We start from the raw sequence: 144179 nt of genomic DNA on the forward strand, positions 1-144179 counted from the left end.
GTAACAGTGATAATTTTCTTCCCAACACCTGCCCTCCTGCCATTCTTTGTCACTGTTGACAACACCACCATACCCCTATCACTCAGGCCCACAACCTGGGAGTTACTTTTTATTCATCCCTTTCTCTTGCACCCGAGATTTGGGTCATGTTCCAATCCAGTGCTGCTGCTTCTTAATAATTCTAACCTTTACCTTCTTTTCATTCTATCCCCACTGCCAAAACTCTCATTCAAGCTAACATCACCTGCCATCTGAATTACGTGTTATAAATTATGTGGTGAGACACAGAAAAGCAGCAGAAAGGCCACAGAGACAGCAAGCTACACAACGATGTTAGTGTAGAGAAGGTCCACAGACCCAGAGCCTTCCATGATAGCATATGCACATTTTAAACAGTTGGCGGACTACCGTTACGTTTTTAAACAGCAATAGAGCTTGCTTTCCCCTCCCCCACCCCCCAGTGCTTAATTTGTGCCAGGGCTGATACCCGGCCATTCAAGACTTGGCAGTTCATAGCCCCAACACCTCTGGGCTTGCTGCATCAGCTATGCATGTAAAAAAATTGCTTCAGCCCCGGCACCTCTTTCATTACAAATTAAGCACTGTTCCCCCCTAGATACTCACAAGTCTTCCTCTGATCACAAGCCTATCCAGCAGTCCTTTGAGAATTGACACTTACATCTAAAAGAGCAAAATGCAAAGGGAATGAATGGTGATTTTTTTTCTCATTTGAAATAGCTAACAACTGTATGTGTCACTTTTCTTCAGACTAGGGTTGCCAGGTGTCCAGTTTTCAACCAGAACGCCTGGTCGAAAAGGGACCGTCGCAGCTCCAGTTGGCACTGCTGACTGGACAATTAAAAGTTCAGTCGGTGGCGCAGCAGGGGCCCAGGGTTAAGGGAGGCTTCCTGTCTGCCCTAGCTCCATGCGGCTCCCGGCAAGGCCGGTGCAAGGATATTTCACGCCCTAGGTGAAACTTCCACTTTGTGCCCTCCCCCACCCTGAGGTGCCCCCTGCTGCGGCAGCTCCCCACCCCCACCCTCCACCCTGAGGCACCCCCCCCCGCCCCAGCTCACCCCAATCAGTTTAGGTGTTGTGAGCCAGGGAGGCGGGAGAAGTGAAGCGGCCACAGTGTGTTCGGGGAGGAGGCAGGGCAGCAGTGAGCTGGGGCAGGGAGTTCCCCTGCGTGCCACCCCTCCCTTACTTGCTGCAGGCAGCCCTCCCTGCACTCCCCTGCCCCCAGCTCCCTCCGCATAAATGCCGTCGGTGACCAGGGCGGCTGAAGATCCAGCCGCTGCGGTCGCTGCCAAAGAAAATTCCGACTCCCAAATCCTAGCGCCATAGGCGACCTAAATGGTTGCACCGGCCCTAGCTCCTGGAAGCGGCAGTCAGGTCCTAGCAGCCCCTAGGCATATGGGTGGCCAGAGAGGCTCTGCACACAGCCATCGCATCTACAGGCATGACCCCTGCAGCTCCCACTGGTCACAGTTCCTGGCCAATGGGAACTGCAGGGGTGGCACCTGCGGGCATGAGGGCAGTGCGCAGAGCCTCCCTGGCCACCCATACATCTAAGAGCTGAAGGGACCTGTTGGCCACTTCCTGGGAGCTGCAGTAAATGCCACCTGGACCACAAACCACCTCCCACACCCCAAACCCCTGCCTCAGCTCAGAGTCCCCTACCACACCCAAACTTCCTTCCGGAGCCCACACCTCCCCCCAACACCCTGGTCCAGCCCTGAGCCCCCTCCTGCACCCTAAAACCCTCATCCCCAGCCTTATCCCAGAGTCTGCACCGCCAGCCAGCGTCCTCACCCTTCTGCATCCCAACTCCCTGCCCTAGCCTGGAGCCCTCATTTCTGCCCTCACCCAGAGTTCTCACCCCCAGCCCAGAGCCCATACCCCCCCCCGATCCCAATCCTGCCCCAGCCCGGAGCCCTCTCCAGCAGCCCAAACCCCTCATCTACAGCCCCACCCCAGAGCCTGCAACCCCAGTTGGAGCTCTCACCCCACACACACACCCCAACCCCCTGTCCTAGCCTGGTGAAAGTGAGAAGGGGTGGAGAAGAGCGAGCAACAGAGGGAGGGGGATGGAGCAAACAGGACTGGGGCCTTGGAAAAGGGGCGGGGCAAGAGCAGGGCCTCAGGGTAGGGCAGGGGTGTTTGGTTTTGTGCCATTAGAAAACTGGCAACCCTACTTTGGACCAGTCTGCATTACTCACTTCAGAATTCCATTATGCACAGTGGTAAGGGAGTATCTCCCAACCATCCTTTCTGCCAGGTGTGTGTATTTTATGAGGATGTCAGATTGTTTTACCAACAATCAAATCTCTCAATAACTCTGTGAAGCCAAGCAGTATTATTATTCTCATTTCACAAGTTAAATGAAGCATGTAGCAATTAAGTTACCTAACCAAGACAGAGTCAGGAATAGAAACCAGGAATCCTTCTGAAACCAGTACGTTCTTCTGAAAACAAAATAAATGCGAATCAGTTCCCCTTGTACTGCTAGGACACTGGCTGAAATCCTGGCCCCATTAAAGTTAATGTGAGTTTTGCCATTGACTTAATTGGAGTCCTTCGTGTTTTTCCTGCTACAGCTGTTCACATCACAAACACCTAAACCCCTGGAAGGAATGCAGCTCCATATATCAAATGCACTCTTGTAAGAACCACCAGGGCAGAGGAATGCAGTACTGTAAGGAATGCAGCACCTTATAAGGTGGTGCTGTGGGTTTTAGCAACATAAGGCAAAATAAACCAGAAATATGAACTAAAATCTCATCAGATTAAGAAACAAGAGCTTTCCTCCCCACGACCCTTCTGTCCCAAACACACCTTTCCCCATCTTTTGCTTCTCTTTGCATCAGTCCAGGGGGTTCCAGCACAGGAGGAAGTGGAGTTGGGCAGCAGAATTGACATGGGAGGTGCAGAGATTCCCTTTACAGAGGGAGATTTCCAGTGCAAATCTACAGCCTTTTCAGTTCACTTTGCCCCACATAAGCAAGGCAAAGTGAACTTGATGGACTGGAGAATCCAGCCCAATAATGTTAATCTTACAGGAAAGAAAAATGAAACCAGTTTTCTTAAGTCTCCTTTCAAAAACAAAACAGACCAAACCCACTGATTCATCTGCCTGATTCTCATCCCGGATAGTTCTTACTTTGCATTTGAGTTCTAACCGCTCCACCCCTATCCCTGAAGTAAAATTAACAAGAAACTTCCTGTTTGTGACAGATTTCAGAGGAGCAGTCCTGTTAGTCGGTATCCGCAAAAAGAATAGGAGTACTTGTGGCTACAGCTCACTTCTTCGGATGCATAGAATGGAACATACAGACAGGAAATATTTACACATACAGACAACATGAAAAAGTGGAAGTATGCATACCAACTAAAACTTCTCCAGCGCATCATCAAAGACCTACAACTTATCGTTAAAGATGATCCCTCACTTTCACAGATCTTGAGAGACAGGCCAGTCCTCGCTTACAGACAGCCTCCCAACCTGAAGCAAATACTCACCAGCAACCTCACACCATACAACATAAACACTAACCCAGGAACCAATCCTTGCAACAAAGCCCGATGCCAGCTCTGTCCACATATCTATTCAAGTGACACCATCATAGGACCTAATCACATCAGCCATGCCATCAGGGGCTCGTTCACCTGCGCATCTACCAATGTGATATATGCCATCATGTGCCAGCAATGTCTCTCTGCCATGTACGTTGGCCAAACCGGACAGTCTCTATGCAAAAGAATAAATGGACACAAATCTGACATCAGGAATCATAACATTCAAAAACCAGTGGGAGAACACTTCAACCTCTCTAACCACTCAGTGACAGACTTGAAGGTGGCAATTTTGCAACAAAAAAACTTCAAAAACAGACTCCAAAGAGAGACTGCTGAACTGGAATTAATATGCAAATTAGATACAATTAACTCAGGCCTAAATAGAGACTGGGAATGGTTGGGTCATTACACTAATTGAATCTATTTCCCTATGTTAAGTTCCCCTCACACCTTCTATGGGTCATCTTAATTATCACTTCAAACTTTTTTTTTCTCCTACTGATGATAGCTCATCTCAATTGATTAGACTCTTCCTGTTGGTAGGCATACTTCCACCTTTTCATGTTCTCTGTATGTGTAAATATCTCCTGTCTGTGTGTTCCATTCTATGCATCCGAAGAAGTGAGCTGTAGCTCACGAAAGCTCATGCTGAAATAAATTTGTTAGTCTCTAAGGTGCCACAAGTACTCCTGTTCTTTTTCCTGTTTGTGGGTGCCTTTCATGATGAATCCAATTACTGCAGTTTTTGAAATTAGCCAGGAAGGGGCTGAATGGGAAACAAATGCCACAGGGAATATTAACTGTATTGGGGACAGGCAGATTGCTCAGAAGTTGAGCTCTACCCAAAAGAGTTCAACTGAACCATGTTTATAGCCAAGAATAGATAATGCCTTTGGCCTTAGTCACTGTATATTGTAGGTCCACAAAAGGTCTTTGCATGGAAGACAATCAGACACCAGGTGGCACCCCAACAATTTTCTGGGCCAACATTAGTGATAATAGTATGCTTGGCTATATAAGAATTTGAACACCCTCTTAGTCCCTTTTAAGCCCTTTTACTGTCAGACCTTGTCCAGAGTCTAGATCACGTTAATGAGAACCATGTTGAAAACCAGCTCTTGCTACAAAGGCACTGTTAGTGTTCTAAACCCTGGAGTAGACAGAGCCAAATTATATTTTTTAAGGTGTCATAGCATATGCGCTATCTGCAATTATCACATCAATCAGTAAAACTACTGGGCGTTGGAGTCTGGAATAATCTGGCTGTGTAGTTACCTAAAAAGTTCGGATGGATGGTTCTAGGTGGAGTCCATGGCCAATTTTTTGCTTGTCAACATGACGATACGATACATAACAATTAAACATACACCACAGTCTTGGAAAAGTTAAACCCTGAACTGCACGAGAGGCTGACGGAACAGGAGCTCACTGATAGTGCTTCTATGGCTTCTGGTCATAAAACCTGCTAGGGAGGGTGTCACATTTTGGGGTGCAATCCAGCTCAGTGAGAGGTTATGTCACCTCCTGTCCCATAATGCCAGATGCCTTACAATGCTTTGCTGCTGTATCTCCCAACATGGGCCACTCACAGCCAGCCTGCAGCAGGCAAGTCACACCCTGAGTGTCTGCGTATAGTTACAGCCCTTGACCAGCACCTCTAACCCCCGCAGCCTGTCAGCAACAAACTAGTCACACTGTGGCTTCCAGTGGCCTTGTTTACTACTTGCAGGGTGGCTCCACACACTCTTAATCCCAAATTTTCCCAGAATGTGTGTTCCATGCTATCCAGCCCTCTCCTGGACAGTCCAGATATTAGCAGTCCACTGCCACCATAAGGAGTCAATATCCAACAATTTGCTACTTTAGACAGAGATACATATAGTTCAGTTTAAACACAGCACTGGATTAGTTTTGATTTAAAAATAAAACAAGTTTATTTAACTACACAGAGGGAGATTTTAGTGCTATGTCTACACTACGGACCTTACAGTGGCACAGCTGTACTGCTACAACTTTGCTGCTATAAGGTCTACCGCATAGCTGATCTTTGCCAGCAGGAGAGAGTTGTTCTGTCTGCACAACTAAACCATCCCCAACGAGCTGTGTTATCTATGTCAGCAGGAGGGCCTCTCCTGCCAACAGAGTGCTGTCCACACCAGCGCTATTGCCGGTGATATTTTGTCAGTCATGGATGTGTTGTTTTTCACACTCTTGACCGACAAATGTTTTTTCTGCATAAGTGATAGTGTAGACAAAGCCTAAAGTGAGAACGAGTATTAGGTATTAAACCACAAATGATTACCTGAGAAATAAAGATAAAATTCTGTCTAGTAACTAAAACTTACCAGGCTGGACTTGGTTCAAGGTAAAATCCTTACCATATGTTCCCAGCAACATTGTCACCTTTGTCCAGCTTGTCCTTCTCTGTCCCTCCATGAACACAAGTCAACACCACACCATTCCATTTTGTTGCAGGCACATTCATTCCATTTCTGGCCAAAGAGTTTTGTCATGGGATCGGCCCAGCGCATTTTTGGTCTGCCCAGTGGTCTGCATTTAGAAACTTTCTCCTGTAGGAGTTGACATTTGAAATTTTTCAGTACACAGAAGTTGATATATTTTCCCCATTTAAAAATGACGTCTGTCATAGTTCCCAGGTGAGCTGTAGCTTTGACCCTCCTGGTCTCTTTGAGTACAACCCCCTCAGGTCTCTAACCATCACCTGGCTCCAGGTAGAATCTTGTGATTCTCCCACTTTCAGGCTGGGCCCTGGGCTGCAGTCCTTCGTACTATTTGCGATTAATTACCTCAGCAGCCATGACTTAGGGCCAGACCTTGAAGGTCTGTTCTCTCCGAGAGCAATGCCATGCCAGTGGTTAGTACAGTGACCAGATAGACTCCTTAGAGTAACATTTATTTAGAATAAACACATTTCAGAGAAAACATATCTTAAAACAATAAAAAAAGACTGTACACATACCTAGTTTTTCCCCCAAGGCATACTGTGCCCTGGATCTGAGACGGCCCCACTGCTAATATTCTTTCCGTAGAGTCACTCTTTGTGTGTCAACCCATCTCCCTAGACAGCTGCTGACAGTGATCCCCATCTCTTTCCCTCCTGAGAAGCACTTTTTAAAGTCCTTAATGATGTGTTTGTTGTTTTAATCTCCATGTTCCCAGCCTGGCAAAACAATCTTGCATCTTCCTCGGAGCCAGGATCCTTTGTCTTTCAATTGCATGTTGGCAGGGCCAGTGCTTCCATTTAGGTGATTTAGGCGGTGGCCTAGAGTGCTAGGATTTGGGGGCCGGCATTTTGCCACCCTCGGCGGCAATTCGGCGGCAGGGGGGTCCTTCCGCGCTCTGGGTCTTCGGCGGCAATTCTGCGGGGGGTCCTTCAGTCACTCCGGGACCCGCTGCCAAAGTGCCCCGAAGACCGGGAGCAGCGGAAGGATCCCTCCACTGCAGAATTGCCGCCAACAACCGGCAGCGTGGAAGGACCCCTGCCTAGGGCGCCAAAAACCCTGGCGCCGCTCCTGTGTGTTGGGGTGTCCTTATCTAGATCTACTATGTTGCTTTCCTGTTTGCTCTTCCCACAGTCACCTGTTAAGTTAGAGCAATATAGTCACATAGTAACTTTACCTCGCTGACCAGGCTACTTACAATATTCATATTTTTATTATTTATTATATATCAATATTCATAGATCAATACATACCAGCTCCACAACTGTCACAATGACATTAATCAAATATATAACCGGATGGTAAAAATGACATCATATATAGCTGTGCTGAGGAATATAAATCTCCCCCAAAGAGTCCACATTTAATGCTAATATAGTATCAAACTCTGCCCTCCAATATGCTAGAAAATAGCATTAGTGGGACTGATTCTGATCTCAGATTGTAATTCCTTTTGTTTCAGAGGAGTCAATCTTGAACTATGTGTGTAACAGCAGAATCAGAGTTTATATATTATGCAAAGTACGTGCTATTCTTCACAATGGAAAAACTGAATGGTAAAGTTCCCAGGATATGCTACAATCCTGTGAATACATCTACTTGGCCATACAAAACTTTCTCTGTTGATCATTACAATCATTTCTGTGGTTTCCATTATTGCTTATGAAAACTCAGTGTGGATTAAACACTCCTGCTTGTTTATACTGTACACGGACATCATGAGATTCAGTGTCATCTATTCTATAGGATTAATTAAACAAGGAGATAATTTGCAGGAAACTACTAATACAATCAATGCAGTCAAAACAGGAGTATGAAAAAGTGAGGAATGTTCCCCCTACAATGTTGGACAGGAAATAATGCATTTTGGAATTGGAGGGGCAACACCAGAGAGACTGAACGATGTTAAGGGAATGTACCATAGACCCCAGAACCACCCTTCCCTTCCATAAGACACAATGGCCTTTCAGTAACATCGTTAAACACATGGAAATCAATATGAGAAAACCTTTCAGCTATGATCATCTCATCACAGTGAGTCACTGCTTAAATCATGAATCTGTATACAATAGCATTGCCTCTGCCCTCCAACCTGGATACTGAGTCTTTCCTCCAGCCCTAAAGCACCCATGGAAACAAATTAGTGGGTGCTTAGCACCTATTGGCAGCCAGCTACTCCCTCCCCCCCAGCACCTCCCATCCACCGGTGGCCACACCAATTAACTCCTCCCCATCCTTCCCAGTGCTTCTCGCCTCTCAGCTGTTTCGTGGCAGTGCAGGAGGCTCTTGGAGGAAGGGGGAGGAGTGGGGATAGGGGGTGCTCAGGGGAGGGGGCGAAACTGGGTGGGAAGAGGTGGGGAAGAGGCAGGCCGGGGGCGGGGAAAAGCAGGGCAGGGGTGAGGGCTTGGGGGAAGGGGTCATGTGTGGGCAGGACCTGCAGTGGAGTGAGGGGTTGAATACCCCTTAGGCCCGGAGGAATCTGGTGCCTATGCTGTTTTCCTTCCCTGTGTGTAATGGCGATGACACACCCCTAATTCCAATATAAGAGCTAGAACTAGGAGTTCTGGGGGTGTCTGTGGTAGCATCTCCTGGCTGTAAGTGGTTTCTATTATACACAGGGCTTACAGTTTTCTTCAGCGGTTTTCAGCATCCCCAGTATAAAAATTGTTCCAGCACCCCAAGGTTCTGAGTGCTTCTACTGCCATAACTGACAATGTCAGACCTTCTGGGACACATTAGCAGAGTTTTTGGTAAACAGGCATTTGATGGAAAGTAAATGTATAGAATCATAGAAGATTAGGGTTGGAAGAGACCTCAGGAGGTCATCTAGTCCAACCCCCTGCTCAAAGCAGAACCAACACCAACTAAATCATCCCAGTCAGGGCTTTGTCAAGCTGGGCCTTAAAAACTTCTAAGGTTTGAGATTCCACAACCTCCCTAGGTAACCCATTCCAGTGCTTCACTACCCTCCTAGTGAAATATTTTTACTTAATATCCAACCTGAACTAGAAACACCTGAACTAATATATTGTAAGGAGAAATATATGAACTCATTAGTAAATATATTAAGTGTGTGTATATATTTTATCAACCTAAAATTAGACTCTTAAGTCAATATCACTCACTCACTCACTCATGCCCATCACCCCAATTGGGGTATGGGCCGCCAACAACAGATCTCCAGAGTCCTCTATCCTGGGCCATTCGTTCTAACTGGTTCCAGGTATAGCCCATTTTTTTGCTATCAGCCTGAAGGTCACGTCACCAGGTGTTTCTTGGATGGCCTCTTTTCCGCTTGCCTTGGGGGTTCCACTGCAGCGCCTGTCTGGTGATGTTAGTTGGCTGCTTGCGTAGTGTATGTCCTATCCAACCCCACCTTCTCCTTCTGATTTCTTCCTCTGCTGGGAGTTGACAGGTCCTCTCCAAGAGGTGGGTGTTACTGATGGTGTCCGGCCAGCAGATCTGGAGAATCCTTCTGAGGCAGCTATTTATGAAGGTCTGGATCTTCCTGATGGTAGTTTTGGTTGTCCTCCAGGTTTCAGCTCCATACAGTAGGACTGATTTCACATTGGAGTTGAACTCTTCTGTCTGACGTGTCTATCCAGTTCTTTTTCAGCTTCAGCTTCAATCTGGCCACCACTAAGTGATGGTCAGACGCCACGTCTGCTCCTCTTCTAACTCTAACGTCCTGCAAGGATCTTCTAAACTTCTTGCTAATACAGACATGATTGATCTGATTTTCTGTCGTGCCTGCTGGTGATACCCAGGTACTCTTGTGGATCCGCTTGTGAGGAAAGATGCTACCTCCTATGACCAGGTTGTTAAGTGAACACAAATCCACAAATCTCTCTCCATTCTCACTCATCTCTCCCAGAGCGTGGGTCCCCATGACTTGTTCGTATCCTGTGTTGTCAGGTCCAATTTTGGCATTAAAGTCTCCCATAAGGATGATGATGTCTTTGTCTGGGAGAATCTCTAATATTTTCTAGAGTCTGTTGTAAAAATAATCTTTGTCCTCCTCTTTGCTGTCATTAATTGGAGCGTAGCACAGAACAACATTCATCTTAATCCTCTTCATTTTAGTTCTGAAGGATGCTGTGATGATCCTGGGACCATGTGCCTCCCAACCAATCAGTGCTCTCTGTGCCTGCTTGGACAACATGAAGCCTACTCCCTGTGTGTGGGGTGCGTCGCTCTCTTCATGTCCTGAATACAGCAACAGCTCTCCTGTCAACAGTCGTCTCTGCCCCGCTTGCGTCCATCTTGTCTCGCTAATGGCTAATAGGGTCAGGTTGTTGCTCCTCATCTCTGCTGCAACCTGCGCCGTCTTTCCTGACTCATACATGGTCCTCACGTTCCATGTGCCTATGGTAATCCTCCTGGTTGCAAGAAGGGTAATCGGCTTAGTGGCTTCCTCACGGCTTTTACCACCCAGCGTCATGCATCTTCGAGTTGAAGACCCTTCTTTTTCCAGGGTAAAAGTCTCTGTTGTCTCTGTTGTTGGTGTTTCTGTAGCAGGTAGATTTTTTTACGAGGTGGAGTTGCTAGCCCCACGCCCAATCCTCCTCCTTTATCCTGACTTGGGACAGGCAGATGGCCCCAAAGGACCTCTCTGGTGGAGTTCTTACGTCAATATCAGGGCACCTAAATGTATGTGTAATTTTCAAAAGTCTTAAGGTGCTATTCAAGATGTCAGAATCTGGTGCTGGTGTATTAAGCTTTAGCCAATTTACTACTTATTTCTTCCCAACTGGAAGCTGAAATTGCTCGCTCTCTCTCTTTATAACTTTTCAGTTCCTTTGAGTCTTGGTATATCCTCTGGGAAGGTTGTACTGAGTCAGCTGGTTCAGTGATTTTCTTTATAACTTTTAGATTTTCTATGCATGTTAGTTCCTTTAGAACACAGTCCCTGAATGCAAATGGAACTTCCCTGAGTTGAGTAAAATCTGTGTTTACCTCAAGGCTTGGACGGATATGATGTGTGTCTTTACTGCAATCAGTTTAACCATTGTTTTCTTCTAGATAATGAGACCTCCATTATATGTTTGATAAGTCTTAATTCCCATAAGATTTATGGACTTTCCTCCTCCTCCGAAAAAATGCTGAGTAACTGAGCTCCTATTGAAACCAATAATAGCTGTATCTCTGAAAATCAAGCTATTGATTTCTCATAGAGAATGAGCTTCCACATACCCAAAATCAGGTGATCTCACAATGCATGAAATTTACCTCTGTGCAGACAGCCCCTACAAGGCTCATGCGCTACATAAGTCTAATTTAACCCTCCTTTTGAAGGTTTAAGTAGAAGGTGCTCCGTAAATCTCAGGGTGGCCTTCTTCATGGGCTGAAATTTCACTCAGTGTTTTTACGCATGCATTCCATAATTGATAGCACCCACAAAAACTATACCACATTCAGGATGCAGCCTTGGCCAGTCCTTCATTATTATGCATTTATGTTACACATGAAGTAATGTATCATTATCCGTCTAGATTTCAGTCAGTCCCTGCATGAGTGCGCATGACTCCCACAGTCTTGTGTCCTTGCACTAGGGCTGCTCACAGTCCTTATGGGTAACATAATCCCTGTTCCCTTTGATCTCTTCTATAGGTATTAGGTGCTTGAAAGTGGGCGGAGAGGGACAAAGTGAGGGCAGGGCCATGACACTATGCACATACTGCACAAGCCACCAGAGCTGGCATCATTTGGTAATGTATATTGATATTACTTCATTGTATCCCTCTCTCCCCACCCTTCATACGTCATTTTGCCTTTTTAGATCGTAAACTCTTCAAGACAGAGACTATTTCCTTAATATTTGATTGTACAGCACCTACCACAATGGGGCCTCATGGTGCTACTGTGATATAATAATAATGGGTAGGATGGGACTGTCTTTCCAAGGTGCACTGCCTGAGACCCTTCAAGAAGAACACTGGCTGATTCAGTTAACTGGCTAGCTTAATTTATTGTTGCTTTGTATCACCAGAGTGGCACAAAGAAGCCAGAGCATTTTGGTAAACCTGGCCCTGTGTTTTCTTCTGATATTTCAGATTCTGTTCTTGTTACATTTAGTTTGTTCTTATGAAATGGTCCTTGCTTGATATAAGAAATAAATTCAGGATAATTTAGATTATGGAAGAGTGTTTATAGCAGGACTATGTCTTCTGGTTTCTCTGCAGATTGTGAGGTATGAAAACTCAGATGGACCTCTCATTTTCGAAGGAGATATTCCTGACTACCTTTCTACTTTGTTTGAGGTTGAAGATCAAGATCACTACAATATGATTGGACATTTATAAAGGTAGCTGGGTCTTGATACTCACATCTTTTGGGAGGAGAACCCAGAGAGATGGTAAGGAGCAGAAGAGCATTAGACACCAAAGATGATAGATTTTCCTAGGAAAATCTGTCTCCACACATATCTTTCCATATTGTAAAGACCTGTAGACAGCTGAGACTCCAGGGCACCCAGTTAGGTGGTACCAGCTGGTCCTCGTGTAAATGAGCAGAAGTCCTGTCATGTTTAAACCACTTACTATGCAAGAACTATAATAGCCAACCTGTATTCTGGCTTTTGTGTCGTTTTCTGTGAACTAGGTCTTATTCTCCCTCTTGCTGTGGAGATCTTGATCAGTGCTAGTTGGAAATACTAGTATTATAGGTGGGGAATTATCTGTTTTCCATGGTTATAATTTTTAACTAAGATGGAAATTTTCAAAGGCACCGAGGAGATTTGGGTGCCCAGTGCCTATTCAAATTAATGGAAACTGGCCATCCAAATCTCCTGCACAGTTCTGAAAACCCTATTCTAAGTGCCTGTATTACTCCTGGAGGAATTCTGCACCAAAAAAAATTAAAAATTCTGCACATAATATTTTAAAATCCTGCAGAATTCTGCATCGTTTGTCAAAATAACAATGTAATCACGCTGCTTTCCAGGGTGGATAAAAATCAATGATTTTTTTTTATTTAAATTGGATTTTTTTGATAAAATTGTTTTTGAAGAAAAAACCTATCTAAATATAGTTTTTATTAAGATACATTATAGCTCAAAGATATCTCATCATGGAATAGGGATTATACATTCTAATTCTATAGTATGAGACAATATATTCATGTAATTGAAGGCACTCTTTACTAGAGGGGCCTCTGAACTTTTTTAGGAGTGTTGCAGAGGAAACACCTGCGTGCTGCAATCTAGCCTTAGAGACTACAGCTCCCATGATGCCCTGGGAAAAGAGGGAGAGACTTCCTCCTGCAGGGAGAGCAGGTGGGCTCCATTTTGGGAAAAGGAGTGAGGTTGCTGCTTTGGAGCTCTGTCCATACCAGGGGCTGCTGCTAGGAGGCCATAAGCTGCTGCTGAGATCCCGCAAAGGCTTTGATCAAGCAGGGAGTCTCAGAGGCTGTTGATGGCTTCACTGGAGTCAGAGCAGAGACTGTTGCTGTGCCTAGAGCTGACTGAGGTGGGGCCTCCAGTGAAGGACTGTGAGTAACCCCCACTCTGGTTTGGAAAAGTACTTGCAAGGGAAGGGGCACAGCAGAGAGACTGGATCCGAAGAGAGGCAGAGTGATCTTCCCACTGACCCAGAACCCAGAGCTGTTGACATTTGGTGGAGCTAGCTCTGCTCGTCACAGGAGTTGTACAGCTTGTTGCCTTGGCTGGACTGAGGCACAGAACCATGAGAGTGCTGTCTCCAGCTGCAGATCTTCCAGTGTGCCCATGCACGTGTCTAGGACTCTGAAATCCAGAGGAGTGTACGCTGCAGGATGGGGTGAATGGTGCCAGTGTAAATGCCGGTTAGATAAGTTTCATTTATCACTGTATACTATATTAGTTAATTGATTTTATTCAACTGCCCCTGTGGATTTAACTTAGTAGTGACATGTATACCTATTTCTTAAATTGGTAAGTAAAGAAGTGTGTGACGTTCCGCTCTGGTGTTATCTGGACTGGTGATCTGCTAGGCCACTCCATTCCTTGACTCTGGGAGCCAGTCTTACTCTGCTCTGCTGTAGGAATCCCTGCTCCTGGGCTGTTCACACACAGCCTCTGGCATATAAGCTGCTCCCAGCTACTTGCAAGTGAATGACACTAGCCAATATCTCCGGTCCCAGACACAACCCTAGACACAACCCAGACATGTCTTGCAGTGTCCAGTTATGTCCACTGGATGCTGCAAGCTTATGTGAGTTCATCAATTTAACAAAGAAATTGATATGCACCAGGCTTGTTATCTCATGGGGATTGTCTGATATGCTTCATACCAAACACACTGCTTCAGGTAGAATAAACAAATAAATGTATTAACTATAAAGATAGATTTTAAGTGATTATAAGTCAAAGCATAACAAATCAGATTTGGTCAAATGAAATAAAAGCAAAACACATTGTAAGCTGATCTTAGCACTTTCAATGTGCTTAAAACTTAGATGCTTCTCAGCACAGGCTGGCTGGTTACTTTTCAGTCAGGCTCTCCCCTTTTGATCAGCGTTTCAGTCACTTGGTGGTGGTGTCTGTAGATGTAGGTGGAAGAGAGAGAGCATGGCAAAATGTCTCTCCCTTTTATCATGTCCTTTCTTTCCTCTTGACTTTGCCCATCCCCTGCCCTCCCCATTTCAGAGTCAGGTGAGCATTACCTCATCGCAATCCCAGAATGCCCAAAGGAAGGTAGGGAGTTGACTCTCTCAAGGGTCTAACCGATTCTTTTGTTGCTGCCTAAGCCAGTGTCCATTGTTCCTGTGATGCTGGGCTGGGTTTGTCCCATCCATGCCCTGACAAGGTGTGAACTGCCTCTCTGTTCTTGGAGAGTTTTTGCATGGGCTTGCTTTAAGCCATGAGGATACATTTTCAGCCTCATAACTATACACATGAAATTATAACCTATAACCTTACTATAACATTATTACAACAATTACTGTAACCACCATGCTCAGTGAATTATGAGCCTTCCGAAGACACCCAACATGACAAACTTTGCACTGGATACCACATAATCATTTTATAAAGATGAACATGGAGGTGTAGGGTGTTCCCCCTGAGGCACAGAGCATCACAGAGTATTAGTTTTAATTTACGTATATTGGATATATATTATTTATCATTGGTATTGGAGATAATAATAATAATAACAACCTGTGGCATGGGTCTATTTGAAGGGGTTTATTACTGGAGGTTCCTAAGGCACGCAACTGTGTGTGTACAGGGCCCACCCAGGTGGAGGCACTGCCAATTTTAACTTCATTTAGGAGTAAAGGGACTGCAGCAGAGGGGTGGATAGAGGATTCCCACTTATCCAACATCACTACTGGGATACTCAGGATCTCCCTTAATGTCAACAACATCAGATGCCCAGGCACACAGGTGAGTGTTGCCTGCTCCTGAGTAACCCAGGGAAGAAAGGGGAGGTTATATAATGTTGAAGAAAAGTTTTGTAAATGAGTTCCAATAATTCATGGATTAAGGACCCAATTTTATTGGGTTCCATGGGCTTCTGTATAGATTATTTAGATTAATCTTTCTATCTACCCAATGAGACTCAGCGCTCAGTCTAGAAGATACCATCAGAGATGCTTAGTTTTGCAGTTCTCAAACTGTGGATTTGTGCCCCCAGACATAACATGCTTGTTAATAGCAAAAATGTTTTTAAATAAATAATGTATAGAGGTGAGAAATAACAGACTTCAACCCTATTGTCCCTCTGCAAATTTGTGTGCACAGAGTCAATCCCTTACCTCTCTCTAAAAGTGCAAAGTTTCAAAAAGTTCAGTGGATAGGAGGTTGTTGGGGGCAGAACAGATCTGGACAAGGAGAAGAAGTCTGGAGATAAATGTGAAAATGGAAGGACAGGCAGTAGAAACAAAAGTGAAACTGAGCAGCATATTCCAGAAGTCTTGAGGTCTTTCTGAGTGTAGCCTTCATTGATTTGAGATCTGCCATACCATTCTCTCACTAGAAGGGAAAACCTATAATGGTAGCAGGCTGTAAGAGAGACCCAGTTTGGGAATATTTTAATGAAGTTCCTCTACATGTGGGTAAGACAGGCATGCGTGCAAAATGCAAACTGTGCAACAAAGAAATGCAAGGCCTGGTTGCCTGAATGAAACAACATCATGAGAAGTGTTCCTTCTCAGGAGGAAGCTGCGTTGAACATGATGAAAGAAACATCTCTGAACATGCAGGATCTTCAGGTTGGTAAACTTTTTTAATTCATACTTCTTCCTTAAGGACTGCCTGTCTTCCTTCTGGACTACTCTTGAATTGTCATGTCTGAGCAAAAAAAGAGTACCATAGAGTAACAGCTATCATTTTAGCTGAAGGTGTGATAAAAAATAAATAGCTGAAATAGGCAGATCTTCCTTTTACAATTTCACTGTTAAAGTCGTACTGAGTGTCAGTGAATGCAATGAGTAATACTAAATGAGCAGTATGGTAATAATAATTAAATAACTGCATTGACTTATTTTGTTTAGGAGAATCCATCCTCAACATACAGGAAGGTGAAAGACTATCCACTTTCAAGATCACTATCATTTCTATAGTTTGAGAGTTAACTGCCAATGATAGTGTTTCAGTCACATCATGTAGGTCACGTAGCTACAGTATATCACCTGTAGCAAAAAGAAAAAAAATTCTCCATCATCCAGAAACAACCATAGATAAGTTTGTGATAAGAACCAGCAGATTACAAAAAAGAGGTAATTGATGAAAACATTTTCCAGTTTGTTTATGCAGTAAACTCTCCTATCCGTATGATTGAGAACTCACACTTCATTAATATGGTTCAGTCATTAAGACCAGGATACAGTCCACCCAACAGAACAGATGTTGCAGGCAAATTGCTGGATAAAGTGTATAAAAGAGAAATTGAGCAGTGTGCAAAAGGTCTAGAGGGTAAAATTATTAACCTGAGTCTTGACGGGTGTAGCAATGTCCACAATGATACTGTTGTATGCGCTTGTGTGACAACAGAAGAAGGGAGTGTCTTCCTTACAGAAACAATCGATATATCAGGAAATGCACACAGAGCAGAATACTTACAAGCAGCAGCAATAAAAGCTATAACAAACTGTGAAAAAAAATTCAAATGTCTAGTGCGCACAGACAATGCTGCAAATGTATCCAAGATGAGAAGAAATGTAGAAGAGAGTTCCAAGCAAATAACATACGGTTGCAGTGCTCATTTGATGCATCTCCTAGCCAAAGACTTCTGTGTTCCAGAAATAAAAGCTAATGTTGTTGAAATTGCAAAATACTTCCGTAACAACCACTTTGCAGCAGCTGCTGTGAAAAAAGTGGGAGGAACCAAGCTAACTCTCCCACAAGACGTGCAGAGGAACTCAGTAGTGGACTGTTTTGAGCACTCTATCAATAACTGGCCTAATCTCATGACAGTTTGTGGACAAAATCATGAAAAAATAGATGGCACTATCACAGCCAAAGTTCTCAACATTGGGCTTAAGAGAAATGTTGAACACGTGCTGAGTACCCTGAAGCCTATTTCTGTAGCCTCAAACAAAATGCAGGGAAATAGCTGTTTTATTGCTGATGCTGTTGAAATTTGGAAGGAACTGAGTGAGATCTTAAAAAGAGAAATATGCAATGACAGATATAATTACAAGAATAAAAAAAAAAACTGAATGGGACAAGCACTATCTCCAGCTCATTTTCTTGCAAATATCCTCAGTACTTGGTATCAGAGCTTACACCTAGGCAAGACAAAGAAAGGGTGGGAGGGGAAACCATTGAAGTGACTTGCCCTAGGTAAGATAGTAGGTCAGTGGCAGATTCAGAAACCCAGCTCTCCTGATGCCCAATCCAGTGCCCTATCCTCTGGACCACACTGCCCTTTTCAGTGTATTCTATATCTTATTAGTGTTGTCTTGCTTATCTAGATTGCAGGTTTCTCACAATAGGGCTTCTTCTTTGTGCATCTTATACAGTTTTGAGTACAGTACTCCTGGGAAAAATTCTGCATCACTGCATGAACAGAATTCATGTCTCCTGCAGATTTTTGTTTTCCTGCAGAAAAATGACTTTTGACAGGGAAGCTGCAAGAGCAGTCACATGCCCCTCCCCAGCAGCGGAGGCAGGTTGGTTCGGGCAGCCAGAGCAGCCGGTAGAGACATAAATCACTGCTGGCAGTGGAGAGGGGTTGGGCAGTTTTACATGTGAGAGAGAGAGAGAGAAACACTCTGTCCTTCCCGCTCACTGTTGCGACACTTAGTGTAGATGGTTCTGTCCCCTCAGGCAGAGCAGAATGTAGCAGACTGTCAGCTTAGCAAATTGTTCCCATTGTTTTTGTGAACTCCCCCAAGAATATAAAACAGGTTTAAAAGTTTTAAGGCTTCTTTACATTGCCAGAGTGGTATAAAGCTGTAAAGCAATGGTCTTAAGTTGCAGTGGGGGAGGTCTAGGTTGGATATTAGGAAACACTATTTCAGTAGGAGGGTGGTGAAACACTGGAATGGTTACCTCGGGAGGTGCTGGAATCTCCAGCCTCAGAGGTTTTTAAGGCCTTGACAAAGCCTTGGGTGGGATGATTTAGTTGGTGTTGGTCCCGCACAGGGGATTGGGCTAGATGACCTCAGGAGGTCTCTTCCAACCCTAATATTCTGTGAAAGGAAAGTAAGGCCTTACAAATGCTTATGGTCGTACTTTAGGGATTAGAATTAGTCTAAATGTTTGGACTGAAGTAAGTGCTCCGTAAACTGTTTGCAACTCATCTTTCTGGTGATAGTCAATAGTCACTATAAATTGTGAGTTTGATTTCCCAGCTGTCACTTGCTCTTCAGTTGCCTATCGTGCAACACTGAGCGTATGGCTGCATATATTTGTTGACTAATAACTAGAAATAAAGGGTCAAACCTAGCTACATTAATATTAGGCAAGGGGGGTTGGGAATTTCCTCCAGTGCTCCTCATGCCTATTCTCCATCTGTTGTATTGTAGTTCAAATAAATTACCTAAATAAATGAAAGCAGCAGGGTGAATGTGATTTAAATCATAAGTTAGGAAGACTCAATCATGGATTTCTACATAAAAGTGCATTCCTGTTGGTTGTTATAACCTTAATACATATGCTTCACAACTCCGAGATAGATTTAGGTTTCATTTTTTAAGAAGGTACACACTATACATTTTTACATGATTTATTTTGAAAAATTTTCAGATTAGTTTTACAGCTATATCAGAAAATGAATGAATAGTTGGTTGGTTATTTCATTTACCAAAGGCAATTGAAGCAGATCTTTATGAAGTCATTGGGAGGTAAACTATCTCCAATGCAACAGGTCAATCAATATTTGGAGGATTTTCTTGCTATATTATATTAGGAGAAGACCACCACCAGACAGACATTAAAATTATTGTAAACTAAAACAACATTATGTATTCTGGATTTTTTTCTTCAACAGCAAATGGACAAATTGGAGAAATGGTCTGAGGTAAACCGGATGAAGTTCAATAAAGATAAATGCAAAGTGCTCCACTTAGGAAGGAACAATCAGTTTCACACATACAGAATGGGAAGAGACTGTCTAGGAAGGAGTATGGCAGAAAGAGATCTAGGGGTCATAGTAGACCACAAGCTTAATATGAGTCAACAGTGTGATACTGTTGCAAAAAAAGCAAACGTGATTCTGGGATGCATTAACAGGTTTGTTGTAAACAAGACACGAGAAGTCATTCTTCCGCTTTACTCTGCACTGGTTAGGCCTCAGCTGGAGTATTGTGTCCAGTTCTGGGCACCGCATTTCAAGAAAGATGTGGAGAAATTGGAGAGGGTCCAGAGAAGACCAACAAGAATGACTAAAGGTCTTGAGAACATGACCTATGAAGGAAGGCTGACGGAATTGGGTTTGTTTAGTTTGGAAAAGAGAAGACTGAGAGGGGACATGATAGCAATTTTCAGGTATCTAATAGGGTGTCATCAGGAGGAGGGAGAAAACTTGTTCACCTTAGCCTCCAATGATAGAACAAGAAGCAATGGGCTTAACTGCAGCAAGGGAGATTTAGGTTGGACATTAGGAAAAAGTTCCTAACTGTCAGGGTAGTTAAACACTGGAATAGATTGCCTAGGGAAGTTGTGGAATCTCCATCTCTGGAGATATTTAAGAGTAGGTTAGATAAATGTCTATTAGGGATGGTGTAGACAGTATTTGGTCCTGCCATGAGGGCAGGGGACTGGACTCGATGACCTCTCAAGATCCCTTCCAGTCCTAGAGTCTATGAGTATGAGCAAACATGATATTTTAACAAAACAAGCATATGAATTTTTGAATTTAGTTAAATAACAAAAAGAAACCTGATTTTACAAACACTGCTGTGCTGTGGGAGGGGTTAGCCTTGCTCATCCTCAAGGATGACTGAATTAATGAAATATTCTCAAGAAAGGATTTCAAGTGGTAGCAATGCAAAAAGCCCAAGGGGCTGTTTACAGATGCGGAAATATTGGTAGAGAATATAGGGAAATGTGCAGCAGTTGATTCTTGCAGCGACTGGCCCTGAGTTTTTGAACTGTAGAATCTTGTCTGTTCCTGCTGAACTAATTATGGTGTGAATTATCATGCAGATTAAGTGCAGGCAAGTTTAATTAATTCCATGCAATAAATCATAGTGAAAAGGGTCACAAAGTAAAGTATAAATATGATGCATCTTTCAATCTACACTGAATTTTTTTAAAACGTCTTTTGTTTGAAATAAATCCATCCAGTGCTGACCCAGGTCAATAACAATTTGATCATCTTACCCATTAAATGACAAATTAATCACACTCACCCCTACACTTTAAGATAGGCCCATCATTTGAGTCTCACTTTATTACTATTATTTCAATGCATGCATTTTTCCTTTTGAAAACTGGTGAGTGGAAACTGCATCCACACTCCTGCCTATGGCTACTGTGACTGTGCTGCAATTTAGCCCCAATTAAAAACCTTGATTTTTTTTATCCTTTGGTTGAAATATTAAGGGTAATATATTCTGACCTTGATACATACAATGCTGGAGCATCAAAATAGTTTAACATTTGCTTCACAGTAAGAGCCATTAGAAGTTAGACCAGGACAAACGTTATTTCTGTGTTATAATAATACTTAGCAATTAAGAAGCCTGATTCTCCACTGCTTTACAGCCTGTGAAATCACTCACACCTGTGCTGTCAAATGCTCCTGCCTACTTCCCCTGTAAATGGAAAATTCAGATTTAGTAGCATTTTACCTCCTCTTTATGCAGGTGTCAATATTATTAGTGTTATTGTAGCAGGTAGAACTCTCCCACCAAGATGGGGGTCTGCTTTGCACCAGGCACTGTACAGTCAGTCATTCAGGTAGTGCCAGTGCTTAATTTGTAATGAAAAAGGTGCTGGGACTCCATTTTTTTTTGAACTTCCATAACTGACACAAGCTCAGAAGTGCCAGGGTCAGCCCTGGCACAAATTAAGCTTTGGTCACTGCCCCAATGAGTTTTCACTTTAAACAGAGCAGCAGGGGAAACAGAGGCCCCATGGTCACACAGCAGCTTAGATACAGAGCCAGGAATTAGAAGCAAGGCCTCCTGACTCCCCTTCCTACATTGGACCCCACTTGTCTCCCCCTGTAAGTGATTACACGAAGCCCACATCTTCCCACTCCCTTACAGACATTAATTAAAAAACCTCACAACACCACTGCGAGTCAGGGCTGAAGAAGTGGGTTTTTTACCCATGAAAGCTTATGCTCAGATAAATCTGTTAGTCTTTAAGATGCCACCGGACTCCTTGTTTTTGTGGATACTGACTAACAGGGCTACTCCCTGATACTTGAGGGCTGATTTCTCATCCCCATTTTACAGGTAGGGTCACACACTCAAACCGGCAGACTGCTGGTCAGGCAGGGATTTTAAACGAGCTGACCAGAGTGTGTGTCTCCGCAGCCCAGGGCTCCTCACTGCAGTGCTGGTCTCTCTCTCTCTCTCTCTCCAACAGGGTGTTTCCTGCAGCCCCAGGGCCACCTGTTTCCAGCGCTGGCTCCCTCCCCTGGGATCTCTACCTGTGTCAAAAGGTCAAACTTCCCCGGGTCAGACCCTTCGCCCAAATCTTGACAAAGCCCCTCCAGCCAGGCGGCTCCTTCACTGCCAAAGCCCGGACGCGTGTCAATAGCCAACGGCTCAGAGTAAGTATTTGCCTTGCTCCCGGGAGACCTACTGGACTCCGCCGCCTTGGGATAGGGCCCGCCCCTGCGCACACGCGACTGGTCCCGGCGCCCCGTTCGTCCTGTGGCGCCCCGCCAGGGTTAGCTCCGCGGGCTGTCACTCACGCAGGTGTTGGCCAGGGCCAGGCCCCCAGGTGCGGGCGGTGCCCATTCTCGTGGGACTTGGCGCTTCCCGCAAGCTGGGCCCGGCTGCTGGGCGGGGCAGGAGCTGAGGGGCCCGTGCGCGGCGATGGCTGGAGCCCCGCGCGGGCTCGATCTCACCTTCCTCAGCGAGCAGGAAGCCCGGCAGATTTTCCAGGTGCTGGAGCGGGACGCGGAGCTGAAAAGGGCCGAGAAGGACCGGATCAGGTGGGAGGCGTCGATCCTGATCCGGGTGGGCTCCTGCCTCGCTGGGACGGGCAGAGGCAGCGCACCCGAGCCCCCCTCACTCCGTCCTGCCTCCCCGCGGCTGCTGCTGCCCCGCCGCGCTGGCGAGCCAGGCTGGGCTGTTCTGAGCGTGTCAGACCTGCGAACAGCGGCCCTGGCTCCCCCAGCCTGGGGGCACGGCGGCGGGTGTGTGCGTGGGTGGCGCCCGTGGGCTGGGTGGGCGCAGGGCAGGTTGTTAGGCCGTATTTGTGTGTGTGTGTGTGTGTGTGTCGGCTGGGGGGGGGGGGCAGCTCTCCAGCCCAGCTAGTGGCCCCCCAAAGCGGCACGTTACCGGGAGCCAGGTGCTCCTGCCCCATGCGGGAGGATTTGGGAGCAGCCCTAGAGACACAGCTACGGGCTGGGTAAGAAGCGTGTGTGTCTGTGGCGAGTGGGGCACTGAGGGCTCTGCCGGGTCTCTCCCCCACCCCCCTGGGCACGGGAGGCTGTTCTGTCACCTCACCTCAGTGACAGAGGGTGTTGGCTGAAGGCTGATTCCTGCCGGAGCGAGGACGGCATGAATACTTGATAAGGTCTGTAAGGAAATGATCCATTTCCCTGTGACAGCTGTCACAGTTTCAGTCACATACCACATTGACTCTTGGCACCTCTCCAAAACCAAAGTAGAGGCTTCCACTGATCGAAACAGGTAATAAGGCGATTTGCCACTAGGTCACCTGTTTGATTTCACCCCAGGTCAGTGATGACCATGAGTGATTTAGTGAGCGAGGTGAAATAACTGGGTGGCCTTAGTCCAGTTCCTAATGGACAGGTGTATACATCCCATAACCACCAACACTGGTTATTTGTTGCCAGTGAAAGCAGTGATGAAGCACTGAACAGAAATAGCTGGTGATCCTTAGAGGTAAGGTGCCTCCTGGTCAGATTTGAGGTGCTGGTGAGATAGAGTTGGGAAGGCTGCCCTGAGTGCTGCACCTCTTCTCCAGGGTTCCCCTTCTGGCATCTTTCATGAGGGTGACATTCACTTAAACTTTAAAAGGAAGGCAAAAGTCATCTGAAATGAAGCACCTCCGCAGACTGGACTTGCCTGACATATTACAGGGGGCTTGGTTAAACACATGGGGGTAAATTCGGGACTGACTTATACATCGTGTAACCCCAGTGAAATCCAAGGCTTTCCTCTGAATGGGAGCTCCTACTGAATCCATTGTTTCTAGTTGGTGTTTGCCTTCCTTCAGTCACTAGCTAGTTTCTGTGTGATTTGCTCTGTTATGATAAGATAGGGAGGGGAAGATTGGCCAGGCATGACTGTTTGCAAGGCTGGAAACATTGTGAGGGAGAAATGTGGACCATGATTTTTGAAAATGGGCAACTAAATTGAGGCTTCTAAGTCCACAATTAGGCATATAAATAAGCTTTTCAAAAGAGCAGAGTACGCCATTTGAATTCAGTAGACTTACACCTACTACCAAGTCTGAATTTGGTCCTACATTTCTATATTTATGGTTCTATTTTTCTCTTTATGCAAAGGCTATCCAAGTAAGCTTAACACGTAATGGGGTATTTCTACTGATAGATTGTTGAGCTGGAGGTCTACTTTTAAATTTCAGTTAAGTTAGCCTTAGAATGTAAGCTGAGCAGAAGAGCGGAAATAGCCTCTTGTGGTTAAGGCACTGGATTGGGATCTGGGTTAAGTTCCTGGCTCAGCCAGAGTCTTCCTGTGTGACCTTGGGTAAGTCACTTAATCTGTCTGTGCCTCAGTTTCCTGTCTGAAAAATAATTATTCTTTCTAACACCATTTGTTTGTTTTACCTATTTAGATTGTAAGTGCTTCAGATAACAGTACAGGGGGCTATGATAAGGCTGCGTGTCTGTCATGGAAGTCATGGATTCCGTGACTTTCTGTGACTTCTACAGTGGCTGGTGTAGTTTTCTCCAGGGCTACTTGGGCAGCCTCTGGGCCAGCAGCAGCAGCAGTTTGGGTGTGGGAGGGGGCTCAGGGCTGGGATAGGGGCTTGGGGTGCGGAGGGACACTTACCCCGGAAGTGGCCAGCATGTCCCTGCTGCTCCTAGGCGGAGGGGCCGGGGGCTCTGCATACTGCGGTTCCTGACCATGGGAGCTGCGGAGCCAGTGCCTGGCCTTCCCTCCCTCTAGTAGCTGCAGGGACATGGTGACCGCTTCCGAGGAGCTGGGTAGGGAGCCTGCTAGCCCCACCAAGCCTCCTGCCCTCCTCCCCACCCAGCAGCAGCCGGGGTCCTGGGCCACACGCTGCTGCATGCTTCCTCCCCAGCACCTGCAGCGCACCCAGACTGCCCCCTCTCCCGAGCACCCGCAGCCACCCGGCTAAGTTTTTGTTAGAGGTATATAGAACAAGTCATGGAAAGGTCATGAGCGGTGAGTTTTTGTTTAGTGCCCATGACCTGTCCATGACTTTTATTAAAAATACCCATGCAGGGGGCCATGGAGTCCATCCGGATTGTTTCCTTGTAGTGAGGTTTGTGAGGTAGAACCGTGCAGGCCTGAGGTACCCACCCAACTAAATAGATCCACGGACCCTTTCGTAGGAGTGTGTTGAATGCAAGCTTCTCAAGGCAGGGAGCTGTTTGTGATACCCTTCATGTGATTATACAGTGCCACACGCACTGAAAGTGCTATAGAAATAGTAAATTATAAAAAAAAGTTTAATTATGTCCGTTTCTAACATGTTTGTGCCTGTGAAAAGACTGTCTTCATTGATATAAAAATGTCATATCCTTTTTCAACTCCAGATTAATTCATAAAGGCCCAAGGATTGTCTAGAAAGGTAGAGAGTTAGTGCACAGAAAACGGGGATGTAAATCTATAGTGCACTAACTGGCCATGTGGATTCTGCTACCATACACTAAGAGTTCCCTAGTACGGTTTGACATACTCCTGAATGGGATCAGATTCTAGCCCCTTTGGGGCCGCACCCTAGAGTGCAGTCAGGTAAGGGATGGCATTATCTGGTAGCAGCAGCACCAAGGAGTGGAGCTAGGGGAAGGAGAGGTGGGGCTGTTGCCTTCTCTATTGAATGGCTAGAGCAAGTCTGAGGTCAGGCCAGGCATACTCACAGGCTGCCTTTCCAGTCATCTCTGGAGCTAAAGAAGATTTTCTTCAAATTGTCTGAGCACAGCTCAGCTTCAATACAGACGACAACCTCCACCAGTGGATTGGCACCAGGGGCCTAAGTGGAGAAAGCTAAGGCAGAAGGGAGTGAGGAGATGGCTGGTGAGCCCTTTAAAAGAAGCAGGGCTGTAACCTGGCAAGGTGGGAGCAGGCTCCCTGTTCATTTCCACAAGGACCAGAAAAGAAAAGCTTGGAGGAACAGCAGAGGACCCATGATGGGCAGGTATTGAATTTATTTAATAGGAAGAGCCCCAAATTGTTTAGGTAGTTTATTTTATTTGGGAACTTCTATAGACCCAGTTACCACAGTATCTGAGCACCTCACAGCCTTTAAGGTTTTTAATCACCACAACATCCAAGTGAGGTAGGGAAGTACTATTCCCATTTTACGGATGGGGAACTGAGGCACAGAGATAATAAGGCTCAGATCAACAGAGGTACTTATGTTTATGTCTGGGGCTTAAGTACCTAAGTCCCAGCTTTGGCTCCACTGTGATCCACAAAACTTCAGCCAAACCTGTCAGCTCCTAATCTCACTCGGAACCTACGTTTTCAGGGTAAAAGTTCCCTAGCTTCCCCCTTCTGAGCACGTGTGTAACCCACATACCTTCTGGTTGTGGTGTTATGTCCCATCTAGTGGCACCGAGACCACTTAGAGAGAGAGATTTAATGAGTCTGCTCTACAGCCTTAGCTAACAGTCAGTTGGCCTTTAGCTCACACACTAAGCTCCAGAGGTCCTCAGTTCAGTCCTGCCCGCAGATGACCGGGGTCTGTCAGCATTACACATGCAGTACTGCCTCCCTCCTGCCTAAGCTGCAGAGCAGTCCATGAGCTGGGGAGGCCAGTCATTTGGCTGCCTAAGATGCATACAGGCCCAATCCAGTAGATGTGCTCAGAGGCCACCTACCAGATCGGGTCCCATTCAAAATCATCATTGTGGTAGTGCCGCCAGTGACCTTGTTGCAGGCACAGAGGGTGCCCGAGGCAAGCAACAGTGGTTCATGCCTGGAGTTCTTAGCACCAATGAACACACACCAGGGTGGAGAAGCAAGCAAAGTTTATTTGAGATCTCAAAGCAGTGCTGGGAGACTTGACATGCCTCAGATCCAGCACCCCTACACAAGCAGCTTCCTCCTTTTATATCCCAGTTGCTTTCTGAGAACTATTTCTTGCTGACTAGTTGATCTCTCACTCCCGCATCCTGTCCCATCCAGCTGCAGTATCTTTTCTCACTCAACCTTTTGTCTTCCCCCTTCCTCCCCCGTCTCCGCTGCTGAGACATGTATACTGTATCTAAAAGCGACCTTGAAACTTGCTTCAATTTAGCTCCAGTGTGTAACAGCAGGGAACTGGCTGTTACAATCAGAAAACTAACTGCTGACATTACATTTTACAGCTCTTAACATATTAGGTTACACTAGGTTACACAAAGTGTTTAACATGGAGGAACATTGGTTCACTGAGGCCTACAACAGGAGGGCTTCATTGACACTTGTGGTCTACCACCCTCCCGAGTTACCTAGGGTTATGCCTAGTGACACCAACAACCTTATAACTAGGCTTTGCAGAATTCAGAGTTTTTAAAATAATTTTGTTGGATAATAATGTTTTATTTTTAAAGATGATTGTTTTAAATTTTCACAGTTGTGGGAAATTACGGGGGAGTCAGACAATTATTTAATGACAGATGTTGAGATTCAATAAGTTAGTTTTATAACTGCTAAAACACAAATTGTAAATATCACATGTCAAAATATCTTTAAATCAATGTAAATATCTTTAAATAAACAAATTGTTTCTACTATTCAGTTACTAGTCCATTTGTAACAAGCCTAATTCAAAAATCTTAATCACTATTTTTACTCTAATAAATTGTCAGATTGGCATAGACCCTGGGTTTGGTTTGGTTTTTTTGTCTTCCTCTGCAGCATGGGTCACTTGCAGGTTTAAACTAGCGTAAATGGTGGATTCCCTGTAACCTGAAGTTTTAAATCATGATTTGAGGACTTCAGTAACTCAGCCAGAGGTTAGGGGTCTATTATAGGAGTGAGTGGGTGAGGTTCTGTGGCCTGCAATGTGCAGGAGGTCAGACTTGGTGATCATGATCGTCCCTCCTGGCCTTTGTCTGAGAGTCTAACTGCTCAGGCAGCATTTTTCTTACTTCTCCTAGCTGTACATTTTGATTTATTATTGATGGAAATATTTTTTGTTGGCTTGTGTGTGTATGATGAAATTGACATCATTGTTTATCAAATAAAAGATTAATCCATCCAAGCCTACTTATCAGTTTTAGCCCTGTCATTAGATCACTTACCTGGGATATGGGAGACCCTGGTTTAATTCCTCCCTCTCTGTCGAGTGGGAGAAAGGGTCTTCCACCTTTCAGGAGGTGCTTTAACCACTAGGGTACTAGCTATTCTGATGAGGGATTCCTTTAATCTCGCCTGCTGAAATTGTTCCACTGTGAATACATAATGAAAGAATCTTTGGAGTAGGGAAACTAGACCTGGGGTCCACTGCCTTCCAGGTGGATGCCTTAACCTCTGGGCTACAGAGTCATTCCTGCTTTTTTTCTTGCGCGCTCTCTCTGTGGCCTAAGTGACTGTTCCACAGTGGGTCAATACTTAAATCAGGGGTTGGCAACCTCTGGCACGCGGCTCGGCAGGGTAAGCACCCTGGTGGGCCGGGCCAGTTTGTTTACCTGCTGCATCGGCAGGTTTGATGGACCGCGGCTCCTGCTGGCCGCGGTTTGCTGTCCCAGGCCAGTGGGGGTGGCGGGAAGCGCCGCGGGCTGAGGGATGTGCTGGCCGTGGCTTCCCGCCTCCCGTACTGGCCTGGGATGGCGAACCGCAGCCAGTGGGAGCTGTGGTCCGCCAAACCTGCCGATGCAGCAGGTAAACAAACTGGCCCAGCCCACCCGGGTGCTTACCCAGGTGAGCTGCGTGCCAGAGGTTGCTGACCCTTGACTTAAATAATCATTGGGCCAGAGAGAGCAGGAGAAGAAGCAAGAATGACTCTGTGGTTTGGGAATTCAGCTGGGAGACCCCAGGTCCAGTCCCCCTTCTCCTACCACTCTTCCATTATTTAGCTATGGTCAAACAGCTTCAGCTGGAGAGACTGAGAAAGCCTCACATTAAAATATTCCATAACTGAGAGATGGGAATTGAACATGTCTCTCTAACTGCTGGGCTGAAAGTTATACAGTAGGTACCACCATCACCACTTCCTCTGACCATGTGTGGTGCAAGGCAAGCACCTAACTCATTCCCACAAGAAAATCCCCCTGTGCCTAAGCTGCCTGACTCTCTGCAGCAGGTGCATGTTTGTGAATTGCTGTGCAGAGCTAGGCTTCCCCCTAGGCCCCTATCTCCCAGAGGGGGGTGGAGCTTAGCACAAAGCAATCTGGGCAGCATCTCCCTTTGGCTAGTTTAGGTGGCTCCCCACTGGCATGCTGGCTTTTGTGGATCACATTCTTAGGTGCCTTTTCTCATTGGGAGGTGTGTGTGTGGGGGGGGAGTGGTGAGGTTGTAATTGCCAGCCCCAGCACTTATGGTCACCAGCTTCAGCTGGTGGGAGAGAATCAGAGGGGGATAATAGAAGAGGAAGGGAACAATGAATCTGTCACTCTTGTTTCTCAGTCGTCTTGCTTGATTGCTTGTCCAGGCCTGGAAATCAGAGCAGCTGGTACCAGAGCAGATTGTGATTACATTTGAGATGAAGAGCCAAACCAAAGTAATGAATTCTTAGGAGTTTTCAGCGCCTCTGCTCATTTGCAGTAAATGCCCCCTTGGATTATGAATGCAGAAAGCATGCAAGAAAGATGAATCCTCTTCACATTGTTTTGTAAACACTTGCTGTAGTTGGACTCTTGGGAGCAATTATTTATTAAGGAACACAACTGAACTTACTCCTTATGTTTGGCAGGCCATTCACTGAGCCCCCCTGCTTGGTGCTGTTGGAGTTTGTTTGAGTTGTGCTTCTTTGAGGTGCTTAATCGCAAGGGTTTTGCTGTAGCAGCCAGATATAAAGTGGTGCAGAGGGAATGCACCTTTTTCATATGCATTCTGCACTCGTAGCAGATTATGCTGCTTTGTGTTATGGAGCAGACTTGGTGCATCTCAGGATTTAATTTGTTCTGACTTGTTTATATTTTTAAGGGCCTGATCTTCCAGCCTTTACTCATAGATGTGATTCTGACTCATTTACACAGAATGCCTCATTGAGAAGCATGAGACCACTTGCATGAGTGAAGATGACCCATGGGAGTTAGGAGTAACGGGACAGAATCCTCTAACCCTTTATCATTAAGGAAGGTTTCTAACATCCAGCCTTATGCCTCAACTTCTGAGGCTTAGAGAGGGAAATACAAGGGCAACCAACCATGGTAATTATCCTTATTTCACTGGTGCTCCCTCCTGCTGCTCACACGGCCACAGCTGTACTTTTATTTTTAGCACACTAGCTTGATCTAAATCTAATTGGATTTTATTACTAATAATTATGTACATTTTAATTTGCAGTGACTGTAACTAAGAAACCATGATGCCTTTGTGTTCTGTGTGTTGCACCTTTACACGTCGAAGTATACTGGCCTGAGTGCAGAGACAGTAGCCATAGGAGGAAGGTGGTGTATTGTTAAGGGTGCAAGCCTGTGATTTGGGAGACCTGTATTCAGTTCTCTGCCACACCATTGACTTGCATGACTTTGGACAGATTACTTAGTTTCTGTGCCTCAGTTTCCCACAGCTGTAAAGTAGGCATAGCAGTATTTCCCTAACTCATAGGGATGTTAAGAGAATAAATATGGGAAGGAGGTGTGAGCTCCTCAGATAGTATAGTAATAGGGACCATATAAGTAAGAATGGTAAATTTTGTTTTCAGAGTAACTGCCTGTTATAGAGGAGGCACTGATGCACTGTGCTCCCTCCTGGAGACTTGACTTTTGTACTTATAACTGCTTAGAAGTATTTTACACTGAAAGTATATGATGTCTCTTTATGAGAAAAAACAACAAGAGTAATTGGATTATATAAGCTAAGAATGACGTCACAGCGTTATAGCTACATATAAACTGTCGTGTGTGTGTGTGTGTGTCTCTCTCACTCACACACACTGTAAGCAATGCCGTGGGCCAAATTCTAGCTCCAAATTTGTGTGCACAACTCTGTTCGATCACCTAGGAATGTAAGTGCATAATTTGAGAGAAGAATCTGGCCCTTAAACCCTACTCCTTCAATGAGAACTCTGCCAACAGACCTCTGATCCTATGTAGATTCCCCAAACTTTGGAGCTCTGCATGTGTCCAGAACTCCTTCCACACAGTTTTTTTTTTGCAAGACTGGCATCTTAGTTTTTAATTGGAGCTCATTTCCAAATTCATGTAACTTCAGAATTCATACATACTCTGCTACTCTTTCCTTATTTTTCCCTTTTATTTTTCAATGTGACATCTTTGTACAAAAAAAGCAATAAGGCTACATGAGAAATAACTGTGTCTTGCACCTTCATAGAATAGTTCATGATAACATTCATGGCTGCACTGTAAGTTCATAGATTCCTAGGCCAGATGGGAATAAATGTGATCTAGTCTTCATCCTGTTTAATACAGGCCATAGAACTTCCCCAAAATAATTCCTAGAGCAAATCATTTTGAAAATAATACAATCTTGATTTTAAAAATTGCCAGTGGTTGAGAATCCACCACTACCCTGGGCAAGCTCTTTCAATAGTTAATTATGCTTACTGTTACAATTTCACTTCTTATTTCCAGTCTGAATTTGTCTAGCATCAATTTCCAGCCATTGGCTTGGGTCATGCCTTTCTCTGCTTAGTCTGCTAGATTAAAGAACCCTTGTTATCAAATATTTGTTCCCCATGTAGATACTTACTGAAGGGAAAAAAAAAACAGACACCATGTAAAATCAAGCAGGTGGGTTTATTACACACAGCGCTGGTGCAGTGTCACCTTGCTTATTACGCTCAGAGGCACTGTCAGTCAATTGATACTGTAGATTATATGGATTTTCCATGCGTGGAGAAAAGTGACCGGGTAGGTGGTCCCAAACCCCTGGATAGGTCTAGCAGCAAGACAAGATAAGCACAGTAGCCAATGGTCAAAGATTATATAATGTCTCCGCCCATGGTTTTAGGTTAACAAATAACAAACAATTAGTACTTCAAACAATGTATAAATGTATATTAGTTTAAAATATATATGTTGAATTCTGATGTGAGGTCCATAGGAATGAAGTAGCCCTTCTGATTGCCCAACAGATACAGACCTAGCGGTTAAAACAAAAAGTCAAATGAAAACTACATGGCAATAAAGATTGTCTTTCAGCTGCTCATTTGTGTTTCTAAGGCAGGTATTGGTAACTGTGGGAAGCAGCAGGGAGGTTATCATGTCTCATACTGAGATGCTTGAACCTTTTCCATAAACTCAAGGTTGATGCGTGGGGAGAACATCTTCTACCAAAAGAACGGACCCAGGCTCAATAGGCCTGTCATAAACAAATAGTTAAGGGTTAATGTCTCTTTTACCTGTAAAAGGTTAACAAGCTCAGTGAACCTGGCTGACACCTGACCAAAGGACCAATCGAGGGACAAGGTATTTTCAAATCTTGGTGGAGGGAAGTCTTTGTTTGTGCTGTTTGTTTTGTTCGTTGCTCTCTCTTGGACCTAAGAGGGACCAGACGTGCAACCAAATCTGTCTCCATTCTTTCTAACAGTCTCTCATGTTCAGAATAGTAAGTACTGGCTAGAAAAGGTGAATTAGGTTTATGTTTGTTTTCTTAATTTGCAAATGTGTATTTTGCTGGAAGGGTATTTTACCGCTGTTTGCTCTAACTTGTATGTTAGGCTAGGGGGGAGGGAGTTCCTCTAGTTTATGTATAAGCTTAGACCCTGTAAACATTTTCCATCCTGGTTTTACAGAGATAAAGAAAGAAAAAATAAAAATTAATTAAAAGCTTTTCTTTTTAAGAATCTGATTGATTTTTTTTTCTTGTGTAAGACCCAAGGAGGTTGGGTCTGAACTCACCAGGGAGTGGTGGAGGGAAAGAAGGGAGGGGAAAGGTTAATTCCTCTCTGTTCTAAGATTCAAGGAGTTTGGATCACAGTGATCTCTCAGGGAAAGTCTGGGAGGGGGAAAGGAGGAGGAATGGTTTATTTTCCCTTGTTTCAAGATCCAAGGGGTTTAGGTCTTGGGTCCCCCAGGGAAGGTTTTGGGGGACAGGAAGTGTACCAAAACACTATATTTTTGGTTGGTGGCAGCGTTATCAGATCTAAGCTAGAAATTAAGCTTAGAAGGGTACATGCAGGTCCCCACTTTCTGGATGCTAAAGTTCAAACTGGGAATAATACCTTGACAAGGCTCCTTTCATTCCTTTGGCCTGTTTGCAAATTCAGATAAAAGTTCCAATTATTGCTCCCTATCTGTCATTTTGCTGACTAAGCTTATTTTAGTAAAAAGCTGTTATCTTTTATTTGTTCTGCTTCTCTTGGCTAATATTGTTCGCTGTTTACTAGGCCTCTGACGTCTTGACCAAACTCTGGACTTTGGGCCTGTAAAAAGAGCTGACATAGTCTATATTAGGTTGTTACATAAACAGCACATGGATTCTGTCCCTTCACTTACAGACTGTAATCAAGTCACCCCTTAACTTTCTTTTTATTTAGCTTAACAGACACAAGGAGTGCAATCATTTTTTCTAATCCTTTAGTAAGGCACTGTGTCAAATCCTTAAGGCATTCTCCTGGCTCTCCTAAACCCTCTCCAAGTTAGCAGCATCCTTCTTGAATTGTGGGCACCAGAACTGGACACCATAGTCCAGCAGCCATTGTACCAGTGCCAGATACAGAGAGGGGAAAAAAACCTTTGTACTCCTGCTCAAGATACCCCTGTTTATGCATCCACGGATAGGATTAACCTTTTTGACCACCGTGTCACACTGGATTTCCACTCCATACGGCTAAATGCAGTGCCTTGCATGGTGTCAAGTATCAGAGGGGTAGCCGTGTTAGTCTGGATCTGTAAAAGCAGCAAAGAATCCTGTGGCACCTTATAGACTAACAGACGTTTTGGAGCATGAGCTTTCGTGGGTGAATACCCGCTTCGTCAGATGTGCATCTGGTGTCACACTGGTAGCTCCTATTCAGCACATTAGCCACTATGACCCCCAAATCTTTTTCAGTTACTGCTTCCCACGATAGAGTCCCCCATCCTGTAAATTAGTCTATATTTTTGTTCCTAGATGTATACATTTAGCATATTAAAACAGATATTGTTTGCTTTCACCCATTTTATCAAACAATCTCAATTGCTCTGTATCAGTGACCTGTCCTCTTTTTTTATTTACTATTCCCCCAATTTTTGTATCATTTGCAAATGTTATCAGTAATGTTTCTGTTTTCTTCCATTTCTAATATTGATAAAAATGTTAAATAGCATAGGGCCAAAAACTAATGCCTGCAGGACCCCACTGGAAACACACCTGCTTGAGGATGATTCCCAGTTTACAGTTACATTTTGAGATCTATCAGTTAGCCAGTTTTTATCCATTTAATGTGTGCCATGTCGATTTTACATTGTTCTAGTTTATTAATCAAAATGTTGTGCAGTACAAACGCCTTAGAGAAGCTCAAGTATATTACATCAATATTATTACTTTTATCAACCAAACTTGTAACTTCATCAAAAAAATCAAGTAAGTTTGACAGGATCTATTTTCCATAAACCGCATGTTGATTTGCATTAATTATATCACCTTCCTTTAATTCTTGAGTCCTGTATCGGTGCTCCCTTTTCTTGCCCAGGATCGATATTAGAATAACAGACCTATAATTACCAATTTATCCTTTCTAAATATTGGCACAACATTAGCTTTTTTTCCAGTCTTCTCGAATTTCCCCAGTGTTGCAAGATGTATTAAATATCAACATAAACAGTCCAGTGAGTTCCCCAGGCAGCTCTTTTAAAACTCTGGCATGCAAGTTATCTGGAGCTGCTGACTTTAAAATATCTGACTTTGGTAGCTGCTGTTTGACATCTTCCTGAGATAATAGAGGAAAGGAAAGAGTGTTGTATAATGAGACTTTATCTATTTCCCCAAATACATACCAGAAATATTTATTAACACTTCTATATTTTCTCCATTATTATTGATGATTCTACCATTTCCCGTATGATTTGGATTCTTTTTGTTCCTAATATACTTATATTCTGTATTGTCCTTAACTCTGCTGGCTAAAGCTTTCTCCTTGTGTCCTTTTGCTTCCCTAAGAAATTTTCTGCAATTCCTAGCTTCTGATTTATATTCATCACTGTCAACTTCCCCTTTCTTCCATTTGTTTTTTTTATATATATTATAGCTGCCTTCGCTGACCCTCTAAACCAGGTTGGTTTTTTTAACCAGTATGGCCTTTTTCCTTGATTGTGGCTTTTTGGAGATCTCGTAGAGCAGTGGCTTTCAAACTTTTTTTCTGAGGGCCCAGTTGAAGAAAATTGTTGATGTCTGTGACCCAGTAGAGCTGGGGATGAGGGGTTTGAGGTGTGGGAGGAGCTCAGGACTGGGGCAGAGGGTTGGGGTATGGGGGTGAGGGCTGCAGGGTGGGGCTAGGAATGAGGGGGTCAGGGTGTGGGAGGGGGTCAGGGCTCTGGGCTAGGGTGCAGATTCTGGGGTGGGGCCGGTGATGAGGGGTTTGGGGTGCAGGAAGGAGTTCCAGGTTTGGGGAGTTTCAGAGCTGGGGCAGGAGATTGGGGTGTGGGGTTTGTTTGCAGACTTACCTCTGGAAGCTCCCGGTCAGTAGCACAGCTGGGGTGCAGAGGTAGACTTCCCACCTGTCCTGGCACCATGGACTGTGCTGCACCCTGGAAGCAGCCAGCAGCATGTCTGGCTCCTAGGTGGAGGTGCACAAGCGGCTTTGCGCAACTCTTGCTTGCAGGCCAATGGGAGTGTGGAGCCGGTGCTCAGGGCAGGGGCAGCACGCGGAGCCCCATGACCCTCCTGCCTAGAAGCCGAACCCACTGCTGGCTGCTTCCGGTGTGCAGCGCGGTGTCTGAACAGGTAGGCGCTAGCCTGCCTTAGCTGGGCAGCACCGCCGACAGTACTTCTAATGTCCTAGTCGGTGGTGCTGATCAGTGTGACCCAGTGCCTGACATGCCGCGACCCAGTACTCTATTGCGACCCAGACTTTGAAAAACGGTGTAGTAGAGTGTTCTTAAACCGTTGTCATTTAGATTTTTCTGATTACTTTTTTTTTTCTCCCAGATTTGGCTTATAATTGTTTTCAGCTGTATGACATTTAAAGCACCAAGTGTATATATTACTGCATACACCAAGTGTTATATAAGTGACCTACATGGAAGAGCAGGGACTTGCTATGATTTCCCTAAGCGTGTCATCATTATCTACTGAGATGATATTTGTTTATGAAAAGTCTTTTCTCATGATCCACTAAAACTCATTAGACTGGAAGAAGAGACATGTCTTGGTTACATACAAATCAAAACCACTACAAGGGACATTATTTAAGAGAATCACTTCTAATCAGTCAGGTTATGTCAGTAACTACATTCCCTTACATACCATTTGGAATTTACACACCCATACAGCATACTTTAAAAGATTATAAACATTCTTCCTCTCAATTGCATCATGAACCCGTAGTTGTTTTATTACTATATTGCTAGGTAGCTTGTGAACATCTTGGTCATAGGCAGTGTGTTAACAAGTGCAGTACATCAGCTATTCTGCACAGGCTGATTTTTTTTTCCCCTGTCCTGCAGCTCCTACAGTAATTTATACCTGTGCACAAACAGCACAAATTGGTTCTGAAACATTACCAAATCACAATAGTAGCGTTGTACACCCATAATGCACTCTGCATAAAGGTAAATGACTGAACCAAGTTCAGGACAATTGAGAATCAGGCCCACTTTCTAGAGAGCAGCGGACAGCTGTGGCATTATAATGCCCTTAATGACCTGTCACTCAAGAACTTACATTTTCTAACCTATTCATAGATCCAGTAAAAAGATACTCCAATTTCTGCCTTGTCTACTTGTTCCCTGATATCAACATGGCACAAAATAACATCTTCACAATAAGCTATCACTGACCACACAAGATAAAACCTGAAGAGCTCTGTGTGGCTTAAAAGCTTCTCTCTTGCCAACAAGTTGGTCCAATGAAAGAGATTACCTCACCCACCTTGTCTCGTACAAGGTAATAGTGAGATTCAGATGTCAAGATTCAGTGACACAAAGTTCCTCTCTGACTGTTCTCTCAGCTTCTGGTAATGAAGTGGTTTAATGTGCTGGAGGGGTTGTGAAAGATCACTATAGCTTGAGCTGGATCATGAATACATTTAGCTATCATTGTCTCAGTCTGTAGTGTTCTGTGCTTTAAGGACTTGCATTATTTGACTTAAAGACAATCTGAACTCTTGATTTCTTAGCTTCCTCTGAACTCCTGCTTCCGGAGCTGTCATACAGAGGTAATTTGTGTACTCTCCATGGGGATGAATCTTCTTGCTCCTGTAGCTGCCCACTGGCAGCTTGTTATGAAGTTCCAGTGGTTTCCACTTCAAAGCAGTCTGTCTGCCTGTGCTCCTGCCCAGGAGAACAGACATCAGTTAATGGAGATGGAGTTTTGGGCTTAAATAAAGGCAAAATAATATCTAGAATAAAATTCCTGCAGTAAGGAAACTCATGGATATAGTTTAATATGCTAAGCTGCTGCTTTGGAGTGGGTGGGGGGAAATGCAGGTAGCCTATTGACGGTGACTAGAGGGGGCTCATTTTAAGATTACAGCACCAAAGACAACTATAAAGTATAAGGTGCAAGGATGCTCCTGTGGTTAAAACCCAGGGAGTCCAGTGGTAATATTTAATTTACATCAGTGATATGATAGCTTCATTTTCTGGAATCTGTTCCTTTTGTGGGCTGATTAAAATTTAACCTCTACATTCGTACTGGGTTAGGCTTTACCAGAATACAGTCAGTGTTGAATTAAATGTATAAACTTGTGATTAGAGCTAGCATACACATTGTTCTGTCTCCCAGATGTTCTGGCATCTGTCTGGCATGTGGTACATCTGATTATTCCTTTGCTCTAAGGGCTTTGAAGCTGTGTGATGTACAGTAGCAGTTTTTATTGTCATAGCTCATTAAGGAAAATATATTGGACAGATTTTGTGGCTTTTTTTTACAAGAGGGCTGAGCGCGGGGCGGAGAGAGGACTTAGAGGCGGTGGAACTCCTTGAAGGGGCAGAGAAGATAAAGGAGTGCTGCTTCCACTAAAATATTCCCCAACCCATCCATAAGACTTTCTGCAGATGCTTAATGTGAACAGGGCTCTTGCAGTTTCAGTGCTAGGATGGGGGTGGGGTGGGAGGGGAACCCCTTATTTGTGGCATTCTCTCTCCTAGAGGCAGCAATCAAATAGCCACAGCCAAGCCCTGGGTCTACGCTACAGAGTTAGGTCGAGTTAAGGCAGCTTACGTCAACCTAACTCTAAGCATCTACACTAAAATTTAGCTCCCACTGATGTACCATGCCTACTCACCAATTTAATAACTTCACCTCCGCAAGAGATGTAGCACTTAGGTTGACATACTTAGGTTGGCACAGTATAAGTATAGACCAGGGGTGGGCAAACTTTTTGGCCCAAGGGCCACATTGGGGTGCGAAACTGTATGGAGGGCTGGGTAGGGAAGGCTGTGCCTCCCAAACTGCCTGGCCCCCATCCCCTATCTGCCCCTCCCACTTCCTGCCCTCAGAACCCCCCCACCCATCCACACACACCCCACTCCTTGTCCCCTGAACACCCCCTCCTGGGACTCCTGCCCCTAACAGCCCCCCATGGACCCCATCTCCTATCCAACCCCCCTTGCTCCCTGTCCCGACTGCCCCGACCCCTATCCAATCCCCACTGTTCCCCATCCCCTGTCCCCCGAACCTCTGCCCCATCCAACTGCTCCCTGTGCCCTGACTGCCCCCCAGGACCTCCTGCCCCATAGTCAACCCCCTTACCATGCCACTCAGAGCAGCATATCTGGAACTGCTCCTCCCGGTCGGAGCCAAACACACTGCCATGCTGCCCTGCATGAGTGCACAGCCCCCCCTCCCAGAGCGCTGCTCATGTGGCTGTGTAGCTGCAGGGGAGGGGGAAGCAGGGGAGGGACTGGGGGCTAGCTGCCCAGCCAGGAGCTCAGGGGCCGTGCAGGACGGTCCCACGGGCCAGATGTGGCCCGCGGGCCATAGTTTGCCCGCCTCTGGCATAGACACTGCGTTGCTTAAATTACCTGTTGCTGCCTTTCAGAAGCTGTCCCGCAATGCCCTGCCGTGACAGTTAAATCAGTGCACGCGCTCCTTGTGAAGATGCACACCATTGACACAAGGCGCATAGTGTGGACACGCAGAAGCGATGTAATTACTGCAATGGCTGTATGTCAACATAACTTAGCTCAACTTAATTTTGTAATGTAGACTTGCCTTAAGATGTTCCCACTTCAAATAGCAGTAACTGCATTCCAGAGTGCATGTGGGTGTTATGTGCAAGAGTGGGTCTCTGCCCTTTGACAGTCCAGCTCCTTAAAGTGTTATGCAGCCTGAGAGAGGAGGGCCAGAGGACTAGAGTTGAGAGGCTGATCCACGGAGTCAGGGGTTTCACTCCCAAAAATCCTTTGTACCTTTACTTTTCAGGAGTTTCCTTGCATCAGTGGGAATAGTCTTTCCATTTACTTCTGTGGGCTTTGGATCCGGCCCTCAGAGGGCAAAAGATTGAATGAATATACACCTCTACCCTGATATAACGTGACCCAGTATAACATGAATTCGGATATAACGGGGTAAAGCAGCGCTCTGGGGAGGCGGGGCTGCACACTCTGGTGGATCAAATCAAGTTCGATATAATGTGGTTTCACCTATAACGCAGTAAGATTTTTTTGCTCTTCAGGACAGCGTTATATCGAGGTAGAGGTGTATTGTGCAATCTTCTTGTTGTGACCTTTATCCCTTACACCCTTTACTGTTCGTTTGATTGAGTGCTGTAAAAGCAGTAAATAATAGCGCCACCAGGTGAAGAAATTCCGAGAAGAAAAACAAAGAAATATTGAGAGAAAATGAAAGGTGACAGGTTAAAAGGAAACTTTCTACTAGTCTGCACCCAACCCTTGTATTGTTTTGCCAATCCACTATTGACAAAAACTATTTTGTTCTTCTAAAAAAAGTTCAGTATGAACATTTTTCAGATTTAGACGCTAATTTTGCAGAGACATAATATGCACATTTTAATTTGACAGACCTGAAGATGTTAGATAAATAAACCTTTGCAGAGATTACAGCCTTTTACAGAAATCCCCATAGTGTGTGCATCCCAGATGTACTCAGTTTCATTTCTGGCTCTTAATACTCCTGCAGTGTACCTCCAACAGAAAAGTGAAATTTTCATTATCTAAGGGGAAAGAAGTACAAGAAGAAAACAAGAGGATAAATAGTACATAAGTAAGATCTTAAATTCTCTCAGCTGTAATAATATAAGCTATTGTTAATAACACATAGAGGAATTTTTTTTTAAAAGATGACAACTTGCCCATGTACCTTTTTAAATATCTTTTGTATCGTTACAATATACATAGATAAATAAATTAGTGGAACCGCTGGCTTATGCATTCTGAGGGATGTGTGATTGCAGTAACTGAGCCACAATTAACTAGATACATAAGCCAAGGATAGAGAGTTCACCAAAGGAGCATACAGAATAAAGCAGGAGAAAGGTAGTATGTTGAAATTACAAAGAAAAGCATCTTTCCCTGGTAAGAGAAATCTTGGGTCCCAATTAAGACAAAAAAATGGTTTTCTAGTGCTGTTTTTCCAATGTGTTTGTATATCCCTCACTGACGAAACAACCCACTTCAAGTATCAGCAGAATAAAGCAATAAATTCCTTGAATGACTGCTGCAAATTATTTGCACTGCAGTAGTTGGTATCTAATGCTGTGGGCACAGTTTTGTTTTCTTTTTTATGTAGCCACTTCAGCTTTGCCTTCTCAGCCACTGGTTACCTTGAACTAATCAGTTCTTTCTGGTCTGCCCCTCCTTCCCCCATGAAGTTTTCCTCTTTCTCTGGATACTGCAAGATGTATAGTTTGCCATCTTGTATTCAAGGATCATTTAGGGCCTGATCTTGCTCCTACTGAAATCAATGGGAGTTTTACATTTGACTTAAGTAGAAGCAGAATTGGGTCCTCATTCACAAGTAAACAGGTTGTTATAGGGCATTTTTCAGAGGCTCTAGCTCAGCAACCCAGTCTCTGCTACCTTACTAGTTCCTTCCCTCCCCCTTCTACAGTATGAGGATGGTAGAAATGATATTTTTCCTCTTTCTCTAGCAGTAGAAGCTCCCAGGTGTCACAACAGGAAGTGCCATGTTGAGACTGTTGCTTTCTCTGCAATTATGTTAATGATAGTAGGCTCCATATCAAAGCACAAACAAAAACACTCAGGTAAGTTCCTCCCCATCTCCAGGCCTACATAAGAAGAATTAGGATATGTTTGTGCAAATATGGAAGAGGTGTGTATTAAAAAAAAAAAGTGATGAAATTGTTCATGGATTGAGCAATATATAGTTGATATTGTTTGAGATAAAGATGGGAAAAAGTTAGAAAAGAGGGGTCATTCAGGATTGTATCTGCTGTAGTTTGTTGAACAGCCAACACAGTCAGCCTTCTGGGTGAAGTCCTTGGAAATAATTAGGGTCCTACCAAATTCACGGCCATGAAAAACGCATCACAGACCATGAAATCTGGTCTTCTGCGTACTTCACCCTGTACTATATGGATTTCACAGGGGAGACCAGTGTTATTCAAACTGGGGGTCCTGACCCAAAAAGAGGTCACGGGGGGGGAAAGGGGCTGCAAGGTTACTGTGGGGATGGGTGTTGTAATATTGCCGCCCTTATTTCTGCGCTGCCTTCAGAGCTGTGTGGCTGGACAGTGGCAGCTGCTGGCCAGATGCCCAGCTCTGAAGGCAGCACCGCCAGCAGCAGCGCAGAAGTAAGAGTGGCAGTGGGTGTTGTATAGTTGGCTGGAGAGTGGCGACTGCTGGCCAAGGGCCCAGCTCTGAGGGCAGCAGCACAGAAGAAAGGGTAGAAATACCATACCATGCCATCCTTACTTCTGCGCTGCTGCTGCTGGTGGCGCTGCCTTCAGACCTGGGCTCCTGGCCAGCAGCTGCTGCTCTTCGGCCACCCAGCTCTGAAGGCAGCACTGTCAGCAGTAGCACAGAAGTAAGGATGGTAATACTATGACCCCTCTACAATAACCTTGCGACCCACCCCGTTACCATCCAAAACAAATACCAGTAAAAACTTTACACTGCTTTAGTGTTAATGGTACAGTGCATTAATTTAAAAAAAATATTTGCAGTGTTGTATAGTGGCTGGAGAGTGGCGACTGCTGGCCAAGGACTCAGCTCTGAGGGCAGCAGCACAGAAGAAAGGGTAGAAATACCATACCACGCCATCCTTAGTTCTGCGCTGCTGCTGCTGGTGGCGCTGCCTTCAGACCTGGGCTCCTGGCTCCCGGCCAGCAGCTGCTGCTCTTGGGCCACTCAGCTCTGAAGGCAGCACTGTCAGCAGCAGCACAGAAGTAAGGATGGCAATATTATGGCCCCTCTACAATAACCTTGCTACCCCCCCCCCCACTACCTTTTGGGTCAGGACTCTTACAGTTACAACATCGTGAAATTTCAGATTTAAATATCTGCAATCATGAAATTTATTATTTTTAAAATCTTATGACTGTGAAATTAAGCAAAATGGACCGTGAATTTGGTAGGGCCCTAGAAATAATCTTTTATCCTCCAGGTTTTTGGAGGTAGTTCTGCCAGTCACACTGTTGTCTCCTCCCAAGATGCTCAAATAGGTGCCATGAAAGAACTGGAGTGGAGGAGATGGAAGAGGCCAGTTAGGGTTTAGATGGTGTTACAGAGCACTGTCTCAATATTTAATTTGTTTTCTGATTTATTCAGCAGTGTTGCAATCCAAATATTAATAGCAGTGACTCAAAGGCATGTTTCATGGTCTATATTTGGAGTCAGATTACAATACAAGATTGTTAATTACTTTATATTCTCGAGAACTGCTTTCCTTGTAGTTTAATATTGTTGTTCAGCACCGATTAGGGGGACCATGTAGACATGATTGGGCAAGTGTATAGTGGGGGTAAGATAGTGTTGATGGGAGCTCCTCCAAAGAGTGTGGATCAATATTTATATGGTATATAATAAAAGATAATATGTATAAAATATTATCTATTTATATATATAATATGGCATAAAGGCTGGGGAGTTTTTTGCATGAGTTTGGAAGAATTATATTATTCATAAGCGTCAAATCCCCCACAAGTAATAGATGCAGATCATCCAAAACAAATACCAGTAAAAACTTTACACTGCTTTAGTGTTAATGGTACAGTGCATGAATTTAAAAAAAATATTTGCAGTGTTGTATAGTTGGAATGAAATACCCACATCTATTCATCCAACATATAATAAGGCTGGTTGGATTTTTTTGTTTTGTTTTGTTTTTACACTTTCTTGACCTAGCAAATTTTAAAAGTAGATTTAAAAAAACTGCCCAAAACTTCCAAAAGTTTTGAGGTATATACATAATCTAAGGTTTGTAAGAGTGAACAAATCACCTTCCAGTGCCTGGGAGCCCACAGAGTCCATGAAGAATTGTCCCTCCAAAAAAAAAAATTTTGATTTTGGAAGCTTGTTGTAGGGAATTCAGGTGTTTTTCATCAAGCTTTCAGAACACTTTTTGCTTTTTACCACTAGATGGCAATAAATTGAATATGATTTTCATCTGCCTTTCTTGAACTGTTTTCCTCTTTAAAAATAAGTCAAAAAATTAAACTGGTTTGATATATATATGTAACTTCTGATCTGTCATATCATTACATCTTACACAAATCAGACTAATAATTTATACTTATTTTTTTCAAAGAGACGATGGGGATGCCTTATAGATGTTCTGATCTTTCAGAACTCCAACAGAGCAGGTCTGTGCTTGTTTCTGAGGCAGTTTGTGCTCCTTGTGACTGCAGACTCTCCCCAAATGCTGCATTTATAGTTCTGTGTCTGTATTTTAACTCTCTTAGATATATTAAATCCCTTGTGTTAAGGCTGTAATGGAGGTGGCTGGTGGGAACATCTTGGTCAAATTCTTCCAGCAGTTTGACATGGGAGCAGGGGTGATTTTTCCTGCTTCTAATGGAATTCACCGTCTCTCTCAATACTTCTTAATCATCCAGATTTCCTGAAGAGTAGAGTTTTTGCCTTTGCATCAGATAGTACCAAATATCCAGTTTTGGGGTTTTGTTTTTTTTTAACCCTCCCCAAAGGAAATCTACTTAGAAAGGTCTACCTCGATCCTACCTTCCTTCAAATGACATCAGCTGAACAATGCACTACTCAGTACTGTTTTCTGTAAGAAGTGTGAGTGTTCCCAGCAAGTGCATTTAATGCAGTGGCTCTCAAACTTTTTTTTACTGTAACCCCTTTCACATAGCAAGCTTCTGAGTTCAATGCCCCCTTATAAATTAAAAACACTTTTTATATATTTAACACCATTATAAATGCTGGAGGCAAAGTGGGGTTTGGGGTAGAGGTTGACAGCTCATGACTGCCCATGTAATAACCTTGCGAACCCCTGAGAGGTTCGACCCCCAGTTTGAGAACCCCTGATTTAATGTAAGCTTGTTTGCCCGCAGTGATGTCTCCAACAGAGACAGAAAGTGATCATACGTAAATCAATAAGTGAATAGATTCCTCAGCCTGTAAGCCTCCTCTCAGAGCACAGGCACCCCTGATTTACCATGGGATTTACCACAGGGAAGATTTTTTGAGAGCTATGGTTAAATACTGGCATTCAGTCACAGGGCTGCACAGAAAGGTTTTCTCTCCATCTGAAATACCACATGGGTGTGGCACTTCTTGCTTTCAAATTACATTACAGTAGTTTTGCAATCCAGGTATGCAGTAACATGGTTGGCCACATGCCAAGCACCCCAGCATAGCCAGGATTGGCTGTGCAGCACCCTGCCTTTGTTTACCCTCTTCAGGAGCATTTAAGAACTGTGCTGGAGGCTTTCTCATGACCAGCAATACTCCTCCTTGGGATCTGGATGTATTAACATAAACAATTCACACCATCCTCAAAAGTCCCAAAATATAGTCCATCAATATACCACCTATTCTACTCTCCTAGTCTCAGGGCTCTTCTCCAGTCCCAGTAGCTTTTTCAGCCCCTTTTAGCTGGAGTCCTTCCCTGCTCTTCCCAGCACATACTCCCCAGTCTTCCTACCTGGAATCCTTTCATCTCCAGGAAAGGGCCCAACACACTCCCAATGCTGTCTATGCTCCATCTTTGAGAGGTCAGCCTTCATAGATTCTAGGACTGGAAGGGACCTCGAGAGGTCATCGAGTCCAGTCCCCTGCCCTCATGGCAGGACCAAATACTGTCTAGACTATCGCTGATAGACATTTATCTAACCTACTCTTAAATATCTCCAGAGATGGAGATTCCACAACCTCCCTAGGCAGTTTATTCCAGTGTTTAACCACCCTGACAGTTAGGAACTTTTTCCTAATGTCCAACCTAAACCTCCCTTGCTGCAGTTTAAGCCCATTGCTTCTTGGTCTAACCTTAGAGGCTAAGATGAACAAGTTTTCTCCCTCCTCCTTATAATACCCTTTTAGATACCTGAAAACTGCTATCATGTCCTCTCTGTCTTCTATTTTCCAAACTAAACAAACCCAATTCTTTCAGCCTTCCTTCATAGGTCACGTTCTCTAGACCTTTAATCATTCTTATTGCTCTTCCTCGGACCCTCTCCCATTTCTCTACATCTTTCTTGAAATGCAGTGCCCAGAACTGGACACAATACTCCAGTTGAGGCCTAACCAGCACAGAGTAGAGCAGAAGAATGACTTCTCATGTCTTGCTCATAACACACCTGTTAATGCATCCCAGAATCATGTTTGGTTTTTTTGCAACAGCATCATGCTGTTGACTCATATTTAGCTTGTGGGCCACTATGAGTCCTAGATCCCTTTCTGCCGTACTCCTTCCTTGACAGTCTCTTCCCATTCTGTAAAAGCAGCAAAGATTTTTGTGGCACCTTCTAGACTAACAAATGTATTGGAGCAGGGAAGGATAGCTCAGTTGTTTGAGCATTGGCCTGCCAAACCCAGGCTTGTGAGTTCAATCCTTGAGAGGGCCATGTAGGGATCTGGGGCAAAAATCTGTCTGGAGATTGGTCCTGCTTTGAGCAGGGGTTGGACTAGATGACCTCCTGAGGTCCCTTCCAACCCTGATATTCTGTCATTCTATGAGCTTTCGTAGGTGAATACCCACTTCGTCAGATGCATATCAGACTAACACAGCTACCCCTCTGATATTTCTTCCCATTCTGTATGTGTGAAACTGATTGTTCCTTCCTAAGTGGAGCACTTTGCATTTGTCTTTATTAAACTTCATTCTGTTTATCTCAGACCATTTCTCCAATTTGTCCAGATCATTTTGAATTATGACCCTATCGTCCAAAGCAGTTGCAATCCCTCCCAGTTTGGTATCATCTGCAAACTTAATAAGCGTACTTTCTATGCCAATATCTAAGTTGTTGATGAAGATATTGAACAGAGCCGGTTCCAAAACAGACCCCTGTGGAACCTCACTTGTTATACCTTCCCAGCAGGATTGGGAACCATTAATAACACTCTCTGAGTACGGTTATCAAGCCAGTTATGCATCCACCTTATAGTAGCCCCATCTAACTATTTGCCTAGTTTATCGATAAGAATATCATGCGAGACTGTATCAAATGCCTTACTAAAGTCTAGGTATACCACATCCACCGCGTCTCCGTTATCCAGTAGAGACCCCTCTACTCTTCCAGCCCTCAGCCTTTTTCAGCTCTTTGGCTTTGGTTTCCAGGCCCAAACCCTTCTCCCTGTCAGTCTCCCACAGCATCCTCCTGCTCACTACAACTCTTCTCTGTATCTTCCTGCTGCTCTCATAGATGACACCTGTCCTCCGTTATGCCTCATCAGAGCTGTTAACATTGTACAGGTGGGCTGGATCAGTTCCTTTTGTAAGTGCCCAGTCCACCCTGCAACATGCATCATTCAGGGTTTTTTTCTGCATCTGCAAACTATTCTTTTAGGTCCCAGTAAATACTCTATTCATAAGACCAGTTATTTTGAATAAAAATAACAATTGTTGTTCAGCTTCTCTTTGTTTGGTACCTTATCCAAGCCACATTTGTATAGTTTAATCCATGCCTAAATCTGCTTTGGAGAAATCTATAAGTTGTAGGTTGGTTATATGCAATGTTAAATACGGGCAAGCCACGAGGTAGTAATGAAAGTTAAGAGTAATAATCTTGTTTAACTGACAGTGCAAAACTATACAATCTGCATTTAGTATTGTGATTGTAGTACACACTGAAAGCTCCAGACAGGGACCGCACACTGCTGAGTGCTTTACAAAATACAGTCTTTGCTGCAAATAGTTTACTATTAGGACAAGAACAATTTTACTGTCTCTCCTCTCCCCCTCCTTCCCCCCGAAATATGAGGATGAAAAATCTCAAAAATGGTTTAATTACAATATATATTATTTAGGTTACTGATGTGACAGACCTTCAATTTAAGCTTTAATGAGTTGTAAGATGTATATGTTTATGCATTATGGCCTCGGTTCTGCAAAACAGAAGGCTATCTTAAGCATTTGGGTAGTTTCCTGAAGTCACAGTTAGGCTTGTGCTTAAATACCTTGCTGAACTGGGCTTTCAGCTCTCACTGAAGGTCAAAGGGAATCTTTTCGTTGACTTCAGTGGATCATGTCCTAATCCTTATTTGGTTTTGCTTTTACACATTTTTTTAAGTAATTTGATTTGTAGAAATCAAGCATAAGGGTTTCTATGAGGGAAAGGAGAGTTGCCAGTGGTGAACAGCAATAGAAAGTAAATTTCTAAATCAGTTGAAAAAGTTGACTGGCATTTTGTTTTCTTTTTAGCAAACTTCAGAAGAAAAAGCAAGATGTAACTGGACTACAGGGAGTGACAGGAGAATGGTTTGAAGAAATACAGAGAAAAAAATTTCAGAATGAAATTGATGTCAACAGAATGTTAAAACGACCACTAGCACATTGGCTAAGAAAGACATCAAGAAACGGTGAGTCATAGCGAATTTTTCAAATCTCTTTCTTAAGTGATGCTCACCAAAACCATAGACTAGAGTATCAGGGTTGGAAGGAACCTCAGGATGTCATCTAGTCCAACCCCCTGCTCAAAGCAGGACCAACCCCCAATTTTTACCCCAAGACCAATCCCCAGACAGATTTTTGCCCCAGATCCCTAAATGGCCCCCTTGAGGATTGAACTCACAACCCTGGGTTTAGCAAGTCAATGCTCAGACCACTGAGCTATCCCTCCCCCCGCTCACAGCTCAATGAAAGAGAAGTTTCTGAAATTGTGTTGACCCCTTCTCACATCAGAGCTTTGCAAAATAAGATTTTAAAAGGGAAAAGTGTTCCTTTGAAGTAACTGTGTTAAAAGCACAATCGTGCAACAGATTATGAAGCTCTTGGTATTTCTTACCCTAGAGTTGTAATAGTTGGAAAGATTATAAGCAAATAGATACAGTGGGCATTATCTGATGAAAGAATGAGTGTTAGCTTTATATAGACTGCAGAAATAAAAATCAAAGGTAAATATAATGATCACAGTCAAGCCTAGTTTTTTTAAAGGAGATGAGGGAAATGGAAATAACTTTAGATAAATGAGGCTTCAGAGAAGCAGAGTAGATGTCAGGGGACAAATTTGGATAATCAAGATTTGGATGAAAGAGGTTTGAATGTATTTGAATAGAAGCTTCACTGATTACACAGGGCTAAAATGTGTGCAATTGTCAGATTATCAAGGTGGGAGATTGACCCTGTCTGCTGCCTGGTTGCGACTGTGATAGAACTCTGGGCAGTCGTCTTCCGTGCATGCTGTTGCCCATCAGATCCCAACATGGTCAATGTCCCTGTCAAATTTCCCATTCTGTAGTGCAATGGATCTCAACCTGGAGTCCGGGGTCCGCTGTAGGGCTGCAGGCAGGTTCAGGGGGGCTGCCAAGGAGGGCCAGTGTTAGACTTTCTGGGGCTCAGGGTAGAAAGCCGAAGCCCCATCGTATACGACTGAAGCCTGAGCAAAGTAGCTTCACCGGGGCCCCTGTGGTGTGAGGCCCCAGGCAATTGCCCTGCTTGCTATCCCCAACACCGGCCTTGGCTTTTATGTGCAGAAAATCAGTTATTGTGGCACAGGTGGGCCGTGGAGTTTTTATAGCAGGGGGGTCAGAAAGAAAAAGGTTGAGAACCTCTGGTGTAGTGTCTCCCCCATCCTCTCTCCATGGGGCTCTTATGAATAGGTCTTTTCTCCGTTCACATTTCTATCTGTTATAATTTTTTCATCTACCACCTTTTGCAACAGACATACATCACCATCCTCTGCCTCTCAATAGCTGGAGGCAGCATCATAGGAAGCAGAACTACATTTCCATAGAAGGGCTGTATACCAAAAATGTCACCTAAAGGCCACAGTGAGGTTCACATGACTCTTTTGACGTCATGCTTACTATCACCAAAACGTTAGGTTCCAAAAGGAGTAAAGCTTTTCTAATATGTAGTCTGCCTGTCAGTGAGGTACAAGTGATACGTTACAGCCAAAAATGAAACCCTAAATTCTCTTTAAGCTGCGTGGCTGGGCTCTGGGGACTCAAGGCTGCGGTGGGAAGAGATGCCTCTCCCCCAGTAAGTACCTGCCGCGTCAGGGAGAAGTGCCCCTCCCCTGGCCCAGGCCCGCTGGAGCTGCCAGGGAGAGGCACCTCTTGCCGCAGCAGCTCAGGGTTGAGGGGAGAGAAGGTTATGAGGAGTCCTCCCTCTCCCCACCGCAGCCACAGGGCAGCCTGTACCCCAAACCCCTCATCCTTGGCCCCACCCCAGAGCCCGCACCTCCCCCACACCACCCTCTGTCCTAGCCCTGAGCCCCATCTCACACCCAAATCTCTCATTCCTGGCCCCACCCCAGAGCCTTCACCCCTAGCTGAAGTTCTCACCCCCTGAAACCAACCCTCTGTCTCAATTCTGAGCCCTCTCCCACATCTCGAACCCCTCATCCCCACCCCAGTGCCTGCACCCCCAGCCAGAGCCCTCATCCCCCCCACATCCCAACCCTCTGCCCCAGCCCTGTCACTCATCACCTCCATGTTGGTGCACATAACAAAATTCATTCTGCACATGGATGTAAAAAAATTGGAGGGAACAGTGCCTATGACATGCACCTTTCATTGAATTGAGAGACCAGGCCCAGAATATTGCCCTTGCCTCTCACAGTTTGTATCAGCTATTTCTGTTCAGTTGTGTATCCATTTCTAGAATGCATTTCCCCTTGACACGCTCCAACGCACACGTTTCTGTGCTGCTGTTTTCACTCTCACATCTGGTGATCTAAAATGGCGGGGGGAGGTGGGGAAATCTTCAATTTTTCAATAATACCCTGTTATCTGAATGCTTTGCTTTGCTTTGCTGGTCCCACTGGGACACCTCTTAGCAGCAGAAACTGCAGTTTCTCTGCTTACTCTGTGAACCAAGCTGTTGTTCACACCCACTTTCAACTGCTTTTGCCAAGAGGACAGGGTTCATGTTCCCTATGAAAACAAGGCCATATTCTTCCAAAGTAAACAAACTATGATGCCCTTTTATGATTCTGCAAAAAAAATAAGCTGAGAGAATATACATAAAATAAAACACTTTAAACATTAACTGTAGCATTCAACCACCAAGAAGGGTCTGGCGAATCCATCATAAACTTGGGTATAACAAGTTTTTTATAACATTTTAGTATCTAATATAAATTACTCATGTAATTAATGATTCTGTTCTGTCTGTCTGGTGTTTATACACATTTGAGAAGTCAACCCATTATGGATCTTTGGTCAACATTTTAAAAAATGACTAATAATTTCAGATGCCCAACTGGAGACACCTTAACAGGGGCCTAACTTTCACAGGGCAGGTGTTCAGCTGTGTCTGACAGTCAGGCTAATTTACTTATCTCATGTTGGGCACCCAAGTATGGATGCACCCAAAATCATTGCTCCCTTTTGAAAATGTGGAGCTGTTATCTTTTTTTCCCTCATTCTCCAGTTAGACACCAAAAGCAAATGTCACTTTGCTTGGTTAAAAGAAATCAGTGATAGTCTGAAATTTCTAACAAACAGAAACGGAAAAAAATATATTTGTCCGGTGAAAACAACTTACAAACTTGCTGTGTCAATAAAGATTCACAAAAGGAAACAAATCCCCTTTTGCTTCTTTGCAGGTCATCTTTAATTACAGCTTACTGCCTGCCTTTATTCAGGCATGCAAAGCTGTAGCTTATTTTTGTATGGTTTAAAAAAATGAGATTTAACAACAACTGGAAATGAATCAAATAATTGCAACATTTTAATTTTTTTTAGATCCTAAAGAGTTCAAAATGTCATCACCCCAAAATCAACAAGCACAAAAGAATGTCTCACCTTCCATTCTGGGATTTAGAGCTCCTTTCGCTTCACTCTTCTCCTTCAAAAAATCAAGGAAGCACAGTTTAAAGCAGCAGACTCAGCAGCAACCACGGTGAGCTATACACAACCAGTGTTCATTCTACTGCTTAATGGTAGTTAGAAAAATAAAATGAATTGTTTCATGCCTCGCTTGTGAAACTTTGTGTACAGCTCCATTTAAATTAGATGATTCTCCAGCCTACTGCTTTCCACATGTCCCAGTAGGAGCACGATTTTATTGGTCATGTAACGCAAAGTTATCAGTTAAATGTCAGAAAGAATAAAGACTAAGTCGAAAATAAGGGCCAAATTCCCATCCTTAGATGAAATTTCATTTGCTCAGGCTTTGCACGAAAGCTGCATGGTTGTTACAGTCTCTGGGCTATAGCACCGGCTCTCGCTCATTATGCCCCTTCTTCATGGGGCCTGGATAATAGATTCAAGTAGTTTGTAGACACATTGGCAACACCTCACTGTCAAACCCCTCTTTGTGATGCAATGTTGTTGTTGTTATTTATATTGCGGTAGTGCTTGGGGTCACCAGTCATGGATTAGGGGCCCATGATAGAAGGTCCTTTTCAAACACTTAACAAAAAGGTGGACCCTGCTCTGAAGAGCGTATGGACTTATAAAACAAACTTAGATTGTAAGCTCTTTGGGGCAAGGACTGTCTTTTTTGTTCTGTGTTTGTACAGAGCCTAACAATGTGGGGTCCTGACCGGGGATCCTCGGTGCTATAATAATACAAATAATAAATAACACAAGACAACAGATAGATGCAACAGCAGACTGGGGGAGGGGGAAGAAAGCATAAGGTAGTAATGAGACAATATTGGTCAGTATGATGAGTAGTTGTTTTCACACACCAGCTACCTAACAGTTGGTGAGGTTTTTGTATCACAGCAGGAGAGTTTTAAGGTGGGGTTTGAAGGGGGACAGTGAGGTAGCCTTGCAGATGTTTCCAAAGAGCTCCTCCCTAGCAGAGCAGCAAGGTGACCATAACTGAACATTAGTGGTCCCCTGTGAGTGCTGGGAAGCAGATACTAGCTGTGGCACAGCACAGTCCAGCTATTCCCTCTCCTTCTTCGCTCTTGTCATAACCCCTACACTGGGGACTGGGAGCAGGACCAGTGTAGAGCTCTCTCACCATCTCTATGCAAACTACAGTGGGCCCTCTGTATAGGGAGTATTCAGGGGGCCATTCCCACAGCATAAATGCCCACAGCATAAAGGGGCATTTGTGTAACTGAGAAAGAGAATAGGGTTTCAGGAGGGATATATATATTGGTGTGAAATCAATCTTGTGGGATGAGATCAAATGAAAGCAAAGCCTAGGGGGCTTCAGACTCTTCAATTTGGCAGCCTTTACCAGTATGAAAATGACTTTTTTTGAAAAAGCAATAGAAGATGCATATAATTGTATGTACTCACTGCTTCGGTTTTCCTGATTCTATATTTATCCTGATTTTTCAACAGAAAATGTATAAAATAGATCTTGGGTTCAGATGATCTTGACCAGTGGTGGGCATGTCAGGGTAATCCGTTGGCAGCCTGTGAGACGGTTTGTTTACATTGACTGTCCACTGGCCCAGCCACGCGCAGCTCCCAGTGGACGCAGTTCACTGTTCCCAGCCAATGGGAGCTGCAGGAAGTGGCGGCCAGCATGTCCTTGCAGCCCATGCTGCTTCCTACAGCTCCCATTGGCCGGGAACAGTGAACAGCGGCCACTGAGAGCTGCAGGAGGCCTAGCCTGCGGACGGTCAATGTAAATAAACTGTCTCATGGCCTGCCAGCGGATTTCCCTGATGGACCATGTGGGGCCTGCAGGTTGCCCACCACTGATCTTGACTCATTACAAGGCAGAATTTGAAAAATAAACAGCAAGGCTATTCTGATGTGGAGCTGAGCCAATTACTGAATATCCTAGTCACGTCTCCCTATTGAAAACTTCTCCGCCCTTTCTAGGTGTTGTCTTGGCATGTGACTTGTTTTATGTGTAGACAAAGCAATACAAATACTTTGCCTGTCACCAGGTAAAGTTTATTTGGAGAGTAAGTGATGTACACTAGACAGCAGCACTGTAAGTCATGTAAGTAAGCTTGACTGGCGGAAGCCTGTAAACAGCTAGGTATTAGCAACTGTTTAGATGGTACTTTGTCCTTTTTGTGCGCGCAAAAAAAAAAAAAAAGTCTCACCTGCTGTGGGGTGTTTTTGTTGTGGGGAAAATATTATGGAAGGCTGCAAAAAGAAGTCTATTTACGTGGAGCTATTTAAGAGGCTAATAAAAGGGTTGTAACACCAAAGTTGGCAGTAAGTAAAACTGGTGATTATTTTCCATTCCAGGCATTTGATGATGTAAGTTATTCTTATTCTCTTCTTATAGATTATTTAAATAGCACTTCTTTTTCAATGTAACACTTACGTTTTACTTAACCAAGTGTTTTCAACATGCTTGCATAATTTGATGGTTGTTTAGCTGGGTACTGTGTAATGCTCATACGAACACTAAAAGTAGACTGCGATCTGAGAGAGAACCCATGCATGGGCCATTGCAGATTAGAGCCTGACTGAAACTATCAATTTGCTGCAGAATCTATTTTATTGTGTATTATTATTAAATGCAGTCACTCTTAGTGTTGCACTCTGTAATCATCTGTCTAGCTACAGGTACTAGTTTCATGTTTGGGGTGTGTGTGTTGGGAGGGGAGGGGGGTTGGAGTTTATTTCTGGTTTCTATAGTAATGAATTCAAGAAATACCTGCACATAGGAAAACAAACCTTTAATTTCAAAATGCTGATAAACTGGATGGAGTTCAGAGAAGAGCAACGAGGATGATTAGGGGGCTGGAGGGACTGATACAGGACACAAGATTACAATAATCTTGTTTGTATAATTTGACTAGGAGACAACTAAGGAGGAACACCATCATCTATTACTTAAAGAGTATTAAGAACAAGGATGAGGAAGAATTATTTAGGATGGTGCAAGGAGGTGTAACCAGGAGTAATGAGATTAAATTAGGAAAGTGAAAATTTGGCCAGAAACCCCCCCAAAAAACATTTCTGATAGCTTGATCTACTGGAAAGGGAATAATGGATGTCCCACTGCTTGGAATAATTAAAACTGGGCTAGGGGCAGCACTTGCAAGTGTGCTGTAAGAACAATTCTCCACGTGCAAAGTTGAAGCAGCCAATAGAATTTTTTCCATTTCTAATGGAATAAAACTTGAGATTGTTTACAAAACAGAACACCAAACTCACTGCATTTAGTCTGAAAGAAATCATTGTAAAGATTCTAAAATACCACAAGCTCAACTCTAGGTTGTGTTAAGTATTAATGCATATTCCGCATCATTTTAGCTTAAAACAAAAGTTAAATATGGCTTTGAGATCTGATTCTGAAACACACACTGAGTAGTAATCCCATTGACTTCAATGGGAATATTCACATGATTAACTGCCATCAAGCAAAGTTAAGGAGTGGAGCAGGCTCACAGAGTCTTACTCTGCAAAGCCCATGGAAATCAAAGGGAATCTTTCTATAGGCTTCAGCTGGTTTTGGATGATGCCCTGTATGAGGAGGGGATCCTGATTTTAACCTTCCCAATTGCAAAAATACAAATACTATCTCTTGCAACTGTTCTTCCCTGCCTGCAAGCGCATTACAACCAAATGACAAAGCACAGTGGAAAGAAAGATTCGAATACACAGAACATGCCAACAAGCCAGTTTATACTTGCTGCTGAAGCACAATAAAATAATTTACCTCAGTCCAATGAAAGCCTTAAGAACCAAAAGGAAATAATGACTGTAAAAAAATCCTTTCGTAGACAGGATTGATCACAAAAAATGAGAAGAATAAGCAAAACAAAGCCCTCTGGGAGGAGGGCTGAACAGTTAAGAGCAACCATAACAAGGCAAAATTCTTTTCAGTACCCTTTCAGCAGGGGGATAGGCACGTTAATTTTTAAACAAAGGTCTGCAAGTGGGAGAAGGAACCATACCTTACTGCGATGGGGTTAATTTTTTCATTTGAATTAAGAAGATTTTTTTTTCACTTGTATGTGTACAAATCCGTCTTGCTTTACTCGCGTGAGTATCCCCATTTAAATCAGCTGCACTTCTCTTTTCCTTTGGTTAGCTGGTTGGTTAGTTAGATGTATACACTCATTCCATTAAAAGGAGTGCCCATCCTTTGCTTTTGGCACCCCTGGACACATTTAAAAAAACACAATTCTAAAAATACATTATTTCATGTACAACACTCTCTTAGCCAGTAATTAACATTAATGCAGCAGCTGAAAAATGGCTGAAGATCCTTACAAGGACTCCCACCACAGTCCTGGCAATCCCTCACAACCTGGGGAAATAATTAGGCCTTGCAGTATGCGGTGAAAGTTGAAAAATTAGGATTATTTTGGATAGGTGGGAGCAAATTCCCCAGGGCCTTAGAGAACTGTCTGCCAGCTCCCCCTCTTTCTTATACAAGTGGGGTGCCCCTGTGATCTCCACTGTGGCAATTTGGGACAGGAAGAGAGGCAGTCTTTCAGATAAGTAGGTCTTGGGCCATTTTGAGCGTTATAGGTCGTATAACCAAAACCTTCGATTCTCCCCAGTACTTAATACTTTCTTGTCATTTGGAAAATTACCTAAGATTGCAAAATAACCATTAATGTTAGAATGACAGATGCAGAATTACCTTACTGATATTCCAGCAGCGTAAATGCCATTAATCTGAGGTCCCTTCTTGGCTGTTCACTTGGAACATTAACGCGTTGCAGATTCAAGCACCCTGATGAGTGAAAAAAATATATCATAAGATGCATTTGAGAAACAGCATGACAATCTCTGTGGACTCTTCGTAAAAAGTATTTTTGGAAGCTTCTTGCTGGATATTAAAAGGAGGCAAGCTGACTATTTACTCCCTTGTAAAATGTTATTGCGTTCATCTTCAAAGCAGCTTTTTAAATTCTTTTCACAGATATGACAGCTTTGCTCTCGGTGCCCATACATCTTACAAAGTTGAGGAAATGGCACAGGTAAGTAGCCTGGCAACTTTATTGTAAAAAATGTTTAAAGCAGGGAATATTTACTAGTCCACTGTCCTTGTAGAATAGACATTATGCCCAACTGGCTACTTATTTAAACATGACTCTTGCAATTCTGTATTTAAATACTAGGGAAAATTCATATGTGGTGTAAGCCTGTTGAATTCAGTGGTGTCACACCAGGGATGAATTTGCCCCATTTATTGTACGAGTGTCTCCAAAGAAATCTGAAGTCTAACTTTTGCGGTGCAGTTTCAGTTCTCTTTAACAAGGAAAAAGTACTTCATATCTCTTTTGCTTGGAAAGGGTTAACAAGTCCAGTGAGCCTGGCTGTCACCTGACCAGAGGACCAATCAGAGGACAGGATACGTTCAAATCTTGAGGGAGGGAAGATTGTGTGTGTGCTGTTAGTTTTTGGTTGTTGTTCACTCTGGGGGCTCAGAGGGACCAGATGTACAATCAGGTTTCTCTCCAATCTCTCCGATACAGGCTCTTATAAGTTCAGAATAGTGAGTACTAGGTAGATAAAGCGAGTTAGGCTTATGGTTGTTTTCTTTATTTGCAAATGTGTATTTGGTTGGAAGAAGTTCAGATGTGTATTTGGCTGAAAGGACTTTAATTTGTACTTGTATACTTAGGCTGGGAGGGTATTCCCAGTGTCTATAGCTGAAAGACCCTGTAACATATTCCATCTTAAATTTACAAAGATAATTTTTACTGTTTTTTCTTTCTTTAATTAAAAGCTTTTCTTGTTTAAGAACCTGATTGTTTGTTTTTTTTATTCTGGTGAGACCCCAGGGGACTGGGTCTGGACTCACCAGGGAATTGGTGGGGAGAAAGGAGGGAAGGGGGAGAGAGAGGTTAATTTCTCTCTGTGTTAGGATTTTTTCTCTCTCAGGGAGAGTCTGGGAGGGGGAGAGAGAAGGAGGGGGGAAGGTGCATTTTCCTCTGTTTTAAGATTCAAGGAGTTTGAATCACACAGTGATCTTCCAGGGTAACCCAGGGAGGGGAAGCCTGGGAGTGGCAACGGTGAGGGAAAGGGTTTACTTTCCTTGTGTTAAGATCCAGAGGGACTGGGTCTTGGGGGGCCCCGGGCAAGGTTTTGGGGGGACCAGAGTGTACCAGGCACTGGAATTCCTGGTTGGTGGCAGTGCTACAGGTTCTAAGCTGGTAATTAAGCTTAGAGGAATTTATGCTGGTATCCCATCTTTTGGACGCTAAGGTTCAGAGTGGGGAATTATACCATGACAGGGACAAACACAAGATACATTTTGGCAATAGTAACTAAAGCACAAATAAATGTGAACTCACTTTGAACAAATATTTGCCGTTTGGATTTATTTACAATAGTTAAGTTTTATTTGTTGCATCTGTGCTTACAAACAGATTGAGCACATATTCACGATTTCTGTCTTCAGTGCAAGTTTAAATTCAGATGCAGATCATTCAGAGGCCTTGGCTACACTTGGAGGTCTGCAGCTCTGGGAATTACAGCTGTCATCGTACAGCTGTGTAGGGAAAGCGCTGGAGTGTGGCCACACTGACAGCTACCAGCACTGGAGTGTGGCCACATTTGCAGCATTTGCAGTGCTGTTGGGAGTGGTGCATTATGAGCAGCTATCCCACAGAGCACCTCGTCCCATTTTGGCACCATGGGTTGTGGGAAGGATACGGAAGGGTGCGGGTCATTCTGCTTCCTGTCCCAACGCCCCGTGATGCATCGCTTTACATCCCAGCAGTCCCTGTTTTTCTGTCCACGTTTGGCGCCATTGTGACTCTCCCAACGGTTTCTGTGCAGCACAATTTCTGTGGGAAATGGAGCCCGAACTGCTGCCGAGTATACTGACGAGTCTCGCCAGCACAACACGTTTGGCAGTTGAGCTATTCCTTAAGCTCCAAAGTGACAGTGAGGAGTCAGACGATGATATTGAGTCGCCTGACACGTACGACACAACATTGCTTGTGGCTTTCACGGAAATGCTTAGCACCGTGGAACGCCGCTTTTGGGCTCGGGAAACAAGCACTGAGTGGTGGGATCACATCGTCATGGAAGTCTGGGATGACGAGCAGTGGCTGCAGAACTTTTGGATGAGAAAAGCCACTTTCATGGGACTGTGTGCTGAGCTCACCCCCACTCTGCGGCGCAAGGACACGAGATTGAGAGCTGCCCTGCCAGTGGAAAAGCGGGTGGCTATTGCAATCTGGAAGCTGGCAACTCCAGACAGCTACCGATCGGTCGGGAACCAGTTTGGAGTGGGAAAGTTGACCGTTAGAGTCGTTTTGATGCAAGTTTGCAGGGTCATTAATCGCATCCTGCTCAGAAGAACCATGACTTTGGGGAATGTGCAGGACATTGTGGATGGCTTTGCACAAATGGGTTTCCCTAACTGTGGAGAGACAATAGATGGGACGCATATTCCTATTCTGGCACCACCCTACCTAGCATCTGAGTACGTTAATTGGAAGGGGTGTTTCACTATGGTTCTCCAGGCACTTGTGGATCACCGTGGGCGTTTCATTGACATTAACACAGGCTGGCCTGGAAAGGTGCATGATGCACTCATCATTTGGAACACTGGCCTGTTCAGGAAGCTGCAGGCAGGGACTTTTTTCCCAGACCGGAAGATCACAGTAGGGGACGTTGAAATGCCCATTGTGATCCTTGGAGACCCTGCTTACCCGTTAATGCCTTGGCTCATGAAACCGTATACATGGAAGCTTGACAGGAGCAAGGACTGGTTCAATTACAGGCTGAGCCGGTGCCGAATGACTGTGGAGTGTGCTTTTGGCTGTTTAAAAGGGCGCTGGCGATCTCTGTATGGGAAGCTAGACTTTGGGGGAAAGCAGCATCCCTGCGGTTATATCCGCGCGCTGTACCCTCCGTAATATTTGTGAAAGGAAGGGTGAAACATTCAGTCAGGCATGGACCTCTGAGGTTCAACGCCTGGAGGCTGAATTAGCACAGCCAGAGAGCAGGGCTACTAGAGAGGCCCAGCACAGGTCTTCAAGGATCAGGGATGCCTTGAGGGAGGAATTTGAAGCTGAAAACCAACAGTAATGTTTGGTGCCTTGCACGGGAGTGAAGTGCAGTGGTTACAATGTTAGTAGGAATCTGTTTTTCCTAAGCTGATTTGCAGTGCCTGTTTCTTTCCTGGGCTAAGGTATCTTTGACTTTCTGCAATAATAAAGACTGTTTTCAAAGTCAAGAATTCATTTATTGAAAAGAAAATAACTTTACTGACAGACACACAACATTTTGGGAACCTAAAAGGGCACGGGGGTGTGGGGGGAACTGTACAGTCACAGGTTTGAATATGTCCTGTCTGGAGTGCTGTGCAATGACTGCTGCACTACAGGATGCCTATACTGCATGGTGTTGGGGGTTGAGTGCAGAGGGTAAGGGTCGTAGTTCTCAGGGCTGGTTGGTGAACATACAGGTGTTGGAGGCAGCTGGTGGAGGTAAGAACTTGGATGCTGGGGAAGGGGGGTTGGAGCTGACATTGGGGCACAAGGGAAAGAGCTTTGGGACGGGTGGGGGGTTGGTGCAGTAGTGCTCTGCCTGCATGGCTACGAGCGCCTGGATAGAGTCCGCTTGGTGTGCCAGGATGCTTATCAGCTGCTTTGTGCTTTTCTTCCTGACCGCTGTGTTTCTCTGGTGGATTCTGCTTTCCCTTTCCCTCCAGTCCTGCAGTTTTTTATTCTCTCTGGCAGAATGATCCATAACTGTTTGCAGCAGGTCGTCTTTGCTTTTTCGCGGCTTCTTCTGCAGGTTTTGGAGTCTTTGAGCTGCTGTTAACACGAGCAGCTGAGAACTCAAGGTCGCTTGTGGAAAGGAAAAAAAGGCAGCATTGTTTATATCTCAGACAGTTATTCCCACACAGTGAAGGAGTTTACAGTCTTCACTTTAGTATAATTTTCCCATACCAAAGAGAGCGCACATAACCCACAGGAGCCCCGAAATGGTGAGTAAGGGGGACTGATTGCTTCAGGGCTGTGCTGTGGTTTCTGTGCATTGGGGAAAGCAAACAGCTGCAGGGGGCACCTACACTGAACACTCTCCCAACATTTTCCACAACAGTTAATCCTAGAAGATATCTCGCTGCTGCGGGTCACCTGGGAAGAGCGAGAGGGTCTTCTACAGCAATGCGGATTCCACCCTGGCCACTATACAGCTTGCCTGTATGCAGCAATTGTCCCCCCACCCCTCGCGGCACAGTGGCGCGGACACGTTAGCCTGACTGGGACAAGGACCACAGTGGCTCTCGCTATAAACTTCCGCAAGCGCATTGCCCACGCTCTGGCTGAAACTTTTGAAGAGATTACCGAGACCGATTACCGCGACGTGATAGACCACATCAATGGGCTATTCCACATCTAGGCAAGCATGCATGCAGCCCTAACCCTCCCTGTCCCGAAACATTTCCATCCTGAAAATAAAAGGCGCTTACCGGGAACCCGCACCTCTGCTTGTCCTTCACCAAGTACCGGCTGCTGCAGCTGGCTATCTTCCTCTTGGCTTGAGAGGAGCTCCTGGCTGCATGCCTCCTGGGACTCTGAGGTGTCTCCCTCCACCCCAGTACCCTCAATCTCGGTTTCCTCCTCCCCCTCCTCCTCCTCCACCTCTACCTCTCCACCCCGCTCTGAAGTGTCCATCGTGGTCCTCGAATTGGCGGTGGGGTCACCCCCAAGTATCGCGTCCAGCTCTTTGTAAAAACGGCAGGTCTTGAGGGCAGCACCAGAGCGGCGGTTTCCCTCACGGGCTTTGCAATAGGCACTCCGCAGCTCCTTCACTTTAATCCTGCACTGCACCGCGTCCCGGTCATGGCTCCTTTCTAGCATGGCCCTTGATATCTGCCTATAGGTATCGTAATTCCTACGGCTGGAGCGCAGCTGTGACTGCACAGCTTCCTCCCCTCAAACACTGATGAGGTCCAACAACTCACCATTGCTCCATGCTGGGGCTCGTTTGGCGCGTGGAGGCATGGTCACCTGGAAAGATTCACTGATTGCACTCCACACCTGGCTGAGCAAACAGGAAGGGGATTTTTTAAATTCCCGGGGCATTTAAAGGGCGGGTCACCTAAGGCCAGGGCAGTAGAGTTTGAACTGATGAGCAGAGTGGCTGAGCAGGCATTCTGGGATACCTCCAAATACCTCTGGAGGCCAATAACAGCGCTTTTGGTGGCCACACTGGCGGAGAAGTGCTGCATCACCAGCGCTGCAGTCGTTATTCCCCAGGCAGAGGTGGAGTACATGCAGCGCTGTAGCCAGGGAGATGCAGCGCTGTATGTGCCTTGCAAGTGTGGACGGTGAGTAAGTTGCAGTGCTGTAAAGCCACCACCAGCGCTGCAACTCTCCAGTGTAGCCAAGGCCAGAGTCTGTTAGGCAAAGATTCTGCCACCTTTACTAGTTCCGGTGACGTCAGTGGGACTGTCTGTCTGGTAATGGACTTCTCAATGGGTGAAATTCACCCCCATGCAGACAGCCTGCACGAAACCTACGAACCACTTAAATCCTATTTTTAGGCCTTAAGTGGGAGTTAAGCAGGAGTTAAGTGTGAGTTAAGGCCTTGTGCATGTCTTTATGCATGGGGGGGGGGGTGAATTTCACCCAATGGGAGTAAGATTTGATCCAATAGTATTTTATATCTGATTCTGCAAACCCTCAGTGCACAGAACACCCATACACTGAGAGTGCTATGTGCTGAGCGTTTGCAGGAATGAGGCTCTTTGATGTCGCTATGAACTACTTTAGCTAAATAGAGCCTGGGCACTAGGAAGACTCCTCTGTATTCTAACTTCAGGTGATTTGTTTTGGCTGGATGCTCCAAATTGGTAGCACAGAGATGTTTCAAGCATGAGGCACCAAATTCTTCTCTGGTGTAACTTCAGTGTAATCCTTGGATATCAACAGAATTACACCTGGGATGAAGTTGGCTCAGAGTCTCAGTTTTAACCATTTCACTGCTCTGTATTACTAACATGAACTCTGTTATATGGTATAATCAGAGAGGAGACAACTGTCTTGTCTACACTTACAGTGCTACACCAGTGCAGCGGTAGCAGTTAGTGAAGACACTACCTAAACTGACAAGAGAGCTTTTCTCATCAGTGTAGATACGCCACCTCTCCAAGAGGCTGTAGCTGTGTCGACAGGAGAAGCCCTCCCATTGGCATAGTGCTGTCTACATCAGGGTTAGGTTGGTTTAACAACATCGCTCAGGGGTGTGGATATATTACACCCTTGAGCAACATAGTTATACCAACATAAAATGGTAGTGTTGACCAAGTCTAGGAGGGAACATAAGGGTATACAAATAATAAATGGTATCAAGAAGATAAGTTGGGCACTCCTGCTTACCCTCTCTCATACTTCCAGAACAAGGGACTATTCCATGGAACCTAATGGCAGGATTTAAAATTGATAAAAGGAAATACAATGCCCAGATAGCCTGAGGAACTCATTGTCACAATATATCATTGAAACAAAGATTCAAGTAGGATTCAGAGAGAGACTGGATGTTTATATGAATAACAAGAACATCCAGAGTTTTATAAAAGAAAAAAAAATTTTTTAAATGAGTGGGACCAAATGCTTAGCTCAGGTAAATCAGCCAAAATCCACTGAAGTCAATGGAACTATAGTGATTTATGCCAACAGAGGATCTGGCCTCAAGAATTATGGAAGCCTTCATATTTCAGAGCATAAACCAGCCTCTTAACTGATGGGGACTAGGAAGAAACTTTCCTTCTGAGGAGGTAATTAGTTGACCGTTTAATGCAAGGTTTCTTGCATTTTCCACTGATGCACCTTGTGCTGGCTTCTGTCAGGTACGAAATACTGAACTAGATGAACCATCTGTCTGATCCAGTCTGGCAATGCCTGAATTCTTATGGAATTTTGGCCCTGTCTTACACAGGAATACAGGCGCATTCATTCTTTCCAGGTGCATTTGTTGGCTCTGCACCAGTCTGATCGATCTTGAGATCACTCAGAACAGGGCAGGAAAGACCATGAAGGGACCTCACCAGGAGCGGCGCCAGGGTTTCTGACGCCCTAGGTGGAGTGCCATTTCACCGCCCCCCACGGGTCCGGTGGACCTACCACAGTCATGCCGGCGGACGGTCCGCTGCTGGAAAGGCTCCGGTGGAGCTGCCGCAGTGATGTTGGCGGGCAGTCCGCTGGTCTAAAGGCTCTGGTGGACCTGCTGCAGGCATGACTGTGGTAGGTCCGCCAGAGCCTTTAGACCAGCGCACCGTCCGCCGAAATGACTGCGGCAGCTCCACCGGAGCCTTTCCAGTAGCAGACCGTCCGCCGGCATGACTGCAGTAGGTCCACCGGACTCGCGTGCAGCCCCCCCCCCAGCAAAATAGTGCCCCCAAAAAATTCTGGCGCCCTAGGCCATTGCCTAGGTCACCTAAATGGTAGCGCCAGCCCTGGACCTCACCCCTATTCCATGGTGGGACCCACTGAGATGCTCAGTGGGAGGATAGCTCATACAGTCAGCACTCTGGTCCTCCTTTTTAGGCCGCCTAAAGGGTGCCACCTTCTCATAATGTGACCCAAAGACTTCTTGATGTTAACTGGCAGAGGTCATTGAAGTACATAGGGGCACAGCTATTCCCTGGGTTCACCAATAGAATGTCATGTAAGATCCCTAATGAAAGCCTGTGTCACATAGCTCATCATAATCATTCTGAGATGTATATACCAAAACTATGTGAGGAGTTTTGTATATATGCTGAAAATTGTGTTCTCTAGGCTGCCTAGTTAAAGGCAGGTTCTCTCAAAGGTAGCTTGCCTTGAGGCAAACTTCTCTAGTCAGGAGGTGAGAGACACTTCTCTCCTTAGCTAACCATTGTGTATCTCACAATGGAAATCTGTTAGCATACTGAGTCTAATGCTAACGAAGAGTTTGTGGAGATTTCAGAAGGAAATTAACAGAAAGAGGTAAACTGCAGGAGGAAGGGAAGAACCCTGTTTTCAGAGGAAAATCAAAGATCTGGGGTCATATCTGTGGGCGCAGAGAGATGCTTTGGCATCCTTCAAGCTGGGAAGACAAGCTGGCAGCAGGCTTGATCTTATGATAAAGGGAATCTCAGCCACCCTGGTTGAAAACGCTGGGAAAAGGACTTGGGGTAAGCTATCCTGTAGGTGACCGGAATGCTGTGTGTGTTAAGTTTAGGCTGTAACAAGCATGTTATGATTTTGTTTTATATGTATCAGTTTGTTTCTAATAGTCTTACTGACTATCATTTGAATCTCAGTTCTTTAGTAATAAACTTATTCTTGTTTTCACTGTAAATATATCTAAATGTTGTGTGTTAAATGGAGCAGTGATCCTGTGTTGAATCTAGTAAACTGGTGTGTGCTATTCCTTTGGGAGCAGAGAATCTGAGAATTGTGAGAGTGTTCAGGGGATCAGGGGCTTGGCACTCCAGAGAGACGTTTAGGAGCTAAGGAATTGGTGTGCGCCTATAGCTAACCTGTACACAGAGAGCAAGGCCTGCAAGGCAGTGCTTGTGTTGCCATAGGCTGGTGAAATTAGTGATTATGTGAAAATACAATTTTAAAACTCAAGAGTAAAGCATCACAAATGGAATTTGTTTCATTACAATATTACTAATGTCTTAACTGTAATACTTACAAAAAGCTACTAAATTAGTTGTATTGTGTAATGATGAAATCTGAGTATAGGAGAGGTGACTGTGGTATTTGATTATTACATTTTTTCTGGGAGGTGAATACCACCTCTTGTTGGGGTGGGTTGTAAATGTGCACATTAAAGAAGAATGGATTAGGAAAATTTAAATTACAGAGGCAATATCCTACTAGAATGTATGTGGAAGTGAAATGAGTAAACAGCTAACAACTACAAACAAATATCAGTTATAATACAAAACCACCATTAATGTGCTCTGGAGTGTGCTACAGCCTCTGGACAAGAAGATGTACTAAAATCCCCCCAAAATCAAGTGAAAGTCTGAACTGTAGATAGTTGTATTCTATGCAGAATTTAATTCTTCACATGTGCAGCACTGTGATTTCAGGCATATATTATTTAAAAGAATATTAGCACCCATGAGGGTTTTCTCTCCTCTTGTCCATATTATTTGTTTTGCTATGAAATTAAGCTACACAGTCTCTTAAACTTCTCAACAGGCTGAAACGTGCAACTCATCTTTACCAGCTGAACTACCTGGTAACTTATTTGATGCAACTCAAGCTGAAATGATGGAGGACAGTGCACCTGTATGGAATGAACAGCTAGAAAAAGAGTTTTTCAGTGGTAAGTGTGTGCACTCATGCTGTTTTTATACTGTAGTACCAGCACCACCACACGTGTAACTGGATATGGGAGACATAGGTGCTGGAACTACAGGTGTTGGGGGTGCTGCCGTACCCCCTGACTTGAAGTGGTTTCCATCATATACAGGGTTTACAGTTTGGCTAAAGGACTCTCATCACTCCCACTGTAAAAATTGTTCTAGCACCCCTGATGGGAGATCCTTTCTATAAATGAATAGTCTCTCTCTATAAGTTGCTCATTGCTTCCAAATACGGCAGCTACTTCTCTCTTACTTTGTCTGTCTCACGTTTACAATAATTCGAAGACTCATAGACTTTAAGGTCCGAAGGAACCATTATGATCATCTAGTCTGACCTCTTGCACAATACAGGCCACAGAATCTCACCCATCCACTTCTATAACAACCCCTAACCTATGTCTGAGTTATTAAAGTCCTCAAATTGTGGTTTGAAGACCTCAAGCTGCAGAGAATCCTCCAGCAAGTGACCTGTGCCTCATGCTGCAGAGGAAGGTGAAAAACCTCCAGGGCCTCTGCCAATCTGCCCTGGAGGAAAATTCCTTCCCGACCCCAAATATGGTTATCAGTTAAACCCTGAGCATGTGGGTAAGACTCACCAGCCAGCACCCAGGAAGAATTCTCTGTAGTAACTCAGATCCCATCCCATCTAACATCCCATCACAGACTAATGGGCATACTTACCTGCTGATAATCAAAGATCAATTGCCAAAATTAGGCTATCCCATCAGACACCCGTCCTTTGCACATGTAACTCCCATTGAGGTCAGTGTGTAGCTCAGGCTAGCCTCATGATTTGTAGAGCCCCAAGCTGCAGGAAATGAGGAGCCATGAGTTACCTCTCCATCTGGGCCCATTACTAGAGGGAGTGAATGGGGCTAGCAGCCAAGTCACTTCTTCCTTTCTGGTCTCACTGCTGGTGAGGGAGGTAGGGACAGACAAAGCTCAGACTGGCCCACAAGGGTGCAAGGAAATTTATTCTTCCATGAACTTTTCTGGCACCCTCCAAAAAAGTCCTTCCTAGTACACTGCTACCCAGCACCCATGTGTGGAACAGCTACACCAGTTTTTCACTTTGAAAACATTATTACAATATGGGGAGAGGGTATGATTAGGAGGCAGTGAGGAGGGGAGGCATGCTAGAGGGAGCAGGCAGCGGGGGTGGTCTTTCTGGAGCCCCCAGGGCCATCATTTATTTTAGGCGGCAGCCGTCACTGCTCAAGCAATGCCCAGAAACCCCTTTTCTCTCATTTCTCTGGAAGTTCTTGCCTCCTCTGTTTGATACAAGGCCAGAGAGAGCTCAGCAGAATTTGACCGTGATGTGAGGTCCTCAAATTATTAAGGTCCCTAACAGCCACTTGCTTTGCTTGTGCCATAACTGGCTCTCTTATGGTCCCCACTCTCTGCTGTCCTCAGCAGAAACTCAGCAAAGCAGACAATCTGAGGTTTGCACTGAGCTGTCCATGACACTCAGATCTTTTTTATTTCAGCCTTAAAAAAGGTGGATGATGGACCATTTTTGTTTACTAATACTCAATTCTTAAATTCATCCCTGGTGTAACTTCTAGATGTATTTAATTCATGTGGATGCAAACTGAACACGTTAAACTGTCATTGCATAAATCATCCCTGTGATTGAAAGTACTTCCAGTAAATTCTTTTTATCAGACATGGCTATTTAAAATTCATCCCAGTTAAACAAGAAATTCAATGTTTATTTCAGGTTAATAGGTTAGTGCATAACTACAACTTTGTTGACAGAGTGAATCAAAAGTTCTTACTAAATTTTATTACACTTTATCATCACCTAGGCTATCAAACCATCTGACCTCCACAGATTCATAGAATGCCATTGCCAAGCCCTGCATGTTATAGTCCTCTTACAGAAATAATTGAAAGTGAGCAATAAGTGATAAATTACTTAGGGTTATCAATTAATCACCATTAATGCACATGATTAATGCAAAACAAATTAATTAGATTTTAAAGAATAGTCATGATTAACCGCAGTTTTAATCGAAATGTTAAACAATAACAGAATACCAATTTAAAATTGATTATAAATATTTTGGATGTTTTTCTACATTTTCAAATAGATTGATTTAAATTACTGTACAACACAGAGTAGAAAGTGTACAGTGCTCACTTTATTTTATTTTTTATTACAAATATTTGCACTGTAAAAATAAACAAAAGAAATAGTAATTTTCAATTCAGCTCATACAAGTACTGTAATGCAATCTCTTTATTGTAAAAGCACAACTTACAAATGTAGAAGTATTTATTTATTTATTACAAAACCACATTTGTTTACATTTGAGAGATAATGCTGCTTACTTCTTATTTACAATGTCACCTGTAAGTGAGAACAGACGTTCTGCATGGCACTGTTGTAGCCAGCGTTGAAGATATGCTGAACTTTGTATGCCCCTTCATGCTTCGATCACCATTCCAGAGGATATGCTTCCGTGCTGATTTGCGTTCTGTTTGATAACGATCCAAAGCAGTGCAGACCGACATGCCTTCATTTTCATCATCTGAGTCAGATGCCACCAACTTGTTTGTCTTAATACTAGCTGAACAAGAAGTAGGACTGAGTGGACTTGTAGGCTCTACAGTTTTATATGGTTTTGGTTTTGAGTGCAGTTATGTAAAAAATAAAATAATTCTACATTTGTATGTTGCACTTTCATGATAAAGAGACTGCACTACAGTAGTTGTGTGAGGTGAATGGAAAAATACTATTTCATTTGTTTATTTTTATAGTGCAAATATTTTGTAATAAAAATAATATAAAGTGAGCACTCTACACTTTGTATTCTGTGTTGTAACTGAAATCAATACATTTGAAAATGTAGAAAATAAAAAAAATTATACATTTCAATTGGTATTCTGTTATTGTTAACATTGCAATTAAAACTGCAATTAATCGTGATTACTTTTTTAATCTTGTGATTAATAGCAATTATATTTTTGAGTTGTTTCACCGCCCAAATACTGAAAATGTTCAGCTATTTTATTTACAACACATTTCAAGCTAAACAAGCTTAGGACATGCAGGGCTACTCCATGTGCTCCTTTTGAATGTTAATATCTAGAATGCCCTTCCAGCTCACAGGTACATCATAGCATTGTCTAGGCTCTGGAAACATACAGAAAGATCTGAGCATGCTCATCAGCACCAGGCCCAGATTACACCTTCTGTAAACTAGACAGCAAAGTGCCTCCACACCATTAAATACCCCAGCTACAGATCCCAACATGCTCCTTCCACCCCCACTCCATACATACCGCTCCCTATGCACAGACTCCTGAATGCCTCTCCCACCCTACATATACCCCAACAACCCTTCACCAGCCCCACTTATCCTGACAGCCCTCCCCATCCCAGTAGCTCTGACCTGTCCTGCTCACCACAGCCCCCAAAACCTCAGCCCAACATCAGCCCCCTCCAGCATCCCCTCCCCATTCCCCTTACAGCCTCCACAACTCACCCCATTCCCACCCCATTCCTTGCAACCTGGATCATAGGCTTGCAGCACCACTCAGTTTTAGGGGGTCATCAGGGGCCCTCTTGAGATGGGGGGTCCTGTGCAAGTGCACTGAGTGCACATTGGTTAATCCATGTCTGATAAGTACAGTTCTTTTCTACTTGCTTTGCAAGTTAGAATTGTGAAAGGTTCTTCCTACACTTAGCTGATGAGTGTAAATTAAGAACGCAAACTATGTTTGTTTTTGTTAGTTGTTTTTGCTATTTGAAACAAACACTGGCTAGGTTGAGGAGCCCTTTGAAGACCAGTCTCAAATCAGTACAGACTTTTTCCCTCAGTCAATGATGGATTATCGATGAAAGGCACTGTGGAAGAAGTAATGTATATTTGGGGGGAGCAGGATTTGAATATGGAGAAGGTGGTTCCTTTCAAAACCTGATCTGGTCCTTGATATAGTACATTACACTTTTCAGCATAATTAGTTTGAGAACATTAATAAAATAGCTGCCTTTTTCTGTGTAGTTCTAGATGATCTGGATGACCAGCTGGCACAGGAACAAGCCCAAGATTCAGTGAACAGAAAGCATCTAGTTGACAGTGGACCAAGAGCACAATATGTGTTTCCCAGTACAAGCAGACAGACTGCTATTAGGGGACAACACAGAAATAACTGCAGTGAAACACCGAGCACATTTTTCTCTGATGCAACAAGAACAATAAGAGCCAAAGAGGACCATAAAATTTTCTACAGACCAAGGAAATTTTATGATACATATATGAACAGATGCCATTCAGAATCTAAAGAATACATGCGCAAGGATTCATTAGACAGTAGTTACCCTGTTCTGAGCAGAAGGCTGTCTTCTGTATCTTTTGGAGAGTCCTCAGAAGGTAGCTTGCATCTTTCTTCCATAAGACAGAACAATGGATTTGGACACAAGAGTTATATGGGGAAGGGTACAGTTGGGAGAAGTTACTCTGTGTGTTCTCTTCAGAGATATCCATCTTCAGCGTCCTCTGAGCCATTTTCAACAACTAGTTTACAAAATCTATTGGCAATGGAGAACAATAGTGGATTTGTAAGAAGGAACAATCGGCAAACCCCAAAGCGAATTCCCCTCTCTTCTATTGTATGGAATAAACCATATACTTCTGGACGTGCATCAAATCAAGACAATCTTTTTAGGACCCAATCATTAATGGAATGGAATGGCACAAAACAGGATACATATCCTTGCCCTCTGCACGAAAACAGAAAATATGAATTTTACCAGTCAAAACACCGTTACAGAAGAGATATGTCAAGTACTAATTGGTTTAGTAGCGTCAGTTGCACAGACAAAGCTGCTACTTCACTATCCTTCAATAATTGGGAGAATTATCCGTTATGCTGGTTGGAAAACAACCTCTCTAGGTCCCACTATAGAGATACAGCTTGTCATGGTAGGTTCCAAATAGACCAAAAGAGTTCTCCTTTTGGAAGGAAAGAGGAGCACCCTTCCTCATGTGATATTTACCAGTACTACAATGATGAAGTGTTTCTTTCCCCTGATGCTCACTATGAAATGATTACATCTAATTTAAATGACCAGCAAAGTGCACATGCAAAGAATGCTAAATTTGCTTCACAGTGCCATCAGAGTGACTTTCAAACATGTGTGTCAGAGAACAGAAGCAGTGTGGAGATATCAAGTGGTGCAAATAGTAAACTGCTTTCAAAGAATTCAAAAGACCCTCAGAACTGTCTCACTTATAAATCTGCAGTTATTTCAACCAGCATCAAAGCAGATGTGTCTAATGAGTCTGTCTTACTGGGTGAAAGGTTCAAAATGAAATTGGTAGCAGAGAACAGCAGTTCTGCCACTAAGGTTTCCCAAAGCCAGCCACAGCCTTTGGTTACCCAAATGAATATTAAGAAAGACTTTAAAAAAGCTGCTTCAGACAAGGTCAGAGACTTGGAACTATCAGGCAAGGCAGACCAGAAAAGTATTAAAGACATAATATTACATCCAGTTTCTCAGAAAGTGAATACAAAAAATACTGTTGATCCCCAGAGTTCTCCTGCCTTGCAAAACAGCACATCTCTTCTTAATTCACCTCTCTCACTGAGTTCAAGGAGACAAACCCAGCTCACCGCCACAAGAGAGATTACAAAAAATAACATATCAAAGAGTTGTAAAAGAAACCTACAAAGAAAGGAAAATGATCTTCCTGCTCACAGTGAACTTAATCAGACCCCTTCTCTTCTGTCAGCTGATGAGAGCAGAAGAGAATCATTTCTTTCAAATCTGAAGCAATGGGAACATCATCTGCTTAATTCAGCAAAAAGAAAAGGCATTAAATTAGGAAGCTGGAGAACAGAAACTACTGATCATATCACTCCTAAGGGAGAGTCTTTCCAGGTAGATGTTCTACAAAGTAGTGCATCAGTTCATTCTGCTCCAGTTAGTGAAACGTTGGCAAACCATCAAAGCATATTGCCCAGTCCTCCAGAATTATTGTCTCATAGTTCACAAGACTCTCTACAAGTCTTTTCTCATAAGAACTATCTGAAATCGTTAGAAACTCCAACTAATTCTTCAGTGAATTGCAGAGTTACTGAAGCTCCAGCAGAAGGTGGGAAAGTAGTTGAGCTGGCAGGTGTTGTTGCAAAAGATATTCCCCAGGAAAAACCCAAAGATCAAAACATTTTAGCCAGTAAGGACCATAATAGTCAATTAACTACTGGTGGTTCACAAAACAGGAATTGTGAGAATATTTATGCACGTAGTTTTGACAGAGGCCCAGAGATTGCTGAACGTAGTTTAAACTATTTTTGTTTGGAAAGAGAAAATGGGAAAACAAGACACAATGCATCTTGTATTGAAAGGCTCTATAGGCAGGGAAGCTTACTGAGACACACAAATAGTAGCAGCATTTCTGGCTCTCCTGTTAAAAGCAACCCTGAGTCTCCGGAGCCTCTTGTCATTTATTACACTTTACCTAGAAAATCAGCTAGCATTGCTGGCAGTGTAATGTCAGGTATGTCCATCTCTTTCCCTAAAAGCAAAACAGCCATGTGGGATCATGTAGAGAAGCAGAACTCAGACAGAGCTGCTGCCCTTTCTTTTAATCAAGGAAATAAAATATCTTCTTTAGGATCAACACATTCCTCAATAAGACCAATACCTTTAGATGGTATTACAGATATCAAAGAAAATGTCCTGCAAATTAAGGATCACCCTTTGCCTCTAAATAGGAGCCCTGACCACTCCTTAAGTGGTAGTACAGTTGTCTCTGAATCAGAAAGAGAGAAACTTGTAAACAAAAAAGAATCTCCAGTATTTTCAGACTGTTTGGAAAAGGAAATGGGGGATTCTTTGCAGAAATATAAAACTATTAGCACATTTACAGTTTCTGGTGATGAGGATCATATTGAATATCATGAGTTGGTTTCAATTTATTACACCTTACCACGGAGTCATTCAAGAACATTGTGTAACCTCTTTCTAGATGATCCAGAGATTACACCTTTATCTTTTTACACAGAAAAATCTAAATCACCAAAAATGCCGAACAAGAACTCTGAAGTTCGCATCAGTATAGCAAATGTAGCTTTTCCTAGCACCTTAGAAAAAGAGAGACACCTACATTCTCCTGATCAAACTCCTGCAGCTTCAATGACACCCCAGAATGCAAAGACAGGAGCTGTTGACACATATCAGGAAAACTCACATTTTTCTCCTAGCACTGAGAAAGTATGTACTTCACAATCAACAAGCATTGTACATAATAAGAAAGATATTTCACCAGGGCTTGCATTAAAAGAAAGCACACTTGTACTTCCTGACATGGTGACATCAGACACTTCTGTTCATGATCCAGAATCCACTACAGAAGCGGATACTTCCGTTAAGGCAATTTCTATTGCTTCACACAACCAAAATATTGATAAATGCTTTTCTTCAGGTAAAGAAAGTAAAGAGAAGGAGAATATTTTGCATACTGACACACCATTAACCTCCTCTTTGTCAACCCCCCAAAAACACAAAGACCCTCCAGAGAATGTTTTTAATTTTACTTCTGCAATTAATAATACTAATAGTCTGCAAATCAGAGACTCCAAAAATTGCCAGCAATTTATTGAAGTAAAAGGGAGTAACAATCAGAATATTTTACCACCCCAGTTAGATAAAAATAGTTCCCATGAAGGAAAAAGTCATAGAGAGTCTGCAGTCAATAATACCCCAGTAGCCTCTGCTGAAAGTAAATCTAGGCATGATGCAGGAGCCAAAGAGAGATCAGATTTTCAACACCAAAGCATTTCTCTATATAACAATAAATGTACTGGATTTCTATTAGGAGTTGAAAGTTCCAGAAATAGCACAGATGAAGAATTAATTTCTGATAGAAAAATGCTTCCAAATTCACAGAACAAACCATTTCAGCCTGGCACAGTTTCTGCAGCTAAACCTATACTTCAACCAGCCAAAATAGGTATCCCAGACACACATGATCTAGTGAGCCGCAAAACTAAACAAGAGCAAATATCCCTGAACACTCAGATGAACAAAGATTGCCCTAGTTTGCAGAAAGCTGTGCTGTACAGTGAAGATAGACAGAATGTTGAGTCTAAAGATAAACTCTCCAGTGTCACACAGGATCTGCAACTGCCGCAGAGTGCAGTGAGTGAAAATAAGCTTATGTCTGATGGCACTAGAGAGAAAGTCAGTGATATAGAAAAAAGGAAAAACAGGCCCTCAGTTAAAAATGAAGTGGCAGCCATTTACAAAACAAGACGAAAATTTTCTAGTAAAAATGTAAATCCAAAACCACACGTAAGTAATATATTTTCACAGAATGATGGAGGTACCACTTCTTTAGAGATTAACGTGACCCACAGCACATTGCATTCCCCTGCTTCTACCCAGCCATTTCTCCAACCTGGAAATGAAGACCAGAATCAAAATCTGACCCCTGGTGTTTGTGACAGCCCTGTTCACAAAATATCTGAGAAGAAGAAGAGATCACAAACTAATGATGACTCTCCATTGTTAGTTAAAAACAAGAATCAAGGACCTTTTGCAAATTCATACAACCAGAGAAGAGAACTCAACAATCCCAAACAAAACGAGAATGAAGTGGAAAGCATTCTGAGCCCCACAATTCTATTCCCAAAGGAAATAGTTGCAAGAAGTAAGAATTCCCAAACACTTGGCCAGGGGTTGGAAAACAGAAATCAAACCATCTTTTCCAGAGCTACTGAAGCAAATTCATCAGGAAATCAAAAGAGAACAAGTACTGGTGGTAGTTCCCATGATCCACCACTGTTGCCATTTTTAACTGACAAAAACTCAAACACGTTTATAAAAAATTTGCAGGCAAGTGTCTGTTCACAGAAACAGGCCCTTTCCTCGGATGAGTGTGATCATGATCAAAACCTCCATCGGTCAAAGAGTTTAAAAAATGCAAACCTGCACAGTAATCAGTCACGCATGAGTCGTGCAAAGAATCAACGTGAACGTCACTTTTCTGAAAGCACCTGTACTCAAGATTCCCATGACAACCCTGGCTCTGGAAGTAACTGTCTACCTAAAGAAAGCAGGTACAGTAGAAAGTTTAAATCTTATTCTGAGCTGTGCTCTTATGATGAAAATGAAAACTGGGCTTCATATGATGAGAGGACCACCACCTACGGCACTAGACGTGTGATGTATCCTTCTATTGAGTTTGGTATATTTGGAAAAGAACAACAACTGGCGTTCCTGGAAAATATCAAGAGATCACTCACAGAAGGGAGATTATGGAGACCATGTCTTCTTAAAAACCCTGGCTTTCTGAGAAATGAAGAGAGTGATTCTTTAAAGAGGGCTGAGCTCTTGAACTCAGGTTCTGCTGGGAGCAAAATTTCAGTAGATGCTTCATCCCCAAGAAACTCAATTGACATCTATCGAGAAGAACCAATGGTTTATTCAGACTCGGACACTGACACCACCACGGATGATGAATACTATCTTTGTGAGACTGATAAAGAATCAGAACTGTGAGATCCTGTAATACAAGATTGAGAGAAAGATCTCATCTGAAAGGTGTTTTGGTGGTTTCTGGATGAGCATAAACATGTAACACATTTTGGGCCAGATCCTGTGCTAGTATAAATCAGTGTTGGTCCATTGACTTTAATGAAGTTATGTTGATTTATGCAAGCTCAATTTGGCCATTTTTTATTTTAAAAGTATTTAAACCTGTCATTTTTTTTGCAAGCAAAAGATAAATTCTCACATCTTTTTTTTAAAAATATTTTATTAAGAAAAGGAAGATGAATGTGGAGTTTTTTATTGTGTAATGATATGGAAGTATCTCCACTGACTTCTGCAGGAGTTGGATTGAGCTTTTATATACTAAGTGGCCAGGGATGTTTTTCCTGTATAGCTTTGCGGATAGTAATCTCACACACACACACACACATACCCCTTTGGGCAGAACAAAGAGCACCCTATTGAGGCAAGGCAGTACACTTTCACTACTGGAAAATTGGGTTAAATTTCTCAATATGAAAAGTACAGATGAGTGATAGTCTGCTTTTAAAGCATCATATGGAAGATACAGGGTTGAAATAGCAAGTGTCATTGCTGGCTGGGGCTGAGATGCATTACCAGCTTGGCTTCCTTTGTCTTGAGGATGATTCTAGTTTTTAATAATAATGTGTCACTTCACAGAGCACTAAATTGAACAAAAATTTTAAAAAATTCTGTAACTGTAAAATTCTCTTCTGTTTATTTCCTATGTGTTTCATTTCCTACACTTCATGGGCTCAATCCTTAGCTGCATGTAGTTCATGCTGGGCACAGCACTGTTAGTGGGAAAGCAAAGGTGACTTTAAATCACTTTTCCATCTCCCCTAGCCCTCAGCCCAACAGGGGGCTAAAACAGTCCTTAGCATATCTTAGAACAGCCCAAAATCTACTATAAGTTGCACCAACAAAGCAGTCCTAGGAACTACTGTGCTAGCTGAAGATGGGGCAGCATGCTGTATTCTGTGGCCCCATCTCTTCTCTTTTTCCCTTTCCCGCTATACCCCTTACTCTGAGGCAAGGAGAGGGCTGGAGGTAGCCTCAGCTGTCTACATAAGGCAGTTTAAAGGGCCTCGTACACCACTTTGGTGGGCACTTAATGAGGCTGAAAGATCTGGCCCTATAAGCAAACATTATTTTTGTTTTTAAATAGCTGCAATTTTTTCTATATGTAGTGAAGCGTGTCAGAGCTTGAAGAGGAACATCTTTTGACATGTTGTGTCTCGTATCTTCCCTAAATTAGCATCTCCCTTTGGTATTTTTCTAACATGCTCTCTGTCATTGCAATACCTTTCATCCTTTGAATAGAAAGGCTATGAATGTTTTCCCTGAAGCTGTTCCCATGCCACTTTACTAAATGTTGTATCGGTATTACACATTAGCCAAAACCCACACCAGGCCCTGAAATCTTGAACTGAGCTTTCATCTCTGGCCACTCAAAATCACGTAGCTCACAGAGCCAGAAGATCACATAAGTTTATTTGTACTTAATCTTTACTAACTTCATATCTGGTCTCTAATTAATCTTATTCCAGAATTTTCTCTCTATTTTTTCATTTAATAAAATTATCTTGAGACACAAATCATATTTTTATAACTGGAAAGACAATGGCCTGATATTTTAAAGTAATATATTTTAGGCAAAGCAAGCAAAGTTTGTATCCCTGAATGCTCCACAAGAAAAATATTGTATTAGACAATTTGGTACCCTTATTTTTTATATTGTATACTTCATTAAAGAAGTGGAGCTGTACTTTGAAAGTGTTTTGATGTATAAATATTGTTATATACTTTATTTTCTTTGGTTGTACATAAGACTAATATAAACTACATATTTATATTCAGAATTGTTCTTTTAAGTGGTATCTATTTTGGAATGATTTGCACATACTGATGCATACAGTGTTGGAAGGAAATAATTTTCATGTAAATGTAAACTTGTAAAATGTGCTGTTCTGATGAGAAATGCTATGACTACTTTATGTACATGGTTTTACACCATATATACAGAGTTCCACACCATAAGATTAATAAACCAATTAATACTAAGTAAGGGTTTTCTGTTATGATACATGTTTACAGGGAGGTAAATGGTCATATGATTTGCTCAGGTAAAAGTGGATTATTTGTAAATACTTGTAAATATTTTCTACCCATACAGTGGATTTTGGACTAAGTTCTCACATTGGATGCATAAAGGAGGCTTTCATAAAATACAGTGCTAGGTATATGACGAAAACTGGGAGCCATACAAAGAAATCAAAATAGTTTAGAATTTGATCCTAAATAAGTTGTGCAAGACTGTGGTGGGTCAGAGTGGCTGGTAACTAATGTTTACAAAGGGCTGATGTAATTTTGTTAAGAGTCACTCATATAAAAACATGAGGTCAAATTCATCCCTTTCAATAAGAAGATGCAGCTCTCCTAAACTGAACGGAGCTACACCATCTTTTGCCCAGTGGTGAATGTGGCCTGTTATATCTTCTAAGTCTTCTCTTTAGCTATAATATATTCTATAAATGCTTATATATTATAGGATATTAATACTGAAAATGACTGGTTTGAAATAAATGGTGCATATTGCTTAATAAATGTTTGTACTGGTTTTATCTGTGCACTCTAACTCATGCTGAACTATTTTATGCTTTTACAATATCTTAATGATGCTTTCACGATACTGATGCCAAGCAGTGCTAAGAGCATTAAAAGATTTAGAATTAAGCATCCAAGCATGATCCTTCATAAACTGTAGGCATGTCCAAAGATACACTCGAGTTTTCAGTGTATTACAAGAACTGTGTGTCTGATTTAGACAACTTTCAGAAACCTATGCACAGAGGAATAACTTGTGCAGAGGAATGACTTGAATTGTTAAACTGCCAAGTACTGGCAGTGGAGCTAGATGCCTATAGATTAAGTCAATCATTAGATGTCCGTATCTGCAGTTGTACTAGTCCATACTTTTTTCTCTTTATGGTAGATAGCCATTTGGGGCACAAATGCCTTCAATCAGAGATGAAATGTTCTCTGTAACAATCTACACACCTTGCTAGCCCTGTATTCTGAGCAGCAGCAAAACATCATTCAAACGATAGTTTTAAAAATATTTGCAATAATATGTGTGACGATCACTGTGGCCTTTACATGTAGTGAGAGGACAAGAGAGGGAACCTTCCTTTTGCTAGACACATGAAAGGATCAATCAAACATGGGGCTGCTACCCGGTTGCTTCCCCCGGAGGAAGTATGGTTCCTTGTTTCCTGAATGCCACAAGCCTGAGAGATCATGAATCCGCTTCAGGAAAGTTCTAGTTTGGGAACCTGTTTTACACTCTGCTGGCGGGACCATGAGCCACCTACCAAAGTGGCCTAGCACCAAGAAAGGAAAAGTTAATTCATGGTCTAGGGGGTATGAAAAAGCATGTTGAGCAGCCAGTTTTGATACTATTAATTGATACTTAGCATAATGCAGCGGGGGGGGGCTACAAATAGTGGGAGGTAAGGAAAGGCTTCTCCCTCCCTAAGTGCTTTGCTGAAACATGGCCTAGATTCTCTTTTGAGCTGTCAATTGTGAAAGTAGAATGAATTATATAGTAAGAATAGAAAGGATTAAAGAAATGCTATCTGTACCTTTAAGCAAAACTGTTGGAATGCTGCAATCCAGGTATCAGGAATACAGACATTAACATAGAACAATTGCACCGTTTAAGGGCAATTGGTGAAGTATTAGCCTTAAATCGATAACAGTAAGGAAATAGGATATGCATGCTGTGCCCCAGGTGAATTTTCCTGTTTTGCTTTCTTTGTCCCTTTGTCTAAATTCCCGCTCTTTTATCTGTATAAATAAGACTGTTTGGGCCTTGCATGGCCACTCACATATTCTGAATGTTATTGGCGGAGCGCTGCGCTAATAAACAGAGTGGTCTGACAAATTGTGAGTCCTGATTCTAACTTTGACAATTTGGAGGTTCCACCGAGATGGCAACCGTCTTCACTGGGGCTGTGTGATTCCTGACTGTTTTTGTAGGATGACTGTGGCAGCCGGCACTGGGCATTTGGCCCAAGCGGTCCTCCACTAGAGCAGAAAGGCGCACAGCCACAGTGAGGTCTACGCCATCGAACCTGTTGGTTCCCACTCTGTTCTGGTAGGGATCCCGGGATCTGACATCAGGAATCTGGTCAGGTAATTATTTCTGTGTTTTGTCCGGACTGAGGACTGTCCTGTCTCTGTGTCTATCTGTCCTCTTGTGGAGTGTTTGAGTCTGGGTGCCGTCTCTGTCTGGGGATCGGCCGACCAAGGGGTTCCTGTCCCCGCGGTCTGAGTGAGTGGAATCTGCACAATTGCAGCCGCACCGCACTTTGGGTAAAACCCCTGGTGGGAAAGCAAGGGCGATTGAGGCAGTAGTCTGTGGGCTCCTTTTGTGTGTTGCACTGGGCATCGCTCCGACGAACCCGAATTTGCTTCTTGTTTGATTGGTGTGTGAAGTCCTCCTGTATGGGTAACCAGACGTCTAAGTCGGGACAGTTCCCTAAATGAACGCCGGCTCATTTTATGTATTTAGGATGGGTCCAGACTCCTGTAAATTTCTGGGAAAATGGTCTAGGCTAACTCAGGGGGATCCCAAAACTCAGTGGCCACTGTTAAAATCTTGGAACAAAGACTGAGTGGACGTCTTAAAAGACAAACTCGGCCAACCTAAAACTAAATTTGCTAAAGGAGAGGTTAATTGTTTCATGCAGTGGTGGCAAGAGGCAAATCATAGGTGGACAAAATCAAAACTGGCCTCTCTCAATTATTCAAATAATAAGTTAAAAGCTTTATTAAAAGCCTCCTCTCCCACCACTAGACCGAGCGCTCCCCTTTACCCCGTTCTCCAAACCCCGGATCGATCCAAACCCCCTTCAAACTCCCATCTCACTGTAAAAAGGACAAAAAGCTCCTTGTTCTGCTCCCCTTTGTCTGCCTCAGAAACTGATTCGTTAGTGTTCCACTACCAATTCAGCAAGAGGGGGGACTCCTCAACTAGCCACCACCCTTCCTGGTCCCTTTCCTTGAACATTTCTTTCAAAATTGTGAAGTGACCACAATAGCACTCACAAACGGTTCATTAGAGGAAGAAAAAAAAAAAAGCAGGATCGGGCCCAGAAAAGCAGGCAAGCAACAGATAAAGAAACTGAAAAACAGGTTGAAAGCCCTAAGGGAATAGTGTTAGAAGTAAGAAAAGCAGTAAGTGCAGGCATGAACCCCTGGAACAATACCTAAAATGGTGAAATCTGAGGTGATAAAGGTGTCATTTTGGGACATAAACAAGTGATTTAAGTAAAGAGAGTGAAAAGTTAACTCTACAGAGGCTGGAGAGAATTAAGCAGTTAAACTTTGTGAAAATGTTAAAAAAGGACCATGTTAAAGAGAGAGAATTCTTGGTTTCTTTGTAGCCATTCTGAAGGGAAATGGGCCCTTTTCCAGAAGAGTGCCTGTAAATAATCCATATATATATGTACAGCTATGTAAAAACAAAGTAGTGTAAAGAAATGTTAAGAAAAAAAAAGTGTATGTATCTATTTGTCTGTGAAAATATGTAAAGTTCTAAGAATCTAAACCAGCACATCTGGTTTGTAAAACTCCTGTTTTGTAGGGGTAAGATAAATTGATTTTGTTTTTGTTTTTAATGCCACTACAAATTCATTTGACTCTAATTCAAAGTTGCAAAACTGACAGACCTTTTTGCAAGACACAGGCAATTAGTTTTGTTTGGCTTTGGGATTTAGCATTTAACCCTTAAGGAGTAACTTCATTCTTTACAAAAATTAAAATGTTTTTAAATAAAGACCAAGTCATGGCTGCAATAGGGCAGTCAAAATCAGGAGAATAGGTAAAGATTCTGGAGTCTGTTTGTTTGGTTTGGTTTTTTTGTAACAATAGCAGATAAGAGCTGTAGTGAAAAAATAAGAAATTAACAGTGACCCTCTGAAGCAACAGCAGAGGTCAGGTGCACAAAACAAAAAGAAGCAATGTTAAAAACACTGAGCCTTAAAATGGCTCTGTGGAATCAGACTATCACTTTGATAAGGATACATGAAAACTCTGTAAGAACAAAAGAAACAGTTACACCTTATGTAAAAATTGATATGGCTAATGTTTTTAAAAAGTTATAGTATAGAAGGAATGTGCATTTTCCCTCGGACATATGCGGTGTATATTGTAAAAAGGGGTAAAAGAAATGCAAATGAAACATGCTGCTGAATTAAAATCCTATTAGGGCTCCAAAAAGAGCCGCAATAGGCTGTTTTTTTCTTTTTCAGATCCCTGTGTGTTAAGACAGAGTCTCTGAGCTCTGCTGATGGCTTTGAATCCAAAAGTCAAGCCTGTGTTGATGCAAATTACCTAACTGATAAAGAAAGGTGAGAACTGCCAGCACAAAAGAAGCTGCAAATAAAGAACATACCTGGTCAGCACACAAACTGCCTACATAAAAGGCATGGTATAACAAGATACCTTTTATAAATTTGATGCTAATGTTACTGTTAATATTAAACATTAAAATAACTTTAATGTTAGTAAGTACCCCTGTAACAACTTGTAGTGTGTATGATTTTTGAAAAAATCCTTTAAAGTAATATGGTACTGATGCTTCCCAGCTATTACCTGTAAATAAACTTAAAGCTTAACACTGCAGGAAAAACATTACAAACTTGGTCTGCTATGTAAGAGGCAAAACTTGAGGTACACCACCTCATGAATTTAATAACTAAACAGTGGAATAATTTTTGCATAACCCTTAAAAAGTAGAACCCATTAAAACCTGGCCTGCCTATAGAACAAAAAACCACAAGAAAATAAGGGGGTAATTCCTGATTTGCCTGCAGTCAGGAAGGGTATTTGTAAAAGAATGGAATCTTTAAGCAATAATCAATGCCACCCCAAAAGGGGTAGAAAAATGTTCTTTTTGTCTTTCAGATAATCCAAAGTACTGTATAATGGACTATGTGTATGTGTTAATTCTTGGGGAAAAGTGTTTAAAAAGTGTTAGCAACTTACCAGAAGACAAATGTAAATGTAATGTAAGTACTGTGTTTACCAATAATCACATTTACTATTTGCCACAACAACAACAACACCAAAAGAGTCTCAGCTTACTGTAAGCACTGATTTAGTTGAGTTCTCTATCAATCTTGGCATTGAATGGCAAACAGTTACCAATCATCTGTTAAAAGGTAAAAAGGTAACATGGTTCCAAAAAAAAAAAAAAAAAAAAAAAAAAAAAAAATTGTGGAAAACTGGACTATTCATATTATACACGCAAATGGGGACATGTTAAGAATTGCCACTGCAGAAAAGCATAACAGCTCACCATTGGTATAACATATTTTCTGGATGGTCTCCCACAACTACTGGCATACTAATGTTACTACCCCTAATTGTTTTTGGTTTTAAATTGTATGTGTTTAATTGAAATGCTTAAAATGTGCTGGTGGATAAAACAAATGTATGTAAAGCTAAAGCCACAGGCCCAAATCATCTCCCAGTATTTTCTATTACATGGACTAAATAAGAAGTGACACTGGCGATTAATAATCTTAGTGTCAAAAGGGGGATATGTAGGAGCAGGATTTTATCATGTCCCATAAGAATTACAGTATAATTTGATTTCATCCTGCTAGCCGCCTTTTTTTAAATACCAGAAAAAAATGACCCTCTGGGACTATAAGATTCTGTTTTCCCATATGCATTACAAATTGGGCCCTCTCTAACTCTTTGTTTTAAGATTTAGGTAGTAAAAGACAGGATTCTCTATTGTGTCTGTGTTAAGTAAATTAGAGAAACATTGAAGGCCTGGGTCTCAATGTAAATTGTCTTAGTTATCAATTGTAAAACTTAGCAAGGTTTAATTTGCAATGCTTTTTTTTGTTCTATATAAAATACTACTGTTTGTATTCTCAATCTGTTTGTGTGAATGAGGAATGTATGCATCAGGAAAAGACAAGGTGTGAAGGCCATTGTTACAGCCAGAGTCAAGGGACAGCTGTTAAACTGTCTGGCATCTCAGAGTGGATACATGCTTCGCAGTGTAAGAATGCACCACCCCCAGTGAACCAACCACCACCTCAGGACCACGCAGAGTCAATTTTTTTTGACTCCAGAAGAAGACGTAGAGGAACAGCCTGCAATAACTTACAATCTACGCTCTCGTAAGGGTTGCCAGAAGCAGATGACTACATAAAGCAAGGCCCAAGAAGAAGCAGTAGTGAGCTTAGCGCCTGCTGCCTGGTGGACATAAAACTGTGACTGCAGTTCCCTCAGTTGAGGTTGTCAGAACCAGAAGGGTCCTGCCTCCAACATGCGCCTCTGGTGGTGCCTGTTCTTCGGCTGCTGGTATCTTAAGGTCTGGGGAGTCCACAATGACAATTATTTTATCCAGCAGCAAGTGTGGATAGCTCAGACACTTATTATTTCTAAATGCTGGGTCTGCAGCCACATCCCAGCCCACTCTCAAACTGGTGTTCCTGTCCTGGCTATCCCACTCAATTCCCCAGACCTCACTGGAGGACCTTGTCCGTTTAACACAATATGGAACAGTCATGACACCTGGAAGAGGCTATTGGCAGTTCCTTTATCCCACTTGGGGGAGCAATACACCAGGCAAAAAAAGGCTCCTAAGTAGTTAAATAATGGCAAATAAAACCAGAGAAAGTTTAAGAGCCCTGGCCAAATAAACAGGGGCGATCGGACAGGTGGCTCTCCAGAACCGTCAGGCATTGGACATAGTGCTGGCGGCCAAAGGAGGGACCTGTGCTCTCACTGGAAAACAATGTTGTATGTTTATACAATACTAATGAGGTAATAGATCGCTATAGCCACTTAGAACAAATCACATATCTTCCCCATGAAGAGTCAAGTTCTTTATGGAAGTGGCTAAGTAACCTGTTCAATTTCTCTGGCATAGGAAACTGGTTGTTTCAGGGAGCCCTAACTATCCTGTTTGGAATCTTAGTGATTTTTGTATGCTTTCAGTTAATCTCCTGTTGTATACAGAATTGTGTCACCCAGATGACTGCCCCAAAACAGAGTGCTAATATGATGATTTTGAATATCGCTGATGAACTAAGAGATAAGGAACGGTTAATTTGTGGAACTCAGTAAGGGTTGGTCATGGCGTATGCCTGACCAAAAGGAGGGATTGTGAAAGTAGAATGAATTATATAGTAAGAATAGAAAGGATTAAAGAAATGCTGTCTGTACCTTTAAGCAAAACTGTTGGAATGCTGCAATCCAGGGGTCAGGAATACAGACATTAACATAGAACAATTGCACCGTTTAAGGGCAATTGAAGTATTAGCCTTAAATCGATAACGGTTAGTAAGGAAATAGGATATCCATGCTGTGCCCCAGGTGAATTTTCCTATTTTGCTTTCTTTGTCCCTTTGTCTAAATTCCCGCTCTTTTATTTGTATAAATAAGACTGTTTGGGCCTTGCATGGCCACTCACATATTCTGAATGTTATTGGCGGAGCGCTGCGCTAATAAACAGAGTGGTCTGACAAATTGTGAGTCCTGATTCTAACTTTGACACAATGTAATGCTGAGTGTGAAACAAGGAATTATTTGTGTGTCTGCACCACACACAATGGTGTCCAGGTCTGGCTCCAGCCCCACACTCGGATCCCCTGACTGATTGGCAGGTAGCGCCCTGCTCTTCTTAGTCTAACTTAACTGTTCAGCGATCAGGGTTTGGACACACCTGGGTTAATAGCGGTTGGGGGGTGCTAAGAACACGAACTACCCGACAATGGGAGCGTCTCTGCTCTGACTGGACCGCTCGGCCCCGCGTCTCGCCCGGGCCGGGGCAACCGCCGCCTCACGTGCACGGGGGGAGGGGGAGAGGCGAAGAGCACGTGACTCAGCACCCACGAGATCGGGCCGGCTCACAACATTCCGCAGCTCGGAGCCCGGCGAAGCGGGACAGGGCAGAGCGGCGGGTGACGCAATTCTCAGCTGAGTGGCTCCAGCGGCTTCACTTCCTCCCCACTCCTCGAGGAAACGGCCGGTGGGGGGCGCGGAGGGGGAGATTCCCCTTCCGCCGCGCGCGCCACCACCACCCGCACGGTCCCGCGATCCACCGCCCGGGGGGGGGGGGGCTGCTCTCTCGCCCGATTGGCCAAAGCACCCACCAATCAAAGGCAGCCAGCTCGCCCCTCCCGGAGCTCCCGGCCCCTCCATGCCGGGCTGGGGTATGGGGCGCAGCGGCGCCTCTGTGCTCCCGTCATGGCAGCTTCTCCTGCGCCTGCTGCTCTTGCAAGTGGCGGAGGCTCCTCCAGCCCCTGTCAGTGCAGAGAGGAGCCTGGTTTGGGGGCCCGGTCTGGAAGCGGAGCTCACGTTGCCCGTCAGGTATTTCTACATCCAGGCGGTCAGCGCAGCGGGACAGAACTTCACCCGCTCCCCCCCAGGTACTGTGCACGCGGCTGCGCGTCGCCCCCGGCCCTGGTTGTGGCTTTTGTTCTTCAGGCTGGGCTCTGAGCTGCCAGCCTGGCCGGGGCCCTGGGGCTGAGGAAACTGTCACCTGAAGGAGTTGACTCCGGATGAGAAGCAGATCCAAAGAGCCTTAAGTTTTTCTCCCTTCCCTTTCCCCTTCCTGGCGCGCGGGTGTGCCCAGTAACCCTGGGTCAATCACTGCTGCTTTTTCATCTTGCAGCGTCGGACGCATTTCGCTGTAATACTCCTACGTTTAAACACATGAAGTCTCACTCTGTGATAAGCTCACCGAAAACACTAAAATCCTACGTTACTCTTCTACTGTCCAGAGTGTCTTTCCTTGTAACTCTGCATCTTCTCTCCAGTTTCCTAAATGTTAACACACAATTAGCAGCATTGAAACAACGTGTTCAGAATTAATTAGCCTCCTGGGACCAGACTTCAGGTACACTAGCTTCAGCATCCGATAATTGGATCTCATTATGCCTCTTTCCGGTTAAAAAGCCATTTACTACCAGAAATCTCTTCCTGACGTGCGTACTTGTAGACCATGATCAAGTTAGCTCTTAACCTTTGTGACCGAAAGCACCCCTGTATTCATACCATACTCGCCATTGTAATAATCTTTGTACTAAACATGTCTTTTGAGGTTTTGTTTGAAAACTAGCTCGTTGGTCAATAACATGATGGTGAAATGTATATAACATGTAAAGTTGTGAATTCTCCCTTTATGATGTTATTAGCACGTGTTCAAAATCAGACAGCCCTTCCTACTCAAAAGTTGTTAAACAGGCCTATCCTAAACAAAGGAATGTGTGTTTATCTCAATTTACATTAAAGTATTAAACAGGGTCCTGGAGACGGGGGTGGGGGGGAAATGACAGGAAACAGAACAATTTGCCTTTTAGCAAGCACAAATGGGGGAAGAAAGTGTATGGCCTATACAGCAGCTAAACATTCTCTTTCACAGGTCTCAAACTGCTGCTCCTTAGGGGTTAATCTTCTAGATTTGTATGCTACTGGTATTAACTTCCTGTTAATTTCCTGCATTAGTACTGCTGCTAGAATGGCTTGTTTATTTCAGGGAATTTCAATGCTGGAGCTTGCATCAAAGTTTGTTTTAAATTACAGAAAGCATTTTCTTGTTCGGGCCTCCATTCCTATTGCACCTTTTTTTGTTGTCGTTGAAGTAAATGCCATAAGGATCCAGTTACAATGGCAAAATTTTAGATGTGTTTTCTTAAATAGTTAAACCCTCCTAACATTACCCTTAATGCATGAGAATCCTCTAGCCTTGGTAAATTCATTAATAATTTCACCTTTTATTGATCTACCTGAATTCCTTGTTCCCCTAGGGCCCCGCCCCCCAAATAATTCACTCTCCTATTCACTAGTTGGGCTTTCTCTTTATTAGCTTTGAAACCTGTTTCTTGGATGATTCTCAACACTTTTTTAGTTTGCTCAGTTACCTTCTCTTCAGTATCCACCCATATGAGTTCACATTCTCCCGATCCTCTTTGGAAGATTGATCCAGCATTCGCACCACATGTTGGTGCGCAATAGCTGGAGCGCAGTGTAGGCCCTGGGAACTTCTTTTAAATAAGTACTGTTGTTCCTTAAAAGTAAATGCAAAGCAGGCCTAAGAATCGGAATGCAATGGAATGGCAAAAAAACAATTTGCCAAATCGATGACAGAACCATTTAGGGGCCCTCTGTATTCTTGCCATTACTTGAGGTAGATCTGCTACTATTGGTGCCATGGTGGGGAGTAGCTTTATTAATTTGTCTAAAATCCACTGTCAATCTCCTGAGGCTTTTAATATGGGCCAAATTGGGCTATTGTATGTGGAATTTTCCTTTTCAATCACTCCCTGTTGTTCCAATTACTTATTTATTTCTGCCTCGCTTGCACAGGATATTTATATCAACCCTGTGGTGGCACTTCATCCCCCACAATTTTACCACATGCTTCGATTTTACCACATTCTGCTTTATTCTTAATTCATATGTCAGGAAACTCGTTTACCCACACATCCTGTTGATTCAGTATAATCTTCTCGACTGCTTCAGCAGCACATATTCTTGGAATTTACCCTGCTGTCAGGACACTTTCATCCAGCTGAGCACACATCACAGAACTCTGGTTAGTTAAATCCAAAACTAACCAATTCCCCCACACACACACACACACACACACACTCACCCCCAAAGGAGTCCCCAATATTACTGGCTCAGCCACCTGATCTATTTGAAGCATTTGTTCTTTACAACAAAAATCCCCCACTCTCTCTCTGCGTATAGCTATTTCTACTGAATGATACATTTTTCCTGACACTCCTTCCCCAATAAAGGAGGCTGCTGTAATGATCTCTGATGCATATCGAGTCAAATCACAACTTTTATTTGCAATATTTACACCAGCCCCACTATCCAATAGGGCATCTTTGGGTCCATTATCTCCCACAATTAAAGTTGTCCTAGGCTTCCCATTTGAATTCCATCTTAATTACCATCTCCCAGTCCTCAGGACCCATTTCTAGTGGGAGCAACTTGTCATCGGGGCTTCCCTATAGAGCAGGTTTTTCTGAACCCTCATCTTGCATAGCTGCAGCCTTTTTCTGCTCCTTAAACATTTCTTTTTCCATCCTTTGCATTTCTTTGATCAATTCATCAGTACGTCTCCCATTTCACTTATTCATATCTACTCCCCTCAGTTTCAAATACCTTCAAGTGATATTCCAAATCACATCTTTCTTCTGGGGCTCTTTTTGATTATTCCACCCTCTACCTCCTTGGAGCGGGGTGTTTTGTCCTTTACCATGGCCTCTTCTTCTCTCACAGTATCCTGATCTATAAGCACTCTCATTTGAATATGTTATTGCCTTAACAAAAGGTATTCTGGGTTTCAAGCCTTCTACCTGGCTTCCCCCTTTCATCATTTGTTGGCATACTATTCAGTGCTCCAGTGCATCCATAACAGTTAACCCCTCATCCTAGACTGCTTGGTTCATCAGATTAGTAAACATCGCTAATAAATTTCTGTCCAATTCTTTAAACACATCATTTCAAAATTCCCTCTGATTTAAATCAACTGCCATCAAAGAATTAGCTGTGATATGTCTGGCGACCTCCGCCCTGGGATTAATCACCAATTGTATTTTTCCAGCCAATAATCCCAATGTTATTTTTCTTAATAGGTAATCCCTGGGTGAATCTCCAGGTTTCATGTAATCTGCACTGGATAACACGTTTATGGGTTTTTGACCTATCTCTTTCCCTAGCAGTATAATGAATTGTGGTATTAGCTAGAGTGCTTCTGGTTGCCTGTCCAAAGCATTTTTCACTCGATCTGCCTGTCTAATTTCTTCAGTGGTAGCTGCCCTGATTAATCTATAATCTATAAAATTAATTTAATTTATGTTTCAATTCTTTGTTCCTTCTGATTCTGCCCACTGTACTAGTCCTGTAGCTAAATCTCTCATTCACTGGGCCTAATGACTTTACCATTGACTATAAATCTGAACTCGCAGAAATTATCTGTCTGCTCTGACTGTATCTCCCCTGTTGCATCCTTAATGGTTGATTTCTGTTCTATCACGGCTACAGACTTCACTGGCTTACCCTTTTCTGGCCAGAAACTGTTGAGGGAAATAAGTTTATTTCTTCCCTCAACTTAGTATAAAGCCCTTTTTGAGGTTGGTCAAATTCTCTTTACTCTTGACCCCCACACAGATCATCTTCTTTCCAAATATCCTTGGAATCCAGATTCAAATCTCTCTCTTTTTGACCCACCGCTGCAACTTGCAGCTTCTGTATTTTCATTTGCTTTTTCAATGCTGCCATAGTTTTCTGGCACCAACTGTTTTCTAAGGTATCCAGTATTACATCTGGTTCCACTGCACCCTCCATCCAAGAGCATGTTCCAAATGCAATAATCTTTCTGTAACAGATGGGGCTTTAACTTCACTGGGGTGCCTCTTTTACCCCTTTAATTCTCTTCTTAAACAATGTTTTCAACATTATTACAATAACACCACGTGGTATCTCCCCACATGGTTTTTTTTTTTTTTCCTTCACAAATTTCTCACAGATTTCACAAATGAGTCACCCTTATTAGTCTTAAATAAGGACTCCCCCCAACACTGTAAGACCCCGTCTCAAAATCTGGCACTTGTTAATATTTCTTCCCCCCCCCCCACCTCCGCATTCTCCACCACATGTTAGACCCGCAGTAGAGCTTTCTCTATGGGATGAGGAGCAGGCACATACCGGACACAGTGTTGGTATATAATATTCTAAATGCTCTCTATTCATTACAAAACAAACCTTAACTCACTCCACATTCACACCCCAAACATACTATATCAGAGTCCAAAGGTCAGAATGGTCCCGATGGCCAGTCAAGATTTGTTCCAATTATAAGATCATAAGATGCAGGGAGCCGGCAAAAACCACATCTATATTCACATGGGCTCTGGATCAATAAACGACTCCGATTTGCAGAAATCATAGGCAACCATTTATAATCCGTTCCGTCACGTCATCGGTTCTTTTCCTTTGTTTACTAGGTCTTCTACTCACACAATTCCAAAGACACAATCCTGGACGGGCCACCATGATCCAATGCGTGCCATTTCCTCCAATTCTTATACAATTTTTATCAGTCCAGCTGGTGGTGGTTCCTTTTCTGCTGATTCTCCATATTTTTCTCAGAACGTAATGAGATTGTTTTTGCACAAATAGTTCTAATAGTTATTGACCTTAAGTTCTTGCTTCGGTTGCCAGCTTGCAATGCTTGTATTCATGTCAAGCATGCGTCATTCATACCGGCCCCAATCACCTGTAACATATTACATGGATATATCAGTATACATTGTGGCACCTTAGACTAACAAATTTATTTGAGCATAAGATTTTGTGGGCTAAAACCCACTTCATGGGATGCATAGAGTGGAACACACAGCAAGAAGATATTTATACATACAGAGAACTCCCACCTTTTCATGTTCTTTGTATGTATAAATATCTTCTTGCTGTGTGTTCCATTCTATGCATCCCATGAAGTGGGTTTTAGCCCACAGAAGCTTATGCTCAAATAAATTTGTTAGTCTCTAAGGTGCCACAAGTACTCCTGTTCTTTTTGCAGATACAGACTAACACAGCTGCTACTCTGAAACCTGTCCAATATACATTGTGATTCATATACATAATTCTCCTTTGAGTAAGTGTAAATCTCTCTGTAGGTAAACACATGACTCGTGCATGAGCCAAGAGTCTTTGCAGTAGCAATGTCTGTCGAGACTGCACGTGTATCCTGTGCCCCCTCCCTCAGCTCCGTCTTAACCAGGCAGCAAGATGGAACCCAGCAGTGTCCAATCCATTCCTTCTCAGCGTTCACCAGTTCTTCTACTAGTTCATCTGATAACCAGATAATCTTCTACCCTTCTGGGAGGAAATCTTTCTGTCTACCTAAATTGTCAGTTAAAAAACCAAAAAGGAAGAAGACCCCCTTGTATAGATTGCCCTGTTTAGTTGTACTAAGTGTTATGGCAGAATTTCAACTTTTGGGCTTCAAGCCCTGCCCCTTCTGGAGTGGTTTGAGACCACTAACTGATGGTCGTAGCAGGTATTTATTCTGCTTGGGCGAAAGCTACACTCTGGAGCACTGGACAGTATGCCATTCCTTTTCCACCAGGATGCACAAGTCTCACAGGATGCTTGCCATAAGCTTCACTTTCTGGAGTAATCGAGGTCACTTCGGATCCTGAAGAAGTGAGTACCATGTCCAATCAGATATCAAAGAAGTGAACATCCCATGAATGCCCCCTCTAGCAGGCATGCAACGCCAAAATCCAGCACTGATTAAACTCTTAACATCAAGAAAAGAACTGGTATTGAGAACCCTGGCACCAATGTATGAGGCTGTCATAAACAGATAAGTAAGAGTTAATAGAACAGAAGTACTTCATATCTCTTTTGCCTGTAAAAGGTTAACAAGATCTGGGAGCCTGGCTGTCTCCTGACCAGAGGACCAATCAGGGGACAGGATACTTTCAAATCTTGAGGGAGGGAAGTTTGTGTGTGTGCTGTTAGAATTTGTTGGTTGTTCACTCTGGGGGCTCAGAGGGACCGGACGTGCAACCAGGTTTCTCTCCAATCTCTCCGATACAGGCTCTTATAAGTTTAAAATAGTGAGTACTGGATAGATAAGGCGAGCTAAACTTATGTTTGTTTTCTTTATTTGCAAATGTGTATTTGGCTGGGAGGAGTTCAAATTGGTATTTGTGAAAAGATTTTAATTTGTACTTGTATACTTAGGCTGGGAGGGTATTCCCAGTGTCTATAGCTGAAAGACCCTGTAACATATTCCATCTTAAATTTACAAAGATAATTTTTACCTTTGTTCTTTCTTTAATTAAAAGCTTTTTCTTGTTTAAGAACCTGATTGTTTGTTTTTTTATTCTGGTGAGACCCCAGGGGACTGGGTCTGGATTCACCAGGGAATTGGTGGGGAGCAAGGAGGGAAGGGGGTGAAAGAGGCTAATTTCTCTGTGTTAGGTTTACTGTCTCTCTCAGGGAGAATCTGGGAGGGGGAGAGAGAAGGGGAGGAAGGTGCATTTTCCTCTCTGTTTAAGATTCAAGGAGTTTGAATCACAGCGATCTTCCAGGGTAACCCAGGGAGGGGAAGCCTGGGAGAGGCAACTGTGAGGGAGAGGGTTTACTTTCCTTGTGTTAAGATCCAGAGGGTCTGGATCTTGGGGGTCCCCGGGTAAGGTTTTGGGGGGACCAGAGTGTACCAGGCACTGGAATTCCTGGTTGGTGGCAGCGCTACAGGTTCTAAGCTGGTAATTAAGCTTAGAGGAATTCATGCTGGTACCCCATCTTTTGGCCGCTAAGGTTCAGAGTGGGGATTATACCGTGACAGAGGCACTAACATTTTCAACATGGAAGACTGACAGGTAGAAAGGCTGTTCCAGGTGTAAGGGGACTGTTGTTGCCTTACTAAAACTCAGTGGGGGTGTTTTGGTTGGCTAGCTCCCAGTCCCAAAAGAAAGGGGAAGGATCAGTGGGAAATCAGGACCCTGAGACTGACAGTCCCCAGGAACAATGGTGAGAGGCCAATGCTCCAGGTCAGCCTGATTAGCCTGCCCACCCTGTTAATCAGGGAGTGAGGAGGCCAGAGGGGTCCCATTAGGGTGAACAGATCACCACACTAAAATATATTGGGACACATTGGGGTGCCGTCAGCCCTGCCTACAGTCCACCTCCGCTCTGCCTTGGCTCTTCACCCCACTCTGCCCCAGGTCCTGCCCCTTCCCCACTTGCCCCCCCCCCACGTCCTTCCTCATCCCCATGCCTGCCGCTGGCTTGCTGTGTCCCTCCTCAGTCCCCCTACCCATCACTCGCCTCCCAGCCCATTTGCTCACCCCTTCACCCCCTGCCCGCAACTCACCCTTCAGTGCCAACTTCCTCTCTGCAGAGTGGGTGCCTGCCCACTCCCCGCCTCTTCCTGCCCCTGCACTGCCCTCGCCCCGCCCCCATTCCACCCCCTTCCTCCAAGTCCCCGCCCCTGCCCTGCCTGGACCACCAGCACTGGATGGGGAAGAGTGCCAGCTGACCTTATGAAGAATCTTTTCCACTTGGAATAAGTCTTTCTCAAATCCTGCATCTTGGCAGGGGGTTAGACTAGATGACCCTTGTGGTCCCTTCTAACTGTATAGTTCTATGAGTTTGTTTTTGACTCCTGCATGCTGCAAGTGCCTTCCCATCAGCTAGCAAATATTCTTCACTTCTATTGGGTTTTATCTTGGTTTGCCTTATCTCTGATTCCCGAGGAACTAACATCTTCAAGTTAATACTGTGAACTCTGAATAATAAAGTTAATCTTTGCTTCAAAACATTTAAGACATGCTTACAGCATTGTAACTGTCACACCTCTAGGTAACTTACATCTTGCTTATTTTCAGCTGTGATTTGTCCATTTATATTAGACATATGATGATCAGGAAAACTTGAGAGGGTGATCTCTTCCTCTTACATACACCTACATTAATTTCCAAGAATGTATCTTATAAAGCATGACTGCTAAGTTTATGCACTCAGAATAGCTTGCAGGGTAAATCCAGAGAAATGTGTCTGAGTTTTATAGAGTTATTTCAGCTTTACACTGGTATAATTCAGAGCAGAATTTGATCCATCAGTAGCATCTATCTTTTTTTTTTTTTTTTCTATTTAAGTAACCCTAATAGCATGCAGTGTCTACAGCTATTTTTATTTTCTTCTTTTCAGGAAGAACACAGTTTAAAGTGGGAATTAAGACACTTTCCCCCAAAGAAGTCATCGGGATCCACATCCCTAACCTTATGGATAGGAATGATGGGTCATTTCTTATACAGTATCGAATGTATGGGAGTGTCAACGAAGGGTTAAAGATTGAGGTACTTTATGGTAATGAACATGTAGCTCAGTCTCCTTATATTTTGAAAGGTAAGTTTTCAGTTTACCATTTTATGGTGACAGCTACAGAAATGCTATGGACTAAACTTTGGCTAGTCAGAGACAGTAACAAACTGGAGGTACCAATGGTTTTTCTGGTTTAAGCAGCCTCTTACACAGCCATTCTCTTACACAGATTAAAGGAGCAGAAATAATCTACATACAGATCATTGCCAAGTTATGAGACATAAATATTTATGCCTGTAGACCATGGTCCCTGAACTTCAGGTGCTGCCTCAGAACATGCCTCCCTAGCTCTTGTTGCAGGGTGACCTTGAGGTTTTGTGGAGTGCTACAGCAGAGACAAAACTGCTTCATTTGTGGTCTAGCTGTGAGTGCTATATTTGTCTTAAAGGAAACCTCACCTAGTAAAGCAAGGAAATCCATGTTGTTCCCAGCAATTCATAATTTGTTCAGTCCATCTTACCCAGGGCTGGTGCAAGGATATTTTGCACTCTAGGCGAAACATCTGCCTTGCGCCCCTCTCCTTCCCTATCCCTCCTCCTGCAGTATCGCTTATTATAAACTTTCAAAAATGAGTACTGCATAATATGGCATTGTTCATTAGAATTAATACATGTGATTGGACCCCATATCTACTCTGGCGACACCATCAGAGGACCCAACCACATCAGCCACACCATCATTCACCTGCACATCTACTAATGTTATATATGCCATCATGTGCCAGCAATGCCCCTCTGTCATGTACATTGGCCAAACCGGACAGTCCCTACGTAAAAGAATAAATGGACACAAATCGGATATCAGGAATGGTAAAATACAAAAGCCAGTAGGTGAACACTTCAGTCTCCCTGGACTTTCTATAACAGATTTAAAAGACACTATTCTTGAACAAAAAACTTCAGAAACAGACTTCAAAGAGAAATAGCAGAACTAAAATTGATTTGCAAATTTAACACCATTAATTTGGGCTTGAATAAGGACTGAGAGTGGCTGGCTCACCACAAAAGCAGCTTTGCCTCTCCTGGAATTGACACCTCCTCATCAATTATTGGAGTGGACCACATCCACCCTGATTGAATTGGCCCTGTCAACACTGGTTCTCCACTTGTGAGGTAACTCCCTTCTCTTCATGTGTCAGTATATAATGCCTGCATCTGTAACTTTCGCTCCATGCATCTGAAGAAGTGGTTTTTTTACCCACAAAAGCTTATGCCTAAATAAATCTGTTAGTCTTTAAGTTGTCACCGGACTCCTTGTTGTAATTCTAATTTTTATAAAATTAGAATGGTGGATAGTCTGTCATAGTGGGGGATTGGGTTTGGTGGGGAGAGGAAGCAGACTGGGTTCAGTCAGTGGGGGTTTGGGTTTGGCTGTGGGGTGCAAGAGAAGCAGACTGGGTTCGGTCACTGGGAGGATTGGATTTAGCTGGGGAGGGGAAGGGAAGCAGACCGGATTTGGTCAGTGACAGTTCGAGTTTGGCCAAGAGGAGAAGGAAGCAGACAGGGTTTGGGTCAGTGGGGGATTGGGTTTGGCTGGGGAGCAGAAGGGAAGCAGACCTGGTTGAGTCAGTGGGGTATTGGGTTTGATAGGGAAGGGAAGCAGACTGGGTTTGGTCAGTGGGGCTTCAGGCTTGGCTGGGGAGTGCAAGGGGAGCAGACCGGGTTTGGTCATTGGGAGGATCAGGTTGGCTGGGGAGGGGAAGGGAAGCAGACTGGGTTTGGGTGTGGAGGGGGGAGAGGGGCAATCTGGGTTTGGCCCGGGGAGGGCAGTGTAGGATTCAAAGAGCTGCAAGGTGAAATGGGCGCTCTCCAGTCCCTGGCATGCAGCAGCGGGCCAAGTGCAATTGCAACAGGGCAATGGGAGTGTGTCACCTGCTTTGCCTTCATGAGTCCATCCTGCACCCAGGCTGGGGAGTTGAATGCTGGGCTCTCACTGCGGCAGGGGGATATGGGGCAGGCAGGACTGTGAGGCCCTCACGCCAAAGAAGAGGCGGGAGGGTAGAAAGCTGGGGCGCAGGGAGGTGAGTTAAAGCGGCTTAGCCGCCCCTCCACGCAAGAGAGCCCGCAGAGCTGCCAGCCATGGCGTCCCTCCCTTTCTCTCCTCAGAGCAGAGCCTCTGCCTGGAAATCCTGCAGCCCGCTCTCCAAGCATGCCATGTGCAAGCCGGCTCTGGCCTGCACTGCACTGACAGCACAGCTCAGCCCCAGCGGGGGTCTTACACTTCCTGCCGCAGACTGCTCCACTCTCCTTCTGGCTGCTGTGCAATCTACGAGACAGAGGAGCTATTACTGTAACATATCTACCAACACAGCAATATCTGTACAATTATCAATTCACAATCAAATGACTTCACTGGCTTTCTAAATGGTAGGAGAGCAATTCATTGGGAGCGTGGCTCTTATCATATACGTCTTCCCTACAGTCTGTGATCTGCAGCCAGCATCTTGATTGACAGAGGTGCCCCCAAATCTTGGCGCCCTAGGCAGCTGCCTAGTTTGCCTAGTGGTTGCACCGGTCCTGATCTTACCTTTGTGATTTCTGAAGCATGGTCCTTTCTAGACATTGATATCTTATAACCAGCCCCATGTTCTCTCCTCTTTTCTTCCTACAAGCCCAGTTTAGATCAATGCTAGTCCCTACACTATAAGTTCCACTTAAAAGGGGAAAATAATGCAAACTGTTTTCAAATTTCTGGTCGTCGTCTTTCTTCTTGCAGTTGATTGGTTGCCTACCAAGGGAAAAGGATGAACACTGAAAACACAATTACTACTTCAGCATCGTTTCCCACTCTTTCCTTCTCCTGATCAAAAATTGGTTTTTTTTGTTTTTTTTTTTTGTATAGCATCCTATGTACACACTATTATAAAACACTTCAAAACTGAAGCAAAAATGATTTTAAGATGAGATTTTTAAGAGAGTCAGTAAATTGGAGGATGAGTTCCAGATAGTTTGGAATAGCAAAAATGAAAGCAAATTTCCTCCCTGTTTCCACTACTGCTCGCATGGAGAGGACAGAACCATAGCCAGAGTAGGTGCAGATGGGATAATAGTTGATGCAACAGTAGAAAATGTTAGTGCAAGTCTATGAAAAGTTTTGAAAAATTCGAGTACTGTGGATGTCAAGTGAAGTTGACAGCAGATAGGTGTGATATGGTCCAACTGCAGCAAGACAGTGGCCTCGGTATTGGTGCTGGAGCATGCTTACATAATCACTAATGTGACAGAGTACAGTACTTGTTTTTAGCTAGAAGTTCATGGAATAAAGTTTACTTAAATGCTTAGTCCTTATTACAGTGTGTAAATCCACACTGATCCAAAAGGACAAACTACATGATTAATTATACATAAAAGAAAGCACCTCACTAAATGTAAAGACTGTGGCACTATAAAGTTCTAAATAAAGGTTAAAATATTGATAAACGAAGCTGTACAGCTGAATAATAGTATTGATGGATGCTTTAAAGAACTATAGGCATTCTGGCTCACTGGCAGGTAGCATGACATTGGTATACGACTGTTTTTTCGGTAGAGATGATCAAAAAATGGTAGATATTTTCCCTGACAAATTAAAAAAATATATTTTTTCAAAAATTTTCAGTTTGTTTGGATTTTGGGCAAAATAAAATTGTTTTGGTGATTAGTTGTTTTTGGTTTCTAAAAAATAAAAAAATTGATTTTTTTATTTTTTCATCAAAAACCCAGACAATTTAGAAAGAGAAAATTTTCCAAAAAAATATTTGTTGGTAAAGATGGTCTTTTTATTCAAAAAGCAAAAAAACCAAAAGACTTCCACCAGCTCTAGTTTCACATTTTTGTATCCATCAGGAGTCTTGGGCATTGTAAGATGAGATTATCACAGAAGTCCTACATTCTCATTGCTTTGTGTTCTGCAGGGCCTGTGTATCATGAGTATTGTGAGTGTCCAGAAGAAGATTCTCAGACCTGGCAGAATATTCTCTCTTGTCCGTCCCAAGAGCCTCAAGTTACTAAGGACTTCACTTCTTTTCCCATCATCAACCTTCAGCGGATGCTTCATGAAGTCCCAACAAGGTTTGGGCAAACGAGAGGTGCTATTGTTCATTACACTGTTCTCAATAATCACATCTACCGTCGTTCCTTAGGGAAGTACACAGACTTCAAAATGTTCTCAGATGAAATGTTGCTCTCATTGGCAAGAAAGGTACCAGCTATATAAGACTTTTAAAGACTTTTGGATCACACAGATTTGTTACCGTTTGGATATTCTATTCATACTTTTATTTTCATACAAACCTTAAACAACTGCTGCATAGTTAATTATTAAACTAAGATTTTATTTTTATTTCTGCATGATATCATCTGTTTAGGAAGCCTGATGTTACTGGTGACTAATTATCAGATCCAAAGCCCATTGAAGTCAGTAGGAAAACTGCAGGCACTACGATTCTAGAGGATTTCCTGAACTGGAACTCCAGTTACACAGAGGGCTTGCAGGATTGAGGCTGTAGTCAGTGTCTTTATCTCAAATAATGCTGATCATTGTTTGATGGCTTGATTGACTGATTTTGAGAGACAAGATAGGTGAGATAAAATCTTTTATTGGACCAACTTCTCTTGGTGGAAGGGACAAGCTTTTGAGCTTCACAGAACTGTTCTTCAGATCTGAGGAAGGTAACTAGAGTGTCAGAGCTAAAGACAAATTAGGACAGATTGTTAAGCATAGGGGTTTCACATATGCTATAGGAGGCCACTTAAAATGAAATGGACATTTAAGGGGTATCAGGCAGTTGGGTAAATAATGAGTCCATTACAACAATTTGTAACACACTTTACTGTCTGATACCCCTTAATTGCCCACTTCATTTTAAGTGGTCTCCTATGGCATTCTCCCTTCCACACTAGAAGCTGTTGGAATAAAAGATACTTCCTCTCCTACCTTCTCTCTCTCTCTCTCTCTCTCCCTCTCTCTCTCTCTCCCCCTCCTATCCGGAGACCAACACAGCTACAACAACACTGAAAATGATTGATTCTTTGATACAAGAAAACTGATGACTGCACTTTACTTTTAAAGCATGAGTAGTTGAAGCATAAACCTTTGTGTAATTGTCCTGTATTGGATATACTTCTAGGTTCGTCTCCCTGATGTAGAATTTTATCTTAATGTTGGAGATTGGCCAATGGAACATCGAACAGCTAATGATACGCCTGGCCCTATACCTATAATTTCATGGTGTGGCTCTGTGGATTCAAGAGACCTAGTCCTTCCAACATATGATGTAACCCATTCAACACTTGAAACCCTACGTGGTGTTACAAATGACCTCCTTTCTATTCAAGGAAATACAGGTAAATTAGAATTCATAAACTTTACAAATCAATTCATAACCCTGTCAAAGGCAAAGTAACAGAATATATGTAAAGAGAGATATTGGCCAAAATTTTCAAAGCCAGATAAATATATAAATATCTAAATAAGAGTGGCCTGATTTTCAGAAGTGCTGAACACTCACAACATCCGCTGACATCAGTGGGAGCTGAAAATGCTTGTATTTAGTGCCTAAATATGGATTTCAAAGTCTGACGTTAGGCACTCAGGCTTGAAAATTTGGCCTTAAATTCAGACTTTAGTTACACCCATGCAACACCATTGACTTTTAAATTAACAGTCTCCCATTTGGGTTCTGGAAACAATACTTTGTGTTAAAAAGAATTTCTTCCTCCTACAGGTATAAAAGTTCGCAAAGCAGACAATAAAAATCCCTTTGAAGTGATTTATGCTCTGTCATGTTAGTATGCCAAGTACAATTATTACATTTTGCACTGGAATGCTTTTAGAAAATAAGTGCCCAGTAAAGTGTAGTTACTGTGGTTTCTTGACAGATGTAAATATCATGATTATAACTCCCTTCATCCAGTAAAGTGCTTTAGAATGCTTTAGCCAAATACTAGTCCAATTTCTGAGAGGGGATTTGGTCTATTGTTGTAATTGTTTAAATTAAACTGTGAAAATGAATGCATAACCCAGGGGTCGGCAACCTCTGCCACGTGGCTTGCCAGGGTAAGCACCGTGGTGGGCCAGGCTAGTTTGTTTACTGGCCATGTCTGCAGGTTCAGCCTATCACGGCTCCCACTGGCCACAGTTCTCCGCTACAGGCCTATGCGGGAAGTGGCGCAGGCCGAAGGATGTGCTGGCCGCGGCTTCCCACTGCCCCCATTGACCTGGAGCGGCGAACCACAGCCAGTGGGAGCTGCGATTGGTCAAACCTGTGGATGTGGCAGGTAAACAAACTGACCCGACCCACCAGGGTGCTTACCCTTGTGAGCCACGTGCCAGAGGTTGCCAACCCCTGGCATAACCTTTTGCAGGACAGCCTCCACTACACTGAAAAATAGAAAAATATTGTCTGTGTATAAAGAGAACCTCAAGGGCCAGGCTTTTTCTTTCCTATTTGTTTGTTTGAACATTAAAAAATATTCTTTTTCCTGGGAGCCTCTATGGCAGCTTAGAGAATTAGGAATATGATGTGATGAGCACCAAAAAAGGAAACTTGACCGAGGAAGTGATGTTTATTTAGACAGTTTAAAGCTCCCGCTCCTTCACCAAAAATTTACTTAATTCAAATACCAGATAAACGGTTTGGACACAAGGTTTCTGTTAATGACTCAGTATACCTGTTCCTTCAATGATGGATGGAATAAGCTGCTCCCATCCACTTCTCTGGGTCCTCCACAGAGACTACCAGCACAAACAGGAAAGGCAAGATTTGACACTTTTGGATATTTCTAAAAGTATAACGACAAGCAGAAGGAAAGTTTTACAGGCTTTCTCTGTATATTGTAAAGATACAACACTTTTTTTTCCCCCCTTCTGTAGGTCACCTTTAAGTGACTCCTCAAAGGTCTGGCAAAATTGGCTGCTTAACAGAGGTTACTGAAGGTGGAGTGGAATTAGGGATATTTGGGTGGACTTTTAAGATTGAAGGTCTCTTGCTCAGGTTTCACAGTATTCAGTACTCATATAAGTTAAAAACTAACAAAATTATTTTCTTGACAATATGTTGAAAGACACATAATTTTCTTAGAGACAATATAGGTGAGGTAATATCTTTTATAGGACCAACTTCTGTTGGTGGAACGGACAAGTGTTCAAGCTTCACAGAGCTCTTTGTTTCTTAAAAGAAAAAAGACTTAATTTTACATTTTAAGAATTTTTTTCCATGCCAAAACTTCAGGACAGGGCAAATATTTACCAGTTAGGTTTAAACATTTCTTTAACTAACAAGTTCATAATGGAAATGTATGTGGATACCTGTTTTACCATACATGGGAGTGTGACCCTGATACATTCAATATGAATTTGTTATGATATGAGCATGTTTAACTTAAAGATTTCAAGACTGTCTTCCCCCTCCGCTCCCTCATCTCATTCATTATCTTTAGGCCCTTTCTGGCACAACAAAACAGAGCGAGCTTTCTTTAGAGGTCGAGACAGCCGAGAAGAACGTCTTCAATTGGTGCAGCTATCTAAGGAGAATCCAGAGCTACTAGATGCTGGAATAACAGGATATTTCTTCTTCCGAGACAAGGAGAAAGAGCTAGGAAAGGCTCAGCTCATGGGATTCTTTGACTTCTTTAAGGTTTGCCACATTATATTGCAGACCTGGGCTTACTTTGCAGTTAAATGGTTACTAACTGAAGAGAGGCAGCTTTCCTTTTTAATTTTGCTGATTGCATTTCAGTGTTTGAAACAGTTATGCTGCTCTGGGCATATGTGGCCATACAAAATAGATATTTTTCCATTAGAAATTTATCCATAAATAAAAACATAGTGTAAAACATCCTTTAAAAAAGCCATACATTGTGGTCTCTTTGACTTTAGTGGGCTTTGGATCAGGCCTTCTATTCAGATTTCTGACCCACTGTAACTGTACATTTCTTATTTAATGTGCAAACAGTAGGCATATTTTATATAGATGTAGGTGCACTGTGTATTTCAAAAACAGTTCTTGTAGCAGTGGGTCAGAAAAGTATATTGAATGTTGCTGATTTATTTGAACCTGCAACTCCTTCAGTTGCTAAGTCAGCAGCATCCAGCTCTGAGCAGTGGGGAGGGCGAGGATGTGAAATGTCCTCCTTAACTTTGCTCATGCGCAGACATCTGCAGTCAAGAGTTTCCTGGCAGCTGGATTTAGCCATAATGTTATTTCCTTTTCATATTCTTCAAATGTGATTCACAAAACAGGCAGACATGGCTGGCTTCAGTGTTCTGTCTCTGTCCTCTGAAACTGCTTGCGTTATGTTGTGCCATTCATTGGAGATGGTATGAAGTCAAACCACTTCAAGCCGAAGGCTTGTGAGTGAGGAGATGGAGAGGAGAGCATTTGGGAACTGATTCAACTCCGAGTCGCTAATATATTAAACATCTTATCATTTGCAATTATTTTAAACCTTATATTTGCCTTACAAAATTTTAATTTTGATTTAGTGGCTTCACTAGAATGTAATGAATCTGCTGATCCTTATGGGAAAGTGAACAGCGATCCTGTAAAGTTGCAGCAGAGTTATAGATCTCTGGAAGTAAAGGGGGCATAGCCTCAGCTGGTATAAATTGTCACAGCTGCATTGACTTCAGTAGCTATTACATTTTTTGCCAGCTGAGGTTCTGCCGCATGGATTATATCAGAAATGCTAAAAACAGCTCTCTCCAAAGTGAACGCTGTATATTACCTTTAGTGCAGTGTTTACTATTACTCTGTTTACTTTTAATTGAGGATGAATTTGGTCCTCTTTAAATGAGAGATTATGAGAGAGAGACTACAACTAGGTGACAGCTTCCCTCAACCCCAACTCTATCCTTGTCCTAGCCCTCTTCTTAACAGAATGCCCATCATGGTGTCCATGTGAATTGTGGTTTTGTGATGTGAACTGAGGACAACAGGGATTAGGTTCTTCATAATAAACTCTATAATATTTGGAATTCATGTATATAAAACATGGAGCTGATATGGATGACTTGAAAAGCTTTGGTGGGTACCTAGATGAAAGCTTTTGATTTTCTTACCCCTACTGTCAGTTGTTTTGCGGTGGTGGTGGTGGTTGTTGTTTTTTTTGTTTTTTTTTAAACTGGGCTTATACTACACAAATATTGAGCCATATCCATCTTGCTTTGTTTATTGACTTCTGTGGGACTATTAGGGTGAGCAGTATTTGGCATGTTTTTAATTGACTCTGAGGTCAGCCCTGTGGGGTAGGTAAGTGAGGACACTGAGGCATAGAGGCTAAATGATTTGCCCAAAATCTTGTAAGGAATCTGTGTCAGATCCATGATTAGAATCCAAAGGTTCTTAATTAACAGTCTTGGGCCTGAACCACAAGACGGTGCCTTTCTCTAGATACTTATTATTTCTGGGACATTTTGAAACTGTGCATATATCTAACACTAAATAGGTTGAAAGATGAGATATATTTTGATTCAAAATATTTTTTCTCCTTTTTTATTTCTTTGTTTTCACTTTACAGTACAAATATCAAGTGAATGTAGATGGAACAGTAGCAGCATACAGATTCCCATACCTCATGTTGGGTGACAGTCTAGTACTGAAACAAACCTCTCAATACTATGAGCACTTCTACAGTGAATTAAAACCATGGAAACATTATGTTCCAATTAAAAGGAGCCTTGATGACTTGCTAGAAAAAATAAAATGGGCTAAGGTAAGTGTTGTTACCAACAAAGTTAAAAGAGGTAAATTGACATATAAACTGACATATTCCTAGTGGTCCTCTGCTGTTTGTATTGCTAAATCTGTGTTCTGCATCAACTCTGCACTGAGATATTCAGATAAAAGGTGTATATATTGCTGCTATTATTTATTTAACTAAATGAAAGTAAGGCCTCAGTTCAGGTAAACATCCACATTCAAGAAAGCACTTAAGTACAGGCTTAACTTTAGGCATGTGTGTAAATGTTTTGCTGTAGAACAACTTGAAACAAATTTTCAGATCTTTAAAGATTGCTTTCAAACTTCAGATTACTTTTTTTTTTTTTCAAATGCTGTGATCAGAGTAGAAATTATTATTGCAGATATCCTGTTCAGATGTACCAAAATAATACCTTCCTGTAACGTAGAATGAGAGAGACGGGCTATTTATAAATATTCCAAACATTATTGTGATGATGTAGAATATAGCTGAAACTAGCAGTGTGAGAAATACAAGAAATGTTTCAGTTCTGAGTACTGTAGTTGTTCACAAAGGACCAGATGAAGGGCACTACAAGCTTTGAAATGAAGCTCTAAAACTCTTGAATACAAGTACATGAATAAAAGTGTTTAGTACACTACCCACATCACCAAAACACATTCCACATGTGTTATCAAGGATGGTTCAGTTGAAATGCTTCACAGAGAACAAGGCTGGAAACAGAAACACTTAATTACATGCTGTAGGAAAAGACAAAAACTACAGCTCTGTATTCTGTGTAATCAAACCTGTGTGAGAGGCCTCAAACCTGCTTATGAACTGGGCTGCGACTTGGACAATACAGTAGAGCAGTAACTGACTGATTTTTTCCAAATATATACAATTGGCCACCAATATTCTTACCAGCAGCCCTAAGGATATCAATGTCTTTGTGACCATGCAAGTATACCGATAAATTCTAAAAACCTGGAACTAAATACTGTGTTCTTGCACTATATCGGTAATTGTACATTGGATAGCATTCCAGCTATTACTACAGATCTGAACAGCCCTCTTAATGAGAGTTATCATGCTAGAAGGGAATTGAGTGATTCACTGATTGCTCTATTATTCACTGCTGTTTCTTTCCAATTTCTCAGGTAAATGATGAAGAAGCTAGGAAGATTGCTAGAGAAGGACAGTTAGTTGCAAGAGAATTACTGCAGCCTCACAGGCTTTACTGCTATTACTACAAAGTGTTCCAGGTTAGTACAGTGTGTCATTTGGTTACATTTTCACCTAGCTGCTACTAGTTCTAGCCCTACAGTTTTTTCTATTTAGTCCACATATCTTAAGACATTGTTCATGATAGGTTGTAAGGGATCATCCAAGAACTCTAGCTGAATGTACCTCATTATTATTGGGATGCAGTCTGAGCTACCAGCAGTCCTACTGTGAAAGGGGTCTCATGACTTCCCACCTCGACCTCATCCGCTTTCTATTCTCTCTTTTATAGTGCTTTATTTCTGATTAAGACAGGTGGTCTTCCGTTGGCCTTTGACCCTTTGGCTAGTGTTCCTCCTTTTGCTAGCTCCAACTTCATCCTCTGAACCAATGTCCCAACATGGCATTGGTTCTTTGGGTGGCCCTGGTTCTGGTTACTGGAAAAGGAAGCCCTGACAATATGGCAGCTGTGCTGCCAGGTAGCAGGGCAGGCCAAAGACCCAAGTCTGTTGCAGATGGCACTAGTCTCACACTGATCCTGGGGGATCCCTGGAATTTATGGACTGTCCCGTGGCCTGTTTCTTGGTGTTGAGCAAATCATACTCAGCAATGTAACAATTATGGAGAAAACTGAGAACCGCACAGGGATCCTCCCTTTTAGCTTCCTTCTATAGATTTGCTCCTGGGAATGGAAGGTTGGGCCCATTATTAATCGAATTACAGAGATATTGTGAAAGAAGGAGTAACAGTAGTTGGTCACAGCCTGTGGAGCAGGGGAGAGCAGAAGGAGTGTTGTCCACAGAAATGGGGTTAGCAGAGGAGACTTGGGAAGCATCTAAGATGACAACTGGCCATCCAAGAGGGTATGTGAAAGGCAGGCAGGATAGATCCAACCAGTTGGTGCATGGTGCAATATACATTATTTTCACTTCAAGAAGCAGAATTCTAATTTGATTCAGAAACCCTCTACTCTCTATGGGTATTGAATTGCTTTGCTGTTCTGCTATACAGAATCAGATCTCCTATGAAGCACACATTAATGACATCACTTTTTGGACTGTTTAGTGTGCAAAAATGTGACTGATCATTTGCATGTGTTTATATAAAGCAGTTTCATACTGTTGATGACAGTATTAAAGCTGACATTTAATAGGACATAAGACAAAACATTAAAGGGAGTTCCAGATCCAGTTTAGCTTATTAGTAGGTGTTTCAATGAAAACCTAGTGAACAGACTGTAAATGATGTAGGAAGCAGTGTTTAAAGCAAGGCTTGACAGTGGAAGAGAGGAGAATTCTGTTACATGAATTACATGCTATTGTGTCAGCCTTAAATGTCACTTGCATATTTCAGAAATATGCCAAGCACCAAGCCAACCAACCTGAAATAAGAGATGGAATGGAACTTGTACCTCAACCTGATGACAACACCTCCATCTGCAATTGCCATAGGAAAAAGCCTTTAAGGGAAGATCTATAACTGTACCAAATGAAGAAAACTACTCTGATTTCACTAATGATGCAAAAATATACATGGGATTTAAGCTGTGAAATCTAGGACATACTTGTGCACTGGGGAACATTCTTGGTTAAGTAATCTTATTGTATTTGCATACCTTTATTCACTCTGCCTATGATATACAAGTTAGTGTAAGTTCTTCTACAGAAGCATTTATCACACAACAGAACAGTATTAGATTTCTCCATTAAGTCATCTACTGATTTCTATTTTCTACTGAAAATAACTTTTTAAAACCAGAAATTATTCTACCACAGTATTAAGCTGAATACTATATATACAGCAGATTTGTAACCGTAGACACAAAGTGGATCATGTTAGGTTTACAAGTTCCAAATCTGGTATTACCATCTGATGTTTATTTGATGGTCCATGTCAGATAAATCTTGTGATCTCCATTCAGATCCTAGTGACAAGTTGTCCAAATCAAGAGTCAGATTGGGGGTAAAAAATGGTGGTGATCTTCCAGCCTCCGCCTGTGACCAAAATGAGATACCTTCACCCCTACTGTAGATTGTATAGATATTCAAAATATGATCCTAATATGGTCAGGGCACTTGCCTGAAACTCAAGAGACCTGGGTTCAGTTCTCTGCTCTGCTACAGAGCCTATGCCGGTATAGCTACTTAGTGCAGACACACTGTACGCCAACAGGAGGAGTTCTGCCAGCATCGTAATACCTCCTCTCTGAACATTATCAGCTATGCTGATAGCAGCATGCTTTTGTCGGCATAGTTGTGACAACACTGGGGGCTTTGACAGCATCACTATGTCAGTTGGGGGAGTGATATTTTTCCAGCATAATTTTGTAGTATAGACCATGTGTTAGTCCTGGCCTACACTTAAAATTTAGATTGACCTAGCTATGTCACTCGGGTGTGAAAAATTCACACCCATGAGTGGTGTAGTTCAACTGACCCAACCTCCAGCATAATTTTGTAGTATAGACCATGTGTTAGTCCTGGCCTACACTTAAAATTTAGATTGACCTAGCTATGTCACTCGGGTGTGAAAAATTCACACCCATGAGTGGTGTAGTTCAACTGACCCAACCTCCAGGTGGATTATCTACATAAACAGAAAAAACCCTTTTATTGATATAGGAAGTCTAGGCAAATAGGCTCTATCTAAATGTCAGTAATTACATGTTTAAACATACTGGTAGCCAAAACATATTGTATGTTTTTCCTTGTCTATTTGGACAGAAAATACTGTTCTAATCATGTTAGAGAACCACATTTTAGCCTAGTGATACATACAAACATGTTTACAAATAATTTCCCCATTCACACAGGCAAAAATAGCCACATTTTAAAACATGGTTTGGACACTCGTATCACTACTATAATTAATCATGGTTATTTTTGTAGTGCACGCAGGGTCATAGAAGAGAATAATATAAAGTTGCCATTTCCAATCACACTACCAAGGGAAAGAAAAATTTCTTTTGTTCCATGTCCCCCTTCTCCCTCCACTCCGGCACCCCTCCACCGGCACCCCTCCACCCACACCCCACAGTTACCAGTGCTAGATTTGAATAGAAAAAAACATTTCAGTGCAGTCTTCTAGATCAACAAAATGCCCTCTCCACTCTTTACAGACACTAAAGTATTTGGGTTTTGTATAATGTCTGGGCTTTTTACATATATAGTAATGATCTTTTTAGTTGTACAGTATTTTAAAAATTGGTGCATCTCAAATGTCTTTTGAGAGAAATACATCGTAAATATTTTTAGAACCATTGATAGGGTGAAAAGGCCAGGAAAGGGTTAAGGGCTACTTGTCTGTCACATGACTCGGGATTTAAAGAAGGGGTTTGTCTTCTTTCAGAAAGGCAAGGGGGAAAGCTTGGTGGTGGTGGTGGGGAGGATCACTTTGTTTTTATGTAACTCATGACTTTCTCTGTTTGAACAATAAATTGGGTCCTGAGGCCTACCATGTATTAGAAGTGAACCCTTTCCCACAAAACAGCCTGCCTCTGCTGAGTCACGCACCTTAAATGCATAGTACAGCCCCCATTTAGTCAAAGTATTTGTGGAAGATGTCAAAACAACTGGGTAATTGGTGTGTGACTGGGAAAATGACTAATGAGGAATATGGTGTATTACCATAATTTAGATATGGGGGGGGGGTTGGCTGTTGAGGGAGGGACGGGAGCTCAGATAAATGTAGCTATTCTGAATGTGTGAAAAGGTATTTTCAGGGTGGCTCTTGTTTGACTGTCAAATATTTATTTTTCATTTTTCTGATATAGGCACATGGAAAAAAGCAAAACACGGCATAGACATTTGTATCTGCTATAGAGAACCAAGAAAATGGAGGGGAAAATATATAAAATAAACAAACCAGTTCATTTAGCGCTGATGTTGCATGCTTTCTTCAGAACACAAAACTCACAACTTCTGAATTAGAACAATAATGATTATCAAGCATGGAACATCTGGACTCTGGATGCTCTGCTTGCAATCATTCGTTACATTTCCTTAGATGAAACATCTGGCACTACCAGTCACTTTCCAGGGTTTAGGTCTACACTGGAATAAATAGTTTGAGTTTTATTTGGCATGGAGATAAGTCCTAGAAACCAAACAGAACCACAAATATAGTTCAGTCTGCTAAACAAATTTGGCTCCAGAAAATACGTGTGGTGTTCATTTGCTGTCATAAAGCTTCCTACATCCAGTCCAGACATGGGGTTACACTGCTGAACCAGATACCTGAAATCAGGTTTCTGCTGCTTCTTTCTTTTCCATGTGCAGCACATCTATTGTCTGTCTTCCATGGTAACTTATCAAACTCTACATTTCTGTACTATGCTGACATGACCTGACTAGTATGCCCTTTACCAGACAGAAATCAAGATTTGTGGAGTTTAGCATGTTTATGTAGCATTGTCAATCTACTTTTCATTTGCATTGATCAGTATTTAAAAAAAAATACATTACTGTGCTAATCAAGGGAAATTAAGCCACAAATTGTCATACCTGATGGATGAAACAACAATTTTGTTCACGTTTCAGAACAGAGGTCCGAAAATGAAAGGTCTTCATAACAACAATATGCTTGGGGGAAATTTCTCTGTGAATGTCTGTGTAGGAAAAGATTCCAGAGTGGTAGCCGTGTTAGTCTGTATCGGCAAAAAGAATGAGGCGTACTTGTGGCATCTTAGCGACTAACAAATTTATTTGAGCATAAGCTTTTGTGGGCTAAAACCCACTTCATTGGATGCATGCAGTGGAAGATACAGTAGGAAAATATATATACACAGAGAACGTGAAGAAATGGGTGTTGCCATACCAACTGTAACAAGGGTGATTAATCAGCCACACTATCAGAGGCTCGTTCACCTGCACATCTACCAACGTGATATATGCCATCATGTGCCAGCAATGCCCCTCTGCCATGTATATTAGCCAAACCGGACTGTCTCTACGTAAAAGAATAAATGGACACAAATCAGACATCAAGAATTATAACATTAAAAAACTAGTTGGAGAACACTTCAACCTCGCTGGTCACTCAATTACAGAATTCAGTTGCACTACTCCAACAAAAAAACTTCAAAAAACAGACTCCAAGGAGAAACTGCAGAATTGGAATTATTTTGCAAACTTGACACCATTTAATTAGTCCTGAATAAAGATTGGGGGTGGATGGGTCATTACACAAAGTAAAACTGCTTTCCCATGCTAATTTTCCCCCCCCCTCTGCTACTCACACCTTCTTGTCAACGATTGGAAATGGGCCATCCTGATTATTACTACAGAAGTTTTATTTTTCTTGTGCTAATAATAATGGAGGTGGTAAAGAGCGGCGATAAAGAGCAGCTAGACAGCACACCTTACAATGGTGCTGCTGCCGCAGCACAGCCGTGCCGTTGTAAGGTGTGCAGTGCAGCCATAGCCTAACGGAAAAGAAAATGGTAAAGGGAAGTCTCTTATTTCTGTTGTTGGTACTTTATGCAATTTTAACTGCAGTGATTGGCAATCTCAACAATAACCCCTGCAAACCAGAAAAGATGTCACCTGTAATTTAGCAGGATCACAGGATGATCCCAAATAGGTAAATATGGCCTGGTACATTATAAGAATTGTTAAATAAGCATTTAAACCTATTTGTACTATTTACATTGCATAGGATTTCTTAGACTCTGTATATGTATTAGAGGGTCTACCCTTCTAGTGCAATATTTGAGTACCTCTGAATTAGGCTCACATATGTAAAACAGTGGGCACGATTTCAAACAAAACATCACTACTTATTCCACCATGACATTTGACCTTACCACAGAATGTGGTGGCTTTTTTCTGCTTAACACAGGAAGCACTACACAAAGGGTAAATCCTGGCTCCATTGAAGTCAGTGGGAGTAAAATTAACTACCACTGGTGTTAACTGTTGGAGGCAAGTTTGTTTGTTTGATTGAATTGATAAATCATGAAGTCTAAGTCCAACAGGCACCTAAATAAGAGGTCTGATTTTGTTAATAAATGCTGATCATATGAAGTGCCTATTGAAGTCCATTCAGGTTCATCATTATTATTTTATTTTATTTTTCAAGTAAGGGCAGTGAGTACCTCAGAAAATCAGGTCACTTATTTTAGATGCCCCAAATATGGAGTTAAGCACTTAACTTTCGGCACATACGTTGGAAATTTTTCCCTATCCCCACATCTATTAGTCTCAAAACTTTTCTTGAAATATAGAGCAGTAAATAATGGCATCTTGATCATGAATGAATTTGTGATTTAGAAATTGGATTTTAAAACTCATTTGAACAAATCTTATTCTCTGCAGTTCCATGACAGCTTTGTTCCATGAAGTGTAATTGTAGCTGTGTCAGCCCCAGGATAATAGAGAGACAAGGTGGGTGATGTAATAACTTTTATTGGACCGACTTCTGTTGGTCAGAGAGACAAGCTTTTGAGCCACACAGACCTCTTCTTCGGGTTTGGGAACGGTACTCCAAGCATCTCAAATAAATGTAGATTGTTTAGCATAAATACTTACCACATAGTCTAAGGACAATTCAAGGTAGAAACAACGAGGAGTCCTTGTGGCACCTTGGAGACTAACAAATGTATTTGGGCATAAGCTTTCGTGAACTAGAACCCATTTCATCAGATGTATGAAATGAAAAATACAGGAGCATATATAAATACATGAAAGGATGGGGGTTGCTTTGCCAAGTGTGAGGTCAGTCTAACAAGATAAATCAATTAATGGCAGGATACCAAGGGAGGAAAAATAACTTTTGAAGTGGTAAGAGAGTGGCCCATTACAGACAGTTGACAAGAAGGTGTGAGTAACAGTAAGGAGAAATTAGTATTGGAGAAATTAAGTTTAGGTTTTGTAACAACCCAACCACTCCCAGTCTTTATTCAGGCCTAATCTGATGATGTCCAGTTCGCAAATTAATGCCAGTTCTGCAGATTCATGTTGGAGTCTGGTTTTGAAGCTTTTTTGTTGAAGAATTGCCACTTTTAGGTCTGTTATTGAGTGACCAGAGAGACAAGTGTTTTTTCCTGCTGGTTTTTGAATGTTATGATTCCTGATGTCAGACTTGTTTCCATTTATTCTTTTGCATGGAGACTGTCCAGTTTGGCCAGTGTACATGGCAGAGGGGCATTGCTGGCACATGATGGCATGTATCACATTGGTAGATGTGCAGCTGAATGAGCCTCGAATGGTGTGGGTGATGTGATTAGGTCCTATGATGGTGTCCCTTGAATAGATATGTGGACAGAGTTGGCACTGAGTTTGTTGCAGGGTTTGGTTCCTGGGTTGGTGTTTTTGTTGTGTGGTGTGTAGTTGCTGGTGAGTATTCGCTTCAGGTTTGGGGGCTGTCTGTAGGCGAGGACTGGTCTGTCTCCCAAGATCTGAGAGCGAGGGATCATCCTTCAGGATAGGTTATAGATCCTTGATGATTCGCTGGAGAGATTTTAGTTGGGAGCTATAGGTGACAGCTAGTGGTGTTCTGTTACTTTCTTTGTTGGGCCCGTCTTGTAGTAGGTGACATCTTGGTACCCTTCTGGCTCTGTCAATCTGTTTCTTCACTTCACAAGTGAGTACTGCAATTTTAAGAATGCTTGATAGAGATTCTGTAGGTATTTGTCTCTGTCTGAGGGATCGGAGCAAATGCGGTTGTATCTTTAGAGCTTGGCTGTAGACAATGGATTGTGTGATGTTGTCTGGATGAAAGCTGGAGGCATGTTGGTAAGTATAGCGGTCAGTAGGTTTCCGGTATAGGGTGGTGGTTATGTGACTATCACTTATTAGCACTGTAGTATCTAGGAAGTGGACCTCTTGTGTGGACTGGTCCAGGCTGAGGTTGATGGTAGAGTGGAAATTGTTGAAATCTTGATGGAATTCCTCAAGAGCCTCCTTCCCATGAGTCCAGATGATGAAGATGTCATCAATGTAGCACAAGTAGAGTAGAGGCATAAGGGGATGAGAGCTGAGGAAGCGTTGTTCTAAGTCAGCCATAAAATGTTGGCATACTGAGGGGCCATGTGGGTACGCATAGCAGTCCCTCTGACTTGAAGGTATAAATTGTCCCCAAATATGAAATAGTTGAGTGAGGACAAAGTCACAAAGTTTAGCCACCAGGTTTGCCGTGATGGTATTGGGAATGCTATTCCTGATGGCTTGTAGTCCCATCTTTGTGTGGAATGTTTGGTGTAGAGAGCATCTACATCCGTAGTGGCTAGGATGGTGTTTTCTGGAAGATCACCAAAGGATTGTAGTTTATTCTGGTTATTGTAGGGGGGGTTGTGGTACTGATACCCTTGCTTCTCTGCTGCTGGTGGTGGCAGCACTGGGCAGCTAGAATGTGATGGCTGCTGGCAGGGTTCCCAGCTCAGAAGACAGAGCCATCACCAGCAGCAGCACAGAAGTAAGAATGGCATGGCATGGTATGGTACTGCCACCCTTTCTTCTGCACTGCTGCCTGCAGAGCTGGGCCCTCAGTCAGCAGCCACCACTCTCCAGCCACCCAGCTCTGAAGGCAGCAGCACAGAAGTAAGGGTGGCTGCTGTTGGGGTGCTGCCTTCAGAGCTGGGTGCCCGGCCAGTAGCTGCCGATCTCCAGCTGTCCAGCTCTGAAGGCAGCGCAGAAGTAAAGGTAGCAATACTGCAACCCCCCCCCCCAAAATAACCTTGCAACCCCCCCCTGCAACTTTTGGGTAAGGACCCCCAATTTTAGAACCGCTGGTCTGCCCCAGGAAATCTGTATAGTATAGGGTAAAAGTAAACAAGACCAGATTTCAAGGTCTGAAATGCATTTTTCATGGCTGTGAATTTGGTAGGGCCCTAATTATCTGGTTTCACCCACATAGTGATTACTGAGGCATTTAGTGCACTGGATGAAGTATACCTCATATTGTGATAGGCATGTGTGAGACCCGTGGATCATGAAAGTTGTTAGGGGGGTGGGGTGGTTGATCATTATAGCAGTGACGATGTGTCTGCAGGTTTTACATCTGTTCTGGTAGGGTTTGGTGCTGCTCTGAGTTGATATGTTCTGATCTGTGGGAAGCGTCTGATGATGAGCTTGGAAAGCTTGGGGGGTAGGTTGAGGGCCAGAAGTGGAGGTCAGGAAAGATTTCTTTAAGAATTGGGACCCTATAGAGCAGGGCTGGGCAAACGTTTTGGCCCAAGGGCCACAGCGGGGAATAGAAATTGTATGGCGGACCATGAATGCTCACAAAATTGGGGTTGGGGTGTCGGAGGGGATGAGGGATCTGATTAGGGGTGCGGGCTCGGGTGGGGCTGGGGAGGAGGAGTTTGGGGTGTAGGACAGTGCTCTGGGCTGGCATCAAGGTGTTTGGAGTATGGGAGTGGGATCTGGGCTGAGGCAGGGGTGTGGGAAGGGGTGCAGGTTCTGGCTGGGAGTGTGGGCACTGGGGTGGGGCTGGGGATGAGAGGTTTGGGGAGCAGGAGGGTGCTCTGGGCTGGGATCAAGGGGTTGGGGCATGCAGAGAGGCTCAGGGGTGCCCCAGCCGCAGCGCCGGAGCAGGGCCAAGCTGCGTGCCCCGACCCCTGACCCTGTGCCCTAGCCAGAGCGCCGGAATAGGTCCGTGCTGCATGGTGCCTCCCCCCAGCCCAGCGCCCCAGCTGGAGTGGGGCCGAACCGCATGGTGCATTCCCCAGCCCAGTGCTCTGGACAGAGCGGGGCTAAGCCCCGTGGTCCAGCCCCTTACCCAGCACCCCGGCTGGAGCGGTGCCGAGCTGCATGATGCGGTCCCAGACCCAGCGCCCCGGCTGAAGCGGGGCCAAGCCATGTAGTGCGGCCCCAGACTCAATACCCTGGCTGGAGCGCTGGAGCGGAGCCAAGCCACGTGGTCTTGGCCCCCAACCCAGTGCCCTGGCCAGAGTCCCGGAGCTGGGCCAAGCTGCGTGGTGCAGCCCCCAACTCAGATCATTTATCAGAGCTTACAAAGAAATTATAAAGAAAAGGAGTATTACATAAACAAAGGGCTTGCCTACACTTAAAATGCTACAGTGGCACAGCTACGCTACTATAGTGTTTCAGTGATGCTACCTAGGCTGATGGGAGGTGTTCTCTCATCAGTGTAGGTAATCTACCTCCCGGAGAGGCAGTAACTAGGCTGATGGAAGTATTTTGTTTGTTGGCCTTGAGCAGTCTACATGGAGACATAGGTTGGTTTAATTATGCTGCTCAGGGGTGTGGCTTTTTCACATCCTTGATCTACATAGTGAAACTAACCTGATTTTCTTACACAGACCACACCTTAGGTTATCATCAGCTCATTTATGTAGGTAGCATGTACAAAGGTGTTCTGTGGTGAAGTGAAAAGTTTTGTTTAGCTGAATATTTTTTAAAAAGTCATGAACAAGAAAGAATCTTTTGTTTGGGATTATATCAAATATTGTTGAATGTGTGTGATTTTTAAGACCTAGACCCTCCCTTAAATAATATTTGGGTATGAATGTTTAGCTGTTGATTTACTGCACAAGGAAAAGAAAGCATTATATGTATAGAGAGAAAAGGCACTAATTATATGCACTGCTTAAAAAGAAATAAGGAAAAAGTGGTTCGGTGTGTGTGTAAGATGTCATTTACCATTGCAAGAAGAACCAACCTCTGTAACAGAACACATAGTTAAGATAATCCATGTGCAAGAAAGTTGCAGATAGAGCTTCAAAAATGGAGAGAATCTTTGTCTCACCTTTGTGGGCCTAATTCTCCATTCACTTACTTTAGTTATCTCCAGTGATTTTGATAGTTACCCCCATTAAAGATATGGGAAAGGAAATTCAAGCCCTGTATGCTTAAAAGTAAAGAGTTCTCCATTTTCTGGTTTAGATTCTGCCTTCAGTTATACTGATTGTACATTGCACTGCCATCACTGGAGTTGCTCAAGAGTAATTCAAGGTAAAATGTCTCTTAGGGCCTGATTTTCAGTGAAAGATCATTGACTTCAATGAGTTACTCTTGATTTACACCAATGTGAGAGAAGAATCAGCCCTTTGTCCTTTTTGCTTTCCTGCTAACCCAGTCCTCACTTTTCTAAGGAAGTGCAGTGGACCCAACAATGAACACCTACCTTCCTTTAAAATGTATTGATTCTCTGGGTATTTGTTCATTTTGAGTTTATATGAAAGTTTCCTGGTCAGTCTCAATGATGATTCTAACACATTTTTCCTTGGCTGGAAAAATGTATTAGAACAGATTTTGCATTCACCTGCACCCCATGCAACTCCACTGATCACTAGGCCTTCATACATATACTCCTTCCCTTTGTGGGTATCAGATCTTGGGACATCTACAAGGTTAAGGAGATTATTAGAATTCATTTGTATTATAATAGTGTCTAGAAACCCCACACAAGATTGGGTCCCTATAGTGCTAGGTGCTGCATAAAGACACAGTGTTTGTGTTGTGTAAACTTGAAGGGTTTACAGTCTAAATAGACGACAGACTAAGGATGGGAAGGGAAATGGGCATAGAGAAGTAAAGTAACTTGGCCAAAGTCACACATCAAGTCACGAGCAGAGTCAGAAATAGAACACAGGTCTCCTGACTGTCAGGTTTGTACCCTAGCCAGTGGCCCACACTGCCTATTCTGCAGGAAATGACCTGGGGAAACTCTGTTCCCCAAAAAAGACTAGAAGGAATCCCACAAATTGAAACTTGTTTCTTGGCTGCTCTGTGGGTTTCTCCAAATATGGATGCATTTCACCCTTGTCAAAAGGTTGCATACACTTTTGCCTGCTTAAATATCCTGAGTATTTAGCATAAAAATAATTTTAGACATCAGATTGACATGCTAGTGGATAGTCCAGTTTTCAGAGCTCCCATCAATTTCTCATGAAGTGAACTCTTGAAAAGGTAATGTTGCTGACTAGGGAAACTGAGAAACTTATTTATGCACAATGCCTCAAATTTCTAGAATTTCAAATATAATTTGGCACCAGTTCTAGATACCTTTTTACCCAAGCGCAGAAACACAGCACAGTTTAATTCAATTAAAAAAAAATCTGCTGGCAGTGAAATATCTCACCTCTAGTATTTTTTTGTAAAAGCTTTTAATACAGTTCAAATGTCAAAGTTTGAAATTGCAAAATAGCAATATAGTGTAAGTTAAAACTTATCACAAACTTTGTTACATGGTAAAAATTAGCAAAAAGTGGAACTGCTGCCAGCTCCTGTTCAAATAAATGGAAGGAGAAGGTGAAATAATTCACTTGGATAGGTGGGATCACTGTAACAAACAAACAAATGTAAATGATCATTAAGTTTGAGACATAAACAGGCAAAAGAAAATAATTATATATGTAGTATTGGTGACATTAACTTACTGAGTTGTGAAGATATTTTAATGTAGGCTTTTAAAAGATTGCAAAAACTGGTAGCAATGTACTGTATTTCTGCAATGCACAGAGAACATAAATAGAAATCGGATACAATCCCATACTGAGGTATTTTGGACTAACTGGGTTGTTTGGAGTAAAACTGGAGTGGAAGATGGCAGCCTTCATGTGGCCCACTTTAAGTGAGAATTCATGATGAATGCCATCAACTTGGCAACTGAACATCACTCAGCAATTTCCCGGTCATCAGAGCAGCAACTCAACAAATCCTAAAGTTCCTGCTTTACACCAGCAATACGAAAAAACTTAAACTGAATTTACACTAACAGTCTCTGATTCCACAAGTGCTTAAGCACACGCTTAGCTTTACTTACATGTGAGAATCCTATAGACTTAACCTAGTAAAGTGCCGAGAATGCTTATTGTGATCTAGCAAAGCAAGTAAACGTGCTTAATTTTAAGTAGGCATTGGGACTACTCATGTACTTCGAATTTAAAAATGTGCTTAAGTTGTAGAGCAGAGAGAGTGCTCAGTGTAACTCACTGGGCAGTGTGCATGATGCATCCCTCTTAACATATGTGTGATCCACAGCAAATATATCAGCTAAAACATCTACCTCTGTGACTCAAGCTGTGGAGACTTGTGTTTTTAGCTCCAGAGGTGCTAGATTCAATTCCCAGTGACAGCCACGATGGCTGCTATCAAATCAGCATCTTGGAAGATCAAGACCATAGTTCCTCTGAACAGAAACCAAAGCTGCTATTGTTCCTATGAAAAGAAAGTCAAATATTGTTGCTTTGAGTGAGGTTTGATCTATACTTAAAAGATTGCCATCACAGCTATGTTGGTTAGGAGTATAAAAAAAAATCACACTCCTAACCAATATGCATATGCTAGCAAAAGCTCTAGTGCAGATACAGTTATACAGGCAAAAAACTGCTTTTGCGGGTATAGCTTGTTTTGTTTGGGGTATAAACCAACATACCCTTTTCATTGTAGACAAGACATGAGATATGCTTCACCAGCATGGCAAAATTACATCAATATCCCCATTCTATTTTACACTAAGAAGCAACTGCCACACACTGCTCACTACTAGTGAACAGCTTCATAAGGCTATTTCACATCTGTGAAGCTTAAGTGATCAATTCCAACCCTCACATGCATCAAGTACTTTAATTCTTATTTCCTTCTACAAACTTTCCTCTTTATTCAGTCAAACCTCCCTTGAGTCTTTGATGCACAGCAGGAGGAGTCCAGTCTCACCACCCAGGAGCTGCCTGTCATTGAAACGAGAAAGTAGGTGAAACTCTAAGATACCTGACACATGTAATGGGTAATTATTTTTTGGTTCTGTATAAAAACAGAGACTTAATCCAGATAAAGATCAGATAGATATGACTTCACTGTGCTTTATAAATATTGTGTAATGCTCAAATACATATAACAGAGATTGAAGATGTAGACTAATCCTGAGCATTTATTTTGGAATAATTTCCAAATTAGTTCAGATTCTTTGCAAGAACAGAAGTACCTTTGGGGCAAAATACTATTTCAGACTATGAAAATCCTCCCAGGGATCAAAGAGGATATTTATGCTAACAAATACTATTACTAACACTGTACATGGTACTGAAGAACTTACTAGAATTAATTGAGACTGTAGCAACTACTACTGCATAAATGCTCTTTGGCAAGGCAATTCATTTCAGTAGTCATATTTCTATTCCAGTCATAGAAACAGTTCTGGCAAAATGAACACTTATATCAAGGTCAGCTGTATAGCCCAGTGGCTCTGTAATGGGGCAGGTATCTTTCAACTATAGGTTGCCAGTTTGAATTGAGTCCAAGTCTGTAGTGACTGGAAGTTGTTACCACAGAATGACAGTTCATTGACCTAAGAGAAATGAGTTGGTAGAAAGCAGCTGATTACCATAGGCAACATCACCAAAGAGGTGGAATGAGCAAATGGGCAATCCCTGAGGAAGCAATCTCTTCATTTCAGGATTGTGAGGTTTTATGAATTAGTTAGCTTTGCTGCTGCCCCTGCTATGTGCACTAACATACCTATGGAAAATTTTAGTCACCACAATAGTCACATTTAAAAAAAAAAATTTAAATATGTATGTTCATGCATTTGATACTGTTCTGGGACAAGTGAGATCCCTCCATTTTTCAAGTGATTTTCTAATGATACTCTACTGTGCCTGTTCTAACTTCTTTGTATTCAGTTTTGTTGAAATATTTTTTTTAAATATAATTTAATTTTTAAGTCTGGTTTATGTTACATGATAGGCATGTACATTATATATGCAACATTGACAACACTTCTGTAGTTCATAATCCATAGCAGAGTAGGAGACAAAGAATTAAACGTGTATTGTCAAAGTAATACAAAAGGGTATCTCATCGGGGTAGGTTTTATTTTACATTATAGTTCAATTTACAATTATTTACACTGTCTCAGATCTCAGTTTAGCAAGGAATTTAAGCACATGCTTAATTCAGACATGTAAGCGGTCCCAATGAAGTCAGTGGAACTAGTCACATGCTTAAAGTTAGATATATGCTTAAGCTGCTTGCTGAATTAGAATCCAAAGCAGAAAAGAGTTTTCCTGCTACATCTGTCTTGAGATACAGTTGGTAAAATTTATGGGGGTTGTTGCTATATTTTGTAGCTCATGAAACATATCTGACATTTGTTAAATATCAGAGGAAAAATAAGGCTTCATATAATACTGTAACAAAAACATAAATAGAAAAATGTCTGATGTTATAACAGGCTGCTCTACATATTTATAGATATTACTCAGAAAATACATTAGACTTTTGGAAAGACTTCTTTAGTCTTTTTTTATAAGCATGTAGTGTAGGGCCCAAGAACTGAGCACTCACATATCTCATTTACTCCAATGGAAGTTGTGGTTGCCCGGCACCTCTAGGACCAGGCCCTTTATATATGCAGAAAAACTGCAGATCTATGCACAGTAAACCGATCTTACTGTCTACATCAAAAATTTTCTTCTGGTAGGTACAGAAGATCATTCCCAAACCTCTCAAGCAGGTTAGATACATTACTAAATGTGTTTGCTCTATTTTTCATTAATGTAGGTTACACCCTGCTTTGAAGACATGTTCCAATGTGTAGTAGTTGTCAAACTGGTTCTGTAAAGTAGGTCACCATGTGTAGTTGTCCTGAGTGTCTGCTGGACTATCTTATTACATGCCCTGTAATTGGAATCAATTTTGACACAAACCCACAGGACACCAGGTCCTATTAGAGTCAGTGGAAAGACTCCCTTTGACTTCCTTGGGACCAAGATTTGGACCAATGTGTTCATGTTTGAGATAAAACAAAACAGCTCCAGAAGAGCTAGGTGGGTTAATGAATGAGTTCAGCTGGTGAAAAACTGAGTTAAAATACAACCATTGGTTACTGACAAGTGAAAAGTCAGTTTGAAGGCTCTTACTGGGCCAGAACCTAGTAAGTACTGAGCATCATCTGGGTTCACTAAGCAACCTCAACACTCACTGGCTTTAAGAGAGTTGAAGCTGCACAGCACATTGTAAGATTATGGCCCGAATCCCCACCCTATTAATTGTCATGAGAGGCCCAGGATCAGAATGGCAATGATGTTTCACAAAAGCGGCAATATGCAGAATTGACATAGTTGTAAGGAGACACTTGCATTGCTCCTGCCAGTTGTTAGCCCCTTACATCCACAAGCACAAAATTAATTCATAAATACATTCAAATGATATATGCTTAATAATAAACCTGCTGAGCCAAATTAACTTGGCCAGTCTAGGATCTGATTTTCAGACATGCTGAGCAACACCAGCTTCCACTGAAGTGAATGAAAGCTTCAGGTGCTCTGCACCACTGAAAATCAGGCTGTCAGTCTAAAAAGTGCAAGGAAATCTGCTTTTCAATGAATTCCCAACTCTACAGAAGAAGAGAAAAGATAATTAAACCAGTTAAATATGTACATACAACTTGAGAAATAATTAGACAAGATCAGATTTCATTTTTATATATTTTTAAAGCCTATCATTTTGCTACTTTAGGAATTTGTGCCAAAGTACATTGTGCTACTTGGCCCCCAATAAGAAAAGGATAACTCGATCCCCCTTTTCCTCTTCTAATAAACAAATGCATACTATTAGTAATAAATATATTCTGATAGTGCCCAAAGGCCTCAGAGTGTCTGCTTGATAGAGGAGGCTTAAGGAGGAAAATTGCTTTAGGAAAGGTGGTCTTAGGTTTGTACTGAACCACAGGTCAGAGAGATTTTGTTTCCTTTCTCCAGTAACCACTAACACTGGAACAGTTCTTGTTGACTGGTTGGCCAGATTTTCAGTTGGGACCCAGAGCAAAGTTGCCAACCAGATTCTGGCCATAAGTAGTCAGTAGGGCATTCCCCTGGCATAAGGCAACCCACTGCTGGCATTAGATAGTGGCGCTGGCCTCAGCACCAGCAGTCTGAGGATCAGAAAGCCAACACCAGCTCCCTCACACCCCATTTCACTTCAGTTAGCAGAGCTCAGTCACAAGAGAGAATCTGGCTTTATAGCTTCAATGGAGATAATCATTTGTTCACTGGGGGACCAGGTAGCACTTTGCACCAAAGCATCCATTTATATTATTTTTATATCTATATACTTGTATAATAAGTTACATTTTTTTATTATTTTTAGTTTTCAACTGAATACAAAATTGACCAAAATCTATTTCCTCTAATAAGTGTTAGTGTGACACAAATAGATGTGAGGGCTCATTTCAAAAAGCTGTTTTCATTTGGGAGTTAGTGTACTTTTGGCCTGAAATCAAACAGAATTCTTGGCACTGATACTTTACATTCTTAACGTATTACTTGCATTCAGTTCTTTGATAATTGTTTTGAAGTTCTTTGCTCTTTCAAACCAAACAGTAGTGTCATCTCAAGATTTTGAATACCTTTAGTTTTTTGTACTTTTGTGCCCTCTTTTTTTTATTTAGAGATTTTGAATCTCTTTCTGACAAGATTCAGTGAGACAGCATCTCTTTGCCTAACCTCCCTGCTTGTTCATTTCCCTCTCATTAGGTTATTGTCATTGTATTATATGCCTCAGAATTTCTTTGTAAAGTGTTTTATGTTTTGTGCTTCTTAACAAACAAACGATTCAGGATGACACATGGCATGATATGAGGAAGGATTACTATTGCTAATATTCTGCAGAAAAGGACCTGCGGATTGCAGTGGACGAGAATCTGGATATGAGTCAACAGCGTGCCCTTCGTTGTTGCCAAGAAGGCTAATGGCATATTGGGCTGCATTAGTAGGAGCATTGCCAGCAGATCGAGAGAAGTGATTATTCCCCTCTATTCAGCACTGGTGATGCCACATCTGGAGTACTGCACCCAGTTTTGCGCCCCCTACTACAGAAAGGATGTGGACAAATTCGAGACAGTCCAGTGGAGGGCAACAAAAATGATTAGGGGGCTGGGGCACATGACATGATGAGAGGCTGAAGGAACTGGGCGTATTTAGTCTGCAGAAGAGAAGAGTGAGAGGGGATTTGATAGCAGCCTTCAACTACCTGACGGTGAGGTTCCAAAGAGGATGGAGCTAGGCTGTTCTCAGTGGTGGCAGATGACAGAACAAGGAGCAATAGTCTCAAATTGCAGTGAGGGAGGTCTAGGTTGGATATTAGGAAAAACTATTTCACTGTCCCTAGGTAAATGGGTTACCTAGAGCCATGGTGGAATCTCCATCCTTAGAGGTTTTTAAGGCCTGGCTTGACAAAGCCCTCGCTGGGATGATTTAGTTGGGGTTGGTCCTGCTTTGAGCAGGGGGATGGACTAGTTTCTATGATTCAGTCATAATTAACACCCAATAGCACCCCCACAAGCAAAACCAGATTATACAATAATAGAGTAAAGGAAGATCTATACTAAGATGACATTAACTTAAATAGGAGTAGGATCAGGCTCAAAAAGATGTAATTTTTTAAATAAAATACTGGTGGAAATTAATTTCCACTTCAGTCCATCTTCCAGCAGTGTAAGGAAAAAGGGAGGGAGGAAATATATAGTTTTTTCTACTTCACATCCTTCCATGGTGTACAGTACTGCATCTATTTCCACTTAATCTGTCTTTTATACTCTACAAAAGCTATACACATGCAGTTGTATTTTATGAGTTTCTTCAGACTGGATTCACTGCCTACATATGAGAAATTACTTCTTTTGAAGAGATGTCTTCGGATCCCTTTTGCTTTCTGCTTCCCAAGAACCTTCCATTGGCTGGGCTTGCCCATCCAGCTGAAGAGGACTCATTTAGTTCCCGTAGGAATTCATCAAACCACCTCTGAGTTAGCTGGAGAGTATTACTACAGAGCAGAGCCCACTGTGCTAGAAAAGCCAAAAAATATTGTACCTGTAGCCATTGACAGTCACCCACTCAAAACAATTACTAAACCCTATCCTGTCCTAAGCATGTTCTGCTTGCTTGTAGAAGTGTCAGCTCTGAATGTGAGTCACAACCTCTCACATGTTCCCAGACCAGCGGGAAATGTATTGAGCTAAGACCTAAACTTAACAACACACTCTGTGATTTGTCAGATTTTTAACTGTTAGCAATATTGCCAACACTTGGTTAACAGAAGTTCAGAGGTCTTTCATCTTAAAGTTGTAACATGCAACCTTTACTCTTATCAAGATTGTACATCTTATATTGGAACATTTTGTTGCCATGGGTTCCAATTAAACTACATAGGCAGACTGGAATATGTCATCCCTGTCAGCCACACCTCCAAATTCAAGATGTGTCCTCATATTTGGTCTCTGCCTGATTAAAATAATCCTCTGCTAGGGTAGAATGTCAGCTATTTTCCCACTGAAACAGGTGCATGAAATGTTATAGCTCAGAGATCCATATTACCTACACAAGTTAGGCCAACTATGAGCTGTTGTAATAGCTTGTTTTCTTAGTCTATATTTGTGATCCAGGACAGGAGGCGGACTCTATTTGTTAGTGGAAATAGCAAAGCACAACATGTTCTGAGTCATAATTCTAAAACACTGATAGTGCTGCACTACCAAATTGTCGAAAACCCAAGGAAAGACCTAATTTGAATAAAATGAAAACCTCAGACTCATTCTGGTACCTGCTGTAGTGTGTCTTCTGAACTCTTTTGGCTATCTGTACTAGATTGTAAGAACTTTGAAGCAGGGATCCTGATGCCAATCCATGAAGGCAGTTGAGTCTGGAAATAAGGTGAACACAGGGCCGGCCTAATGGGTGGGCACTGTGGTCAGGGGAGCACTGTGGTCAAGAGGCAAGGAGTGGGATAGGCCTGGGCTTTGAAACTATGAAAGGGAGCTCAGGAAAATGAGTGGGGGAGGCAGTGGGGTCCAGAGGTGATGGGGGGATTCCTCTGCCACTTCGGCCTTGCCCCCACACACACACTTTTACAAAGGTTCCAGCTCTCTTGGGCTCACCAGAGTGACTTGTCTGCCTGAGAAGGTGCTGCAGCTCTTGCCCCAGCTCCTGACCTAGCTAAGGGGTGGGGCTCTGTGGGAGATGAGGAGCAGAGGGTGGGGCACCATGGCAATCGGGTGTGGGGGGCTCAAAAGTTATTTTTGCCCAGGGTCCCCCATAAATCTTAATGCACCTCATCAAGAATGTACTCTTGTTCTGAGATCCTTGAGCAGGTGAGAGACAGACCAGTTGAAAAATTCCTGGGTGAAGATAAAAGAGGAAAAAAACTGGTGCGATGTCATGATAGGGGTCTACTATGGACCTCCAAATCAAGAGAAGGTGGCAAATGAGGCATTTCTAGAACAAATAACAGAAATATCCAAAACACAAAGCATGAGAGTATTGGAGGACTTCAACTACCAAGACATCTATTGGAAAAGTAATACAGCAAAACATAATATTTCCAAAAGATTCTTAGAAAGTGTTGGGGACTTCTTGTTTCAGAAGGTGGGTGACGTAAACAGGGAGACAGTCATTTTAGACTTGATTCTGAATAACAGTGATGAAGTAGTTGTGAATTTGAAGGAGCAAAGCAATTTGGATGAAAGTGATCATAAAATGATATGCTTTATGGTTCCAAGGAAAGGAAGGAGTGAGAGGAGCAGAATAAGGCTAATGGATTTCAAAAAAGTAGTCTTTAACAAACTCAGAAAACTGGTAGGTAGGTAGGTTCCCATCAGAAGAGAATCCAAGGGACAAAATAATTCAGAAGAGCTGGCAGTTTCTCAAAGAGACAATATTAACAGCATAAGAGCAAACTATCCCAGTGAGAAGAAAAGGAAGGAAGAATAGTAAGAGGCCAGTACAGTTGCATCAGGAGATCTTTAATGACCGGAAAATCAAAAAGAAATCCTATCGAAAGTGGAAACATGGACAACTTGCTGAGGACGAGTACAAAAGTATAGCACAAGATGTAGGAAGAAAATCAAAAAGGCTAAGGCTCCTAGCAAGGGACATAAAAGACAATAAGAAGAGTTTCTATAAGTATGTTAGGAGCAAGAGAAGACAAAGAAAAATGTAGGTCCACTATTTAGCTGGGAGTGAAAGATAATAATGGATGACAACAAGGTAAATTCTGACCAGATACTTAACACAATATTAACAACAATGGGGAAGGCTGGAGAATATTTAGCTAAATTTGATGTATTCAAGTCAGCAGCACCTGAGGAAATTCACCATAAGATACTTAAGAAACTAACTGAAGAAATCTTGGAATCATTAGCGTGATTATCTTCAAGAACTGAAGGAAGACTGAGAGAGGACTCCAGAGAACTGGAGAAGGGCAAACAAAGTATCTATCTTTAAAGAGAGGAACAAGATAATCCAGGGAATTATAGACTAGTCAGCCTAAATTTTATGCCTGGAAAACTACTGGAACATGTTCTTAAACAATCGATTTGCAAACACCTAGAGGACAACAGAGTGATAAATAATATACAAAACGGATTGGTTAAGAACAAATCATGCCAAACCAATGTAATTTCTTTCTTTAACAGGGTTACTGGCCTAGTGGATGTGAGGAAGCAGTACACCCAGTATAACTTAATTTTAGTAAAGATTTTGATGTAGTCCCACATGAGTTTCTCATAAGCAAACTAGGGAAATGTGTGTGATGTATTTCATATCCCTTATGAAAATATGCTTATGATATGAATATGACATAACTGAGATATACTTTACGCAAGATGGCTTATGTGAGATATCACTTGAAAGGTTATGATTCACTGAATGCGATTATCCAATTTGTATGCCTGTATCATTTCTGTATCTGAAGTTAGGAATATTGACTATGTATCTGTAGTTCAACTATGCTACTTTGGGTGATGCCAACTGCTAACACTTCAGGTACAACTATGGAAAACCCAGACAGGGCAAATGGCCCATTAGCGAGGACAATGGACTGTGAAAAGCTTGGCCTTCCTGTGGATGCTCCATATTGCCACTGACTTATGGAAGCTGTGATACTACAGGATCAGGTGGTCTTGTCAGCTGATACTAAAACAGTACCTGGGACTTCTTGTAACTTTCCACTATGAGGGAAAGAGGGGTCAAGTTTGGGAAACAAAGGATTCCTGCCTTATGTAAATCCTATTTAAGGGTGGGGAGGAAGGCAAACAGGACTCCTCCTCTCCATGGCCTGTCTGCCCAAGAAGAAGACAGCAAAAGGGAATCCTAGAGAGTAGTCCAGACTGAAACAGAGGTCCAGTCTGAAAAGGAATATAACTGGACCTCTGAACCACAGAAACTTTTCAAACTTCCTGCAAGAATATCTAGGGTGAGAAGTACTATTTGTAACCAATTTCTTTAGTGAAACTAGCTTAGTTTGGGTGTTTGATTTCATTTGCTTAGTAATCTTTGTTCTGCTTGTTTACCCCCTTTACCAATTAAAATCTGCCTTTTATAGTTAATAAAATTTGTTTTATTATTAAACCCAGTTTCTGTAATTTCTAACTGGGGAGGAGGTAAGAAATGTACACACCTCTCTCCACATTGAGTGAGGGGGCGAATTTCATAATATATCTTTGGGTCTGCACTCCAAGGGAGGTGGACAGCTGAGTGCTGGAGCAGATCCCTTAAACTGAGTCTTCCCAGAGCTGATCTGCAGCTGGATGTGGCCCTGCCTGTTTGTGTGTTAGAGGAGGTTTTAAGAGCCTGGCTCAGCAAGACAGGTTAAAGGCGGCCCTTGCTGGCAGAACAGGTAGACTCAGTGCTATCTCAGAACATCAGGTGGCTTCCTAAGGGGTCCAACCCATCACAATATGGGCTAGATGAAATTACTATAACATGGGTGTGAGCCTAAGAGCATCCCAGTGCCAGAGGGGAAGGGTCTCACTGAGTTTCAGCTGACCTAAACAATTCAGCATACCCCAACTCCTTATGGGTATAATCTAGATCTAACAGGTGTCATGTAGTATGTCATTGGAAAACTAATAACTCCTTGATCATTCATATTCTTGTGTGATGTATGTATGCAATGTGTATTAAGTTATGGATACATGGTGAAATTATGACTAAAATGTATTTAAACCAGGCATACCATGAGGAGAATAGGTCTGCCCTCGACAAAGGAATGTGTTTGTGTCTCTGCCCAGCCCGGTCGTCAGGCAGAGACAATGAAGATCATGTTAACAAGTCAGGGAGGAAACAGCTTCCAGCCGGGAAGAGAAACTTATCTGGGATATAAAGACAGGGGGTCTGAACCTCACGTGATAAGCAACTGAATCTATTGACTGCATATAATCTTACTGTATTATAAAAGTTTATCAAGTGAGGTGTTTTATGAAAACCTATGACACACTAATGATTAATATCATTGTAAAATGTACGTATTAACATTATATAAGGAATTATGAATTCTCATTGATATTAGACTTTACAGTCTGTGTCCATACAAAGGGAGAAACTGGTCTCTCCCAGACAGGAGAAAATATTGCAGCTAATTACTTGTCTCCCCCTTAAATTAAGCATGGTGGAATCAAAACAATGGAAGCCCCACTTACATGCAGGGTAACAGGAAATCCACAGGAAGAGAAAACAGAGTGAAGTCACCCTGCCTCTTAAAATAAGGCCATTGAACTTTGGAAGATATAAGAGAGAAAAAAACCATCTATGGATCCATCACTGGACAGACACAAGGGAACAGAGCACTTGGAAGCTGAGAAAGATGGGTCTTTCAACCAAGGGAAAGCTGAAGTCTCTGGCAACTGGATGTAAGTAAGAAACCTGCTTAGGCAAGTATATTTCATCTATGAAGACAAGGGAAACCAGTCCTTTGTGCTTCTATGGAAAGTCTTAACTGAGAGAAAGTCAGCCATGGTTGGAAAAAAGAAAGATTAGTAAGAAATCTTGGTAGAACAAAGACCGTAGCTAGTTTAGTCTTAGCCACTAGAAAGTATATTTTGTTTTGTTTTACTTGTAACTCTTTGTGTCTTCATTGCTCATACTTGAACTCACTTAGTCCTATGTATATTTTGTTAATACATTTGTTTTATTTTCACTATAAACCAACTTAATGCTGTGTTTGAAGGGAAGGGTGGTTTAACCCCAGTTAATAAGCTGTAATATGCTTTTGTTTCTTTAAAGGAGCAACAAACCTTATTATTTCTCTGAGTGGTCCAGGTGAGGACTGGATGCTTCATGGCATATGGTTTGGGGAAAATCCAGGAATGGGATCATGTTGGGGTCACCTTGCTGGCTGTAACCAAGGCTGGTGGAAGCCAAAGTGGGGGTGTGGAGCTCTAGACAGGCTGCTGGGGTCAGAGCTGTCTAGCACATATACACTCAGAGTGCAGGGCTGGCCTTACCATGAGGCGAACTGAGGCGGCCACCTGAGGTGCCAGACTATGGGGGGGTGCCACTAGGACCCAGAGTGTAGAAAATTGTGTCTGCTGCTGGTGTATATGTATTTTCTCTGCTCTAGATGCACAGAGATGGTGGAATGCTGTGCTGGAGGAAGGAGGGCACAAGAGACATAACAGGCAGGCAGGAGAAAAGGTGAGAGAGAATAACAGAAAGCAGCAGGAGCTGCAGGGAGAGAGAGGAGGAGGATCCTCTTATGTACCTCTCTAGCACCCCCAGGAGCCTGGACTGATTAACACCAGCTTCTTAGGGAGCTTCCTGTTTCCTGCTGCTTCCCTGAACCCACTTGAGAACAGGCAGTCAATGAAGTAGTAGGAGCCAGTTAGGCCCTTAAGACGCTGATATCTTCCCTCACTCAGGCCCTGCTACCAGCCTGCTTATTTTTCCCCTTCAACTGAGTGTTGAGAGCCACTGTAGCTGGCACAGAACAGCAGTCATGAGTGAAAGAAGAAAACGCCCTTCTGGGGCAGAATTCAGAAAAAGAAAGAAATCAAAGGAAGCTTTTCTATCTAAGCAGAAAGGAGCTCTTCTGAGATACATAGACACAAATGTTCACGGTGAACCTTCCGGCCCCAGTGAGGATGTGAGTGGTGAGGAGATGCCTGATCTTCCAGTTAGTCAGAGTGCTGGTGACCTGGCAGCTACTGCAGCATCCATATCTCCATCTCAAATGGATGTAAGAAAAGTGTAGATCGGAGAAGAGTGTGGTGAAGGCACAAGAAACAGCTGCTGCTGAGTTTAGTTCCTTAAGTCTAGATGATGCAGGACTCTGGACCCACTTGAGCAGTAGCCTGAGGGACTTCTTTGTAGTGCATGGGCCACAGCAAGTGAAAAACATCATGTTCCCCAAAGACAATGAAAATAGAAGTTTCCATCCAACACATTACTGGTGTGAAATCCCCAATGGTGACAAATTGGAGAGGCCATGGCTTACTCAAAAACCCAGAATGCTGCATACTGTTTTTGTTGCAAACTCTTCCCGTCCAATGTTCCAGCCACATTGGATTCCACAGGAACAAAGGCCACCATAGATGATCAGCATCAAGAGAAGATTGCATCAGAGTCTCTTTACTGGCAAATGTTCTGAAAAGGCTCATTGCCATTGTGAAAATGCTTCCTACCCAAAACCTAGCACTGCGTGGCACTTCAGATCAGCTGTATGTGCCAAACAATGGAAACTTCCTTAAAACTGTGGAGCTGATGGCTGAGTTTGATGCTGTACTCCAGGAGCATCTAGGAAGAGTCACCACCCAAGAAATGTACACACACCACTACCTTGGAAAAACAATTCAAAATGAGATCATCCAGTTACTGGCAACAAAAGTCAAGCAGAAGATTGCAGCAGATCTGAAGTCAGCAAGATATTACTCTGTTATTCTGGACTGCACACCTGATATCAGCCATACGGAACAAATTACTTTAATGGTGCATTTTGTAACAACAACAGAACCTAGTGAAAATGCCCCTGCAATGGTGACTGTCAGAGAGCATTTTCTAGAATTTATTGACATTGATGATACTACAGGAGCTGGTATGACAAATGTGCTTCTTAAAAAGCTGGAAGATACGGGAATTGTGATAGCTGACATCAGGGATCAGGGCTACGATAATGGTGCCAACGTGAGAGGAAAGAACAGAGGAGTGCAGACATGGATCCGAGAGTTAATCCCTTGAGCTTTTTTTGTCCCATGCAGTTCTCATTCATTGAACTTGGTGATCAGTGATGTAGCATCAGATTCTAGTGAGGCTGCTGAATTTTTCAATGTAATTCAAAGCATCTCTGTATTTTTCTCTGCATCAACTCATTGATGGCAGATTTTGAAGCAACGTCTGGGAACATCCTCTCTGACACTGAAACCACTAAGTGCCACATGATGTGAAAGTCAAGTGGAGGTGATAAAACCTATCAAACACCAAATTGGGAAGACACATGATGCCACAGTTGCCATTATGGAGGATAATTCTATGACAGGAACTATTGTTGGGAGAACAGTGGCAGAGGGAAAGGAAATCACCAGAAACGTACATAACTTCAAATTTCTGTGTTGCTTAGTGTTGTGACATGACATACTGTTTGAAATAAATGTTGTAAGCAAGAGACTCCAAGGTGTTGACCTTGATATGTCTGGAGCAATGGAACAACTGGACAAAGCAAAGTCATACCTACAGTCTTACCGGTCAGATGAGGGATTTCACAACATTCTGAAGACTGCACAGAAGTTGGCAGAAGAACTTCAAACAGAAGCTATTTTCCCACCGTTTCAAGAATACAAGAGTCACCGAAGAAGAAGACATTTTGATTATGAGGCACAGGATAATCTCATAAGGGACCCCAAACAACAATTCAAAGTTGAATTCTTTAACCAGGTGCTAGATTGTGCAATACAGCCAGTTGAAGAATATTTCATGCAGCCTAAGGAACACAGCAGTATATTTGGGGTGTTGTATGATATTCCAAAACTCCTCACTATACCTGAAAAAGACCTACACCAGCAATGCAGGGCACTAGACAGTGTTGACACACGATGACGTGTGAGATTGATACGAGTGGTTTAGGTGATGAACTGAAAGCTCTTTCAAGATACATTTCAGCAGGATCAACTCCAAAGGCTGTTCTGGAATATATCTGCACAAATAAGACGACCACCCTCTTTCCAAATGCTTTTGTTGCTCTGCACATACTTCTAATGCTTCCTGTAACAATTGCCAGTGGAGAACGCAGCTTCTCCAAGCTGAAGTTAATAAGAACACATCTATGCTCCACAATGACACAGGAGAGGCTGGTCGGCCTTGCAATCATCTCAATAGAGCTGGCCCAGACTGTGGACCTTCAGGAAGCAGTTCAAATCTTTGCAACCAAGATGGCATGGAAAGCACCACTTTGATTATTCAAACAGATACAAATGCCAATATTTACTATGCAGACAAGAAAAGTTACATTTGCTGTTCAGGTGTTTGAAAGTTAAGTGTTACTTAAAATTTTGAACAAGGCATTTTAAGTTGTTAGTTCTCCTTTATTGGGATAGGTAACAGAGCAGTACCATGAGAGGAGCAGAACAGGAAGAAGGCAGAATTGAGGTCTTTCAAAGTTTTGGCCCAAGCGAGGAAGCATGGGGGCGTCATTTCAGCTCCCCACCACAGGTGCCAAAATGTTGTGGGCCGGCCCTGTGAGGGTGTGACCTGCACAGTTGCAGGCTGACTACGAGCGTCCCATGCTGTGACCTAAATCAGCAAAGCATTGTAAGGAACCCAGGGTTGCAGGTCCAGTGGTGACACACAACCCCTTACTTCTCTGGATTGCATCCCAAAGTATGACAATGAATGCACAACTGGTTGAAAGAGTGTATTCAGAGAAGTTATTAATAGGGCTCCATGTCTGTCACGGAGGTTGTGGAAGTTACAGATTCTGTGACTTTCTGTGACCTCTGTGACTTCTGCAGTGGCCTGCGCGGCTGGCCCCAGGGTCACCCAAGCAGCTGGCCTCAGGGAGAGCTACTCAGACGGCCCCAGGGACAGCCACACCAGCCACTGCTGGAGCTGCTCTGCAGCCAGCTGCTTGGGAAGCCCCACAGGCAGTCGTATCGACTGCTGCTGGAGCTGCACCGGGGCCAGCCACATTGGCTACTGCTCCGGTGGCCCTGGACAGTTGGCTCTGGGGACCACCTGAGCAGCCGCCAGTGCAGCTGGCCCTGGAGACCACCTGAGCAGCGGTCCCAGGGGCATTGAGAGCAGCTCTGTGGCCCCTAGCAGTGGTCCTGGGGACGGCCGGAGCAGCAGGGGAAGGGGAGGCAGCTCCAGGGGGTGGCCGGAGCAGCTACTGCTTGGTGCCTCCCGGCAACTGGTGCCGCTGGCCCTGGGGTGCCCCCGAGAGCAGCGGCCCCTTGGGGGCACCCCATACAGCAGCAGTCTCCCAGCCCTCCCCAGCAGTGCCCCCCCAGCAGTGGCCCCCGTGGTGCCCCAGAGCAGCAGTGCCCCCCAGCTAAGATTTAGTCATTTATAGTAAAAGTCATGGACAGGTCATGGGCCATGAATTTTTATTTATTGCCCGTGACCTGTCCATGAGTTTTATTAAAGATACCCATGACTAAATTGTAGCTTTAGTTATTAATGGTTCATTATCAAACTGGGAGGACATTATTTAGAGGTGTTTTGCACTAGTAAATATTTTCATTAATGATTGGGATAAGGGAGCGGAGAGTATGCTTATAAAATTTATGGATGACACCCAGCTGGGAGGGGTTGCAAGCACTTTGGAGGACAGCATTAGAATTCAAAAGGACATTGATAAATTGGAGAACTGGAAATCAACAAGATGAAATTTAATGAAGACAAGTGCAAAGGACTACACTTCAGAAGGCAAAAAAATCAAATGCACAAATACAAAACTGGAAATAACTAGCTAGGCAGTAATACTGCAGAAAAAGATCTAGGGTTGTAATGGATCAAAACTTAATATGAGCCAAAAATATGATGCAGTTGCAAAAATAGCAAATATTATTCTGGGGTGCATGAACAAGAGTGTTGTACGTAAGTCATGGGAGGAAATTTTTCTGCTTTACTTGGAATTGGTCAGGCCTTGGCTGGAGAACTGTCCAATTTTGGGTGCCACACTTTAGGAAAGATGTGGACAAATTGGAGCGATTCCAGAGGAGAGCAACAAAAATGACTTAGAAAATATGACCTCTGAGGAAAGGTTAAAGAACAGGGCATGTTAAGTCTTGAGAAAAGAAGACTGAGAAAAGGGAGAGCTACTCAGATGGCCTCAGGGACAGCCATACTGGACACTGCTGGAGCTGCTCTGCAGTCAGCCGCTTGGGAAGCCCCACAACCAGTCATATCGACTGCTGCTGGAGCTGCCCTGGGGCCAGCCACATTGGCTACTGCTCGAGTAGCCCTGGACAGTTGGCCCTGGGGACCACCTGAGCAGCCACCGGGACATAAGTCTTTGAATAGGTTATGGGGTGTTACAAAGATGGTGCTGATCAATTGTTCTCCATGTCTACTGAAGGTAGGACAAGTACTGAAATGGGCTTAATCTGCAGCAAGGGAGATTTATCCTAGATAAATCTACAGGGGGAGGGATAGCTCAGTGGCTTGAACATTGGCCTGCTAAACCTAGGATTGTGAGCCCAATCCTTGAGGGCCATTTAGGGATCTGGAGCAAAAATCTGTCTGGGGATTAGGCCTGCTTTGAGCAGGGGATTGGATGAGCTCCTGAGGTCCCTTCCAACTCTGATATTCTATGATATTAAGAAAAACTTAAGGATAGTTAAGTACTGGAATAGACTAACAAAGTGATCGTGAAGAATCCCCATTGTTGGATGTTTTTAAGAACAGGCTGTCAGGGCTGGTCTTTCTAGGTGTATATGTCCTGCTTCAGCATGGGAAGATGGACTCGATGACCATGAGTTCAAGCTCTCTTTCAGCCCTAGAGTTTATAATTTGCAACTACTTATCTAGGTGCCTGGTAAAGCCCCCATTAACATGGTGTTTGAGCACCTCTTAATCTTTTAATGTATTTATACTCACAACACCCCTAGGAAGTTCTACTAACTTCCTTTTTACAAAGAACTGAGGATCAGGAAGACAACTTACCCAAGGTTACAAAGGATATCTGTGGCAGAGCAGGGAAACAACTCTTGGTCTCTGAAGTCCTATGTGTCCCATTTACTGGTCTACCTTTCCTCTCCCACATGCACAAAATATATATTAGTCATCTTTGTATTCCAGTTGAATTCCCTTTGGTGTTTAGGACTGCTCTTCAAGAAGGAGCACTAATATAAGATAAGAAATGTCTTCTCTGCCAATAGCACCATTATATTCAAGATATAGTCTGTATCTGCCGTGTCGATCCCCCATCCCTGTTCCCTTCCTACAGTATTTTCATTCTGGGGTAAACAGTACAATCTATGGTCCAATCCTGACAGGTGAGGATGCCCAATGGGCTGATGGAATCTAGCTCCTTACGGAAGGGGGCCTTCATTTGTGGAGGGCATGAGTGAGATGAGCCACCTTTGGGGCTGGTGAACCACTGCCCTCTGAGGGAAAATGGGGGCAGTTCTGCTCCTGTCTTGACCTGGAACAGCAGCCCCAACCCAGGAAAGACCTCATTTTCCTCAGTTCCCCACAGCCATTGGCTCCCATTCTGCACCCTAGCCAGAAGGAAACTTCTGTACCCACCCCTGGACCTCCCCCTCTTCAGTTTCCAGCTGAATATACCTCCCTCAGACACAAACACACTTCAGACCCCAGCTAGGAGACACCTCCCCCAGATCCGCCTCCTCAGCCCCCAGCCAAGAGACACCTTCCCAGACCCCTCTCCACAGCCCCCATCCAGGAGACACCTGCTACCCTGGACGTCCCCTCCGCAGCCAGGAGAAACCTCTCACAGACAACCCCCGCCCAGCTCCCAGACAGGAGACACCTCACTGGGACCTCAACCCCCAGCAGGGAGACAGCTCCCCTCCTCAGCCCCCGGCCAGGAGACACCTCCCCTGGACCCCTCCCCTCCTCAGCCCCCAGCCAGGAGACACCTCCCTGGACCCCTCCCCTCCTCAGCCCCCAGCCGGGAGACACCTCCCCTGGACCCCTCCCCTCCTCAGCCCCCAGCCGGGAGACACCTCCCCTGGACCCCTCCCCTCCTCAGCCCCCGGCCGGGAGACACCTCCCTGGACCCCTCCCCTCTTCAGCCCCCATCCAGGAGACACCTCCCTGGACCCCTCCCCTCCTCAGCCCCCAGCCGGGAGACACCTCCCCATCTCTGCATCTTTCCTTCCTATAAGCCCCGCCCCTCAGTCCCCACCCCTAGGCTGCGGGTTACTATAGCAACAGGACGCTCAGTCGCCGCTAGCTGAACCGACCTCGCGCTGCAGTGGCCGGTACCCGGCGGGGCGCGGGGGGAGGGTGGGCGCCCAGGGCTCCCCCACCAGTCCCCGCCTGTCCCGAGTAGCTCATTGGGGGGGGGGGAGGAAATCACTTCCTGGCCCCGACCCCCATCCGCTCCGGGGCCCCTCCGCCATCTTCCGGTCCCAGTGTTTCCTTTCCAGCCATTTCCTGGCTCCTCTCCTCGGCTCCAGGCTCCACAATGCGTCCCACTAACTCGGGGGGAGGGGGGCACTTTTATTTAGGTGCCTTTAGTCTTTTTTCTAAAGCCATCATTTGTTATCGCGGTTTTTTTAGTCCCTGCCCCCCCCCCCCCCCGCCCCAGCCAAATAGACAACTGCTTCAAAGGGCCTTTTCCAGATTGAATAAAAAAAAAATCAAATCTGTGTACACATGTGCTGGAGGGAAACAAGTTTGCATAATACAAACTTTAGCTTTCAAAAAATTATTGTAAAGAAAATATAAGAATGGCCAAACTGGGTCAGACCAAAGGTCCATCTAGCCCAGTATCCTGTTTTCTAACAGTGGCCAATGCCAGGTGCCTCAGAGGGCATGAACAGAACAGGAAATCATCAGGTGATCCATCCCCTGTCGCCCATTCCCAGCTTCTGGCAAACAGAGGCTAGGGACACCATCCCTGCCCATGCTGGCTAATAGCCATTGCTGGACCTATCCTCCAGGAATTTATCTTGTTCTTTTTGAACCCTGTTATAGTCTTGGCCTTCAGAACATCCCCTGGCAAGGAATTCCCCAGGTTGACTGTGCATTGTGTGAAGAAATACGTCCTTTCGTTTGTTTTAAACCTGCTGCCTAATAATTTCATATGGTGATCCCTAGTTCTTGTGTTATGAGCAGGCATAAATAACACTTCCTTATTTACTCTTTCCACACCAGTCATGATTTTATAGACCTGTATCATATCCTGCCCTTCGTCTTCTCTTTTCCAAGCCAAAAAGTCCCAGGCTTATTAATCTTGCTTCATCTGGAAGCTGTTCCATACCCCTAATCATTTTTTAAAAATATGAGAAAAAGTGATCTCAAAGTTATTAAAGTCACCCCTAGAGTTTCCTGTCAAACATTGTAATTTTCCATGGGGAATAAAGCTGCTGTTTCTGCTGCTGCCCCCCACCCCCTTTTCGCTAAGGACTACAGCTGTCTGCTTTTTAGCTTGGTTGCTCTGTACCTCCTCCTTCTCAAAGACAAAATCTGTGGCAACATGGATTGCACAGATACACAACACCATCAGAGGCTAGTTGTATTATTCAACCTTTTTATGGCCAGAAGAACACAACTGCTTTAATGGAAATGTGCAAACTAACTTTACAGTGATTACAGTCAGCATTTAAAAATGTAGAATAAAGCGAATCTTTGTAATTCAATATGATACAGAGTATGACAGATGTAAAAATGGAATCTAGTTTAAACTCAGGGAAGATGCTCATGAGTTTGGCTAATGAGAACTCAAGCAGCAATTTAGAAGTCAGATTTTTATTTCTTAGAGATTGGAGGCAGTATCCTTATATTTTGTAAATTTAAGCTCTGTACTCTTTACAGTCCATGAAAGGGTGTCACTTGCAAATGTAAGTTTATGCTTGCAGATCTTGGCATATATTTTACTGACGCAGCATGACGTGTTGAAAAATCTTTTCAAATGCATTGTAAACCAAAATGCAATAGTATCTTAGGGGAAATTACGCACAAAATATATAGTATTGCAAAATTTGAAGACATCCCTGAAATTAAACTTCAAAGAGGTACTGAAATTCCTCACCTTCAAAGATATTACATATTTTGATGCCAGTTCTGCAAGGTGATGGGTATCTTCAACTCCACTGAAATCAATGAGTTGAAGGTAATCAGCATGGTCCAGGAGTTATTCAGTACCATTTCTGAGAGTGTTCTTTGCTTGGTCTTTTATTTTTGTAATTTGATTACAAATTATTATTGCACCAACTCAACTTTCCCAGAGGAAGCACTTCCTTTTATTGATGGACATAAGTTTTGACCTGTATAATTAGGTTGAGATAAGATAAATCGACCTGGTAATGTCAATTGGAATTTGCATTTAAGCATTGTGTTTGCTTTCCCTATTGCATGGTCCTAAGGCATTGTCTACACTGCCACTTTACAGTACTGCAACTTTCTCACTCAGGGGTGTGAAAAAACACACCCCTGAGCGCTGCAAGTTTCAACACTGTAAAGTGGCAGTGTAGACAGTGCACCAATACTGGTAGCTATTCCCCTCGGGGAGGTGGGTTTTTTTATAGCGCTGGGAGCTCTCCCACCGCTGGGCCATGACTACACAGCCACGTTGCTAGTGAAGACATGCTCTAAGTTCTCCAAAGTACTATCCTAGGTAGTAGACAAGGGAAAATGAAGCAGATATTATTCATTAAGATTTCCAATACATTTCAACCATATGAATATAGGCTAATAAAATAAAAACCCATTTCTACCCTACAGGTAATTATGGGATAGAATGAGGGGTGGGAGTGGGTGTGGAAATTGAAAACAATCAGCGTGTTGACCCCATGCTCTAAGACTTTCTGAAATGGTTTTTTAAATTTTATTTTATTTTGTTTTATTTTGCTCTGTAGACATTAATTAAGATTTTTCCTGCTTCTGGGTTTCCTAGTGAAACCTGTCTTTTTTAGAATATAAGCTGTTTTCTGGAAGAACTGTCTTTATTTTTGTGTATGGCACAGCACCAAGCACATTTTGGCACTAAAGAAATAATAATGAATCATAGTACAGGGGTAAAATAAGTTTGTTAGAAAATATGTACAAAGTAGGAAACACAGATTGGTGGGTAAATGGTAACTTCTTTAGCCAGCAGAGCTTATTCGTAGTTAGAGACTGGAATGACCTGTTAGGTCATGTAGACCGTCTCCCTACATTTCAGAATAATTCTCCACTTTTCATTGTCTAGTGCTTTTGTTATGGGGATGTTCACCTACAGGGAAGGAACTTTTATCTTTCCCTTTCATTTTATTTAATGAGGTTTATACAAGTATCATCACTTAGGAGGATATTCTCTATTCATTGTATGTGTGCAAATCTCATTAACATTAATGGAAGTTGTCCAAATACATCAAGAAGAGAAAAGAACCATTAGTAATTTAATTGCTATTTGTGATTGATCCTGTTGAAGCAGAAAACCTGTCAGTTTTGGTGGTGGTGTTGGGGGGGGGACTTTAAACCAGAGAGTATATCTAAATTTGTTCCAGAGATAATAGAAAATATGTACTATTTTATATGAAGCAATCACAGTTGTCAAGATTCAATGAGAATTTTAGAATCACAGTAATTAGAAATGAAAAAGACCCTTTAGCGCATCCAATTCATGGCCTTACAATCTAGAATTGTTCATTGAGTGCTGTGCCCAATCTCGTTTTTATAGGCTTTTAGGCAGTGGTTCCCGATATTAGGTATAAATGTTTTCTTTGCTCAATTTCCTACCATTACTTCTAGTTTTGAATATACTTCTTGTAATAGGTTCATCAATTCTTCTCCTTCAAATACTAGTAAATATGTATCCCATTTATCTATATTATATTTATATATAGTTCTTGTAACCATTCCTCTGAAATTAAGCTTCCAACTCTTCACATTTTTGTTGCACTTCTGAAAAGTGCCTCCATTTTTATATCTGTGGTACTTATGCTCAGATATGTACATTCTATTCTATATACCCTGTAATCTTGCTGTTTAGAGAGGGACTATTGCCTCCCTAAACTTAGCTATGATGTTTTTGCATGCACAGCCATAACTGTTATTAATAATTGTTAAACCAAGTAAAAATGAACAAGAAGCCAGTGTGTTTCTTGGACAGATAATATAGCTGGTTGTCCAACTAACAGTCAGGCAAGGGTATTCCCACAATCTAGAAGTCATAACAACATGGATAGGTTTGGCAAATCTGGAATCAAAAAAAGACAAATACTCGTTCAGGCACAGATTAAAACACACACACTTTCTCTCTCTAGTCCAGATCCACAAAAGGATTTAGGCCTTTAACTCCTGTCTAACTCAAAAATATAGGCACCACTGAAATCCTCAAAGCACCTGCTCAGCTGCTTCCTAACTCTAGAGGCTCCTAAAATCTCTTGGCACCTAAATGTTTCCCCATAAAAGTCCTCTAGGTGCCTAAGGAATCATGTTCACAGCAAAAAAACCCACCACCACAAAACTAAGACCGTGAGTCTCATAGCTTGGGTCAACTGACTTGGGCTCACCGGGGCTTGCTTTATGGGGCTAAAAATAACAGTGTAGAGATTTCTGATCCGACTGAAGCCGAAACTCTGAGACTCACTTCTGCAAGTTTTTTTTTTCCATAGTGTAGACTCTAGGTCACTGCTGGTGGGCATGCACACAATGCCTCAGTGTAGGTGCCCCGGCCCGGTCTCATCCCTAAACTCCACTACAATTCCCTCATGTATCTCAGCTGCAGGGCCCAATTTGTCAGGCAGTCACAGAGCATGCCTAATCCCACATAAAATGGGGACGGGGTAGGGGAAGGCCTATCCTCCCCTATAACCTTTAGTCTGGTGGATAGGGTACTTACACAGGATGTGGGAAATTGTGGTTCGGTTCCCCCCTCTGACTGATAAGAAGAGATTTGAATGCAGGTTTCCCACCTCACACATGCGTCCCTTAACGACTGGACTATGGTCATTTTCACTCTCTTTCTGGCCTAGTGCATATTTAATTATTTATATCCAGTGGAACACCTTACAGAGAAACCCACTTTAAAATATCCCAGAGCCCAGTGGTTAGGGTACTCACCTGAGAAGTGAGAAAACAATTTTCAAATCCTTTCTCTGCAGGCGGAGGAGGAAATTGAACCAGAATCTCTCATATCCTGGGTGAATTCCCTAACCACTGAATTAAGTTATAAGGGAGTCTTTCTTCTTCACTCACCACCATGTGGCCATTTTGCATGGAGTTAGGCATGTGTGTGCCACTGCTGTTCTGGGAAGATATGGCTTTGGTGCCTGACACAGGTGAGGGTTCATGGCTGTGGATCCCAAATGGGATTACCTTGTACCTGACTCCATGAAAGAGATAGGGCTTAGGACACACACCTCTCCTCAGAGTCTGCTATTCATTAGCTTAGGCAGCTCCTTGTCTAGTGTGCTGGCTTTGTGGATCCCATTGTTAGGTATTTATCTCTGCTAACGCATCTTATAAGGAGCCTAGGTGCTTAACTCAGTCTCTGGCATCCACTGGACGGCTAGGTGCTTAAAAGTTAGATCAGGGATCGGCAACCTTTGGCATGTGGCTCACCAGGGTAAACACCCTGGCCAATTTGTTTACCTGCTGCTTCCACAAGTTCAGCCGATTGAGGCTCCCACTTGCCGCCATTTGCCGTCCCAGGCTAATGGGGGCACCAGAAAGCGGCGGCCAGCACATCCCTCGGCCCACGCCGCTTCATAAATGATCTGGAGAAAGGGATAAAAAGTGAGGTGGCAAAGTTTGCAGATGATACCAAACTGCTCAAGATAGTTAAGACCAAAGCAGACTGTGAAGAACTTCAAAAATGATCTCACAGAACTAAGTGGTTGGGCAACAAAATGGTAACTGAAATTTAATGTGGATAAATGTAAAGTAATGCACATTGAAAAAAATAACCCCAACTATACATACAATATGATGGGGGCTAATTTAGCTACAACGAATCAGGAAAAAGATCTTGGAGTCATCGTGGATAGTTCTCTGAACATGTTCACGCAGTGTGCAGAGGCGGTCAAAAAAGCAAACAGGATGTTAGGAATAATTAAAAAGGGGATAGAGAATAAGACGGAGAATATATTATTGCCCTTATATAAATGGATGGTACACCCACATCTTGAATACTGCGTACAGATGTGGTTTCCTCATCTCAAAAAATATATACTGGCAATAGAAAAGGTTCAGAGAAGGGCAACTAAAATGATTAGGGGTTTGGAACGGGTCCCATATGAGGAAAGATTAAAGAGGCCAGGACTTTTCAGCTTGGAAAAGAGGAGACTAAGGGGGGATATGATAGAGGTATATAAAATCATGAGTGATGTTGAGAAAGTGAATAAGGAAAATTATTTACTTATTCCCATAATAGAAGAACTAGGGGCCACCAAATGAAATTAATGGGTAGCAGGTTTAAAACAAATAAAAGGAAGTTCTTCTTCACACAGCACACAGTCAACTTGTGGAACTCCTTGCCTGAGGAGGTTGTGAAGGCTAGAACTATAAGAGTGTTTAAAAGAGAACTGGATAAATTCATGGAGGTTAAGTCCATTAATGGCTATTAGCCAGGATGGGTAAGGAATGATGTCCCTAGCCTCTGTTTGTCAGAGGGTGGAGATGGATGGCAGGAAATCACTTGATCATTACCTGTTAGGTTCACTCCCTCTGGGGCACCTGGCATTGGCCACTGTCAGTAAACAGGATACTGGGCTAGATGGACCTTTGGTCTGACCCAGTATGGCCGTTCTTATGTTCTTAAGTTCTCGCAGCCCCCATTGGCCTGGGGCGGTGAACCGCGGCCAGTAGGAGCTGTAATTGGCTGAACTTGCAGACGCGGCAGGTAAACAAACCTGCCCGGCCTGCCAGGGTGCTTACCTTTGCGGGCCATGTGCCAAAGGATGCTGATCCCTGAGTTAGATGTTGCAATGCCTAAGTCCTTTGTGGATTTTTGGCCTTGGGCCCTAATAGCACCTAAAATCCAAGAGCAGATGGGGTCCTAAAATCAGTCCTAAATTATGAGCTTCTAGGACAGAGGAGGAGACACGTCCTTGCGCATGAGAGAAAGAATCACTTGACCATCCCTTTAAGCTTCTTCCCCAGTCTATTAGCATCACCTCTATTTTATTCAGACTGACTTTCAGTTAAATTTCTGCCTTCCAAGTCCCAGCCAGGATCAGGCACTGACAAAGCACCCACATCGCATCACCTGGGTTAGTTGAAATTAAGAAACTGAGCTGAAAGCCGCCCAAGTTATCTCATAGTTCCTCACAGTGATATCTTACACCAACCTTGAAAAAAGAGGCATCAAGGTAGGGCTTGCAGAACCCCACATGAAAGAACCATCAGAGTACTGTACTCATTTGAGGGAAGCTGGTACTTTACTTAATACTTCTTTTATTCAGTTTTAGCTATATAGATCCAATTGGCATGATGCAATTAGACCCATGTTCTCCTATAACCTCTAAAACCTCAGGAAGTTAAATTGCCTATAACTCCTCTAGAGAGAGCACTGTCAGCAGAACTGCACAGTCCAACTTATTACAGTAAAGAGCTTTCAAAGGTGTGATGCTAAAGTTCAAAGCATGGTGTCATAAACAGATAGTTAAGGGTTAATAGAACAGAAGTACTTCATGTCTCTTTTGCCTGTAAAGGGTTAACAAGTTCAGTGAGCCTGGCTGTCACCTGACCAGAGGACCAATCAGGGGACAGGATACTTTCAAATCTTGAGGGAGGGACGTTTTTGTGTGTGCTGTTAGTTTTTGGTGGTTGTTCTCTCTGGGTTCTGAGAGCGACCAGACGTGCAACCAGGTTTCTCTCCAATCTCTCTGATACAGGCTCTTATGTGCTCAGAATAGTAAGTACTAGGTAGATAAGGCGAGTTAGGCTTATGTTTGTTTTCTTTATTTGCAAATGTATATTTGGCTGGAAGGAGTTCAAATTTGTATTTTGCTGAAAGGATTTTACTTTGTACTTGTATACTTAGGCTGGGAGGGTATTCCCAGTGTCTATAGCTGAAAGACCCTGTAACATATTCCAGCTTAAATTTACAAAGATAATTTTTACTGTTTTTCTTTCTTGAATTAAAAGCTTTTCTTGTGTAAGAACCTGATTGTGTTTTTTTTTATTCTGGTGTGAGATCCCAGGGGACTGGGTCTGGCTTCACCAGGGAATTGGTGGGGAGAAAGGAGGGAAGGGGGAGAGAAAGG

General features: G+C 43.0%; 3 protein-coding genes across 10 annotated transcripts in view; all 3 read left to right on the plus strand.

Moving 5' to 3' along the window:
* The first annotated feature begins 22457 nt into the window (after positions 1-22457).
* On the plus strand, positions 22458-77880 carry EXPH5 (exophilin 5). The gene is made up of 6 exons (XM_050937987.1): positions 22458-22576; positions 47826-47983; positions 51314-51470; positions 56379-56436; positions 65608-65734; positions 69785-77880. The coding sequence occupies exons 1-6, from the start codon at positions 22458-22460 to the stop codon at positions 75286-75288; spliced, it is 6123 nt and encodes a 2040-aa protein (XP_050793944.1). The 3' UTR covers positions 75289-77880.
* A 7624-nt stretch (positions 77881-85504) lies between these two features.
* POGLUT3 (protein O-glucosyltransferase 3) lies at positions 85505-109273 on the plus strand. Of its 5 annotated transcripts, XM_050928049.1 has the most exons (10): positions 85673-85760; positions 91481-91557; positions 94075-94272; positions 98141-98427; positions 99356-99572; positions 101667-101863; positions 103746-103940; positions 105068-105172; positions 106485-106718; positions 108904-109273. In XM_050928049.1, the coding sequence occupies exons 3-9, from the start codon at positions 94149-94151 to the stop codon at positions 106608-106610; spliced, it is 1251 nt and encodes a 416-aa protein (XP_050784006.1). In that variant the 5' UTR covers positions 85673-85760; positions 91481-91557; positions 94075-94148; the 3' UTR covers positions 106611-106718; positions 108904-109273. The 5 variants fall into 5 exon arrangements, with proteins under 5 accessions (XP_050783981.1, XP_050784006.1, XP_050783997.1 ...); XM_050928024.1 differs by lacking the exon at positions 91481-91557 and having other exon boundaries at positions 85505-85760; XM_050928040.1 differs by lacking the exons at positions 85673-85760; positions 91481-91557 and adding an exon at positions 96354-96537 and having other exon boundaries at positions 94174-94272.
* A 19254-nt stretch (positions 109274-128527) lies between these two features.
* The window catches only part of C1H11orf65 (chromosome 1 C11orf65 homolog), a 39743-nt gene continuing 24091 nt past the window's right edge, over positions 128528-144179 (plus strand). The window contains exons 1-2 of one of the 4 annotated variants that reach the window (XM_050928416.1): positions 128528-128717; positions 129428-129501. The gene's annotated coding sequence lies outside the window, so the exon portion shown is untranslated. Of the gene's footprint in view, positions 128718-129427; positions 129502-136199; positions 136245-138049; positions 138101-144179 lie in introns of those variants that run through there. The other 3 variants (XM_050928388.1, XM_050928425.1, XM_050928397.1) reach the window with 3 other exon arrangements.

The sequence above is a fragment of the Gopherus flavomarginatus genome, chromosome 1 (genome assembly GCF_025201925.1).
Source record: "Gopherus flavomarginatus isolate rGopFla2 chromosome 1, rGopFla2.mat.asm, whole genome shotgun sequence".
NCBI lineage: Eukaryota > Metazoa > Chordata > Testudines > Testudinidae > Gopherus > Gopherus flavomarginatus.

Coding starts and splice junctions, on each gene's coding strand:
- EXPH5 (XM_050937987.1), top strand. CDS start 22,458: ATGGCTGGAGCCCCGCGCGGGCTCGATCTCACCTTCCTCAGCGAGCAG. Junction 22,577..47,825: donor GCCGAGAAGGACCGGATCAG/GTGGGAGGCGTC, acceptor TTTTCTTTTTAG/CAAACTTCAGAAGAAAAAGC. Junction 56,437..65,607: donor AAGTTGAGGAAATGGCACAG/GTAAGTAGCCTG, acceptor ACTTCTCAACAG/GCTGAAACGTGCAACTCATC.
- POGLUT3 (XM_050928024.1), top strand. CDS start 85,532: ATGCCGGGCTGGGGTATGGGGCGCAGCGGCGCCTCTGTGCTCCCGTCA. Junction 98,428..99,355: donor TGCTCTCATTGGCAAGAAAG/GTACCAGCTATA, acceptor ATATACTTCTAG/GTTCGTCTCCCTGATGTAGA. Junction 101,864..103,745: donor GATTCTTTGACTTCTTTAAG/GTTTGCCACATT, acceptor TTCACTTTACAG/TACAAATATCAAGTGAATGT.